The sequence below is a fragment of the Onychomys torridus genome, chromosome 2 (genome assembly GCF_903995425.1).
Source record: "Onychomys torridus chromosome 2, mOncTor1.1, whole genome shotgun sequence".
Lineage (NCBI taxonomy): Eukaryota > Metazoa > Chordata > Mammalia > Rodentia > Cricetidae > Onychomys > Onychomys torridus.
The window spans coordinates 64,441,498-64,585,676 of record NC_050444.1 but is presented as its reverse complement, the minus strand read 5'-3'; the positions used below and the strand labels follow the sequence as shown (position 1 = coordinate 64,585,676).

The window sequence follows — 144,179 nt, the reverse complement described above, 5'->3', positions numbered from 1 at the left end:
GATGGTCCAGCAGGTGAAAGGGATTGCTGTCAAGCCTGCCAGTCCCTGGGACCCACACAACAGAAGAAGAGAACTGATTTCCCAGGTGGCCTTTGACCGCCACGTGAACCTCAGCGGACCCCTAAGTTATCGACACGTGTCACTAGGACTAATTCATCCTATATGTGAGAGCTTTGTACACGTGAGGGGAGCACTCTACCAATTGAATTACACTCCCGATCCTAAAATTCTGTAATTTAATAGACTATCTCTTAGATATCAGCTCAAAACACATTCTTCTAAATAATTACTTACATGTATGAGTATGTGTCTGCACATGTGAGTAAAGTGCATACAGAGGCCAGAAGAGGGCGCTGGATTCCCAGTAGCTAGAGTTACAAGCAGGTGTGAGACACCCAATGTGTGTGCTGAGAACAGTAGTAAGTACTCTTAACCACTGAGCCATCTCTCCAGGCCCAACATGCTGTAAGCTTACTAATATTGCATCATCTTAAATATCTATTTCCCTTTCAATGGCTAATCTTTCATACCACTAAATACAATACACTCAATGTTTAAAAAAGTACTTGTTTTATCAAAAATAAATTTAAGGGGCTGAACTCTAGTTCCATGGGATCCTATGACCTCTTCTGACCTCTGTGGGCACCAGGCACATATGTGGTACACATGCATACATTCGAGGAAAACACACACACACATATCAAATTTTAAATTACGTTTATTTGTGTGTGTGTGCGTGTGCATTCACGCATGTGTAGAGAGAGAGAACAACTTGAGAGAGTCTGGTTTTTTCCTTCTACCATACTAATCCTGAGAATAAAATTCAGATCATTTAATTAATTAATCAGGAGTGGTGGCAGGTGTGTTTACCTACTAAGTGACCTTGCTGGCCTTAAAATACTGTATTGATTAAAACAGGCTTCAGTAAATATTTGCTGAATAAAATAATACTAACAAAGGTTGGGGCTGGGGGGATGGCTCAGTGGTGAAGAGGCTTACTGTTCTAAAGGGTACCCCAGTTCAGTTCCCAGACCTGCACCGCAACTTACAATTGTCTGTAACTCCAGCTGCAGGGGATCTGGTGCCCTCTCTGGCTCTGGGGGTACCACTCATGCACCCATGTACAGATGTGCAGATAAAACATTGGCACATAAAATAAATAATGTTTTTAATTAAAAAAAGAATTAAAGATTTTATATCTTCTATTTATCTGTTGTACTGAGATTGAACCTCCGGCTTTGTACCTGCTAAGCCCTCTACCACAGTGCTAGAGTCCCCAGGTCAGATTTTATATCTCCCAAATGCTAAGCCTAGACAACACAAGAATAACACATTTGCTAAAATCACCAATTCAAATCCTGTTTTCTCTTGATTTTATTTTTAATTAATTAATTAATTTGTTTGTTTGTTTGTTTATTTTTGGTTTTTCGAGACAGGGTTTCTCTGTGTAGCTCTGGAGGCTGTCCTGGATCTCACTCTGTAGACCAGGCTGTCCTCGAACTCACAGAGATCCTCCTGGCTTTGCCTCCCGAGTGCTGGGATTAAAGGCGTGCGCCACCGCCACCCGGCATCTCTTGATTTTAATAAAGGAAAATGAGATACTAACCTACATATTGAAGTGTTTGCTTTAGAGCAACAGTGCAATTTAGCCCCATCAAGGCCAGTTGAGGGAGGAGGATGCACTGTGACCCCAGGATGAACTGACTGTGAGCTTTCGAGAAAACACTGCCAAAGAGGATCTTGAGGCAAGGGCTGGGTCTTACAACCCTCGATGAGACCATCAACAATCTCCATTTCTGTTTTCTTAGACATGAGAATTCTCTTGCAGGCGTTTTGGCAAGTGTGGTCTTCAGCTCTGTCACAGCAATATAAACCTGTATTCAGGATATAAGCCCTTTATTAGCTGGTTTTACGACAACCACTGCTCAGAAGAGAACATGGCAGCAAGTGGACAATGACAGCTATCTATGCAATGTCTCTGCAAGTATACAGGGCCTGCTCGGCTCGCTCCATCATTCTGCAGTGCAAACCTTTCCCAGAATTCACCACAGTCCTGTCACCAGCTTTCGAGAACTGTCCTTCTAAAATGAAAGTCATTTTGGCTAAGAAGGCCTCCTGAAAACTACTTCATGTTCTTGGAAAAGATACTAAAATCAAAGTGGGCTCATTTCCTGTTTGTGTTTAGTAGGGACTGTGCTATTTACATAAGACTGACGACTGATCTCCAGTGTTAAAGATGTTCCACTTATCACACCCCAAGACATCACAGACTTTTCTAAGTCTGCAGAAGCTAATTATTATATGTTGTAATCTAAATAATACGAACTCTGACAATATCTTGATTTGTTTCTGCCTTTAATCTTTTCTTTTTTGATGATAGGGATTGAACCAGGGCCTCAGACATGCTAATGGGCCATGATTTGCCTGTGAACTCTGTCCTTTTTCATCCAGCCTTTAATTTTCTACAAAGGACTAGAAACTGAAAGAATACTTTCAGTCAGGCTATAGACTTCAGAAGGGTTCTCTCACATGTCTGCATTTGAAAAAACATACTCAATTTGTAGCCTTCTTTTCTAGATTCCTGGTAGGACACACCCTGGAGGTTACTGTTTTGCCTCTTTCTGCCTTTCTTTTATTAAAAAAAAAAAATTTAAAGCTTCTATTTCCTCACCACCAACAACACTTCAGTGCAGCCTAAATGTCAGAAAACATAGATCTGCTTAAAAACAAATGAAGGCCACATCTCTGATCCTCACCACATTACCACATCACAGAATGCCAAAAGCCTTGATTCTGATTTCAATTATGGCCAAACAAGGCATATTGCTTTCAAGATTCTAAGAGTCTTACAATATTCCAGTATAAAGCAAGACACTAGCATCTGGCTTAGAAGTCAGTCTCCGTCAGTCTGTTTGTTGATCAGTCAGTTCTTTAAAATCTGACTACCTCTAGATGAGCACAATGGATTCTGGGATAAATAAAGTAGGTGTTTCGAAGATCCCACAAGGACAGGTTTGTTAGGAGGCCTCAATTTTTCAAAAATATTACTCTCTTATTTTTATAATTTTTTTATTATGCAAGTAAGAACTTCTTATTGATAAAAGTTTCAGCATTACAGAGATATACAGTGTGGAAAAGTTAAGTATAACCAAGACTATGCTTTCAGTTCTGAAACTTGCTTTGTTTTTTTGACACCCCTTGGACTTTCTGTATAAACACACTTCTCTTTGTTAGTAGAAAAGTGTTGCTATCACACAGAAATAGAATGTAAGGAATAGCCATTGGTGCATGTTTGGGACACTCCCAATTTTCTCTCATATACTACTATGCATATGTCCACCATAGTATTTGTTTGCAAATTTGTGTAAGTTTTCTCATGTTAATGACAAGATGGAATTTCCAGGTTAAAAGGTTTCATATTCTAATGGTGATGATCTGGATTCCTATCAAAATATCCATACCAAAGACCTCTCCCATCTTCAAAACAGAATTTCCTTTTCCTCATGGTCTTCACATTCCCTTCTTTCTTGGTACCTTACAGCTGTGAAAATTATCCAGCTGTACATCCAGTCTGTCAAAATCAACCACCAATGGGAGGGATCTCAGTGTTTCCCAAGCGAACTAGAGCATAGACACCTACATGAACATATTGGTTTCTGAATGAATTATTTTTATCAAAGAGCAAGATGAGAAGAATCCAGCCCTTTTACTTACTATCTGTTGGGTTTCTCATGGGGTAAGACTGGGTGTAATTGTTCACACAGTGTATCAATTGTGGGCTAATAGAGGCACAATAATTTTCCACTGCTTTGATCTGAGATGGACCAGGAGAAGAGTCTGTTCGAAAAATGGCTTGACAGAATTCTCGGCAGTTCGTGTGATGACCTGCATAACTGCAGCACACCGAGCCCACTGTGGAAAAAGAGAGAACACTGAAATGCAGGACACTTCTTGTTAATGTTAACAGCACCATGGTGGTTGACAGTCCACCTTTCTGAGTGGGAGTAGGAAAGCCATGCTGCAGAGGATAAACACTTGAATCAGCACTATTCCAGGCATCGTCATGGGGCCAGTCAAGGGCTCCCTGAGCTATGACAGTCCCAGTTCATGACTTAGACTCTCGAGATCCCCGTGAGGAGCAGTACAGCCTGGAGCAATGCAGAAGCACGTTTAAGGGTTTCTGGTTGTAATGACAATTTGGGAGCATACACTGGCATTTAATGCACGTCAGGGCTGCTAATGTCCTCCAAAGCACCTGGTGCCACAGAACCAAAGCTGCCTCCCAGAATGTCCAGAGTGCCCATGCTGAGAGCAGGGACGGCCTCTTTCCACACTACACTTGTAGGGATTTATAGACAGAGCAAAACACCACCAAACAAAACCACAGGTCCTCACATTATAAAACAGGACAGGTAAAATCTAAGAGGCAGCAAGATAAGTTAATAAAATTAACAAACGTATACTTTGAAACTGAAATCTCAAAATTTCTACAGTTTGAATATTTGCAAGAATATTCATATACTGAAGTAGTTGTCATTTCGCAGTGGATACAATCTGTCTCAAGTACAAGTCAAAGCAAGGTTATCCGAAGGTAAGTGATTGCATTTTGTATTTGGAAAATGAGTAAAAGCCAGGTATGGTAACACAGACCTGTCATCGCATAGCACTTGGAAATGGGAGGCAGAATAATCACACATCTATGGCCACCCTGGACTATATGAGACCTTGCTTCAAAACAAAACCAAAACACAACCGCAACAAAACTCACTGGCCATGAGTGGTGGTGCACACTCATAATCTGGAGCACTTGGGAGGCAGAGGCAGAAGAGTTCAAGGACAAGCTGGGCTGCGTCCCTAGGGAGACAAACAAGCACACAAAGAAAACACGATGGGATGCCATTTAACATGGCCAAGGGAAGTGAGCGGCTGGAGGTGCAGGTGTGGGAATCATAATGGAGAGGGTGGGAGACCCTCACAACATCTAAAGATGTATGTGTAGGGGTGCTAAAGGAGCTGGCGAAGGTGAGTGGTAGGAAGGTTTACAGAGAGGCAGCTGAGAATTCCTAGGTTATTAGAAATGGCTATGGAGCCAGAAACGGGGTGTCAGTGAATTCCACAGACCAATGAATGGAAGAATTCAGATAATGATGAGTCACATGCAAATTAACTAAGCAAGGGCTGAATTAACTGATAAAGGACACACCTCAGCTTCCCAGGCCACGACACTGTCCCACCCCTGCTGTGTGCTAGCTTTTGACTTGTAACTACTCTCCAGTTTGCCCATTACCCAAGAGCTCATGTTCATTGCGGGGGAACAAGTGCTTCTCAGCGTTGCTATGTGTGTGGTGCGGGAGATGGGGAGGGCCTGAGCTACGGCAAGCACGCACTCCACTGCTGTGCTGAATCTTCAGCCACACGAAGTGACAGCTGCATTTACTAGTGTAAAAGTGCAGTGGCCATGTTCTGGGAGTTACAGTGCAGGAAGGAAAATAGAGCCCAAGGCCTGTCTTCTGATTCCTCCATTAGCTTGGCTTCCTTGCCAGTGTGGGAGAACCTAAGATCACAGACTATAGGTACCTTCGGAACGAGCCCCAGTTTGAAAGGGTAGAAATGCATGGCTGCTTGTTAGTCTTTAATATACCACATTTCCAAGCTAATCCAATCAACTGCTTGTTCCTCGGTTGTCTTCCCCCACCTCTGCCGCTCTTGACATTCTCGTCACAGCGTGTGCTGCTCCTCCAGTCTCCACCGTACATACCCTTTCCCACTTCTCTCCCATCCCCTTCCACGCATATCTTATTTACCTTCGAGGCCCAGGTAAGCTATGAACTCCATGAGGTCACCTCTAACACCCTTGCAATGTGACCCCTGTTTCTTCTGAACTGCTGCATTTTATCAGTGTGCTACTTCATATTCTACACTATTTCCACGTTCTGGTCATGTGTGTTCTGGTCATGTCCCTACAGATATGTATCTGCCCCACAACAAGCAAATACTAAATAATTATCTTCAGACTGGACTGAGAAGCAGTCCTTAGCAAGGACTTCCTCATACACTGTAATCCTATGATTTGGTGTTACCTTCCTCTAGCACATCCACCTATACTGTTAACTTGCAACTGGGACACAGGAATTGCTAGAATACATGGGTGATTTGAACACCCCACAGGCAATTTCCTAGCAGAATCCTGTGTGCATGCTTCTTCATATGGCTTAGCAGGTGCAATGCCAAGGGTCTGGGCAATCAGTTCTGACTGGTAACCACATTTGTAGAGTGTCTTGCTCTCTGGACTGCTTGTACAATCATTGACAATATACTTACTTTCATTTCTGCTAATGCAACTGAAAAGAGCATTCTGTAAATTAAAGAAAAACAAACAAATTAACAAACAGAATTTCTAATTTTATTCCATTTTAGAATTCTATGGAAATCAGGATATCATACTTTTTAATTCTTTTCTAAGTGCAAGGCTAAAACACAGACACTATGAAATGACTTTCTGGTTAAAAAAGTAACCATCATGTAATGCGTGGTGGGGATCACTCCGAGCTATAAACTGACAAGCAAGCAAAGCTCAAGTGAGATGTATTAATGTGTTTAGGTGTATATGTGGAGGGGATCACAGTTATTAATTTCAATTTTTTCTTGTAGAATATGAAGTATTTTCTAGAAAATAACATAATAAAGGACATTCAGAGACATACATTATTTCCTGTAACCACTACATTTTGGAGTTGGTGTGACCTCAGACATTAACTCTAATTGTTCTCAAACATGAATGTTCAGTGGAACCACCCAAACTTCCTGGCCCACCCTAGCTAGATGATAGAAATCTACATTTGACACAAAGTTTCAAAGATAGTTTTCATTTAGTCTTCTCGTGACCAGAATTTGGGAAACTCCCTAGCTTTCTACAGAGGGGAAGCACCCCTCAGCAGAGGAAAGATACTGCACTAGAGCCCAGAAGTTGTCCAAAGCAAGCCTGATATCAGAATCGCTGTTTCTAGAAGTCTTAGACTGTTGTTCAAAAAGACCCACCCTGTATTAAGTCATGGCTTGAAAAATAAGAGAAAACGAAACAAAAACTCCTTGTCCAAACCATTTGGCCATCCAGACTTGTCAGCTATGCGTTAGTATCACTTATAACTGGAGAGAAGATTGAAATAAATGAGCATCTGTGAAACAGGAGGGAAATCAGATGTACGCTCACTGTCCAATCCAGCTAAGTGACCGAGCTTTAGCTGGGCACCGTGGTGCCTAAGTATAATCTCAGACTTGGGAGACAGAGGCAGGAGGATCTTGAGTTGGAAGCCAGCCTGAGCTACACAGTGAGTTTTGAGAACTTGTCTCAAAAGACCACAGGACAGGCCGGGTGTGGTGGTGTGCATGCCTTTAATCTCAGCACTCAGTAAGCAAAGGCAGAGGCAGATGGATCTCTTTGAGTTCTAGGCCAGCCTGGTCTACAGAATGAATTCCAGGATAGCCAGGGCTACACAGAGAAACCCTGTCTCAAAACAAACAAACAAACAAACAAAAAACCCAAAGGGGGGGAACATGAGAGAAAAATGTAAACAAGTAGAAAAAGAGCAGCGTTACCAACATTAGAAAGACAGCTTCACAGATTTCCTAGGCATGGCGGCCACCGCCTGTGACCCAGCACCAGAGGCTCGGGTGTGGGGTTTGTCACTAGTGTCAAGGCACCTTGAACTACAGAGTGAGTTTCAGGTCATTCTGGGATACAGTGTAAGGCTATGTCCAAAGGGCCAAAAGAAAACCGTCCATCTACACTGCTGGTGAAGCTGCACTGCATCCACTTTCTCTACCTAAAAATATCCTGTTGTAGGATAAGCCACAGTGGAGTTCTTCATTTCGAGAAAAAGTAAGTTAAAAAGCAAATACACGAAGCCCAGGCCTCCCTCATAGAAAGAATACTGAATTCCTCCAGTATGAGTGATTTCTGCTAGAGCTGGTAGATCACCACAAAGAATGGGAAAGGAAATGCGCTCTCAGTGATCTTCTTCAGCACTGAGCTTGTTTATGTCTCTCCACCCATGCTCCTCTGTCTTATTGTGACTTTCCATCTCAGACAACCCTCCACTGGGCTTACCAACCTCAGGAACATTTTATAAAAATCAAAATCAATATTAAAAAGTAGTCTGCAGAGAAATAGCTCTCATCAGGGGTGATTTTACATTCTAGGGAGCACTTCATGCCTGGAGTCATTTTCTGTTATCAAAAGTAGGGTGGGGTGGGCATTAATTAGCATCTAGTGAGAAGAGGCCATAAATGTTGCTAAGTATACGACAGATGTCCCTGGTCTCTAAGGGTCCAGATGGCAATGTCAATCACAACTCCTCTCAGGAACTTTGCCTTAAGGCTTATGAATTTGTTCAAGCTAGATTTTTTAAAATTTGACCCTATAAGTAAAAAAATGATCACTTCTAGGTCAGTCTTGTGATCACAGCCTAAGAGAAAGGCACTAAAGGAAAGCCTCAAGTATCAGAGATCCTCTAATTCAATGTTTTCATGTCCCTGCAGCCGCAGACCGAGAACAGAAGGGAGAAAGAGCTGCAGAATCCAGTCTTTCCCCCATGGCACACAATGGCATGCATGCCAAGTCTCGCCAGCCACCACTTGTTTATAAAGCTCACTGAAGTGCAGTCACACCCATTGGCTTATCTATCTTACATGGCTATGGCATGCCATCCGTGTGATGATGGGATGGCAAAGTTGAGCAGACAAAGACCATATGGTCTGCAAGCCTAAAGTGGGCAATCAACTGGCCCTTTGCAGAGACATTGCAAAGCTGTCTTCCTTGATGACATCTGCAGAGAACAGAGATGCTCCCCAAGCAACTATCATTTCTCTTAATGTTCAATGACAGAACTTTCATACATAGGTTTTCCTGAATATGTTCAATGAAAACTTGATATTTTACACAGAAGCACTATTAATGTTAATAAATACTACTTCTACATCTTTACTCATTCTATGGTTTAAATTATGTTCTGCCTTGGGCTGGAGAGATGGCTCAATGGTTAAGAGCACTGGTTGCTCTTCCAGAGGACCAGGGTTTAATTCCCAACACTGACACAGCAGCTCGCAACTGTCTGTAACTCCAGTTCCAGAGGATCTGGCATCTTCACATAGACACACATGCAGGCAATACACCAATGTACATAAAAAAGAAAGAAACCGTTTAAAAGTAAAATAAAAATATGTCCTATCACTTTAGTGATGTAGATGAACTCATCAGACTTCTGCTATGCCCATTTTGATTTTATAGGCTGATTATATTTGGCTTTGATACAAGATTCCTACATTTGTTTAAGTAATTCTTCATCCTTTCTTCGTCAGGCTGTCCCCAAACTCCCATTCCTCCTGCCTCCAGTTTCCAAGTGCAGGGATCACAGGGCCTGTCACCATGCCTGACTATCAGTAACTCTTTTAGCTATTGTTGATTACTAATAGGACTCAAGACATATGTAGGAGTTATAGCATCAGCTCATAATTCATTTCTTACAATCATCCATTCTGGTGTCTTTTAAATGTCTGATCGCCATCTGGCGGCAAGAGCAGGAAGTAAGGGTTTTCATTAACTAGTGTGGAGCCCTTTCTGAGACCCCACCCATCTTACCTACGAACAGATAAAAACTACAGTGGTACTGACGTGAGAGTGTACCACCACCTCAGAAACCCAAGGAACACGTCAGTGTACTAGGACTGACAGGATGACCACCTCAAAAATAACCCACCCAAGAAAGTACACTTGACTCGGGCCAAGTCTTAGCCTGCAGGCCGAGTCTTAATCTGCCGTGACCACTTTCTCCCTAGGCTGGGCTCCCCTCCAGGTCCCAGGGTGTCTCCGCCAGCTTTCTACAGCGTACTTGCTCACTGTGTTCTAAGTCTATGTGTATTTCTCTCCTCGCACACTAGACTGCAAGCTTTGGGCAGACAGTGGCTCAATCACTGCGCAAGTTCCTTACACACACTGGTGTGTCAGCGCAGTGTGCATGCGTCATCAGGCCAATGAGTATGACGTAAGTGAACGAGAGACAGAGACAACTGCAGAGCTCTGCTCCAGAAACCCAGAGTTCAGTATCAACTGAGATATACTTAGGAGACAAATCTTTTTTTTAAAATGGCTTCCAAAGGGAAGTAATACTTTCATTTTTATTTATTTTTTGTTTTGTTTGTTTGTTTGTTTTTGAGACAGGGTCTCTCTACATGGCTCTGGCTGTCTTGGAACTCAGTATGTAGGATCAGGGAGCCTCGAACTCACAGAATGTTGCCCACCATTGCCTCCTGAGTCCACAGCACACCTGGCAGTAGACAATCTTTAGGGTTTAATAGCCCGTAAGAGCCATGGAAAATGTTGAGAAAGAGAAAAGGGTAGGCAAGATTTGTTGGCTCTTAGTTGGTTACATCTGGGATGACTGTACTCAGAAACTCAGCAAGAAGTGTAAGAAAGGTGACAAGTATCTGTTTCAGAGTATGTGCATGTGTGTGTAAGTATGCACACATGGGTGTTATTTTATGGGAGTAAGGAGAGAGAAGGAGAGTGGAGAAAATCAATCATTAATTGGGTTGGTCAGGTGTGGTGGTACATGTCTTTTAGTGGATCTCTGTTAGTTTGAGGCCAGCATGGTCTACATAGCAAGTTCCAGGGCAGTCAGGGATACACAGGGAGATCTTATCTCAAAAAGAAAGTTAGCACAGAAGATTCTGGAACTGTCATTAAATAGGGGTTATTAAAGCTATGGAGCCTGGGCTAGGGAAGTGGCTCAGCAGTAGAGCATGATATCCTAGGTTCAACTCCCAGTACCACAAAACAAGTAACAACAAACTATGAAAAGATGACCACCCAGTGGAAGACCATTTAAGACATGACAGGATCACAGGCTAGTCTGACATGACCAGGCCCTTAGGGATACACTTACTCCGCTAAGGTATGAACTGGAAAGAAAATGGAAAGTAACAAGGAGACTAAGTAGGAGTGGCTCCCCTCTTGGGACAACCTAAACGACAGAGTGGAAGGACACACAAGTGCGACCCCAGCAAGTTTTACTATGGGAAGCCAGTACTGCAGGACCGAACAGGTTTCGCTCTTTTTGGAGCTCATCAGCTGCAGGTAACTGCTCAGATCTGATACTTCAATTCACCATTCCTAAAGCTCCCCCCACGGCCTGCTATTTACTACGCCCCAAGCACTGTTGGCATTTCCTCAGTGTTCACTAACACACACTTTCTGTTTAGGTCCTTAAGGCTTTATGAAAGCAAAGTACCCTCAAAAATCAGAGGGTACTTTGTGTACGTGTAGGAGCGAGCGTACACGAGCTAGGGATGGAGCCACATCCCCAGCCTGTATTATGTTGTTAAACTAGCTAAGGCTGAGTGGGTCAGGGACAGCACAGCTGCCCGAAGCTCAGGGTGTGACCTGCCACACCAGAAGCACACAGCAGATTGCTATGCCACCACAGCTTAGGGGTCCTCTGGCGGCTGTGAACATGGCTGGCCTTCCCATCACTGTTCCCTTAGACCGTCTCCACCCCCCTTCCTTTACACCTAACACTGTCAAAGTAACTCTAGAGCCCAGGCTGATTTGAGGAAAAGGAACAAAAATGTGACCGATCCAGCACATCTTCAAGCACACATTTTACTGTAACACTTGCTGAGGACACAGTACAACCCTAGCAGGCATATACAGACACACACTCAACACTGGCATCCAGGGGCAGTGCATGCTAACTGACCATAGTGGCAAGGGCTGGTGGAGGCTATATATACACACTTCCTTTCTAGGCATTAAAACATCACTGGAACATCAGGAACTTGGTGGCTGTGGCACATGAAATGGGAAAGAGACTTGACTATATGCTGTTCTGAACAGTGAACCATGTGCATATTCAAAACATATAGTTTTACACATACCTGCACCTTGTCATGCTGAGCTCTGTGCTGGCAGTGGTGTGGACAGCTGTGACTGGGGCTCACCTTTGGCTGTGTGGTATAAGAGCCTCTGTGCTACCTTTACCTCAACATTCTCACAGAACCAGTGGCCATCGGCAAAAGGACTTAGTTGTACTAGCAATTATTTAACCCCAAATTCTTGTCTTAAAATTTTAAATTGTTGTTTTATTATTTTATGAGTGTTTTGTCTGCATATATGTATATGCGCCATGTGAATGCTTGGTAACCCTAGAAAAGCAACCGAGGGTGTCAACTCTGTGGGGTTGGAATTACAGATGTTTTGAACAGCTGTATGGGTCCTTTGCAAAAACAACAAGTGCTTTTAATCACTGAGCCAATTCTCCAGCTCCTTAAACCTTTTTTAAGACTAATATTCTGAGAAATACCTCTCCCTGGCTTTTCCTCATTGTCACCTTTAAAGACCATCACAGAACTAGAGTGCAGAAAGGAAGGAAGAGACAGGAAAGCGACAGTCCTGGAGAGGGTAAGGAAAGCCTAGAGCAGAAGCTGAGAGAGGAGGAGGCAAGCAGGAGCATGGAGGGCTGAAGGCAGCTTGGAGCACTACACTTCAGTGGTGTGGACATCAAATGGGAAGGCCACATGCTAGGACAGGCTCAGGGAATCTGACTTCAAAGTAGGGCATGAATTTACAGATCCTGAACTAAAACCTAACTCATAAGCCATCACCAGGTCTCTGGGCGTTTCACTACCCTCACATCATTTTAACACTGTTTATTCTGATAATCAAGGAGGAAACAACAGTAATCAAAAATTCCAAAAGTTAGCAGACTGGAATCCAGAAGAAAAGATTCACAGATAAACTGTGGACAAAGACAGTGGAAAAACTGCAGGTTATGGCTCCTCAGGCAGCACATACCACACTGGCTGTGCTACGGCTTACAACATCTGCTCCGACTGTTGTGGAATGTTACGTTAAGATGTGTTACGTTCGTTTATGTTGTGGAACATTAGTTTAATGATGCAAAGATGTGTTGCATTCTTTTATGCTGCATTTGTTTAACTCTGTGAAGCTGTGTTCCTGTGCCTGTCTAAAACACCTGATTGGTCTAAAAAAGAGCTGAACAGCCAACAGCCAGGCAGGAGAGGGACAGGCGGGGCTGGCAGGCAGAGAGGATAAATAGAAGGCAAGAAAAGGAGGAGAGGAGGGCTCCAGAGGCCAGCCATCCAGCTACACAACTAGCCACAGAGTAGGAAGTAAAGAAAGGCATATAGAATAGAGAAAGATAAAAGCCAAGAGGCAAAAGGTAGATGGCGTAATTTAAGAAAAGCTGGTTAGAAACAAGCCAACCTAAGGTTAGGCATTCATAAGAAAAGGTAAGTCTCCATGTGATTGTTTGGGAGTTGGGTGGTGGGCCCCCAAAAGTGAAACAAAACAGACCATCAACTGCTGGTACCAAGGCCTTTCTAGCCTTTGGGTGCTCTGAGTGTTATTTCGGGTTCTAGCACTGTACACCATGAGCCTTACCATGACCTATCCCATACTTCCAGCTGGCTCAAGGACCATACTTGTGAAAAAAATTCAGGAGAATCTAGAATTGAGAATGCCCATAGCATGTGAATGTGAGTCTGTGGGAATAATCAAGTTAAAGGTTGGTTTTGGTAGCTCCTAGAACAAAGCTTGGTGATCTCACTCAGATATATGTAATTCTCATAGAAGTGTTATCTGAAAGTGTTTTTTAAACAATTATTTATTTGCACATCTGTTTAATTGTGTGTATATGTGTGGGTGAGTGCATAGCACAGCATGAGTGTAGAGGTCAGAGGTCAACTTACAGCAGTGGGTGTTCTCTTTTTCCCACTTGCATTCTGGGGTGGCACCCAGGAAGTCAGGCTTAGCAGCCAGCACTGCTTCCCCTCAGTCAGCCCAGGAGCACTTAAGTACCAAAGGAGGTACTCCTGCCAGAGATTCTTCAGACAGTCACCAAATAAGAAAGGACAGATCTCTCATTCTTAGCTGAAATTCCCTCTGTAGGAAATTCTACAGGGCACGGTGGTACACATCTTCAATTCCAGCACTCGGGAGGCAGAGGAAGGCAGATCTCTGTGAGTTTGAGGCCAGCCTGGTCTATATATTGAATTCTAGACCAGCCAAGACTTCACACACACACACACACACACACACACACACACACACACTGATACACAGGTGTATATATCTATATAATACACACACACACCAATACACAGGTACACACACACACACACACACACACACACACTGATACACAGGTGTATATATCTATATAATACACACACACACCCTGATACACAGGTACACACACACACACACACACACTGCTACACAGGTGTATATATCTATATAATACACACACACACCCCGATACACAGGTACACACACACACACACACACACACACACACACACTGATACACAGGTGTATATATCTATATAATACACACACACACCCCGATACACAGGTACACACACACACACACACACACACACACACACACACACAGATACACAGGTGTATATATCTATATAATACACACACACACATACACAGGTACGACACACAACACAACACACAGCACACACTGATTACACAGGTGTATAATAATCTATATAATTACACACACACACCCTGATACACAGGTACACACACACACTCACACACACTGCTACACAAGGTGTATTATCTATAATAATAACACACAGCACAGCCAATAAACAGTACACACAACACACCACACACACATACACAGATTACCAGGTGTATATATCTATATAATACACACACACACCCCGATACACAGGTACACACACACACACATACACACACTGATACACAGGTGTATACTATCTATATATAACACACAACACCAAATACACAGGTAGCACACACACACCACAACAGCACAACATACACACACTGCATACACAGGTGTATAATATCTATTAATACACACATACAACCATCCGATACACAGGTACACACACACACTCACACACACTGATACACAGGTGTATATATCTATATAATACACACACACACCAATACACAGGTACACACACACACACACACACAGATACACAGGTGTATATATCTATATAATACACACACACACCAATACACAGGTACACACACACACACACACATACACACACTGATACACAGGTGTATATATCTATATAATACACACATACACACACACACACACACACACAAGCGCGCTGTGTATCATTATATTTTGCTCTTACTTGTCCCCTACTCAGTCAATCCCACTCCCTCCTCTCCAACTATTGTAATGTTGCATTATTTCCTGAAATCTTTTTGGATACAGAATTCTAGGTTGACAGATTTTCTAAGCATTCACTTTACATGAGTGAGGGTTCAAAGTCAAGTTGTTAACACCAGTTTTCAAGAGAACAACATTGAAAGAAGCAATATGTTCCTCTACAAAAGAAGGAGATGAACACATTTTTTTTGTCACCCCATATTGCAAGTGTAGCCCCTTTGGAACCAAATTTGTTGGTGAGAAAGGGAATAGCCCTCAGTTGGGGTTTTCCTTTTTTAATCAGTACCAAAATCTATTCTTTGACTTCCAGGTGTGTGAGACAATAAGGCTGTGAAAATTGACTCAGCAAATGTCACTGTCCTCAAAACTAATGGCTTCCCAGTGGCTCAGCAGATCTCTGTCCCCACTTAGTTGTGGCTTGTGTATTGCATCATTTCAGTCTGCCCTAATGCTGGAGATAAGGACCGAGATAGTACCTTCAAGCACAGGACAATAGTAAGAGTATGCCAGGACAGTAGGTTTAAACGATTAGTTGATTATTCTTGAACACTGTCTTTTATGTCCAATCCATCAGGACAAACTCTGTTAATGATTGATTCTTCATTTAGATCTTTGACTTCCTCCCCTCCGCCCTTCTTTAAAGTGTTGATTCTTTAAAAAGTTAGTTGCATGCCAGGTGGTGGTGGCAGTGCTCGCATTTAATCCCAGCACTTGGGAGGCAGAGCCAGGAGGATCTCTGTGAGTTCGAGGCCAGCCCGGTCTACAGAGAGAGATCCAGGACAGGCACCAAAACTACACAAAGAAACCCTGTCTCGAAAAACAAACAAACAAAAAGAGTTAGTTGCTTTTTACATAGGTATACAGAGTCCTTAATGTCTCTTTGGCAATGGAATATAATAAAATCTTACAAATATAAAAAAGTTACTTTTATGTATTGTGCACACATAGTTGATCACAAAGTTCTTTAGCACTCAGCACTCTAATGAAATAAACTACCCTTTACTATTAGAACACACACACACACACACACACACACACACACACACACACACACCCCTTTCTACTTAAGACTGGACAGGTTATGGTGGCAGATGCCTTTAATTCCAGTACTCAGGAGGTAGAGGCAGGCAGATCTCTGTGAGTTTGAAGCCAGCCTGGCATACATAGTAAGTTCCAGGGCAGCCAGGGCTACATGGTGAGACTGTCAAAGTCTGTCCTCTTTGCCCCTTGCATGAGCATGTGCACGTTTCCTAGCATGCCTTTGGTCCATAGTCTTATTAACTACACCAATTCATCGCTGTTCTGTAAAGTTTTTTTTGTGGAACTCCCAAAATACTGTCTCTACTCATGATTTCTAAGTCCTCATGCATGCATAATAGTTTTAGGTTTATTATATTTTATATGTTATAAGTTTATGTATGTATGTGCACCACCTGCATGTCTTGTGCCTGGAAAGGTGAGAAGAGGGTGTCAGGGAGAGTTATGTATGGTCATGAGCCAACCTGTGGGTGCTGGGAACTGAACCCAAGTCCTTTGAAAAAGCAGTAAGTGCTCTAAACTGCTGAGACATCTCTCTAGCCCCAGTACGCATTTTAATTAATCTGACTTAATTAGATACAATCCTTTATTAATGAAGTTAGGCTATAAACAGTTTAATACAATTTTGTTTTGTTTTTGAGATAGGGTCTTACCATGTGTCTCTGGCTGGCTTGGAACTCATAAAAATCCATATCTCTGCCTCCGGAGCGCTGGGATTAAGGGTATGTATCACCATGCTCAGCTAGTGGTTTTTGTTTGTTTGTTAGTTTGTTAGAATATTTATTTATTTATTCTATCTATCTATCTATCTATCTATCTATCTATCTATCTATCTATCTATGTATGTATCTATGTGAGTGTTCTATCGACTTTATGCCAGAAGAGGGCATCAGATCCCACTATAGACGGTTGTGAGCTGCCATGTGGTTGCTGGGAATTGAACTCAGGACCTCTGGAAGATCAGCCAGTGCTCTTAACTGCTGAGCCATCTCTCCAGCTCCCTCAGCTCACTTTTTAACTTAGGTCTGACTCTTAAGTCTGTGCTTTTTCTAGTTAGGTAAAACTACCTCTCAGAATTCCATTGGTATTGTTGATGTTCATTAGGAGCTGGACTCTACAAAACGTGATATAACATGCTTCATATTTAGCTGGATTGTCTTAGGTTGGTTTGAATAAAGCAGAATCTTAGGTGGCACTGCAATTTATAACTGTATTCACTTAATACATTTCCTAGGAAATCCCTTTAACCAGGAACAGTTTTCCAATAAAAATAACACGCTCTCTCTGAATGTAATAGCCCAGTCTCTGAATCTACTCAAACCATCTAAGATCTGTCCTTCAGGGTCAATATAGCACCTGAGAACACAGGGTGTAGGAATTCATCCTATGGCCACCTGTAGGTCTAGGAAAAGATATTAAAGACCCAGTTTGTAAAACTATTCTGATGTGAACAGAGAACAATTAAGCTAAACTAGACTGTAGTATACATACCAAATTTACCCAATTCACCTTGGAGCTGTTCACAAACAGTCCCATCTGTAGACTAGACAGACCAGTTGGGATTTGCTTTGGGTGTGTAATGCAGAACCAGTTTCCTGAATTAAAGAGCTGTTGCCTCTCATTATTTCTAAATAATATGTAAGAAATCAAACTGAGTTTTGAATTATGTTGAATAATTTGGCTTGTAATACAAAAATAAGGGACAGACACATCTTATAGACTTTTGAAAAATGGTTGCTTAATTAATTCTAGGCCAGATAAAGACAGGCAGGCAGGGAAGCAAACTGTTCTTACATCTACCGTAGCACAGTGTTAATCCCTCTTACCTTCCTGTCTCGTCCTTCATCAACACACACTGCAGACTTCCTAGGGCAATGTAGAAATCCAAACAAGAGAAGGAAGCACACTAAAGTAATGGAGGACAGGCTACAGGAGATGGACAGTGTCAGACATCATGTGGAAGAAAAGAAGGAATTGTCACAATTAGCCACTTGTTCAAGCGAAACCCCAAATGGTCATTTCAAAGGTAGAGGTAAGAAAAACATCTAAAAAGACTCTTGACTTCTTTATGGCAGGCTCTTTTTCAACAAGGACAGAGGGAAGCTGAAGTCAACTTGGAAACTGGTTTTCAGAGACCAGATGTAACTTAGCCAACAGACAAAGGGACAAAGTAAATAAGACTCTCCATCTAAAACTGTTAATGAAGAGGTATAATTATAGACTTTGAGAAAAGAAACAATAACCAGAACTTTAATATAGAAGCAGCCAGGAATTACTCTGTTTCTCCCAAACACATAGACTGTTAGTATGATCCTCACTGTTTAGATAGTAATGTGGTGACCGAGACATGCATTTAAGTCTCTTAACTACATGACCTTACACTCTGGAAAGTAACATAAGTGTCACACTTCATGCTGTAGGAGTTCTGCACATTTGCACAGGCCAACTCCTCTGCTCCCACTCTGTTTGGGAACACCCACTAGGGAACACAATGCTGGAAACCCATCCCGGGAGACCAGGGGTTCGGATCTGTAACATTTCCTAAATGCAGGTGTTGAAGTGTGAAGTGCTCATAGAAGCAGTTTAATTTTCTTAGTTTTTATTTCTTCTCGATCCAGGCAGTTTATAAAAATGGATACCAAGATGAGTCCACAGAAAGGAAAGGGGCAAAGGAGGATACAAAATCTATGAAAATTGATTTTGGAATCTTAGTGCAACCAGTGGCTTTGGTAAGAAAATATTATAGATGAAATCTTTGAATGAGAGATTTAAAGCATTTCTTTAAAATTAATACTTAATTTCAACAAACCTCAAAGTCAAAACACTAGAGAAAGTAAAAGATGTTTTTATCAAGGCTAAAATTTCTGCTAAATGAATTAATTTTTTTAAAATTTAAGTGATTTTGTCAGTTCTGAGAACACTGGAATATTTTATCCAAATTTGTTAAATAAGACACATACCTCATATTCTTTTCTGCAAACTTTGGAAATATCATTCTTTGAAGATGCCTGAAGGCAAACAAAAATCTTCATTAATTTAATATGCATGCTCTGTATTTTTATAGGACAAAAAAAGAACACAAATTAGTGTGTGTTAATTGTCGGTATACTATTCTTTGTTTAATCTAGGAAAACATCGTACTCAAATATTTAGAAGTAAAATACAACAAATCTCACATAATGTTTAAAACAAATAGCACCCCAGGCCTTATTCAATATGCAGGAACTCCAGGCTAAGTTTATGTTTCAATCTCACATAACAACACAGTTCTTTTGTTATTTGGAAACCGGACGACTTTGGAGGAAATGTAAATCAGAGGCCTTTAAAGAGCTGAATTCCACTCTAGGGAACTTCTTGTGAAGCTCTGCCAGGGCACTTACATTTTGCTTGTTCTTTAACCTTTCTTAGTCAGCATTTGGTACTGACTCTCCTGAACCAATTCCCTCCGAAAAGTACCACAGGAAATGGAGATGGCTCAGCTAAAGAAGAGTATGGCACTCCAGCAGGCAGTGAACAGTTACTCTTCTGGAACCTTCTCACCAAGTGTACAAACAAGGCAGTGCCCCTCTACTGTCAGAAGACTGATCTCAGAAAACAGCAAGTTACTCATCAGAGTGAAGCCTGTGCTGCTGTGCAAACAAGACCAAGTAAACCTGCGGCCAAGGGGATTTCTTCTACAGGCCACCAGGCTCAGTGTAGAGACGCTGTTCCAGAGTCATGGGATCTCATCCCTGGGTTCATTTCCTCCTATTCTGGTACCTGGTCCCATGCAATTTATAACGAACTAGCTGATAAGGATGGGGGAGGTGGCTTGTGGTAGGGCAAGGAGAAGAATGGGCTGGCAACTGCTCTATGTCCCCAGGATCTTAGTTCAAATCCTGGACGACTCCACTGTGCCTTAACGTTTGGAGTGGCAGACAGCTAGGTCGTGTGCTGTCCAAATACTGCAGTGCAGGCTTAGGACAGCTTTGTGTCTAAAAGTGAAGGTGAGGCTGGTGTGCTGGCTCACTCGTATAACCCCAGCACTCATGAGCCAGAGGAAGAACTGCCACAAATTGGGACCTGCTTGATCTACATAGGAAGTTACAGGCCAGCCAGGGCTACCCCAGACCCTTTCACAAGAACAACGGACAAAAACTCCAACAACAGAAGTGAAGGTAACGTTGCCATCTCACATGGCCCAGAGAATGGTCTCCAGAACAAGCTTCCAGCTCTGTTTACAGGTTAGCTCAAAGAACCATGTAAACATCTAGCTTCCCAGTTAGGCCTACACCCACCACTGGAGTAGAGAAGCCAGGAAGCAAATGTCACTAATCCGAGAAGCTCCTAAAAGACATGCAGCGAAGAACTCGGGGGTCTACCTGAATTTGCAGCAGAGACACACTTACCGGTGGCGGCGGCGGCGGGAAACCCCAGCTTACCAGAGGAGTCCCATGTGCCCTGAGAGCGGAGAGAGGACAGGGCCACCAGCTCAGAGTAAAGCATGGTGAAAAGAGAAGGGAAGAGGAGAACAAGCCCAGCCCAGCATGTCACTGCTTTCATCCGGCGCCACCCCAGATTTACATGGCCATTGGGACTTGCGCTGACTCGGCACGTCCTGTGCGAAGGACAGAGTGCCTTGAGCCCAATAAACTGTGTGTGGCAGAGAGATGGAAGAAAGAAAAAGAGGGAGAGGTGGGTTAGTGGCTAAGAACACTGGCAGCTCTGCCAAAGGACCCAGGTTCAATTCCCAGCACCCACATGTTGGCTCACAACCATCTGTAACTTCAGTTCCAGTGGATCTGATGCCTCCTCTGGTCTCCACAGGCACCAGGTACACACGTGGTACACAGACATACAAGCACACAAAACACCCATGCACATGAAATAAAAATTTGAGAAAAAAACAGGAAAAGAGTAAGAGAAAGTTGAGGATTTTCCCAGGCAGTGGTCGCCACTGAGACATAAGCCTAACGCTAAATGTGCAGTTTCTGGAGGTCACCTCTCCAAAGCTATGAAGGAGACAAGGCTTAAAACGGACAGCTAAGATCAACTGCACTCCATGATGCTGAAAAGCCTGATTGTCAGATGTTACCTGCTTGCATGCCTGTCGACACTCCAAACCAATAGCCAGTTCACAGCAGCCTAAGCCAACCCAGCCATCGGACTTCTTAAACACACCTGAAAAACAAAATGTTCCAATGCTTCGGTCTAAGTGTCAATGAAGACAAACAGGATATCAAACTAACGGCTATTATTGCAAGGCAGAGTGCATGCCCACGAGAGAACGAGGGCAGACAGCAGGGCCTCCGAGGGCTCTGTACCTCCCCTGGCCCTCATTTCCAGTGACGTCAGTTTTCCTGGAAACCTCAAATGTGTAACTCTCAGGACTGTGGGCTTTATCCTCTCTGTTCCCTCTTCATCTTGGGTAAACAGCATGTCTGTGAGAGGCCATGCAAAGTAAGGAAAGCCGGGAGAAAGGCCTTTTCCTTATTCTACCTGTGAATCACATACAATAATTTAAGCAAACAGGCAAAAAAGAAAAGTATGTTTATCTTTTGTGTTAAAATATTAAATATGTAGAATAGCATAGAACTCATTATCTTGTTTCAAAACTGATACACAGAAAACATGCAGGATCAATTTCTGTGAGCCAACCTCAGCTTTGATGAGCAGACCGAACCATTCAAAATGACTAGGTATGATTTCGGTCTAGTTTGCTTCCTGATATTCAAACTCTCCCTCTTAGAATAGTGGACAGAGTGTGTGTGGATCATAAGCTATGTGAGCTGTCATTCATAATGCAGTACACTGCTGTCTCCATACACTCAGTAACCTTAGAAAACAAAATTATTCAACAAGCTCTTTTAGTTCTGAATCTCTACTGTGTACAAGCTCCTCTATTACACGCTACATGGGATATGAAATTACAAAGCAGATGAAATATACAAGAAGTAGTCCACTGTGGAGACTACAGTTTGGTCTGAACAGAAGCGTACTGCTCAGTTTGTTTGTGATGCAAGCTTCAGAGCACAGCACTCTTTACAAGCTAAGAAACATAGAGCACATTCCTTTTTTCCTAAGCACTGCCTTTAACCAGGGCTGGAAATGGGCTTCAATTCCAGAAGACCATGAATGTCAGGCTACAGAATTCAGGCTTTATTGCAACGGAAGCAGAAATCCCTGAGGAATTCTTTCTGAAGGAGATGAAAAAGACAGATATAATGTGCTGAAACATTAATCATAAATTTATCATATAATAATGAATATTATTTATTAGTATGTAATAGTCTATCCCAAGAGTGTAGCAATAAAGACTTGAACTAGGAATAGAAAAGACAGATACAAGATTTTGCAAGGGGCATGTCACTGGAACTAGAAAGAAAAAAACCATGAAGGGTTATTTGCAGGTTCCTGGGCTAGCAGCTTTCTAGCTAACTCTGGTTTTGTACTTCAGATGTTACATGAATGCTGAGACCTAGGCCATGATGTCAGTTATCACAAACAGCAAATTCCCTTCCTAGGGCCTGCTAGTTAACAACTTTCCTGTCCAGTGTGGGGAGACAAGGAGGCATTCTGCATACCAGAACCACCACGGTCCTCACAGCAGAGAAGAGGGAGCAGGGGAGAGCCCAAGGTCTAAAGCCAAGGTGATAGCATAAGGGGGTGGGAGCCAATAAGATCACCTGTTATGGGAAACTCAAAGAGCACAAATGTTGTGGAATACTATTTAACTATGTAAAGATGTGTTACATTTGTTTTTGCTACAGAATATTACTGTGACTGTGTAAAGGTGTGTTGTTACATGGTTTATGTTGCACTTGTTTAACATGTAGGGAGGTGTTACATTTGCTTTTGCTGCATTTATTTAATTAGGAAAAGAAAGATGTGCTACTGTTTCACCTTCCTATAAGGCACAAGCCAGAGACCTGCCCCAACAAGGCAAAAAGGAGAGTACCAACTTCTGAAAAATTATCCTCTGAACACACAGGTGCCATGGTGTGTATGTGTCCATGTATACATGTATGTGCACACACACACTCATACAATGCAATAGTAAATAGGTCATTTTAAAAAATCCTATACACAAATCAGATTGAGGGCTATGATACAGATTTTATGTTAAAATAAGTTTACTTACCTGGCAAAGATGAATTCATACAACTCCAAATTTCAACCTGAAATTGTAATCACCAAAATGCTTTTATACAAACAACTATACATGATATTTTCTACAGAAATTACATACAGTTAATTGGATTATGGCTGGGACCATATAGTCAATGTCCTAGGGATAAATCCATATTTTTACAAAAATAATAAAAGCTAGGCCAATGTGTTGGTTCAGTGGGTAAGGGGTGATGTTGCCAATCCATGGGACCCTCGGACCCTCATGGTAATAGGAGTGAACCACTTACACACACTATACTCTGATGTCAATGCACTTGCCATGGTGTACACATGTGTGCATGCATACATACACACACACAAAATATACAAATGAGAACTATTGCACATGCTTTTCTTGTTTTTCCATCGAAAAGCACTGGGAATGAGCCAGGTTACTCTGGTTATTTATTGAAGTTGCCGTTTCCAAGCACACAGAGAATGTCTTCTGAGCAACTTAGGGAAATGAAGTCAGAACTGCCTGACCTTCGGCTTCTTCTCCCTCCACACAGCAGAGGCCACTCTATCTAAAGAAGTTCTCTCACATAAGCTTGAGCTCTCTTGGCCTGGCCCACACACATTCCAAACAATGAAAACAGCCCAAATCCTGGACACACGTCAGACTTCCTGAGTCAGACTTCAAGCAGTGTATCAATAACAGTGTGCCAGAAAATGAAGACTTAGGGATAAGCCACATAGTTTCCCTATCTCAAATTCGACTTTCCAAAATCAAAAGAAACCCCATAAAATTTAATTATAGAGCTCATAAAACTAGTCAAATCATTGCTAAAATTCTAAATTCTAGATGAAGTACTACAATGAAATTTAAAGACTAGAATACATTTATATTTAAGATTATTTGTATACCTAGGCCCTAAAATAGAAAATAGAAGGTAAGAGACACTAATCTATTTAGTAGTTTGTAGGAAGATTATTTGAGGTTTAAAATTTTATTCTGATCACACATTCCACACTTGAGACACTTGATAAATCTCAAAGTAACTAAGCAGATGACTTCATGTATACAGTGACTTACCATGGCTTCTGGACAGTAATCTGGGGCTCTCTGCAACAGATGTTTCAGTCGGGATTCACTTTTTGAGGAGAAAATCTATTTGAAAAAAAAAAAAAAAAAAAAGCCAAAAACCTTTGAGACCTTTTTTTAAGAAAGAAGGGTGAAAAATATCATCCTCTAGATGTACCAGTTTTCTAGAATGCTTTTGTTTTATAACAGGAACCTTTGGAGGGCTCCAAATCAAGCTGAGGTAAGATCTGTTTTACACACTTGGTCTCACTATATAGCCCAGGCTGGTTTGAATTCAGGATCCTCTTGCCTCAGCCTCCAGAGTGCTAGTATTACATGCCCAGCTTCTGAAGTAACATTTCTTATAAGATTATTTGGTTAATTTGGGAAATAATTGGGAAAAGTTCAATTGTACCAAGTTGAGAATCTTTTCTATTACCCCAAAGTGGAGAAAAACAAGCTAAATAATACTTAGTATTGTCTGTATAACCAGCAACTGTAATTAAAAAGTAACAGGAATTAGAGTATTACCATTTTGCAATATCTAGTGAGTTAATGCATATAGGCAATTATTAACAGAGACTACTAAACATCACAAAAGGGGACAGCTAGATTTATTATCATTCATGGGAAAGACGTGCCAAACAAAACAACCAAAAGAATCTTCCAGTCTGATCAAGTGTCTGGCTTATTTCATAAGGCACATGCAAATCAAATGTGGCTATTCAATTTAAATGTATATCAAGCCAAATTAAATAAAAAGAGCAGAGTATGGGGACACATACCCGTAAATCCAGCACTTGAACTAGACTAGGCTACACTGACAGCTGCTGTCATACACACACACCAAGGGGAAAATCACACTGGATATGGTAGTCCAGGTCTGGAACCCCAGCCCTAAGACGTCAAAAGAGGAGGCCATTCCTGGTGCATGATGAGTCAGAGCCAAAAAATTAAAGGATAAAGACAAAGACTTAAGTTCCAGGCTCCTTCGTCATAGTTCAGGTATGTGTGGGCTAATTTCAGTTCTCAACTTGACTACATCTAGAAGTAACTACAATCCATGCACCCACGAATAGTATAGTTGTTGTTATCATCATCATTATTTTATTTATGTGTTTTTTTGTTTGTTTGTTTTTTGGTTTTTCGAGACAGGGTTTCTCTGTGTAGCTTTGGAGCCTGTCCTGGAACTCACTCTGTAGCCTAGGCTGGCCTTGAACTCACAAAGATCCACTTGCCTCTGCCTTCTGAGTGCTGGGATTAAAGGTGTGTACTACCACTGCCCGGCTACGTGTGATATCTTAGGCATAATCTACAACTGAGTTATATCCTCTGCCCAGTTATTGCTTTTTTTCTAAAGTCCTTATAACATAAATTAAGTTGAAAAATAATGTAACAAATAATATGACAATTATGATTTGCTCCAATATAAATTTGCTTTAATGGACTAGGGAAGAGGAATAGGAAGACTAGAGGGAATTATAAATGAAACATAATAAACCATGACTAATAATGTTGAAGCTTAGTAAGGAACGGATTACACTTTTCTACCTTTATATACATACTTGAAACATTCCATTAGAAAAGGATAAAGGAAGAGTAAGAGGGACAAACACAGGCAAAGGGGGACAATAAGGAAAGACAAGGAGTGGATGAACAATCTTAGCAATGGGCTGGGAGGAGACAAAGAGAAGGCTATACTTTTAAGTGATCTCCTGGGGCCTGGAGAGATGGCTCAGCATTTAAGAGCACTGGCTGTTCTTCCAGAGGACCTGGGTTCAGTTCCCACACCCATATGGCAGTTCACAATTATCTGGAACTCATGTTCCAGGGGATCCAACACCCTCTTCTGGTTTCTGAGGAACTAGGCATGCAAGTGGTAAACAGACATACATATAGGCAAAACCCTCAAATGTAAACATAAAAATGAAAATAATTTTCAAAATCATCCCCTTGTTTCTCCTCTATATTCCTTAAAATAACAAAGGCAAACACAAAATAAATAAAAAAGCCCAGGCAGCCAAAACAGACTAGAGCAGTGGAGAGAACATGGGCTGAGATCATATAGCTCTGAGACCAGACAGCCTGCTTGGCCTGGTATCAGGGTTGCATCTTGGTGCTAAGTATGGACTGCATAATGAGTGATGCTGAGTGCTCAGTCTCTGTCCCTCCAGTCACTGGTGTGGAAACTTTAGTAAGTTCTTTAACTCTTTTCTATCTCAATTTCCTTACCGATAAAATGAAGATGACATGGCCTCCAGTATATTACAGAAAAAATTGAAGAATGACTGAGATCATTTCTCTCAAGTTCTAGAGAATGTCTAAGGCTACACAACAGCCCTGAGATGATGAAAGGGAGCTAGGACTTTATGGAGAGGTATTGCTTCAGTAGAACTTGCATAAAAAGGCTCAACCAGGAAAAAAACAAACTATAATTTTTTTAAGAGCAAAACTATGAATCCATAGTATCCAACATGTCTACCTACTATTAACACCTTACATTTACTTTAACTATTTCAGATATACATATTGTTATTATCGGCATCTTGATAATTTTAAGATTCAATATAGACAGTGAGATTGTTTGTTCTTATATCTTAGCATGGGCTTGGGATGCAGCTCAGTTGGTAGAGTGCTTGCCCAGCATGCTCAAAACCCCGTGTTTTAGTTCTAGCACCACATAAATTAGGTGTGGTGGTGTAGAACAGTAATCCCAAGCCTGGGATACATGAGACACTGTCAGTAAAAAATCCCCAAACAAAAACCAAACCAAACAAAAATGCCCCAATTCAATCTTAGCATGCTATCTCTTTAGAATAAGGGCTCTGTCATACCTAACCACAATACAAAGACCATGTTCAGGATCACAATACTGACAGAATACTATCAGTTCATGTCCAGGCCATAATCAAATGTCACCAACTCATCTCATTAATTTTTGTTACAAAATGTCTTTTGTATTCCAGGATCATTCATTGCATTTGGCTGCCAAGTCTCCTTAGTTAATTTTATCTAGAATCATCCTTTAACCTTGCTTTGCTTTGTAATAGTGATGTTTTTAAGATAACTGATGTGTCTGAAGAGTTCAGGCTATTGTTTCAAGAGATGCCCTCAATCTGGGTTGGCCTGATTTTTTTTTATGATTCAGGTTATGATACTATGATCCTTTTCAGTGCTTCTTGTTAGTTGACACATTATTTGTGATGTAAACTGTGTGTAAGGTGTTGTATAACAGACTTTTCCTAAAATAAATGTAATAAGTGACTTAACTGATTTCGTTCACAGTTATTATCAATCTTACCTGTTCACAAACATCACGGCACATTTGGTTATCCTTTGAATGATTACAACATACAGCACCTAGGGAAAACAGGAAACATGATGTCTCACTGTTAAACTGTCACAAGATTACACAACGTGATTCTTCAGTAGATTGTTCTTTTTGTTTTCTGTTTGAGACAGGTCCTCCTGATATATAACACAAGCTGGTGTCCAAACTCCTCATCCTCCTGACTCAGTCTCCAAAATGCTGATATTAGAGGCTGTACCTAAGGCATGTACTACCACATCTGGCTGTCATTACACATTTTAACTGGATCTTCTTTTTTGTTGTTGTTTTTGTTTTTCGAGACAGGGTTTCTCTGTGTAGTTGTGATGCCTGTCCTGGATCTCACTCTGTAGACCAGGCTGGCCTTGAACTCACAGAGATCCGCCTGGTTCTGCCTCCCGAGTGCTGAGATTAAAGGCGTGTGGCCCTTTAACTGGATCTTCAATGCACATCTATTACAACTGAGATGCTAGGTTTGGAGGCATGGTCCTTGCTCTAGAGAAACTAATAGAAAAGACTCACATAATAAAAGTAGTTACTATTTATTGTGTACTTTCTATATATTTTCTACTAAGCTTGTTTATATATTATATTTTTCAGTCATTAAGATTACTCAATGGACAATATTTTATTAACTATAACACAGAGCTAAATTGGTTTTAAAATAGTGAATTCAGTTTAGGACTTGTTGAATTTGAGGTTCTTACAGGATATTCCAATGGAAACTCTAGTAAAGGCCAGAGTCAAAATTTGGAGTATGGCTAAAAGCTCAGTCTAAAGATCCAAATGCACAAGTCATGAGTATAAAGCGTAAAGGAGATGGAGAATTTCTACTGAGAAGTCAATACAGCAGCAGATCCAAATGAACAGCAACATCTGCGATACAGGAAGGAACAGGAAATGGCTGAAATAGAGAGGTCAGCCACTAAGTGACACACAGTACAAGGAATGTCAGGTGCCCACAGAGACAGAAGACAGACAGAAAGTGGAAAAAGAAAGCAAATTTGCTTAGAAAGGCAGCTGCTGGCTGGGTGTGGTGGTCCACATCTGTGATCCTATTTGGGATGAAAAAGCAGGAAGGCCAGCCTGGGCTAGATGAGACCCTGTCTCAGAAAAACAAAATGAAAATAAAATAAGAAGCCACCTACTGAGTGTCTCAGCTAATTTCTTCATTTACTCCTTGCTTCTTTACTTTGTATGGGTGAGGTGGCGGAGAGTAGTCAGCATGGGGAGAGAGTGGAAAGAAAGACTTGTCAGCAGGAGTTCCTGGAGAGGGCCACTTGTCCTTGAATAGTCTACAGACTGATGAGGATGTCCGGACTGTGGGAAACCCGGTTATCTTGGGCTATCTTTAGTCCCTTAAGAGCCATTTTTCACTCACCTCTCTACCAGACATGGTATCCTTTTGACTATCACAAAATAATCTCTGGAATGCATTAATTTAGCAGATCACTAACCAGCTTTAACTAACCCCCAAATTAAGAGTGTAATCAAATAACATCTGAAACCTGGACTAGAAACGCTCCCCCCACTTTGCTACAACCCACTTACCTAATGTCCCCACCAACGTATTTAGTAACGATAAAAACTGTGATTTATTACTTTCTTCCGTTGTCTGACTACAGGAGTCTTTCCACAGAGGACTGTGTCATCTGGGTAACCAGAACCCAAGTTCCTGGGTCATGGTCGCTCATATTTAGCTCAGAATAAACTATTTCTTATTCTCTTTGGAGCAGGAACATGTTCTGTTTTCCAGAGCAACGACCAAGAAACCAAGTAAAATGTTTCAAGACGGTGGCATGTGCTACATGCTGCTGTCACATGAGGTGAAATTCCCACTGATCACACTATTTAGGATTCTAAAAGATACTGTTATCAATGTGGACCAGTAAGGGCAAAGCCTAGCTCAAGAAGTTACACACATCCTCTCCCCAGGATTAGGTTGTCTAATGAAGAATCTGGGCGGCTTTTGTTCTAGCTCTTGAGAGGGAAGACGTCAGATCCTTGGGATTTCCTCAACAGTAGGAGTGTCTCTGCTGTGGTATGAAGTAATCCAACTGGATGCTTCAGGATGGGGATGGGCCAGGCCTCAAAGACTAGCCTGTGACAGGAGAATTAGGGATTTGAGTCCTTTGTCAACTCAACCTCTTAATCATCGGTGGTGGCGAGGGAGAACAGAGATTGAATTCAACCATTTGACCAATAATTCAGTAAATCCTACACAATGAACCCAGATAGATTCTGACACAAGCTCAGTGAAGCTTCCCTAGCCGGTGACCACATTAATGTGCTGGGAGATTTAATATGTAAATGTACATTGACTCTGCTGGGTCTGCTGCCACATGCCTTTAATCCCAAATCTCTGAATACACAGTTAGCCTGGTCTACATGGCAAGCTCCAGGCCAGCCAGGGCTATACAGTGAGACCATTTCAAAACTAAACTACACACACACACACACACACACACACACACACACACACACACACAGAGAGAGAGAGAGAGAGAGAGAGAGAGAGAGAGAGAGAGAGAAAGTAGGGGAAGTGGGGAGAGAGGGAGAGAGAGATTGATTCCCTGAGATGGACAGACCTGGCCCTGAGTCTTTATTTGGCTGGTCCTCCTGGTTCATACACTTTATACAAGACAGCTGTCAGACACCCAGTATGTATCCTACCTTGGAGCTACTCCCTGAAGAGTAATTTTAAGTATACTGCTTCTCTGAGCTCTGAGTTGTTCTGGGGAGCTACTGACCCTGGGGCATGAGGACATTAGATCTATACCCAAATCAAAAGTATGTGAGGGGGCTGGCTAGATGGCTCAGTGGTTAAGAGTGCTTGCTGCTCTTCTAGAGGACAGGAGTTCAATTCTTAGTACTATATTAGGTGGCTCAAGGATCCAACTCCCTCATCTAGTCTCTACAGGCACCTACAGAACCATGACATCCATTCATAAAAAATACAGTAAGTGAGTTACTCTGGTGAGACAGGAGCAGGCTTCCCTCAGTCAGCAAGGACAGGGTTCAGGGTGGACCAAGAGCCAGTTGTACAGCACATGACCCCCCTCATCTGAGGAAGTAACTCTAGTTGGGTGGGACACCTTAATGGCATAGTCCCCATGTCCTCAAAAATGATCAGTTCCAAGAGAAAATACCTCAATCTCCACTCAGCCCCCATAGAATCCATGGAAGACCACTGGGCAGGGAAACAAGCCAGCACTCTTCGGCAGGGCCCTTCCCACTCCCGGGAGTTCTTTTTTGTGGTCCTTTAAAGATCTACTTGCTCCCATTAATCCTTGTCAGTGTTTCTTATTCTTGGGCACGAGACACCATACTCAAAAAGCACTGGCTCAGGGGACTTCGGTGACTGACTGTCCAATGTCCTCAGTTTCCCAGTTAAGGTCACCATTAGCCAAGAAAGGCTCCGCTGTACTCAAAGGACCTGAAGTAAGGCTGGCCTATGTAGCGAGCAGTCTAGTTAGGGCCATTCACTTTAGCCTGCAGGTCTGTGCAGACCCTGGGTGGTTATGGCAGAACTGGACTGTAGCATACCCAATTGGAGGTCAAGCAGAACACAGTGAGATGAGGTGGTTGATGGGAGATGTGGGCTCAAGAGGTGGGCACTGTGCTCAAAAACAGGGCCACAGTAGTAAACAAAGAGTTGTGTTTTTCAGCTTCAGGGAAACTCCAGTCCTGTGGCAGTGTAACTAGTTTTAGGGACAAAACACTCAGGATCTGTTGGCCGCCTATCTTAACACACCAATTAAAGAGATGAGTAACAGTAAAATCGGAGAGCTAATAAATTCTTGAAAGAGAAACAAACAAAAGGGGCCAATGAACCCAAGTTCGTCTTTAGGGACTGACAGGAACTTTCATTTTAAACAGAGAAGGAATTAAGCAGCGGGCAAGAGGCTTATAGAATTAAGCAGCCCTGGTTAAGGTATGGTCTGCCTGACAGTTTTCTCGTCTTCTTTTCCCAAAGAGGATCATAAAAACTTTTAGAGCCGTCACAAGCTCCAGGGGACCAATCTGGGTCCTATAGGGCCATTACTCCTGCTGCAGGGGGCAGAGGAAAAGTGGTCTGTCCTGAAAGGTTTGGCTGTTTCTACAAGTTTAGGACAATGGCTTATCTCTGTGACTTCAGCCTTGAAGGGAGACCGGTACTCCTTGGGAGACTAACTTGCCTAGACTCAAACAGAAGGCTGAGCCAAAGCAAAGAGACAAAATGATGGAGGAGGTACCAGATTTTGTCTTGGTTTTACTTCACCTTGTGGGTCAGTCACCAGCTCAATGCCTTTTAGGAAAAGCAATTTCTAAGTGCCTATTGTAGCAGGATAAAATCCTAGCCACAGAAAGGATTTAAGACAGTGCTAAATGAAGAGGGAAGGGGATAGCATCTATCTTCTATGTGAAACACAGTGGGTATAATAGGATTAAGATGTGTTGTGTTGTGTTGTGGGCCTGAGCTGAAATGGTCGAGGTCAGAACTGGCCCCTGTAAGAAGTCAGAAAAGAGGCAAACAGAGACATGGTTTGTGTTTGTTTGTTTGGTTTGGTTTTTGGTTTTCTGAGACAGGGTTTCTCTGTGTAACTCTGGCTGTCCTGGAACTAGCTCTATAGACCAGGATGGCCTCAAATTCAGAGATCACTTGCTCCTGCCTCTCGAGTGCTGGGATTAAAGGTGTGTGCCACCATCGCCCGGTCAAACTGTAGACATGGGGTTTTTTTGTTTGTTTGTTTTTCGATACAGGGTTTCTCTGTGTAGCTTTGGAGCCTGTCCTGGAACTCACTCTGTAGACCAGGCTGGCCTCAAACTCACAGAGATCCACCTGCCTCTGCCTCCCGAGTGCTGGGATTAAAGGCATGTGCCACCACCGCCTGGCTAGACATGGTTTTTTAATTGTGTTCACACAGGCAGCGGCGGCTTCTCCTCCTCCTCCTCCTCCTCCTCCTCCTCCTCCTCCTCCTCCTCCTCTTCTTCTTTGGTTTTTCGAGACAGGGTTTCTCTGTGTAGCTTTGGAGCCTGTCCTGGAACTCACTCTGTAGACTAGGCTGGCCTTGAACTCACAGAGATCCACATGCCTCTGTCTCCTGAGTGCTGCGATTAGGGATTAAAGGTGTGCACCACCACCACCACCACCACCACCACCACCACCACCACCACCACCACCACCTGGCTCAGGCTTCTTTTTCAGACAACTACATCTGGTACAATGACTTAAATATATGTAAACCTAGATATGTGTGCACATATAGTAATATATGCAATGTAATCTTCCATTCAAATAAAATCTACAGTTCTTGTACATAAATGAGATAAAACTGGCTTTTAAATTGAAAATAGGACTAGTATTGGAGGAGAAAAGAATGGATAAACAGGGCTGGAGAGATGGCTTAGAAGTTAAGAGCATAGACTGTTCTTTCAGAGGTCCTGAGTTCAATTCCCAGCAACCACGTGGCAGATCATACCCATCTATAATGAAATCTAATGTCCTCTTCTGGCCTGCATGCAAACATGCAGACAGAACGTTGTATGCATAATAAATAAATCTTTTTAAAAAAGAATGAATAAACAAGTGAATAAAAAAAAGGAAATCTTAGATCTCACTTAAAAGGCTAAGCTCAGCGCTGGAAACAGTCTCTCCACAAAGCAGTCTTCATGAAAGACTACTGTGGGGCCAGCTTTCTCATGTCGATTCTCTGTGAAAGCTGTGAGTTCTCAATGTCTGACTTAGAGATTCTCAAGCACAGCCTAGTGTATGATGCAGCCCTCGGGAGGTTGGCACAGAGGGGACAGAAGGGAGTTAAGGCCAGCCTGGGTTACAGAGGGAGATTAAGGGGGAAATGTAAATCTAAAATGGAAAGAAAAGTCTAAACACACACACACACACACACACACACACACACCTTGTCTTGATTACAAGGGTGAAGAGTACCTTGTATTAGTTTTCCTTTCTCGGCCCTCTAGCTCCAGGGAAGGCCCATCATTCATGAGACCCCCTCACACAGTCGTCCCCCACATCTCCAAAGGCTCTGTCTGCAGCCCCACTTTGAAAAGGGAGGCCCTTGCCTGACCTAATGTGCTCTTCTGAAGTGCTATGGAAGCTGCCACTTCTTACTGCCCTCGAACACAAAGGTCATCGAGAACAGAAAACCCAGCTGATTCTGAGCAAAGATAACTCAGGGTAACATATGGTCCCAATAAACACGGCCTTAACAAAAAGAAAACAATCACGCAGACAGGGGTCTGATTGGGCCAGAGGAATTTTTGAAAAAAAGTTCCTTGAAGCAAAGGCCCGCTTATAACAGTCATAAAATGTACTCTAATTAAAACTGATAGCAACTGGAGGTTTTATTTAAAATAGAAATACAGAAGCTCCCCCCCCCCCCATTTTACATTTAATAGTGAAAGCCAAATTTATTGTGGAGTGACTTCCAAATGGGAAGCTTCCAGAAAGAAACTGCACCTTCAACTGATCCTCTGCAATGCTGGCTAACAGTTCAGGTCAGTGACGGTGGACAGGCTGGAATAGTGCAGGTCTAGAGCCTAACTACAATTTATCTTGGGCTATCTTTAGCCCCTAAACACCCTGTGACTTTTTGGAATGTATTAACAAAATCCTAGTTTTCACCATCCAAGAGGCTAAGAACGTCACAATCTAGCATCTGAGGCCTCCAGAAGTTACTGCTTTGCTTCAACCCAACTTCTTAATGTCCTGCCAATGTCCCTGCAAGGGCCTTGATTTACGACTTTCTTTGTTCTGTTACAAACTTCACCAAATTGTTACAGCATTGGAACATGGAATTTGGGGTAACCTAACTCTATGTTCCTGAGCCATGGCCACTTATATGTGGCTTCAGAATAAACTATTGCTTGTCCTTTCTGAGGTGACAGTTGTGTTTTTGTGTTGGCACAAAGATAAAATTAAAAAAAAAAAAAAGTATACACAAAAGAAGCCACAAAATTTGGAAAATAAAGATGAAAAGGAAAATGAGTTCTACTCCAACTGCCCCACCACAATCTCTGCCGACATTCTGGCATATTCCTTCTAGCTTTTCCAAAAGCTTGCTCTGGTACTTCAGACAAAAAGGATGAAAGAGGCAGCCTGAGTCCTGCAGCAATGACCCCTTCCCTCTCGACCGAGCATTCCTCCTTAATAGTACACTTCCGCCCCGGAAGGACCGCCACCTCCACCAACAACAGGCCTGGGAGCCTTGGCCCCAACACACTGCCCCTGCTGATTCGGAACGGTGCACTGAATGTATTAGTACACTTAAAAAAAAAAAAAAAAAAAACCATATAATCTTTAGCACCTTTTAAAGAAATAAATGTATACCCATGCTCAGTGGTGGAGGAGTGGGGTCTAAAAAAAAAAATCAATCAGTGCTTAATGTTTTCTACAAGGCAAGTCATTCCAGAAACCCTTTGCTTTATAATTGGACTCTAATGCGTCTATTTGTTCACCTAATTTGTTGTAGTTTAAAACTCTGCTCATTGTCCTAAAATGGAACTGGACAAGGAGAGAAAAGTTCAAAGTAAAACCTGATATTGACAGGAGAGTAAAAAGCATAGGTTTTATCCTCATTAAAGAGATACAGATGTCATCTTGCAGTTTTAGTCTCAGACTGATTATAAAATTAATGAAAACCAAAAGGGAACTGCTAAAGGCCATGCTTGCTGGTTTTAAGAAGGAATTGGTGTAGCCTGGGAATATTCGAGCAGAATTATCCAGTAATCTGAAACACCATGGCCTGGCTGCTGCTGGAAACCACATGTAAACTATGGAAGCAAGCAAGCACAGGCGCATGCTCCAGCTACACTCGGAAAATGCAATTTTTAAGGCCAGCTAGCATTCAAGGGAGCAAATACACACCACAACCTAAAAATAAAGACCCCTAGAACTACAGGCTTTTTGAAGTTAAAAGGGATTTTTCCACAACAGCCTTCCAAAAGCTATAATTCAATTTTGTCATTGCAAAGCCATTCCTGTGTTCTGTGCTAAAGAAAATAGGTCCTCTGGGCTGGAGAGATGGCTCAGTGGTTAAGAGTATTGGCTGCTCTTCTAGAGGACCCGAGTTCAATTCCCAGCACCCACATGGCAGCTCACAACTGTCTGTAACTCCAGTTCCAGGGGATTGAAGCCCTTATACAGACATACATATAGGCAAAACACTAATGCACATAAAATAAAAATAAGTCATTAAAAATTAAAAAAAAATAGGTCCTCTAATAAGTACATGCTAAAGAACTATTAAAACAGAACATATATATGCATATCTATCCTACACTACTGATAGGAAAAAAATCTGGGCTAATACTGAAATTATAAATAAAAAAATAAATTTAAAAAATAGAATCTTATTTTTAGTATGTGAAATTTTTAAATAAAGTTTGACTTTTTTTTTTTTGTTTTGTTTTGTTTTGTTTTTCAAGACAGGGTTTCTCTGTAGCTTTGGAGGCTGTCCTGGAACTCGATTTGTAGACCAGGCTGGCCTCGAACTCACAGAGATCCACCTGCCTCTGCCTCCTGAGTGCTGGGAGTACAGGCATGTGCCACCACTGCCCAGCTAAAGTTTGACTTTTAAGACAACTTAGAAAGTGATGACCACTAAAAATATTTAAAGGACAACTATAACTTTAACTTAAAATACAGTCATGCAAACTGTCACACTTACTTAAAAAACATAAGCTAGGCACCGTGCTGCAGGCCTTTTATGTTCACACCTAGGAGGCTCAGGTAGGGGGTCCACTGTGAGTTGGAGACAAGCCTGGGCTACAATGTAAGACTGTCTTAAAAAGACCATTGAAAAGCCCCTTTAGTCTCCCCCAAACAAAGACATAAAGATATGCATGTATATGAATTTATTTATATATTTTATCAGCCAAGGACGAGCCAGAAGTAAATGCTTAACCATATACCCAGCACACACTCAGTACTGCTAACATCTTGTCACACTGCTCCATCTCTCTACACATACACAGAACCAGATACAGTTTGTTCAGTCTGTATTACACACTACCTCACCACTGTCAACACTGCAATGTCCTCAGTTGGTTCTACCACCAATACAACAGCCACATTCATTTCCCCGTTTTTAGAGACAGGCTGATGTCACTCGTAATCAGCCGCCTATCTTCTGCTGGCTGGACTATAAAATTTCCAAATCTTTTCCTAGTTTTCCCTTCCTTAAACCTTAATCATTTTAGGGAGGAAAATGTACATTTACCGGATCCCACCTGGACCTACACACACTAAGTCTTTCTTCTCTAATTTGGCTGTTGATTTTCAGGTTAATCCAAGTGGCAGAAGTGGAGCCTTTGGCCCTGGGCTCCTCTCCAGGCCTTTCACAGGGCTTCTTTTGGTATCAGAGACTGACTGTAAGCCTCTGGTATACTGTTCAGTTAAAAATTAACACAGCTCTGTTCCTTTATGCCTTTACATTTTATTTATTTCATGTGTATGGGTGTTTTGTCAGCATGTATGTATATGTACCTTGCTTGTGCTGTGACCATGGAGCTCAGAAGAAGGCGTCAGATCCCCGGGGACTAGAGTTGAGATGGTGGTGAGCAGCTACATGGGTACTGGGAATGGAAAGGTAGCCAGTACCCTTAACTGCTGAACCATCTCTCCAGCCTTTTTGTTAACCACGCCCCCACAAAGGTTTATTTTTATTTCTTATTTATGTGTGTGCATGTTTTTGTGTGTATGTTATATGTAGATGGGTGCTTACCGAGGCAAGAAGTGGGTGTCAGATCTCCTGGAGCTGGAGTTACAGGAGGTTTTGAGCTACCTGATATGGGTACTGAGAACAGAATTCAGGCCCTCTGCAAGAGCTGTAAATGTCCCTAACCACTGAGCAGCTCCTCTAGCCACACAGAATCCCCCCCCCCCCCGCTTTTTTTTTTTTTAAAGAACCTTTTTATCCCCAAAGATTTATTTTATGTATATGAGTGCTCTGTTGACTTTATGCCAGAAGAGGGCATCAGATCCCACTGTAGATGGTTGTGAGCCACCATGTGGTTGCTGGGAATTGAACTCAGGACCTCTGGAAGAGCAGTCACTGCTCTGAACCTCTGAGCCATCTCTCAGCCCCAGAATTTCCTTTTAACAGTAAAAGAAGAAGTACAGGACATTTTTCTCCCACTTCATCATCTCAGTACTACATTACGGTGATGCACTCACACACAATTCAGCATGTGTGGATATGTATATACATATCTATAATAAATTGGAGCCATTGGTGATAGGCTTACAGGGTCAGGAGACTTGGAAAATGCGGATGAGAGCACAGAAACTACAGGAACAAAGAGGAAGTGTGAGAAATGCACACAGAGCAGCAGCAAGGCAGGGAAAGGCTCTCAAATTAATGCAGGCTTGCTTCTTGGCAATTTCCCACTTTTTGGCCCTCAGGAAGGTAAAGAGTGTGATAAAATGTCCCACCCTTGGTGCACGCAGTTCCCTCTTAGATGCTACCCAAGAGCCCCGGATCTCAGCCAGCTGTCTCGCTGCTATTGTCATCAAGAGCACTTAACCCAGATATTTATTATTATGAAACAACTAGGGTGACTCTTCTGAAGACTCTTCTAGACACCCGTTCTCAATAGTCATGGGTAATCCCCTTCCTCATTCTCCAGGGGTCCCAACATACACAAGGATCTAATGGTATGAAATTTAGTTCCCAATGACTTATTTCTTGGTTAGAATGTCCTTCTCAGTATTTTACACACACACACACACACACACACACACACACACACACACATACATTTAAAATTTTGTTGACACAGGGTCACATATAGCCCATGCTAACCTCCGACTCACATAGAAAAGAATGACTTTTAGACTCCTGGTCTTCCTGCCTTCATCTTCCAAGTGCTAGTATTCAAGGGTGTGCTATCACATATGGCTTTTTAAAAGAATTCATTTATATGTGTGTGCACTCATGTGGGTGCACATGTTGGTAAAGGTCAAAGACTGGTGTCTGAGGTCCTTCTCAGTCACTCTCCTTTTCTTTGAGACAGAGTCTCTCACTGAGCCTGGATCTTACCAGTGAGTTCCAGGGATCCACTTCCTCTACACACACCCAGGACCCCGTGTTGGGATTACAGACACATGCTGGTGCACGACTTCTTTTTTTTTTTTTTTATGTGAGTGCTAGAGAGCTGAACTCAGGTGCTCATGCTTACATGACAGGCACTTTACTGACTGAACTACCTCTAGTTGTCTGCTGTGTGCCAGCCACCCCACCCACTTGCTTTGAAGACATGTTCCTCCCACAAAGAACCAGGATGGCCTGGAATTTGTTATATGCTCAGGTGGGTTTCAGACTTGCAGTTCTCCCGCCCTGCCCACTGAGCGTTGGAGTTACAAGCATATACTACAATGCCAGAATGTTGGCAATGTTTGTGTTATCACCTCGCTTTGTAGCATTCACCATCTCATGTGCTCCATGCTCGATGAAATCAGTTTTTCCTCAAATATATTCTTTAGACTTGAAATTCAAATCGGTAAGTGCTAATTAAACCATGTATTAGCAATGTAGATATCCTGCAATTCTTGGGGATTTATGTGTTTCGTTTTAAGACAGGGCCTCATTAGGTGGCCCAGACTGGTCTCAAATTTGAAAACCCCCTGCCCCTCTACCTTCTTAGTTCTGGTATTACAGTGCCACTATGCTTAGATTTCTGGTGATGTTAAAAATCTGAATTTCCTGCTAAACTGTAAGCCGCACAAAAGTTGAGAACACTTCTATTTTTCCTCACCACTTTGTAACATGGGCTGTGTTTCCAGCACTATTAGCAGCTTAACAAATACTTGGGGCAGTCAGTTACTACTGATATCTGTCTTAAACATCTAACAAAGATGGAGCTTTACTCTTTCCCTGCTCTGGCCCCCCGACCCTCTCCAGTGCTGGGGACTGAACTCAGGCTTTGTGCATTCTCAATGCTCTACCACTGAGCTACATCCTTAGCCCCCTAATTGAAACTTTTGACTCTGTTCCTGCCTTGCCTGCCAATTTTCCTCAATACTGCTTTCTCCCATCTTTCCTACCCTAGGAAGGGGCATCACTTTTACCAAGTCATTTAAGATAAAAACAAGCAAGAGCAAACCAAACCAATGAGTACCCGTAATTCTTCCTTCCATCATTCCCCATCAATCCATCGACAATATATCTTGACTTCCTTCTACTTCCACAAATACTTACAAATCACCAGTATCTTCTTGTGTTGTGTTTGTTTTTGAGAAAAGGTCTCCTTATATAGCCCTGACTGTCCTGGAACTCATTGTGTAGATCAGGCTGGCCTTGAACTTACAAGCTTCACCTGCCTCTGCCTCTCTAGGGCTGGGATTAAAAGTGTGGGCCACCCATATCTGGCTTCTGTTTGAAACACTGTAACAGATTTCTAGTTACTCTTTACTCTTTTTGTATATAATGACTGCTTTATTTTCATTTTATTTTATGTTTCAGCAAGAGTGATCTGAAATACAAACCAATGGGGCTGGAGAGATGGCTCAGTGGATAAAATATAAATCTAGCCATATCTCCCTTATGTAAAATTCTTGATTTCTATTTGCACACAGAATAACATCAGATGGTTCCAGCAAAGCTAGGCACCATATAGCCCTAGCCTACACTCTGGCTCACTATGTTTCAACTACAGAGGCTTCCCGGTTCTTCTGTCTTATGGTTCTGTTCTTGAACCCCAGCCCACCTTCCATACAGACAGCACCTTCACTGCCTTCTGTCTTCACTCTCAACCTTACCTTCTCCAAGAGGCTGCTCTTGTCAACTCTACAGAAAGAAACACTCTCCCAGACAGTTCTTTTACCATGAGATTTAGTGTCTTCAGACCAGACTTATATCCAGAAATCATTTTATCCATTTATTACCGATTTCTCCTCCCACAGAATGTAAGTTGAAGGCATTAGCTCTGTGCCTACCACACACAGGGCCTGACATCCAGTAACCACCCAGCATTTCCTGAATAAACAGTCCTCAGTTCAATCCATCATGCCCTTTTAAAAAGTCACATTTAAAATAAATAAACCTGTCTCCTTGACCTCTTCTCACTTTCTTCTAGGACAGTGAAAAGTGGGAATAATGAAAGATTGCTTACGTCTATGGAGCAAGGGAGGGGCTCCAACGGTATACCAGGATAACCTGCAGGATCTGGTCTGTCACTAGCCCTGACTCTCTCTATATTATGGGCCAAGATAGTCAGTGGGAAGAAAATCTGCTTTTTATTACTTCCTCCAGATGGGCGTTTCCTTTTTCTAACTTAAAATTCATGACATTCTTTTTCTGGATTCTAGGCTATTACATAATCCCTCAAATGTCAACTCCTTGAAACTTGGCCCTTAATGTTACCCATCTTTCTCTCTTTTGTATTCTTACAAAACATCTTAAATAGAAACAGAGCCACTAAGGTGCCATAAGACACAGCCCCCGAGCCTGCAGCAAGGGCTCTTACCCCATCCTCCAATGAGATCATCATTGAGCAAGCTGCAGCACTCAGCTACCTTCACCCCCAAGAATAGAACAGTCAGGGCAGATACTGCAGAAGGGGTCAGTGACCTGGAAAGCTTTGTACGAGAGGAGACAATCTTGGATAATGAGAGGGGAAATGAGACCATATGAACAGGACTACAAACCAGGCCTTCACTGAAACACAATTTAATAATTGTGTTCTCAATTTCTGCTCAGACCTCTACAAATCCAAGTGGAAGCTTTGGTCCATTATATTATCCAATGCCCTTCACATAAGAAACCTGCACTATATGCTTCCCAGAATTGAGTACAAGGCACGAGTCTCAATCTGTGATCAAACTTGGAATTACTCTTTTTATTGAACAATGCAAACTATATGAAGTCACAGATGTCTTGATGAAAGGGCTACTGGAAATAACTAGCCCAGTGTGTTCCAAAGTGTTATAAAGTTAAATAACACGCATTTTTTCTTTCCACAGCCGTTTGAGATATAAATCACATCTTCTGAAGTTCGCCCTTTTAAAGTGTATTAATTCAGTTATTTTCAGCATATTCAGTTATATAATTTCTATCACCCCAAAGAAACTCACATCCAGCCGCTGTTCTCTAACTCCTCAACAAATACATGTCTTTGTCAAAGGACCCCTTGGTCATTGTGAACTTTTAAGATGGGCTACAATGTAGTATGTTTCATTCACATTCACAAATTCTTTCTATGTTTCTTTGTTTCTTTCTTTCTTTCTTGCTCTCTCTCTCTTTTTTTTGTCTCTCTGGCTTTTCATTTTTTGTTTATTTTGTATTATTTGAGGCAGGGTATTACTCTGTGACCCAGCCTGGCCTGGGTCTTGCGATGTTATTCCTGCCTTAGCCTCCCAGGAATTACAGTGTAAAGTACTACACCTGGCTTGTCCAGATATAGTTAAGAGCTAACACTCCGGTGCCTGCTATGCTAAATGCTATACACGGCTACCTCGGTTAATCCTTACAGCAAAAATCCTGAAGAGAGGTTCTCAACCTTCCTAATGTTACAACAGTTCCTCATGTTGTGGTGACCCTCAACCATAAAATTATTTCATTGCTACTTCATAACTGTAAGTGTGCTACTGTTAGGAATTGTAATGTAAGTATCTGTGTCTTCCGATGGGCTTAGTTGACCCCTGTAAAAGGGTCGTCACAACCCACAGGGTTGAGAATCACCAATCTAGAAGGCACCATATATAAGAATGTGAATATTAAAATTAAAAAAAAAAAGATTAAGGCAAAGTAACTTGCTTAAGTTTTCCTAAAGGCCCTACTCTACAATAGTGGGAGATAAGAAAGGACAACCAGTATTCTGCAGACCGTATCTTTGGGCTAACTAGAACACAGTAAGGTGAATTAGTCAGGAATTCATACTGTTCTTCCTTTCCTTTAGTTTCCTTATTAGTGTATAGCTAACTATACACTAGAACTCAACTAGTCAACTAATCCTGACAAAAATCCCTCCCTTCTTCAAATGCCTGCCTTAAAAAAAAACATTAATTTTAATATTACAGATTTTCTTAAGAACCTTGTTGAGACTGAGTTTGTTTTTCCCTAGGTGCCTCATCCTGTATGCAACACACTCCTCCATTACCCCGGTCATACAAATCCCAGTCATCTTCTGATGGCTAGTATAGGTAGACACTTGGTCTTTCTCATCTCCTGGGTGGAAGTCACTCCTCCTCTGTGCACACGCAGCCGCTCCCGCACCTCTCCTGGGAATATGTTGGCCTGAATTGGAACTACTTCGAGCTTCCGTCTTACGCCACCTCTCAGCCTGAGGTCTCCCGGGAAGCACAAGTTAGCGTTAGAAAGCTGAGCAAGTGCCGGACAATCCTAAGAGGTCAAGCTTCCTCTCCATCTCGGAGGGAACTGCTCTAAGAAAGTCCAAGAACACATCTCTCCTCCAGCTGGCCGGCCGGCCCCAGGGTGATTGAGCGGTTTGTAGTCACCCCGGTCCCACCAGCCCGGGATCGGACGGACAGTGCACCCACACTTGTGGAACTTAGCGCCTCTCGGGCCAAGTCAGTCAAATGAAGTGACAACAAGCGGCTGGGCAGCGGTCAGAGGGCTGCACCTACGAATCCCGTCCGCCCCGCGAGGCCAGGCACCTCCCTGCCTTCTGACAGGGACCCCCGCCAGGCACCAGGGTCGGGCAGGGCAAGGGGCCCCTGTCTGGGAGGTGTCAGAGCAAGGCCTCGAACCCAAGTCACCGCGCCCTCGGGTTTGGAAGATCTTCAGCGCGGAGAAGGCGAGGGAGGGGAGCGGGGTCCGGGTTCCGGCCCCGCACGGCGCTCCAGACCCACCCGCGAGGGTGCACCCCGCCCGCGGGTCTGGGGGCGCTCGCACCCCGCCCCCGGCCCCGCGCCATCTTGGAGCGCTAAGGCGCTCGCTCCGGACCGCCCCGACCGTCGCTCCCGGGGCTACTCACCCGCGCTGCCCGGGGCCAGGCCCCCCGTCACCTCCGCGACCCCCGCCGCGGCCAGAAGAAGCAGCAGCGCGCTGCGCGGGGAGGCCCGGACGCTCGCCATGTCCGGGCCGGGCGGGTCCGAAGCCGCGGGATGCTCGGACCCAGCCTGGCCGCCGCAGCCGCTGGCACCAGACCCCGCCCCCAGCCCCTTGGCCCTCTGCTGATTGGCTGCAGCGCCCCGAAGCCCCGCCCTGGCCGCTCAGAGTTTCCAAAACCTCCCGGGGGGCGGCAGCGCGCCCTGGACCCTGGCTCTTTGTTATGGGCCAGCTGTGTGTCGCCTTCGGCCTCGGGCTCCCCGGCAGCATTCTCCAAACGGGAAGTCGGAGGCTGGAGACCCCTTTGGAGCGCCTCTGCCGTAAGCCGGGGTAATGGGGCCCCCGCGGCTGAGAGGCGACGGCTCTACCAAGTCCGTCTGAAATCCAAAGGCTAAGTCAAACCTGAACCGCAGCGGGTGAACCGGCTACCCGCGTCCTCCTGAATACTCAAGATCCTGTCCAAGGGCTGCTTCGACCTAAAGGAGGCGTGTCGTCTGGCCTCCCCTCAAGGTCAAAGGGCTCTGCTAAAAAGCTGCGAGCTCACCGGGTGGCCTCGCTGCGCCATTCCCGCACTGTTAATACCTAATACCTAGTACCAGACGAGAAAAGGGCAGAGCAACTGTATGACTAGACTTGGAGAGCCTTGAAATTCATAGTTTGTTGGAGAGGTTTTAGAGGTGGGTCTTCCCAGGCCACTCTAGCATCTACTGTGGAGAATGTTCCCGAGGGTCTACTAATCACAGCTAATTCACTGTGTAGGAGGCTTCCCCTCTTCCTGACTGTCCAGCCCTTGAATAGACAGCGAATCCATTTTAGAGTTACCTTGCTGTTCAGAAGTGAAGCCGATTGCTTATTTCCATTTCCTCTGTTCAGGTCACTAAATGCAGGTAGCTTTCCGCGGAGTCAGATGGTAGCAATGACTAGTGGAGAGAGCAAGGTCCTGACGCACTCCAGAGTCCAGATTGGACACGACTCACAACTAGCCCTGTTCATCTATGGGTGAGGACATTTTACTTCTGAGGCTTCCCCTCCCAACCCCTGGCCTTCTTGATAAGATTAACGAATATATTGTGTTTATTTGTTTATTTATATTTGTATTTTGGAGACAGGAAGGAGCTCAGGATGACTTTGAACTTACTATGAAGACAGAGCAGGCCTTGATTTCCTGATCAAGTGCTGAAATTGTGTGCACCCAGCTTCATACTGTATTTAGAATGTCTGAGCCAGTACTTGACATTTGAATAATGTGAACATTCTGAAACTGGGATCGTAATTTAGGCCGTGGGACTCAATGGCTGAATTTATTTCCCAACCTGCCCTGACTGCTTTGTGCTTCTTTAAAACAATAGACTTTCCTCCCTTTAAACATTTTTTGAGGCTTTTATACATGTGCACTGTATTACGTTATTGCTGCCCCACCCTCTTCCCCTTTCAACTAAGGCTTTGCCTTTTAGGACAGTTTTAGGCTCACAGCCAAGTTGAATGGAAGGTACAGAAAGTGCATGGCTCCTGCCCTTTGTCCGCACAACTTCATCTATAACCGATGTCCCCCACCAGTGGTACATCTGTGCCAATGAGCACGCCGGTGCTGACACACCGATAGGATTCACTATTGGGACTGCACTGTCTGTGTGCTTTGACAACTGCGTAATGTTTGTCTACCACTGTTCCTTTCAAAACTGTAGCTGTTAGAAAAAGTGAGGTTCACTGTGGAGGCTCACACCATATTTCTGCCCTACAATGCTGGTGTAATGTTTCACTTAAAAATGATTAATGATTGGAGATCAATAGGGTATTTGAAAGAGATTTAATCACCAGTAACTGATTGTTCTGAGGCAAAGAGCCATCTCTCTGTATTTTAGTTAAAGAAAACTCATTAAGTCTCCTGCTGCACTGTCTTTAAGATTGAACCCGGGGCCTCACACATGGTAAGCAGGTGCTGTGCCACTGACCTATGTCCTCAGCCCCCTCCCACAAGTCTATTGGTTAGTGGTTTTGTGAGGTGTTTTCCTTATGCTCTACCTCCTTTTATGTCCTTTTGAGACAGGAAGCTCAGGCCGGCCTCAAACTTGAAATCCTCCTGCCTTAGGTTCCAGACTGTCCCAGTCCCTTTATTCTTCAAGTACAGAAGTTTTCTTTGTGCCTTTCTGTGTCTCTATTCCCCTCTTCATAATAGTCATGCCTCCCCCTTTATATTCTTCATAGCATTTATTATTTTTATAATGGCTATTTAATGTCCTTGCTTGATAATTCTATCACCTATGTATATATTGATTTGTCCAGTTACAAGTAATATTTTCCTTTTTTTTTACATGCTGGATAGATTTTGATTGTATGACATACACATGAATTTTGTGTTTGGAGTGCTAAATTGTGTGTGTGTGTGTGTGTGTGTGTGTGTGTGTGTGTGTGTGTGTGTGTGCTGTAAGGAATGTTACTGTTTTTCTCTGGCATGAAGTTAAGTTACTTGAAGATCTACTGAGATCACACATCTGTTTCATTGATGTCACCACACTTTCCTTTCATAGGACTGACATGTGTATGACAAGTGGTTTAAAGGCCCAGTCCACTCATTCCCACATCTGGATAACCCCGGTGAGGATTTCTAGTGACTGCTTTTCATCTTGATAATGGATTGCATTTTCTAATCTCTTCATGACTAATACATTTTTACTTCACAATAGACCTAGGACAAGCTCCATAAAAGCCCCGGTCCCCCACCCCTAGGACATAGCTTGTCAATGCAGCAGGAAAAAATGGAAACTGTAGTGGGCAGCCTAAACCTGTAAATGTAGTACAGTCCATGTATTTAACATTCTACTCACTGGAAATGATAAAATAACTTGAAGCCAAATCAATGAAAAATTATTCAGTCCCAAGAACAGGAGGTGGAGGAAAATGAGAAGAGAGTGAAGGGGGTGGTTCCGTGCCTGATGCATGCAGAGCTGGACTCCTGGAGGGAGAAGAGGATTAGAGAGCAGAAAGTGATCAGGAGACAGTACCTGACAACCTCCCAAATGCAGTGGGAAGCATACAGAAGGCTGAGTGCACCCTAAGAAGAACAAATTCAAAGAAATTTCAACCTAGACATCATAATCAAACTGATGGATAAGGATAAGGTGACTGACTACTTACAGGAAGATAGTAATCACAAAGAAGATGGCTGACACTTCTCCAGAAACAATGGAGGCCACTCACCCTAGTTCATCATCCTGCCTTGCCTGGACTGTTGAAGTAGCCTTAACTGACCTTGATTTCATCCATTAACCTCTAGAGTCTCTTTTCAATAAAGCAATTATAGGGACCCTTGTAAGCAGCTTCGTTTGTATTCTGTAGAACTTTTCTAAAACCTTCCCATCCCACTCAGAAGATAAGGATCCAGCATCTCTCTAAGCCTTGCCTCCTTACCTCTCTGACCTCATTTCTCACTGTCCCTGGGGCTCACTCTCGTTCTCCAGCCACATCTTGCTCTGTGCCTTTGCTTAATTTCTCCACATGACGCTGGCGTGGGTTCTTTGCACAGTTCTTCCTCTTCCTGGTGAAAGAAAATTGATTACAGTTTTGGCCAGAACTAAAAAGAGAAAGGTCTTAGTACGCTACCATTTGCAGAACATCTGATGCCCTCTTCTGGCCTTTGTGTGTATAGAAGACTCACATACATGGGGAGACTCACATACATGGACACACACACACACACACACACACACACACACACTTATTTAAAAAAAGAGGATGGAACAAAAGCCAGAAGATGTGCATATATAGATTTAGCTGTGAGGCAATTACAGGAACTGTGAGAAATCTTCCCTGGGGTAGCTGCTCTTCCGGCTTTCCTTACTTCTAGTTTAGGATTTACTTCTAGTTTAGGATTTCTTAGATCAATTCTAATTGTTCAGAGTTCATGTCATACACATTGGTCAGGGCATGACGTATGTGTATAACAAAAGACATGGCATGGAAGAATGCTTTGATCCTCATCAGTCTCCAGTGACAGGATTCCTCTAGTGTGGGAAGAGAAGTCCAGAGGAGGACAAGGGGTTTGCTTGTGAGGGATGCACTAGGTGGGTCACAGAAACCCTAACAAGGAGATCTGGACCTCATTTGCTATGTGGAACTTAAGTGGCAGATCTTGGGACATTTCTCTGCACACAGCACCTGAGGGCAACTTCTGGGGTGTTTTCCTTGCTCCCCATAGAAGAGCAGATGGGCGTGTTCTATGCCCCTCACAAAAGGCAATGTAAAAGTTTAGCAAGCCAAGATCCTGAAGAGACCTCAAGTTCAGAAGGAGGGAAGCCCAGAGCTGTTGTGTTCGTGGCCTGCACAACTGGAAGCCAGATGAGAACGCAGGTGTCAACAGCCGCTGACAATGGCAGCTGAGGACCAGATGTCCTGCCTTTCTCCTGGGCCCTACGGCTGGCTTTGGCTCTATAAATTTCTTTCAAAACTTGGGAAGATGTTTGAGAATGGCCTTGACTAAATTAAGATTTCCCTGAACTGAGGTTAAGTTTTAATCAATCATTGGGAACAGGATGTGCAAAGGTAATTGTTTATCCATTAAAGATCAGAGCATACCATCTAAAACTTGTTGCTAGGAAGCAGCTTCCTAGCCAGGCACAATATTTTCCAGTTGTGTATCATGCTTACTATTAGTTTAATAACTGGGAATGTGGCCTTGGAGAACAAAGCCTGCCTGTTGCCTTGGAGCAGAACCAGCCTAACTGAGGCCTGTTAACTCTTCTAGTGAACTCTCAGGCAGGAAAAGTCTTTCCCCACAGCATCCAACACTAACGTATTATAAAATTCACTCTCCGACCTGAGATGCGTGGACACTGTTCTGCCAGCCTCCAAAGAACTCTCCAAAGACGCAGGCACATACACCTGGACTTCTCACTGTCCTCTACTCCCTTTGCCTATTCATTTCTACAACATTCAGACTTAAGCTACTTCAGGGCTGGGGAAAGGACTCGGTGGTTAACAGCATACACTGCTCGTGGAGAGGACTCAAGTTTGGACCTGGCACTCGTGTCTCAGAACTGCTTGTAACTCCAGCTCCAGGGGATTTGGTGCCCTCTTCTGGCACCTCTAGACATCTGCACTCACTGCACACATCTCCACCCCGTCCCCCTTCACACACATACACAGTTAAAAACAATTTTTGTTGTTGTTGTTTTTGGGGTTTGCGTTTTGGTTTTGTGTTTGAGACACGGTCTCACTGTTCTGTCCTGGCTGTCCTAGACAGCCATATTATGTAGACCAGGCTGGTTTCAAACTCACAGAGATCAGCCTACCTCTGTGTAGCAGGAGTCTTAAAGGTTCTTATTAATGAAGTCAAACCTGAGGCCAGTTATTGGGGTGATTGCTGGAAGACCAGAGAAGCAGAACAAGCCACAGCTATCTCACCTTGCTAGTTCCTCAGGTGATCCTGTTTCCTCAGACTGGAAGCTTCTGAGCCCTCCTCCACATGAATCTCAGCTGTGTTGCTCCAAAGCCTGAACACTTAACCAACCAGATGCTTAACTAACTACATGCTTTACTCTAATTGCCCTGGTTTCTGCTCTTCATGCCTTATATATCTTTCTCTTTCTGCTGTCACTGCCTGGGATTAAAGGTTGGGTTTCTGGGATTAAAGGCATGGGTCACCATGTTTAGCTGTTTCTAAAGTGGCCTTGAACTCAGAGATCCGGCTAGCTCTGCCTCCCAAGTGCTGGGATTAAAGGCGTGTACCACCACCGCCCAACTTCTGCTATGGCTTACTCTTCCCATTTTCTAGCCACCATTTTTGGCTTTGTTCTAGTGGCTGTCTGTTCTCTGACCCCAGATATGTTTATTTCGGGGAACACACAATATTTCAGGGAACACAATACCCACCACATTTCCCCTGTTTTTGTCTAAAATTAAAAAAAGCTTATAACTAATAAAAGAAAAACTATCCAATAAGTATATACAATATACACAGTCAAGAATTACATTAACAATGTCTAGTCCATTAACATTTGACAGATTCAGGAGAAAAATTCCATTATATATAACAATGTCCAGTCCAGTAACATTTGATAAGCTCAGACAAAAATTTTCATTACTTATCCTGTTTAAAACAAGTAGTTCCATTTAAAAAGTATTTTTCTTTTCATAATAGATTCAGTAATCTACCTTTTGTCATTTTTATATCTTTTCCTTTTTCTTTTTATAGTAGATTCAGTGATCTACCCATTTATCCTATTATTTCTTCATCTTTTTTCTAAGAGCAGATTCAGTGATCTACCTCACATCTATATTCTTTTTTCTTTTTAAACAAAACCTCTGAATCTAATCTCCATGTTCAGCTCTTTTCCTGACCATTAACAATTAACAACTTGTAACCAATCATCATAAACAATGACAATATCCAAAACTCATTAAACGACCGAAAACCTCCCATCCCACCTTTTGGGGATGTGGACGTCGTCTTCTTAAAATTACTTCCATCTTTAGGGGATCCTGAAAAGAAAAATTTTGGGTTAATTGTCAAGTCCTGTATCATTTGTCCCGCCGCTGCATAGTGAGAAAGTGCAGGGCTTGTTTCAAGTCCTTGTTCAAGTAGTCGGTCAGGCTGTATCATCTCAGCCAGTCATCTCGAAATTGTCCTGAGCAGTTTGTAATCCAAAGTCGATCTTTCTGTGGTGTTATTGGCTTTACCATAGTCCATGTGGCATCATCATTGTGGAGTCCCATCATCCTTTTGAAGATTTCAAAGTCACTGTTAGGCATGATCATGGTTCCCTTTAGATTTTTTTTTTTTTGTGTGCCTCCTCTGTGGTTTGGAGCAATCACAGTCTGATAAATGTCTGTCTCTTGGAACCATGAACATTCTTCCCTAGAAGAGAAAATCTTCACAGCAATTTCTCCCCAGCATTTCTCTTGCCAAACGTTTCCAAACTGACCTTTGCCGATGCTTTCTTGTAACACGCTGGTCTTGGCAATTCTTCTCTGAACAAGCAGTGGTAAACACTTTGTCCCAGGTAGCAGCATCACCGCAATCACCAACACGATGAGAAGCAGCCAGCAACTTGGAGCAGCAGCCGCTGCCTCCATGGTCCCACCACTCTGTTTGTGGCTCGCCCCGGCCGAAGCTTCTCCTAGGCCGGCCTCAACTCGGGATCCTCCTGCCTCTGCCTTCTTCAGTAAATCCTACCGGCATGCGCCACCACAGCCGGCCGAGTGTAGCTCGGGCCTGAGATGGGGCTCACAAGGCCACGGGCAAGAGGCTTTGTCATGAATTCGAGGTACCACAAACGTTGGGCGCCAGATGTAGCAGGAATCTTAAAGGTTCTTATTAATGAAGTCAAACCTGAGGCCAGTTATTGGGGTGACTGCTGGAAGACCAGAGAAGCGGAACAAGCCACAGCTATCTCACCTTGCTAGTTCCTCAGGTGATCCTGTTTCCTCAGGCTGGAAGCTTCTGAGTCCTCCTCCACCTCTGCTTCTGGAGTGCTGGGACTAAAGGTGTGCACCACCACACCTGACCTTTAAAAATATTTTAAAACAACTTTTATTTTAGGGCTGAGATATGAGTATTAGAGAATTTGCCTAGCATGCAACTCTAGGTTCCATCTCCAGTACTGAAAAAAAAAAGGTATTTTTATTTATTAGCAATAGAAAGCATACAGGTGAGAGTCTGAGACAGGATCTCACTGTGAACCACAGGCTGGCCTAGAACTTGATCCTTCAGCTTCCTGTGTACTGAGAGTCCAGGTATGTGCCACCGTGCCAGGCTGGATTTATGTTATGATTTCAAACTTGGTGGTGGAGAGATGGATCAGAGGTTAAGAGCACTGGTTGCTCTTCCAGAGGACCAGAGTTCAATTCCAAGCTTCTACATGGTGGTTCTCAACCATCTGTAATTCCAGTTCCAGGGGATCTAACATCCTTTTCTGGCCTCCTCCAGCACTGAGCACATATGGGGAGCACAGATAACGTGCAGGCAAAACATCCTTAGATGTAAAATAAAATAAAAACAAAATTTAGAAGTTCAAACAGCCCAAAGACAAAAAAGGAGAATTCCAAGGCAATAAGTAAGGTTTGGATGGATGGGAGAACTTGACATTTGGAATTACAAATGAGTAAAGCAGCCAGGCAGGTTGAACTTTTAACATGTTCCTGTATTTTGGTTTTGTTTTGGTTGATTCACACAGGAATAGTTTGCAAAGGGTCATGCTTTGTTTTCAATAGTTCATTTTGCAACCTCAACAACTTAATTAAGACAGCATGGGGTAAAAAAGCACTGTGAAATTTTTGACCCAAGATTGATTCATGCCCATATTGCCAGAATTTGGGAAGTTGAAGCAGGAGGAGTACCATGAGTTTGAGGACACCCTGGGCTACAAAGTAAGTTCTAGGTCAGCCTGGACTAGGGTGAGACCCTATTTCAAACAGCAACAAAGAATGATTTATGAAAACTTTTGTGCACACAAATCCCAGCATATGCCGAGAGACATAGAGCAGAAAAGTTTATTCAAAATTGCAAAACTTGGAACCAAGAAGATGTCATTTGATAAGTAAGTATATAAATAAACTGTGGTTGACCTACGGTATGGAATATTAATACGGCACTGAAAAGGAATGAGCTATCAAAGCCATGAAAAGGAAATGTAAATGTATAGTGTTCATGGAAGAAGTCAGTCTGAAAGGGACACACGTTGCAGGACTCTGATTATCTGACATTCTTTATAAGGTAAACTTCAGAGACACTGAAAAAGATTGGTGGTTCCCAGGGTTGGGGAAAGGAGGAATAAAAAGGCACTGAATAGAGGAGATTTAGGGTGGTAGGACTGTTCTGTAATGTATTCGAGTGTTCAAGACATCACTATACCTTTGTGGAAGCTCTCAGTATGTATGACACCAAGAGTGAGACATCTTGTGAGCTGTGGACTCTGGTGAGAATGTGCCAGTGTAGTCTATTAGTTGTGACAGATGTACCATTCTGGAACAGGATACTGATTGTGGGGAGCATCATATGTATGGGGAAATCTCTATCCTTTCTGCCCAATTTTCCTGTGAAAGCAAAGCTTCTCTAAAACTTTCCTATTAAGAAAAAAGTCAGTTAAAAATTATTAAACATACAGTAATATATGATAAGTGCCCAAACTCTTTCCTATAGATGTAAAGCCAGAGAAGTAGCAATTAAAACTTAGGGCTATTTTTTTATGTCAATTTGTCACAAGCTAGAGTCATCTGAGAGGAGGGAGCTTCAGTTTAGAAAATGCCTCCATGAGATCTGGCTGTAGGAAATCCAGTAGGGCATTTTCTTAGTTATTGATGCCAGAGGGACCAGACCAACGTGCTGACTGGGGCTGGCGGGCCTGGGTTCTATAAGAAAGCAGGCTGAGCAAGCCATGGGGGAGCAAGCCAGTAAGCAGCACCTCTCCATGGCCTCTGCACTAGCTTCTGTCTCCAGGTTCCTGCCATGTTTGAGTTCCTGTCCTGACTTCCTTCAGTGATGGACAGTGATGTGGACATGTAAGTAAATAAACACTTTCCTCCCAAAGCTGCCTTTGGTCATGGTGTTTTGTCACAATAAAACCTAAGACAGGGTTGATCCTGGTGCCACCCATAACACAAGTAGTTACTGTTCCCTTGTTATTGTGATAACCCTAGCCTTTCCAGCACATAACTGAGAACAGTGCATGAATGTGCTCCCTTGAGTAATTTGTATATGAGTGATAATCTTAGGCTTGGTTTTCCAAATCAAAGGTCCAGCAAGATAAAATAAACATCCAGAGATGACAGGGAAAGATTTATCCCAAGGTCCCTACAAATGTGAATCAATTTGACAACATGATTCCTCATGGAATGATAGTGTTTAGTATTTAAAAACTGAAACATAAGATTTTTACATGTGTCCATAATACATATGAATATCCTTTGGAGAATATCTGTCTCTATGTGTAGTAATATTTCTAAGTAAGTGAATGCTAGACAAGCACCCTACCACATTGCCAGTGCTAGTTATCTGGTATTTTAAATTGGCCCAAAGATGACTGAACTGTATACATTGCTAGTGAAGAGTAATTGAACAGGACTCTTTGAAGATAACATTAGATTCTTCCTATTAGATTTGAATTTACTTGAAAAATGACTATTCCTCAGCCACTGGTGTTTAAAGGCTCATCAGGCCAGAGGTAATGTCACATGTCTTTAATCCCTGTAGGTAGAGTTTTCCCATCCCAGGAGCCACTTCCAAATGACCACACAGAGGCTTATTTGATTGTAAATGATCAGCTGATAGTGCAGGCTTATTACTAACTACCTTTTAAATTTTAAGTTAATCCATATTCCTTATTTACAATCTGCCATATGGTGGTACCTTTAATAGCGTGGCACATTCATCTCCTGCTCCCTCTGCATCTGGCTGCTGACTCCTCTGACTCTTTCCTTCTCCTCCCCAAAATTCTCAGTTTGGCTCTCCTGCCTAACCTTATTCTGTCCAGCTATTGGCCAGTCAGCTTGTTTGTTAAACCAGTCACAGAGACAAATCTTCACAGTGTACAAAGGGATTATTCCATAGCATTTGCCCCTTTTTGTCTAATTAAAAAGGAAGATTTTAACTTTAACATAGTAAGAAATATACAACAAAAACAGTTACCAAGTAAGAATTACAGTTATAATATCTAGTCTATTTGTACTTGGCCAAAATAGAGAAAATATTTTATTATCTATTTTGTCTTTGTGAGCCTAAAGTTTTATACTTAATTTGCCTTCTATCATAACTAAGGAAAACATAACTATTGAGTCTTCAACTCCATCAAAGACCCCAGAAGGATGAAATGTTACCTAATGACAGAGACCTCAGTCTGCTTGGAAAACCACCCAAAGTTCCTTTGCAATGTTGGGGCATCCAACTTTGGCCTACAGGTCTAGCATATCTGACAGACTTTTCTGTTGAAGCAGGGAATTTTGAAGGACTGTCCTACCTTGTTTTGGCCAAGTTCGGCAATCACCTTTCTTGTATTCTGATGGTCCAATTTGGGCAGTATCTGTCAACAGTTGAGGCAGTTTCTTTGCCCACATGGCTAGCTTTTGCCATAAAGAAAACAAACTCCATATAGAGTTTCTTGGATGCCCATCATTTTCTCTAATAGATTGGTGCTGCTAGGAACAGAACATGTCTCACTGTCATAAAGAGCCTTAGGTTGTTAAACATATTAAATGCATATTCTATAAGACTTTGAAGACCATTGTATTCTATAAGTCTTTGACGATCGTCTATCTATCTATCTATCTATCTATCTATCTATCTATCTATCTATCTATGTGTATGACCTTGAAAACATATCTAACATTACTTATAGGTTTGACTATTATAGATGACTAACTACTAACCTGTATTTCTTAATTATACATTACATTTTAAATGAGCTTCATAAGCACAATACTTTAAACAAGAATAGAAATATACATACATTATAATAAAATTAACTTTATATTTGTATCAATAAGCCAAAATTGATACCAATGTAAAATATTTAGGATTAATAGTTGTTTTTTGATTAAAGTAGAGTCAATAATCTACTATTTTATCTCATCATTTCTATATCATATCCCTCTTTTTTTCTTTAGAAAGATATCTTTGAATTTAACTTTTTTGTTTAGCTTTTTCATGACCATGACCAATAATGACTTGTAACCAACCCCTCTTAAATGATAATAAACATCCATGGCAGCTCACAACTGTCTGCAACTCCAGTTCCAGATGATCTGGCCCCTGAATCTTCTGGTCTCTGAGGGTAGTAGGCACACATGTGGTGTACAAACATACATGTAAGCAAAAACCCATGAGACTGTGAGACCAGAAAGCTGCATCTGGCTCTGTTTTTGTGTGTTTAAAATCTTTTTAAAGCTTTTTTAGGTCTTATGTGGATCTACGCTGGATGGTCATCTGAGAGGAGGAAGGCTCAGCTGGAAAAATGCCTCCATAAGATCAGGCTATAAAGCTGGGTGGTGGTGGTGCACACCAGAGACAGGCGAATCTCTATGAGTTCGAGGCCAGCCTGGGCTACAGAGTGAGTTCCAGGAAAGGCACAAAGCTACACAGAGAAACCCTGTATCGAAAATCCAACCCCCCCCCCAAAAAAAGATCAGGCTGTAGTTAAGCTTGTAGGGCATTTTCTTAATTAGTGACTGATATGGGAGGACCTAGTCCATTGTGGGTGGTGTCACCCTGAAGCTGAAGTCCTGGGTGTCCTCTCTCCAGCCCCTAAAATAAGAAAGCACGAGGAGCAAGTCTGTAAGCAGCATCAGAGGAGCACATACATACACAACAGAAATACATATAATTAAACAATAAAGTAAATCTTAAAATTACATTAAAACTTTTTATGTGCATAAGTGTTTTGCCAACATGTATGTCTGTGTGTCACATGTGTGCCTAGTGATGAGGAGGCCAGAGAGGATGTGGAATCTCTTGGGATGGAGTTATAGACAGTTGTAAGCTGCCATGTGGGTGCTGGGAACTGAAGCCCAGTACTCTGAAAGGGTGGCCAGTGCTCTTAGTCACCAAGCCATCCCTCCAGCCCCTAAAGCTTTTTTTCCAAAAAGAAATTATTCGGTTTGTTACATTTGTGAGTCTGCATCTTAGGGATTAGAGTCATTTTTACTGAGTTTCTTCCTCCCAAATCTCTGGCTAATCTCTCTGTCTTCCTTTTTCTGGGTAGGTTTTGGAGATTTTTGGAGACAGTATCTCATACAACCCAAGGCTTGAACTTGATATGCAATTGAGGTTGGTCTTGAACGCCTGATCCTTCTGCCTCCACTAGTGCTGAGATCACAGGTTTGCACTTTACATTATACTCTGTGACAGTCTTAAATTCTTTTTGAGACAGGGTCCAGCTCAGGCTGGCCTTACTGTAGCCCAGGCTGTCCCAGAACTCATTGTGCTCTCCCTGATTTAGCCTCCATAGTGATTAGGAACAATCATAATCATCACCCCAGCTTCAGGTTTTTCTTGGTTTGATGCCTCATGCCTGTGTAGGTACATGCACAGCAGATGAATGCTTTTGGGGAAGTTGCTTCCATATCCTGACTCTTCTAAACTCACATGAATGATAATAGTTTCCTGGCTAATTTCTGGCCATGTGTGCTGGTTGGTCTTATATCAACTGGACACAAGCTAGGGGTATCTGAGAGAAGGGAACCTCAATTGAGAAAATGCCTCCATAAGATCCAGCTGTAAGACATTTTCTTTCTTTCTTCTTTTTTCCTTCCTTCCTTCCTTCCTTCCTTCCTTCCTTCCTTCCTTCCTTCCTTTCTTTTGGTTTGTTTTTTTCGAGTCAAGTTTTCTCTGCGTAGTTTTGGTGCCTGTCCTGGATCTCGCTCTGTAGACCAGGCTGTCTGTGAACTCACAGAGATCCACCTGGCTCTGCCTCCCCAGTGCTGGGATTAAAGGTGTGCACCACCCCCGCCCGCTCATTTTCTTAATTAGTGATTAATGAAGGTGCCATCCCTGGGCTGGTGGTCCTGGGTTCTACAAGAAAAGAGGCTGAGCAAGCCATGGAGGAGCAAGACAGTAAGCAGCACCCCTCCATGGTTTCTGCATCAACTCCTGCCTCCAGGTCCCTGCCTATTTGAGTTCCTGTCCTGACTTCCTTCAGTGATGAACAGCGATATGAAAGTGGAAGCCACATAAACTCTTTCCTCCCCAACTTGCTTTTAGTTATGGTGTTTATCCAAGCAACAGAAACCCTAACTAAGACAGCACACAAGGAATGTGTTTCCTGCTACAGTTGCCATATGCTTGTTTCTCAGCTAGATTTTTGTCTCTTATTTTGTGCTTTGGCTTATATCATTTGCATTTGGCTGTCTTTTAGAAGTACTTGAGATAAGAATTAGAGTAGAGTCAGGTTAGTCTTAAAGAAATTAATTAATAAAAAGATTGTATAGGGGCCAGGGATGTGGCTGGCTTGGTAGAAAGCTCCCCCATGAAGCCCTGTTTTTAATCTCTGCATAAACCAGGCATAGTGATAGAACCCAGTAACCTCAGCATTTAGAAGGAGGTGGATCAGAAGTTCAAGGGACATCTTTGGTTACATAACAAATTTGAGTCTAGCTTGTGATCACAATGACCTTTCCCACAATTGTACATAACCAGTTAGAAAAGAAATTAGAATTGAAAAGTGAAGTTGCTTATTTTATTTGTAAATCAACTCTTTTAGGTATAAATTGCATGAAAAAAAGAGCATTCTGGAGCTGGAGAGATGGCTCAGAGATTAAAAGCACCGGCTGCTCTTACAGAGGACACAGGTTCAGTTCTCAGCACCTCCATGGCAGCTCACAACTGTCTGTAACTCCAGTTCCAGATGATCTGGCCCCTGAATCTTCTGGTCTCTGAGGGTAGTAGGCACACATGTGGTGCACAAACATACATGTAAGCAAAACACCCATGCACATGTTATTTAAAAAAATACACACACACACACACACACACACACACACACACACATACACACACACACATATATATGTTTGGAGCTGAGGATTGAACCCCGGGCCTTGCGCTTGCTAGGCAAGTGCTCTACCACTAAGCTAAATCCCCAACCTCTAAAAAATATTTTTAAATTTATTGATTTGATGTAGTGGGTAGCCATCCCAGCATTGGCCTGGAAGTTCCAACCCCCAATTGAGGCTTCGTTAATGGTCACGCCCACAAGGCGAGGCTAAGGGAGGAAGCGGAAGACCCAGGATGGAGAGGAGGTCTTGCTTGGTTCTGGGACCCTGGACACAGGAGGTAGACCGAGCAGAGTTCTCCAGAGAACACCACCAGACTGCGCCATACCTTTGCCAGACCCTACAACCTATCCCCTCATTTGTAAGTTACCCCACAAAATAAACCTCCTTTTTAACTATGTGGAGTGGCCTTAATAATTTCACCAATAATTTCATGTCTGTAGTTTTGCTTATGTGTACGTATGTGCACCATGTGAGTGCCTGGTGCCTGCAGAAGTACAAAGAGGGCAATGAACCCCCTGGAATTGGAGTTACAGATTGCTGTGAGCAGCTGGGTGGATACTGATATCTAACCTTGACCTTCTACAAGAGTAGCAAGTGCTGTGGGATGTTCTGTATGTCAAATGTGTTGTTCTGATTGGTTAAAATAAATAAAGTGTTGATTGGCCAGTAGCCAGGCAGGAAGGATAAGGTAGGCGGGACAAGGAAGAGGAGAATGCTGGGAACAGGAAGGCTGAGGCAGGGAGACACCGCCAACCACTGCCATGACAAGCAACATGTAAAGACACTGGTAAGCCACAAGCCATGTGGCAAAGTATAGATTAATAGAAATGGGTTAATTTAAGATAGAAGAAGTAGATAACAAGAAGCCTGCCATGGCCATACAGTTTGTAAACAATGTAAGTTTCTTTGTGTTTACTTGGTTGGGTCTGAGAGACTGTGGGACTGGCGGGTAAGAGAGATTTGTCCTGACTGGGCCAGGCAGGAAAACTCTAACTACAAATGGTGCCCAACGTGTTGGCAAGAGTTTCCACCTAAAACCTGACAAAAAAGATTCTAAAATGGAGCTAAAAACAGCTTCCTAGTTGTCTCTCTCAAGTTAGCCGCAGCCTGCCAGTTTGAGCTACTATGGCGGGTTCCTGGCGTGTGCGTCTGACCTGCAATGTGGCGGGAATGAGGAGTCTACAAGCGACACTTTACTCTGCTGCATGGTGGATTTAGCCTTTGCTAGTTCAAAAAAAAAAAAAAAAAAAGATTTCTGGGCTATGAGCTGCTTTGATAGAACTGCTTCTCATAGTTGATAGTACACATGGCTGCAGACCATGTGACCACCACTTTGGGAAGCTGAGGTGGGCGGAGCCAGCAGCCACAGTGGCATTTCAGTCTTACAAAGATGGATATTACACAGAGAATCTGGTTTGTGTTGTCTTTGGGATTTTTAACTGCAGAAAAAGATTTGATCGTAAAAGCTGTTGAGTTAAACAAATATGAAAATTTTAAAGGTACCTTGACTTCAAAATTTGGATATAAGGATATGTTGCTTTGGAAAAGAGTCTCTGCTTTTGTTTCGACAGAAAGCCAGAGGCTGTGGATTTGTTCCAGATTAAGATACATCAGGTTTGATCAGCCAAGACCACCTGAAAGGTCTCTGATGACACAATGGCCCAGATGATCCAACATCCAGAATGGTTTCAAGGCAACTGGCTCAGAGGTTCACCCTCACAGACTACTCCATAATCCTAAAATTTTCTTTGTGTCCCCAAAGATATAGCACCCCCTCCAGCAGGAAGTAGTAAGAAAAACTACGCCCAAATTCCCAAAATTATCAAGCTGGCTTTGGAGATGGAATTGGCTCATTCCTTCTCTAAACCCAGACATATTGCTAAAAGAAAAGGTTAAGAGATTCTTGTGTCCCAAATCAGAAGAGCCCTCTGGTGTGGGACAGAGAAAAACCAATATTTTTATTTAAATCAGGTTGATTATAAATGCGATCTTTCTAAAGAAAAAAAGGGGATATGATATGGATATAATAGGATGAAAGAGTAAATTAATGAACTTACTTCTAAAGAGCAACAACTCATTTAAAATGTTTTACATTGGTATAGATTTTAGTCTATTGATACAAACTTAAAGTTAATTTTGTTATACTGTGTGTATATTTCTACTCTTGTTTAAGGTATTATGTTTGTATAGCTCATTTAAAATTGTAATGCATAATTAAAAAATAGATTAATAATTTAGTCATCTATGATAGTCATACTCGTAGCCATGTTAGTTAAGTCTTCTAGGTATACATAGGTATATTTCAGATAGATAGGTAATCTTCAAATACTTCAAAGACCTACAGAATATGACATTTAAAATATTTTTAAAAATTTAGACTTTCTGGACAGAGAGACATGTATGCTCCTGGCAGCACTGACTTGCTTCAAAGAGGAGATGGGCATCGAAGACACTCCATTACGGAGTTTATCTTCTTGGCAAAAATAGCCATTTGGGCAGGAAACTGTTCTTGCCTGGACTGCTTGATCGACTGGATATGCAGAACCCATAGAAAGGTGACCACTGACGTTTGCTTGACAAAATGGTCCTTCAGGTTCCTACTTCACAGAGGAAACTGCCAGATATTCTACAGGACAGTAAGAAAAGTGACCGAGAGACACTAGCCCTGTGGGCTGAAGACAAATGCCCCAATTTTACAAAAGAATATTAGGTGACTGTCCAGGCTGCCAGCTGTCTCTGTCTACCCTACAAGACTCCCGAAAGTTGCTTGCATCCTTCTCCCAGTTCTCAGGTAATATTATATCCTTCTGAGGTCCTTGATGTGGTTGAAGATTAGATAGTTATAATTTCCTCAGTTATGATAAAAGATACGTTAGATATAAAACCTTAGACTCACAAATATAAGATAGATAGGATATTTCTTTAATATTGTAACTGTAATTCTTGCTTGATAATTGTTTTATTATCTGAAATTTTACTATATAAAAGTTAAAACCTTGCTTTTAAAAAAAAAAAAGAAAAGGGGAAGTGCTATGGGATGTTCTGTATGTCAAATGTGTTATTCTGATTGGTTAAAATAAATAAAGTGTTGATTGGCCAGTAGCCAGGCAGGAAGGATAGGGTAGGCGGAACAAGGAAGAGGAGAATGCCAGGAACAGGAAGGCTGAGGCAGGGAGACACCACCAACCGCCGCCATGACAAGCAACATGTAAAGACACTGGTAAGCCACAAGCCACTTGCCAAAGTATAAATTAATAGAAATGGGTTAATTTAAGATAGAAGAAGTAGATAACAAGAAGCCTGCCATGGTCATACAGTTTGTAAACATTGTAAGTTTCTGTGTGTTTACTTGGTTGGGTCTGGGCCTCTATGGGCCTGGCGGGTGAGAGAGATTTGTCCTGACTGTGGGCCAGGCAGGAAAACTCTAACTACAAGCAAGTGCTCTTAACTACTGAGTCATCTCTACAGCCTTCTATATCCATTGATAAATTATTAATTAATTAATCAGTAGACCATTCTACAGCACCTTTTTGTTGTTTTTGTTTTTGTTTTTGAGACAGAGTTTCTCTGTGTAGCTTTGGAGCCCATCCTGGATCTCAATCTGTAGACCAGGCTGACCTCGAACTCGCAGAGGTCTGCCTGCCTCTGCCTCCCAAATGCTGGGATTAAAGGTATGTGCACCACCACCACCCCGCTAAGTAGACCATTGTAAGGTACAGTTCTCCAGGTCTTAAGAAATAAGTATACAAAAGCCAAGATACGAGACACTCCTGTTACTCTCCAAAGCTTCCCGTGTTCCTGCAGCACTCAGCCCGGCTCCAGACAGCAGCATGTGCTTCCTGCTGCTGTGTGCCCTGGTTGTGACTTCTCTACGATCCAGTCACACTACGTACTGTTGTGTGTCTGGCTTCTTTCACTTAGTGTAATATCTGCGAGAGAATCTCATTTTACAGCCTGTTTGGATAGTTTGCCAGTTCTTTTGCTGAGTACCATTCCACTCCATGGACAGCCAACTTAAACGTGTGTGTGTGTGTGTGTGTGTGTGTGTGTGTGTGTGTGTGAGAGAGAGAGAGAGAGAGAGAGAGAGAGAGAGAGAGAGAGACAGACAGACAGACTGCGAGCTCATATGGGAGGATAACAATTTGTAGGAGTTGTTTCCCCTTTCTCTCATGTGAGTCCCAGGGATTGAACTCAGGCTGTCAAGCTTGGCATCAAGTGTCTCTGCCCACTGAGCCATCTCACCAGTCCCCAGTATGTTTTCTGAGAAGGAATCTCACACTGGTCCAGGCTGGCTTCAAACTCATGATCTTCCCTCTAAGCTCAGCCTCCTGGATGCTAGGGGTACAGAGCGCCCACCTATGCCCAGTCCTTTTGGGCATTTGATGATTTTCAGCTATGGCTGTTATGACTGAAGATTCTCGCGCCTTTGTTCTTGAGTATGTGTGAGGACACACTTGGTCGTTTCTGTTGCCTGAGTACTCATGTCAGTACCTGGGCGTTTTAATTTACAGCAGTGCCTGGGCGATGACACACCAATTGCCAATGCTATTGAAGGATGCTTTTCATTACTTGATTTCCCAAGAGGAAGGCACCACACTACCCACTGCCAGTGGTGGGGTGAGGGCAAGAGAGCACCAAGGCTAGGTCAGGAGTCGGAAGCAGGAGTTGGGGGATCACAAGACTATCAGGGCTTTTGTGGTCCATACAATTCAAAGTAGTGCAGGATAATGGCTCAGGACAGGCTCATGGACCGACGTTTGTGAGGGGGTATTAAGAGGAGGCTCAGTAGTTCAAGGCCAGCCTCAGCTACATAGCAAGTTTGAAGGCAGTCTGGACCCATATGAGACCCTGCATCAAAAACCCATAAATCAAACCTCAACAAATATAAACAACACCACCAAAACCTCCTTTCACCCTCAGAAAGCCAATTGTGTAATGCTAGTGTCCTAATACACTTAAGAGAAAAACAATGGTTTCCTTGAGGCAGGGTCTGCCCACCCTCAAGAATGAACAAAACCCATTCATTGACTGAACAGGGGGAGCTACTGAACAACATGATTTGAGAAACATAAACCAGCCTGGTGAGAGAGTTATTGTGTGGCAGTGTGAACACCAGACTCCATGCAGAGAGATGGTAGATGCTTTAAAATGTAGGTAAAAGACCCCAAGAGGTCCCAAACACAGCAAAATCCGGATCTAGAGCCAAAAGCTTTGGGGCTTGGCACATGGTAGGAAACGTCCACCTAGGAGTGTCTTCCCTGTGAGTGCTGCAGGTGGAGCAGGATGAGCACTGGCCGGACACTTACTAGAGATGTAGAATCTTGGAGCCCATCCACGTCAGATTCACTGAGGCCCGATCTGGGTTTGCACAAGGTCCTCAAAGTTTGAGACGCTCATAAAAGGAGCTTGCAGGATTCCCGGCCGGCAACTTTCAAAATGTCCACCAGATGGCAGGTTTGTAGCAGACAACCCTTTGCTAGCGCCAAAGCTCCTTGTAATCAGGGAATTGGTGTGAACATGCCCTTGAACTTCTGGGAAATCAATGAGATGGGGATGAGCACAGAAAACCTTAATCAAAGAGTGGCAGGTCACCCTCATCAGCTCTTCCCGTGTGAAGAGTTTCCATATTTTCCCCATGCTTTGTGTAGTGGGAGGAATAGCCATGCACCCTTCATTTTACATAGATATTGAGGCCCCCAGACAGGAGACTCCGCTATGTGCTGAGTAGAAATACTGTTGGGCAGACCTGGAGAGTGGGTGTCTGGCTGCAGGTCTGAACTGAGAGTTCTTCCAGGGGCAGGCAGTCTGCCTACCTCTCCCAGCTCCCAGTTACTCTTTGAACAGCTCTCTCGTTTCCTTGGCTGTGACATTCACTCGATTTGGACCACTAATGGGCTGCTCAGTACTCAGGGCCCTGGACTCAGGGCCTCTAAGGGAACCAGACATCAGACTTAATGGGGAGCACACAGGACCGACCAGCGCTGGTTCCCAAGGAGTGCTCCGGGCATCCTGATATCCTGATGGCCTCTGAGTCAATGGCTAGCACTGGCTGGGGCTTCCTGACTATTTAATAACCTTTCCCTCAACCTGTTTTGTTTTCCTCTATTAACTCTAAAAACAGTCACTTGAACAAGAACAAGTTTGTTCTCTCTCTCTCCATCTCCTTTCTTGATTGAGAGTACATTGGATTGTATAGGTCTCATTGGAGCTGAGGCTGTGGAGTCTGAACAATATATGGTCAGACTATAAGAATTTAAAACTGTTTTGGGGAAGGGTGGTGGTTTGAAAGACAATGGCCCCCATAGGGAGTGGCACTATTAGGAGGTGTGGCTTTGTTGGAGTAGGTGTGGTCTTGTTGGAGGAAGGGTGTCACTGTGTGGGTGGGCTTTGAGGTTTCCTATGCTCAAGCTATACCCAGTGACACAGTTCACTTTCTGTTGCTTAGGAAAGATGTAGGACTTTCAGCTCCTTCTCCAGAACCATGTCTCCCTGCATGCCACCATGTCCAGCCATGATACTGGACAAAACCTCTGGAACTGTAAGTCACCCCAACTAAACGTTTTCCTTTGTAAGAGTTGCTGTGGTCATGGTGTCTCATCACAGCAATAGAAACCCTAACAAAGACAGAAGTGAAGAGGAAAGTTACATTTCTCATTTCTATCCCATTGTTAGATGTTAGGAGGAATGCTAAATTAGAATTGTCATTGTGCAAAACTGTGACAGTTCCCCAGATTAAGAAGAGAGCAACCTGGAGTTGGGATTTAGCTCAGTGGTAGAATGCTTGCCTAGCAAGCGCAAGGCCATGTGTTCAATCCTCAGTGCCAAGGTAGAGAGAGAGAGAGAGAGAGAGAGAGAGAGAGAGAGAGAAAGAACAACCAGTGTGTCATCGATGCTTCTCAGTGGATCTCCAAGGAAAACAAAGCCAGCACTTCCTCCTCACTGCAACTCTATTCACAGTAGCCACGATGAACAGTTAAAGAAAAGGAGGAATATACACCCAGTGGAACACTATACAGCCATGGAAAAGTAGGAAACCCTGTCATTTGGGACACAATGTGGATGAACTTAAAGGGCAGGTGAGCTGTGCTGGAGAAGATAAAAACCTATGGAAGTTAGCCATGTGCTCAAGTCGCCAGGGAAGAGAGGGGAGTCACCTAGCTGGTCCCTGAACACAACTTCTGTGAGCAAATCTCCAGATCTATGTCACAGACACCTGAAAAGGTATGTCTGTGCTGTCCAGCAGCCGCATCCCAGGAGCCTGCTGTGCCCAAATCTAGATGGTAGCAGAGGTTCTGTTCATGTAGAACGCTGACAGTTCTTCAGATTAAAAAGAGAGCCACCGTACAGCACAGCAATGTCTCTGAATAGATCTCCAAGGGGGGGAAAAAGGAAGTAAGGACCCGAAGCATCAGAGGGTTTAGTAAAGCATATCAGAAGAAAAGAGAAGAGTAATATTCTCTCTTGAGTCAGGACTCAGAGCAGGCAGACTCAGCCAATGGTGTTCCTAGGGACTGCTCTAGGAGGCATGAATTTGGGAGAGTATAATATGGAGGGGAATTTGCCTTCCTAGGACTCACTCCCTTAGCCCAGCTGGGTTTACTAGGGAGGAGGCAAAGGTATGTCTCTACCTAGAGGTGGATTCCATTCTTTTCTTTTCTTTTTTTTTCTTTTTCTTTTTTTTTTTTAAGATTTATTTATTTATTATGTACACAGAAGAGGGTGTCGGATCTCATTACAGATGGTTGTGAGCCACCATGTGGTTGCTGGGAATTGAACTCAGGACCTCTGGAAGAGCAGTCAGTGTTCTTAACCTCCGAGACATCTCTCCAGCCCCCTTTTTTTTTGTTTTTTTGAGACAGGGTTTCTCTGTGTAGTTTTGGTTCCTGTCCTGGAACTCGCTCTGTAGACCAGGCTGACCTGGAACTCACAGAGATCCGCCTGCCTCTACCTCCCGAGTGCTGGGATTAAAGGCGTGCGCCACCACCGCCCAGCAAATTCCATTCTTTACTGTAACACATTTGACAGACACAGTTTTCAGCCAGGAGAAAGAAGCTCTTTTCAAGACTTTGTCTTAACACAGCAAATCAGCAGAAGCTGAGCCTGCAAAAAACAGGTAGGAGCAACTTCAGATGTGCAGACAGCAGCAGAGAGCCCAGGCCTTCACACCTCCCTTTGCTCTCTTCTGAATTATGACCACTTTCCTCGCCTTGGCAGAGGCCCCGGGCCACCTCTCAGCGGTGAGGCAATGAGGACTAATGCTAGCTCAACAAACTTGAAAAGTCCTCATATTAAAGGTTACCCTGTGCATGTTGGGCATGGTGGTACACACCTTAAAGGCAGAGGCAGATGGATCTCTGTGAGTTCAAGGTCATCCTGATCTACATAGAGAGTTCCAAGACAGCCAGGGCTGTGCAGGGAAACCCGAGTCAAATAAACAAATAAATAAAAAGTTTCCTCGCGCTCCAGTGGCGGCTCACTCCTGTAATCCTAGCACTCGGGAAACAGACAGGAAGATGGTGCCTGCTTGGACCACATAGTGAGGTCCAGCGCAGGAAGGAAGCTCTGGTGGGTCCCATGTTCAAAGACAGGTGACAATTTCAGTACAGCGTGCCTTTCTCTTTCCTGTCTCCCCCTGGAAAGTCCACATGATGTCTTCATCTTCCACTGTTTAGTGCATCATAAGTCACTCCACATGAGCAGATGCCCTGCTACCATCCGGATTGAGCATAGCAGACTCCGGGGAAGCAGCCGCTGGCAGACATTTCAGTTGTCTGTGACATAGGTCCAGAGATCTGCTCATGGAAATGTGTTCTCAGGAACCAGCAAGTGTGCGTAAAGGTGCTTACCACGAAATCCTAGACCTGGAGACCTGAACTGGACCCCCAGAACCCACATAAAGATGGAAGGAGAGAACCAATTTCCACAAAGAAGTCCTTCGACCTCCACAGATGTCATGGCATGTGTACACACAAACAATAATAATAATAATAATAATAATAATAATAATAAATTAATAATAAGTTTGAACTTTAATATAATTGCTGTCTCTTGCATATGACATAGAATACATGTGATAAATCTAGGGGATGAATAATTGTGCAGGCAACTTAGGCCAGGAATGCTCTAGGGACTGTCATACTGGAAGACAGCTTTCACAGGGTCCCATTTCCCCAGCCCTGGACCCACACCAGGGGTCTCAGCCAATTTTCCATTGCTATAATGAAATACACAGAGCTGAGTGCTTTATAAAGGGTTACTGAGCTCATAGGTTTGGATCCTTTCTCGTCCCTTTTCTCTTCTTTCTTCTGTTTGTTTTGGGAGATAGGATCTCACACTGTAGCCCAGGATAGCCTATCACTGACTATAGAGACCAGGCTGGCCTCACATTTATGGTAACTGTCTAGCATCAATCCTTTTGGTGCTTGGATTACAGACATGAGCCATCCTGTCAGCCTCCACTTGTCTCTTTGTTTGTTTGTTTGTTTGTTTGTTTGTGAGACAAGATCTCTAACTTGCTATGTAGCTGACAGTGGCCTTATTTATATTCCTGGTCCTCCTGCCTATATCCCCTGAGTACTGGGATTATAGGTGTGTGCCACCACACCCTACATTTCAGTTTTTTTTTAGGTTAGCGTGGGTTTCATCGTGGTATCTTCAATCCTATACATACATCATTATACTTTGCCTCATCTGTCCCCTCCGACACTCCTCCCTCAGGCTCCTCCCTCTGGTTCCCTCTCCCCACTCCCTTCCTGCTTCCCTGTCCCGCATGCTCCTTTACTTTCTCTCTACCCATCTGTTTCCTTGGCTCTTATTTGTGGCTTTGTTTGTTTATTTCAATTTATGCCACAATTCATCCAGCAAAGGATTAAGATAACCCCCAAATACATTTGAGACCCCAAAATGAAGACAGACTGGGGAGGAAATGTGGGAAAGGGAAACAGAAAAGAAAGCATAACAATTACAGGACCAGACGGAGCAGTGTACAACTTTGATTTCAGACTCAGAAGCAGATAGATCTCTGTGGGATCAAAGCCAGCCTCGTCTATATAGTGAGTTCCAGGACATCCAGGACTATATGGTGAGAGTCTGTCTGCCTCAAGGGAAAAAAAAATCTCAATCACACTCTTTCCCCATAAACAGTGAGGGCTTTGGAAGTCCTGTATTATGGCAACCTGGATTCAGTGACGGTCACTCAGTTACGTGTTTCTGACTCACCAGGTTCCTCACAGCAGCCCTCACATCCTTGTTCCTCAGGCTGTAGATGATGGGGTTCAACATTGGGGTCACTACCCCATAGAAGAGGGAGATGAGCTTGTCTGCAAGGTCCTGCTTGTCTGCCCCCAGTGGGTCCTTGGACTTGGGCTTCCCATACATGAAGAGGATGGTCCCATAGAAGACGATCACCACAGTGAGGTGGGCAGAGCAGGTGGAGAAGGCCTTCTTCCTCCCCTCAGCAGAGGGGATCCGAAGGATGGTCACAAGGATGAAGATGTAAGAGACAAAGATGAACAGAACTGGGATTGCCAAGAAAATCATGTTGGCCACAACCATGCTGATGACATTGATGGAGATGTCAGCACAGGCCAGTTTCAGGACAGCCAGGATCTCACAGGTGAAGTGATTGATGACATTGTCCCCACAGAAGGGCAGCCGCATTGCCAAAGATGTTTGCACTATAGAGTTGGTGACACCACCTGCCCAGGATCCGGCAGCCATGGGCACATAGGCAGCCTTGCTCATGACCACTGGGTACCTGAGGGGGTTGCAGATGGCCACATAACGATCAAATGCCATCATACTCAGGAGCACACACTCTGTGGCTCCCATGGCAAAGGAGAGAAACATCTGTACTGCACAGGCTGAGAAGGAGATGGTCTTCCTGGGGGTCAGGAAGCTGTCGAGAATGAGGGGGACCGAGGAGGTGGTGTAGCAGATGTCCAGGAAGGAGAGGTTCCCCAGGAAGAAGTACATGGGTGTGTGCAGGTGGGAGTCGAGGATGGTCACCAGGATGAGGACCCCATTGCCCAGCAGGATCACCAGGTACATCAGCAGGATGAGCAGGAAGAAGGTTTTCTCCAGCTTTGGGTGGGCGGAAAGACCCAGGAGAATGAAGCCAGTCACAGGGGAGGTTTCATTAGATCTGTCCATGGTACATCTGTTCTGAAACCTGCGGGAACTCAGAAATGAGCATCAACATCCTCTTACTCCAAAAGCTCCTGGGCAGCCAACCAAAAGCCTTGTCCTGCCAAGCAGCAGATGTCCTGACAGCCCTGTCATCTCTGTGGCCTTGTTCACTTCTAGGAAACAAAGTAGGGATAGATATTTAACTTCCCAACTTAGTGACAAGTTAAGTTGGACTGTACTTTCTGCAGAGGACAATTCAGAAAATGACAAAATGTATTAAACATCTGTGAAGCATTGGAGAGAAAATAAGAGAAATCACATGGATAAGATTAGGGGGAGGATGAGGGTCCAAAGGCATCAGCCTGGCTCGTGGGGCTTCTGCAGCCTCTGGAGGTCTCCTCTTGGTACTCACTGGCAGCCTAGTGGAGAGAAAGAACAGGCTTTGAGGCACAAGGGCCCGTGTGCAGGGCGCCCGTCCAAAGCAAACTCCCCTCCCACTTTGTGACGGGATGCCAGGGCAGCACCACAGGACAAGGAAAGTCAGGAGGGTGCAGGCATTTATGAGGGCTGGTTTTCACCTTCAGGTCCTCTAAGCCTCAGGACTGGACTGAGTGGGTCACAGGCCTTTAGTGCTCTCGAGTCCACAACAGGAGCAAATCCAGACTTCTCCGAAGGAAGGTAGCATCACTCTGGTCTGATATCATTCCTGTGATTAGCTGCCATAGGAGAAAAATAAAAAGCTGTGGGTGGGGGATAGTCCTGTGGGTGAGGTTCTTGCTGAGCAATCATGAGGATCAGAGTTCAGGTCACCAGAACCTCAATAGAAAACCAGATAATCACAATGGCCCACATGAAATCTCAATGCTCAGGAGGCAGAGACAAGGAATCCCCGTGGTAAACTGACTAGAAAGACTAGCCAAATCAGCATTTCACAGGTTCACTGGAGGAACCTGCCTCAGTAAATGAGTGAGGAAGACATCTGATGTCAACCTCTGGCCTCCACACACATGTACACATGCACACACATGCCCCCCCCCACATGTGGACTCATGCTGAACACATAGCACATGAAAGAGAGATATATACACACATGTATTCTCACACACATGAACACCATGCATAACACACACCACAAGAGAGGGAGAGAAGTCTCTAAGTAGACATCACAAATGAAAGCCGGTAGAAACCCATCACGGGGCAGTGACAGTCAAGACCACAGCCCCATGACACTGACTGTTTTGAGGGTCAGCTCTGACGACAATGACACCACAGTGCCAAGGCTCAGCAGCCTGTTGACACTTTCATCCACTGGGCTGTGAGGGGGGGGGCGGTGAGGGGGGGCTGTGAGGGGGGGCTGTGAGGGGGGCTGTGAGGGGGGCTGTGAGGGAGGGCGGTGAGGGCAGCCCTTGGCCCAGGAGCTCTGACCAAATTCTCTCTCGTCATCTGTTTCACTTTGCCCACACCAGTGTCTCTGCTTCCCTCCTGACAATCCAACAAGCCCTGGCCTGTGCTGGTCATTCTAGAGACGCTTGATGGGCACCTCAGAATTTTAAGGTCCTCTCAACACTGGGATTTGTTCTGGAACAGCCGAGAAAACCCAACTAAAAGAACCCTGGAAACAATAATAAAAACTTTTTTGCAACTTTGAGTGTCTCATTACCAGCATCTCTAAAACGGTCGTGAACTTCCCAGGCGGTCATCCCTCCAAGGGCAGAGAGTGAAGTGACCCCGTCCCTTCTCGGTCCTCACTGTGAAGCCGAGCCATTGCTCTGTACTTAGACTTAATGACCGTCACCACGGTAGGGCCACAGTGACTCAGTCTGGGTTAACTTACTGGACACCTTCTCTGCACTTCCAGGTTTGAGGGACATTGCAGTGAAAAGGGCATGGTCCTTGACTCTAGGGAAGATTCTCGTAGGGAGATGGCTGTGAAATTAAAGAATTACATGGCCATCCATAACATTGTTATCAACATCAAACTTATTACCCCAGTGATCACAACAGGCCTTGGATGGACCTAGCAACCTGCTCCCCAGCTGGCAGTGATTTTTCCTTCCTATATTCCTGATAACCCTGGAGCCCAGGCTTGACTGTCAGGGTGATAGTGCTTCTTATTTCCTCTATCCAGCCTGTCATCTGGAACCCCATCCCCAAGGCAGTTAATCTCTCTCCACACGTCCATGAATATCCACACATGAATCCAAATATCCATGAATGGTTGGGTGTCAGCTTAAAGATAAGCAAAAACATGCCCTTTTCCCCTAGGGTTTTAAAACTATAGAATATCTCTTAGAGGCAATATATCACCCAGGAATCAACTGCAAAGTTGATGGTGAGAATAGTCTCTAAGCTTGAAGACAGCCCAGGAGCACGGAGCATGCTATCTGGGTAGCATGTGGGCTGGGCAGGGCAGTGCCCAGCTGGTTTTTCTCTCTCCTTTGGCCAGCCCTTGTGTCTCCCCCAGAAGTCCAGGTTTTGTAAAGGAGACATTTCCTTTAATGTCACCAGCACTAAATTGAGAAATCCAGCTCCTTGGTACCATCAGACTATGGACTCTGCAAAATGAGAAAATGCCCAGTGGTTGTAAGTGAGTGAGAGAGGACGGCTTGCTGGAGAGGGGAATGAATGACTGGCCAGCCCTTTCCTCAGTTCTGATCTTAGGGACTCCTGCAGCTTCCTTCATGGGTCTTTGCGATTCTGTGAGAACAGCAGCACACCGCCTCAGGCCCTCTGTTGTAGCAAGCTGATCTGAGATCTTGTTCTGCTAATGAAAGTTTGGTGTGGCTTTGATCAAAGCTTGCACTTACCTTTCTTGGGAACATGTTGACCAAGAATAGCTGCTTCCTCAGAGTGGAAGACAGCGAGAGTCAGTGCTCAGAACGTGTGACACCCAAAGGGTCAGGCTGGACCTGTCCCCTCTACCGGCCTCTTGTGCTCAGCGCACAACCTCCAAAGGTTGGGACATTACCCTTAGAAGTCAATTTAAGTTCCAGTTAGTTCTCTGGGACCGTTTGAGTCCCCGAAGTCATTTAAAGCTCAGAAAAGTATGTTGTCCTCAGCTTAGAAACTTTGTATCCTTCTGGGATATCATCCCTAAGATCCAATTATACGGAAGAACTAGAAGTTTGCGGGCTGCTTCTTTTTATCCTTTTCTTCCTTCTCTTGTCTCTCTCTGAACAACACAATTAGACCAATGGTGTCCAGAGCTGTTTAGTGATTACTGGATTCTTCAAGACTCTGCCCTCAGCTAGTCTTCTTCAGGGCTGTGGCCGAGTCCTATTAGCCCTATTTCGTCTGTGCTCAGGCAGTGGTCTGGGGGAGATGTCTGAGTGAAAAACTTACATTCTTTACATATTATCCTCTTGAGTCTGTGAAGTAAACAGCTATAATCTCCCTCAGTCCTCACTGGGCATCTAATAAAATGATTGTCCATCTGCCTCGTACCCCTTAACCTTATAGGAGTCACTGACTGAGTGTGACCCAGGGCAGGTCTAGAGAATGGGCTCGTTGCTGTGGAACACTATCTGTACTCTGTAAATGTGCATTACTCTCATTGGTTAATAAAGAGCTGGCCGGCTGTCTCAACAAAAAATTCTGCCTACACATGGTGTCCAAATGTCTGGCACGTACATCCACATAAAACCTGAGAAAGCTTTAACAAAGTTCTAAGCACACAAAAATGAGCCAAACACGGCTTCCTAGTTTCACATCCCTCATACCGGCTGGGGTACAGGGACACGCCTCCCAGTCACCGCCTGCGGGTGTGAGCTGCCAGTGCGAGCCCCTCCAGCATGGCATGAACTAAGCCATTTAGCGGGTTCCCACAGTATCTCACATGGGCCTCGGTACAGAGAGGCATCTCCTGGCCGCTGCCTGTGGGATGGAGCCAGCCACCAACTGCCGTGCGCTAGCACCATGCACTAAGCAGTGCCAGCAACTGGTATAACAATTTAAGATTCATCTCATGCGATCAAAAACAATACAGGTGCTCAGGAAAGACAGATCCAGATAGAAAAAAACCTCTAAACAGATTGCAATGTGTTTAAAAATATACATAGGCAGGCTGGAGAGATGGCTCAGCGGTTAAGAGCACTGACTGCTCTTCCAGAGGTCCTGAGTTCAACTCCCAGCAACCACATGGTGGCTCACAGCCATCTGTAATGAGATATAGTATCATATTCTGGCCCCACAGGGACACATCCAGGTAGAACACTGTATACATAATAAATAAATAAAACCTTAAAAAAATATACATAGGCTTGGGAGAGAAAAGAGAAAGGATATACAATCATAGATTAAAATATAGTTTAAAAGTAATAGTAAAGTCCTTAAAAAAGGAGTAAAGTAAAAATTTTTTTAAAAGGCACATAAAGATGGGGAATACAACAGAGAGTCTGGATCCTGTATGTTATTGTGTTGTTTTTGAATTTTTTGACTGCTGATGAATGAGCAATAGCTGCTAAGAGACACTGGATTATGAAAACTGCTAGATTAAACCAACTTATAGATTTTTAAAATATCTTGCCTTCTAAATGGAAGTTAAAAGGATTGTTGCTTTGGGGAAGAGGTTATGCTTTTTTTTCCACAGGAAATAAGAGGCTATGGATTCATTCCAGGTTGATATGGATCAGGTTTGATCAGGGAAGATTTACCTAAAATCCTGGCTACAGACATAAAAAAAATAAACCTAGAAAAACTACAAAACATGTAATGTGTATTTTATCTGCTCAAACATAAAACAAAAAAATTATCTTTGGCTAACTATGTACAACACACATTCTATACTTACATCAATACAGATATGTATGTTAACTTTAAAAGTTTATGTATTTTCTGAGCATGGGAACCAGGCACCAATAGATGACCCAGGTGATCTAGCATCTCATAATGCCTCTGTTACAGTTTCCTCAGAGTTCTGCATCCAGAACAGCTTCAAGGCTGCTGGCTGAGATGGTCCAGCCTCACAGACTACTCCAGTCAAGAATTAACCATTATTCTAAATTTTCTCAGGGCCCCCCAAAGATGCCAGTGCCCCCAAACAACAGAAAGCAGTCTAGAAAAAACAATGCCCACATTCCCAAAAGATTGGTTATGGATATTTGTCATCATTTAAATGGGATTGATTACAAATTATTATTGGTCATAGTCAGGGAAAAAGCTAAACAAAGGAGTTAAATTTGAAGATCTCTTTCTAAAGGAAAAAAAGAGGATATGATATAGAAATGATGAGATAAAAGGGTAGATTATTGAATCTACTTTAATATAAAACAACTACTAATCTTAAAATATTTTACATTGGTATGGATTTTGGTTTATTGATACCAATTTAAAGTTATTCTTACTGTACTAAATCTATATTTCTATTCTTGCTTGTGGTATTGTGTTTATACAGCTCATTGAAAAATGTAATGTATAATTAAGAAAACAGGTTAGTAGTTAGTCATCTATAATAATCAAACTTGTCATATTAGGTATGTTTTCAAGGTTAAACAAATATATTTAGATAGACAGATGGTTTTGAAATACTTCAAAGACTTACAGAACATGACATTTAAAATGTTTTAATAACATAAGGATTTTCTTGACGATAAGACACATCTGCTCTTGGCAGCACCAATTTACTTCAGAGAAAATGGTGGACATGGAAGAAACTCCTTATGGAATTTGCTTTCTTTGTGGCAAAAGCTAGCCACTGAGCAAGGAAACTGCCCTTGCCTCAATTGTTGACAGTTTACTGTCTAAACTGGACCAGCAGGATGCAAAAGAAAGTGACTTCCAAACTTTGCCCAGACAAGGTAAGACAGTTCTTCAAAATTCCTTGTTTCTCAGAAAAGTCTGTCAGATATGCTAGGCCTATAGGCCAAAGTTGGATGCCCCAATGTTACAGAAGAACTTTGGGTGACTGTCCAGACAGCCAGATGTCCCTGTCATTAGATAATATTACACCCTTCTGGGGCCTTTGATGCAATTGAAGACTAAATGATTAGACTTAAAGTTTTTCTTAGTTATGATAAAAGATAAATTAGGTATAAAACTTTAGACTCACAGAGATAAGACAGATAATAATTTTCTCTAGTTTTGCCAAATACAAACTGATCAGATGTTGTAACTATAATTCTTACTTGATAACTGTTTCTGTTGTATATAATTTTACTATGTTAAAGTTAAAATCTTCCTTTTTAATTAGACAGAAGGGGGGAATGCTGTGGAACAATCTTTGTACACGGTAAATATGTATTACTCTCATTTCTCAATAAAGAGCTGACCAGCAGTCCTGATGAAAAACTCTGCCTACAGCTCATTCCTTTATTCTGCAAGCTTTTTATTTTTATTTTTTATCATCAGTTAACTAAGTTTTGAGACAGTCTCAGGTAGCTCAGGCTCCTGGCTGGCTTTAAATTCCTGATCTTTCTACCTCCACCTCACAAGTGCCGGGGATTCTAGGCCTGTGTCACCGCACCCAGCTTCAGCAAACTTATGAGCCTGGACTCCAACGAAATGGAAACCTGTACTGGAAAGCAGGGCTTGGCCTTCCCGGAGTGCGCCCTCTTGTGGCATGGAGGCAGGACCACAGGGTGGTTCAGGGACAGGGCGTTTGTCTCACTCGGAATCAATCAGAAAATGGGCAGGAGAAAGGAGGCGTGGAAGGGAGAAGGGGAGAGAAGGGAAAGAAAAGAAAGGGAGACTGATTTACTACATGAGAAACGCCTGCTCGGGCAGGGAGTGTCCTGCTTGGCTACTGTGAAATTTGGGAGGTGGCAGGGCCACACCTCCTAGTGTGGAGCCTGAACTAACCCGCTCACCAGAGGGCCACATCTCCCGCCTCTGGTCCCTGCTGGAGGGAAGCCCTGCAGCCAGGGCAGCCAGGAGACACTTGGGTTTCCATTGGTCAAGACCGTTTCACAGTGTCAGACATCTCATTCTACATGTGGGCGTGTGTGTGTGTGTGTGTGTGTGTGTGTGTGTGTGTGTGTAAACGTGATGTGCCGAGGGTAAGTGGTCTGAGCCCCAGGCCCTAACACTTCCGGGCTTGACAGCTGCATTTGTCGTGTTGTCCTGAAGACAAACATGGACACGATACCCCCTTGGAGGTCACATACCTTCCCAATTTCCTGGAAATGTTTCAGTGCAGTTCGAAGGACTTAGAGATCTGCCAGGACTCACGAGAAGCGGGGCACCTCACAGAAAGGGAAGAGGCTAGCAAGGACTGGAACCAGGGGCTGTAAGGTCAGGGGACCAGAACTCTGAAGAGGGACATCCGGAAGAGGACGCTGCCTCGGGAGGAGGTGAGGGGCCAAAGCTCCGCCCCCTGGTGGCGGGGAGACCACGTAAGCGGGCACACGCTGAGAAAGAGGATTCCCCCACCCCACCCCCACCCCCGGAGGTGAGTCTGGATGTCTGAAGGCTTGGCTATCAAACCATCCTTGCCTGCTCTCAGGTCCGTCCTAGGTAGCTTAGCTTACCTGATCTTCCGCATCGGCTTCCGAGAAGCAACTCATTTTGTTTCCATGTTGTGTGCCAGGAAGAACTTCAGCCACAGGGACCCTCCTGATCCAGGGGCAGCAAGCCCACAAACTGTCCAGGGGCAAAGAACCCCCACATCTGTCTCTCGGGGATCCTGAGTTGCAAACACAGTGGTATAAGGAAGGGAAAAGAGAAGAAAGCAGGGTCATGCAGAAGGCGGAGGCTGGAAGCCCGAGTTACACTGGCTGAGACAGGCGTAAGGAGGGGAGTCCAAGTTAGAAGAGAGTAACAAGGCACGGGGGTGGGGGGTGGGGGGTAGGGTGGGAGGTGCGGTGGCTGGGTGGCGGGGTGGCGGGGTGGCGGGGTGGCGGGGTGGCGGGGTGGCGGGTGGCGGGGTGGCGGGTGGGGAAGGTCTGTAAGAGAGCAAGCTCCTAGAACCTCAAGGCACACTGCTCTGCTATGGAGGGGCCAACAGATCCTGACGAACATGCAGTCTACCTGTGAGGCCCGACTGTACTTTTTACTCCTCCATGAACCCCCCAACCCGTCACGAAAGCAGGTGTGATGAAGTGGAAGCCTCTGGCATCCAGAGGGCAGAGAACAAAGATGCTAGATATCACAAACGCTGCGTGCTGCAGACTCCCTCCCTGCTCACAGTCCCGGTTCCCATCCACTACTATTCTAGTTTGCTCAAGGTACTCCTGACAGCGTGTGTGTGTGTGTGTGTGTGTGTGTGTGTGTGTGTGTGTGTGTGTGTGTGTGTGTGCGCGCTCGCTCGTGTCCCCAAGTAGTTCTCTAACCTTCCAAACATCAAATGGGAGTATTGCAATTGTTAACTGGATCTCCCCACTTTCAGATGCTAGTCAAAAGTCTGGTCCCCCAGTTTCTGAGTAGCCTGCTGTGAAGGTATAGTGTTCCCACAACCCCCATCATGGCCTCAATAGTATACTAGAGTGGTTCACAAAATGCAAGGAAAATTTTCATTTACGAGTTTAAATATTATCTATTTGTTTGTTTGTTTATTTATTTATTTATGTGTGCTTTCCATATTACCATAACCCCCATGCCCACTTCATGGGCTTGTTGGGAACAACAGATAACCCAAGATTTGGAGAACCATTATAACGGTCCCTCTCACTGACACCAATGTTTCACTAATATCACAAACATCACAAATCCAATGTATGTAAACTCCTCAAACACAGAACTATTGATTAGTCATTTATTTATTCACAGATACCAGTGTGGCTGGGTACAACAGAAGTTCAAAAATCATGTACTAACGAGTCAGAATCAATTATGTAGCTGCCACAGCCCTGCCAATCCAGACAGATGCTCCCCCTCCCCCTGCTCTGAGGCTGTCTTCTAAGACACAGTCTGGTTTGTGGAGGACAGAAAACAGCCTCTTCTATTCATCAGGTAGAGCTATTAGAGCATAAGACAGATTGATGACAGAAAAGCACACTAATTTATAAATATAACTTCCTGACACACAAGCCTTTTTAAAAAGCCTTTATGGACTAGAAAAATGGTCCAGTGGTTTAAGAGCACTGGAACCCTCTTCTGGGCTCCATGGGTACCAGGCTTGCATGCCATGCAGACATAGATGTAGGCAAAACATCCATACACATGAGAGAAATAAATTTTAAACAGCGTTTATTCTTATTTTTAATTATATGTCTCATGCATGTGAGTTCAGGTGCCCTCAGAGGCCAGAAAAGGGTGTCCAATCCCCTGGAAATGGACTTAGAGGCAGCTGTGAACCACCTGACGTAGATGATGGGAACTGAACTTGAGTCTCTGGAAGAGCAGCATGTGCTCTTAACCACTGAGCCACCTCACCTCTCCAGCCCTTCTGGAGTTTCTGTTGTTATTGTTGTTTGTTTGTTTGCTTGTCTTTTGAGACAGGGTTTCTCTATGTAGCCTTGGCTGTCCTGCCTATCAGTTTTCATCCTGGACTAGGTCTACACACCCTGCAGTGTCCTGCCTCCTGCGCAGCTTTATGGCCTGCTCAGTCATATCTGGTCTACCCTTAGTTCCACTCTGCTGGTCCTTCTCTGAAGACAGTGACCCACTTCCGGTCACTGTGTCTCCCATCCACCCTAATGTGTTTATAGCATAGAGATGGTCTGTGGTAATGGGAAGGTTGGTGGGGACATGGGACATTGTTGATGGTGGAGACAGTCAGTGGGTCAGTGGATGGAGTGAGGCGATGTCTGGGTGGCTGGGGAATCTGGATTAAGATTCCTGAGGCTCAGTTTTTCTTACATGTAGTTTTTCTGAGGTGATATAGCCACCTTGAATCAGTCCTTGGGGTAAATCCCAGGAGAATTCTGGGAACCCAGCACCAGAGAACTTTTTGAGCTGAACTTTGTGTTGAGGGGATGCTCCAGGTAGGTTTCCACTTATTTAATTGGGCCTATAGGGTGGAGTCTCAACTTGGAGCCTCTCAAAAAACTTTAAATTACTTCTGGGATGGGACCTAGCCCCACAGCAACCCCATCCTAAGCTCCTCGGAGAATCTGGAGCCCTGGAGAGCAGGGTGGAACACAGAGAGCTGCTGGATGTGGTGGCTTGGGGTGGCTTACCGGCTGGCCCAGGCACAGCCTCCTTTGGGCAGGGGATCCCAGGGAGCCTCAGGCTTGACAATCAGTACCCCTCTCCCTGTTGCTGAGCCCTAAGCTCAGGCATGAGCTGGTAAGGCTAAGATTGCATCTTGGAGTCCCTGACCTTCAGAGTCATGTGGAGAATCAGGAGGGGAGACAGTAGTTAAGCAGTACATGCCTTGATAAAACTACACATCTAGCTGTGCTGGGACATCTCTGAGAAATGCACCTTGCCTGGCTTGCTGGATTATGGCTAGACAATTCCAGAGGGGCAGGTGACCGAGAGCTAGTCACTTGTCCTCACCTTCATACACTGGCCACATTGCCATTCCACTAGTCTGCTCCTGGAAGCAATGGACACAGCGTGGAGTGGACTCCACATTGGGTAAGTTCTAGGTTACCTCTAAGTCAACTTCTAGCTGAAGGGAGAACATGAGCAAAGGTGTATGGAGTGGGTGGGGACAGGATTGGGTGCAGAAGGCAGAGGTTTGCTGAGCTCTGAAGGCTGCAGCATGCAAGGGAACAGGTAGGTAGCTTGTAAGAGTCTGGGAAGAAGTTAGGGCACGGCATAGTTCATGTCCCCAAAGAACTCTGCCGATGCAGACTACTTGACCACATGGCTGCACCCCACCCCTCAAACAGTTGAGCAAGATTGCAAAACCACTCAGCAAGGAGAAGGCCCCTGTGAAGGAGGCTTCAGTGCCAAGGTTGATACTGTCCGAGGAAATTTCGCTTTCTGATACTAAAGGGAGATTTTCTTTCTTTCTTTCTTTCTTTCTTTCTTTCTTTCTTTCTTTCTTTCTTTCTTTCTTTCTTTCCTTTTTTTTGAGCTGAGGATAGAACCCAGGGCCTTGCGCTTGCTAGGCAAACTTTCTACCACTGAGCTAAATCCCCAACCCCGAGATTTTCTTTAGATGCGGTTTCTTATCCCCAAATCACTGATATCCTGAGATTCTGAAGACTACCATGAACAACTAGGAAAAAAAACCCCATCATCATCAGGACCACATGCTAATCTCAAATCTCTCCTGACCTCTGAACTGTTTCAACTCTGAACTGAGAGGAGCTGAAACAGATTGGAGACATTCTTAGGGTTGGTATCTGTCAGTGTGTGGGGTTGTTTGTTTGTTTGTTTGTTTGTTTGTTTTAGACAAGCTTTCTCCGTGTAGCCCTGTCTGTCCTGGAACTCACTCTGTAGACCAGGCTGGCCTCGAACTCAGAGATCCTCCTGACTCTGCCTCCCAAGTTCTTGGACTAAAGGTACACACCACCCATGCCTGGCTGTGTATGCTTTTTAAAGACACATTCTCACTATGTATGTAGCCCAGGCTGTCTTCAAACTCATGATCCAGCCTTGGCCTCCTGAGTGCTGAGATTACAGGTATGCACCACCATGATTAGCTAGGAACTTTTATTTAAAAACAAAACAAAACAAGCAAACAAAATAGAAAGAGATTGCCACAGACGATCTGTAAAGGAAGTACAGAAACTAAGAGTTTTGTTGTTTATATTGAGTGAGCTTGCTTTGTTTGTTTTCTCTTGTGCTTTTTTTTAAATTGGTAGTGGTGTTTTTTGTTTTTTTTTTTTCAAAACAGGGTCTCTCTACATAGCCCTGGATCTCCTGGAACTCACTGTGTAGACTAGGCTGGCCTTAAACTAACAGAAATCCCAAGTGCGGGAATGATAAGCATATGCCACCAAGCGGAGCTGGTTTTGGTTTGTTGAGACCAGGCCTGGCCTTGAACTCATAATCCTTCTGCCTGCTCGATCCCCTAGAATTAGAGACTTGTGCCACCACACCCTCCTGCTCAGGTGAGGGTTTTCTGTTTTTAAGTTTTCAGTTTTACTCTAATTTCTCACTTGTTTTTAAAATTAGCAATAAAGTGATAGTTTCCATGTGGATCTTTGAGTACACATTTCCTTTTGGTTGCCCCCCCCCCATTTCCCACTCATCTCCCAGCCTCCTTTCCCATGCTGCACCCTTACACTCACCCCACTTCCACTTTGTTCTATCATTAGCCCCAGGCCTCTTCCCTTAAAGCACCCTCCCAAGTCGCAGGGGCCCCTTTCTGGCTCCCTGGCCCTTCCCCATGCTTGCTCACAGCTGGACATGAATATTTAGCAATCAGAGGCCAGTATTCAAATATGAGAGAGAACATAAGCCATTTACCTCTAAGCTTGGACTACCATGCTTAAAATAATGTTTGTCCACTAATCAATTTTCCTGAAGAATTTCATTTTTCTTTATGACTGAATAAAATCCTACTGCATGTATGTACCACATTAACATCAATTTTTAGAAATGTATTTGTTTAGTTAGTTAGTTGGTTAGCCTTTTTGTGACAGGGTCTTACTAGCCTTGCTGGGCCTGGAAGCCTCTATGAAGTCCAGGCTGGCTTTGAACCTGTAGCTGTCTTCTTGCCTCCATCTCTCAAGTGCTGTTTACAGGCATGTACCATGCTTGAAACCAGTGCATATCACCAGTACTAGGCAGCCTGAGGCGGCCGCCTTACAGGTAGGTCACTTTGTCCATCCTGTGCAGGGTCTTATGACATTTGGTGTTCCGAACCTCTTTGGAAGCAGAGTTGTGACCGTCTGTGGCACAGGTGCTGGCCCCCAGAGGCAGAACAGATTTGCACAAGGATGTGTCTGCAGACCTCCAAATGCTGTGGGACGCCCTCTTGAGTTTTTTCTCCCCAGTTTTGATGTGAGTGTGACTCAAGACCCCACCTTTTTAAAGCTGGAAATGTGAATTTTGAGACGGCCCCAACAATCAGGTAAGAGTCTATAACTCCAGCCACATTTCAGAGCAGCCAAGGTACAGGTAGGCATGGTCATGGGGGAAACATGAGACTCCTTCTCTCCAGACTGCATTTCTGGAGATGAGGGTCGGGACTGTGTGTTGGAAGTTTCGGAAACTCACAAATGCAGAAAAATCATGGTCCGATAAAGTAACTAAACTCACAAGAGACTGAAGTAGAAGCCAAACACTGACTAAGAGGTAAAGCCATGAGCTGGAGAGAAGGCTCAATAGTTAGGAGTGCATATTGCTTTCCAGAGTGGGGGTGGGTGGGTGGGTGGGGGGCTGGGTTTAGTTCCCAGCACCCTTATCAGAAAGCTCCCAACTGCCTATAACTCCAGTTCCAACAGAGCCAATGCTCTCTTCTGGCCTCTGTGGCACATGGTATATGTACACAGGCACCCACATGCACACGTGTGTGCATGCACGCACACAGACACACACACACACACACACAAAGAAATAAAACCATTAAGAAGGTAGGAAACTTTATGTTTTTAAACAAGTACATTCTCAAAGTAGGAATTAAAATTACAATTAAACTTGGTGGGTGATAAAGCCCCAGGTCCAGAAGAATAGGCAATGAGCTAAGTAATGGCCAAGGTCACTGAGCTGTGATAGCCCAAGGCCTCCAACTATGTGGCACATAGAATTACTCACAGGGTCCTGCTTTCCTATAAAGTGCTGGAAACACTGTCCATCAACACATGACATTACTTTAGCTTGTAGTGAAATATATCATTTACATCATTAATTTTAATTCTTTTTTTTCCAGGTCTGCTACACAGATTGGCCTTTAGATAACATGGTTTTACAGTTGAATCTCAGAGGGTAAATTTTTGTTTTGGTTTGGGACGAGCCCTGACTCTGTCATGCAGGCTGGTTTCAAACTTGTAGTCCCTACCTCAGCCTCGTGAGTGCTGGGATTAAAGGTCTACACCACCATACCTGCTTCAGAGGCTAGTTTCTGGACGCCATTAAAGGTATTGTGTGTTGAATCCAGCAAGTCCAGTCATTAGCATGCATTTTCTGCCTTCAGTATTCCTTGGGATAAAAGAGAGAGTTTGAAATGGAAGTATCCAACCAGTCTACTGTGACAGAATTTGTCCTGCTGGGCCTCTCTGCCCATCCCAAACTGGAGAAGACATTCTTTGTGCTTATTCTGTCCATGTACCTGGTGATCCTGCTGGGCAATGGGGTCCTCATCCTGGTGACCATCCTCGACTCCCACCTGCACACACCCATGTACTTCTTCCTGGGGAACCTCTCCTTCCTGGACATCTGCTACACCACCTCCTCAGTCCCTCTGGTCCTGGATGGTTTCCTTACTCCCAGAAAAACAATCTCTTTCTCAGGTTGTGCGGTACAGATGTTTCTCTCCTTTGCCATGGGAGCCACAGAGTGTGTGCTCCTGGGCATGATGGCATTTGATCGTTATGTGGCCATCTGCAACCCCCTCAGGTACCCTGTGGTCATGAGCAAGGCTGCCTATGTGCCCATGGCCATCAGCTCCTGGGTGGCTGGTGGTGCCAACTCCTTGGTACAGATCTCCCTGGCAGTACAGTTGCCTTTCTGTGGGGACAATGTCATTAATCACTTCATCTGTGAGATCCTGGCTGTCTTGAAACTGGCCTGTGCTGACATCTCCATCAATGTGATTAGCATGGGGGTGGCCAATGTGATCTTCCTGGGGATCCCAGTTCTGTTCATTTTTGTCTCCTACATCTTCATACTCACCACCATCCTGAGGATCCCCTCTGCTGAGGGGAGGAAGAAGGCCTTCTCCACCTGCTCTGCCCACCTCACTGTGGTGATTATCTTCTATGGGACCATCCTCTTCATGTATGGGAAGCCCAAGTCCAAGGACCCACTGGGGGCAGACAAGCAGGACCTTGCAGACAAGCTCATTTCCCTCTTCTACGGACTTCTGACCCCCATGCTGAACCCCATCATCTACAGCCTGAGGAACAAGGATGTTAAGACTGCTGTGAGGGATCTGGCAAGTCACAGATGCCTCGCCCAGTGAAGGAGGGACATAGTCTATGACCCACCTGTTCTGATGCTCTCACTTGAGGGACAAGTTGCCTTAAAGCCAATCAGAGTGTGGTCCACAGACTGACATCACCTGGGAGCTTATTGGCATACAGAGTGCCCGGGTCCACAGCAGATTCACTGACTGGGAACCCCCATTTTAACAAGATTCTCTTGCGGACTTATATGCCTGCTAAACCTGGAGAAGCATTGGTTAAGAGTGTGGAATGGGGCGTGGCCTGCCCAGTTCAAGGGCAGCGGGGCTGGGTGCTCTGGTCCGCTGGAAGGGGAAGGTGAGGGTGAACCCCTCCTAGGGGCTGGTCTGCAACTTGGCAGAGGCCAGGAGCCCGAGGCCGGGTCAGAGCTGACCAAGAAGCATTCAGAATCCAAGCCATGGATCCACCTGGCTGGAAAGGAAAATCCAAAGTTAAAGAACCTGTCTTCAGAGTGGAGACGGCTAAGCAGCAATCTGCCCAGCAGCAGCTGGAGCAAAGACAAAGAGCAGAGATAGATGTATGCTCTCAACAGGGACGGAGCTGGAGCAGCAGTTTGCTGCTGAGTTCTGTAAGCAAACACGGTCACCTGGGGAGTGAGCCAGCCCGCATCCCAGTCACCTGGGGAGTGAGCCAGCCCGCATCCCAGTCACCTGGGGAGTGAGCCAGCCCGCATCCCAGTCACCTGGGGAGTGAGCCAGCCCGCATCCCAGTCAGAGGACCTGGAGCCTCATAGAACTAAACTAGACTTGTGGAGACCTCTGCACTGAGCTTCCTGTAGGTAACTTCCACCACACTGGTTCCTTCTCTCAGAACTGGCCCAGTGCTTGCTGGGTACTTTTCATCTGGGACAGCAGATTTTTTAAAAGTCCTTTTTTCTACTGTGTGAGAAAAATCATTGTTTCTGGTGAAACTGTGTGTCTTCCCTAAAAGTAATAAACACAAATTTTTTTTTTTTTTTAAACGGGGGTTGGGGATTTAGCTCAGTGGTAGAGCACTTGCCTAGCAAGCACAAGGCCCTGGGTTTGGTCCTCAGCTCTGAAAAAAAAAAAGAGTGTTGTCTGGACCCCTGCTCCTGCCCAGAGATAACTGCTCATCACCTCAGCCACTGGGCCTGTCAGTGGCTGACGACATGGGTGGATTTCTCTGCAGCACTGCCCCTCACTAAAGAGAGCTACCACACCCAGTGCCACAGGCTCTTCTCAGGTCAGCCCACGCCCGTAACCCATCAGTGGCGATATGAAGCCTGGTTATCTCTAAGAGCCATGCCGCGAGCACTTCTCTGTGGCAGGTTCATGTTCTCTCTCTGAGCAGGTCCTCAGCTCCTTCAACAGCTTCCACAGACAACATCCTGCCTGAAAATCTCTCCTTCAGAATCAGCTCCAGGGGAAGCCAGCCTTTGACACGAACAACCATGTCAGCACAGGTGTGTGAAGAGTGTGCATGTCACCCGTGTGTGACCTTTGCTGCCATTGCCTCTGCTGGCTCCCAGAGAGAAAAACACATGACTTCCTTTGGCTTAAAGAAAAAGTTCACCCCCTAAAAAGCATTTACTGCATTAGATCCTTTCAATATTTTTTCAAGACAGTCTTGTGATACAGCCCTGGCTGGCCCATCATACACAGAGGTCCACTTGCCTCTGCTCCCTCAGTTCTGAGTTGAAAAGTGTGCCCATATAGAGACTCTTAGGACAGACACCCAGATGACTGCCCAACGCTGCCTTGTAACTTTCTTGCGTCCCCCTTGCTTGAAGACACGTGTTGCGTGTGGGGACATCCTTACTATATTGGGCCTAAGTGAGGGCTCAGATAGGTGAAAGATTTGCCTCCAAGAAAGAAAAGCTGTCTCTGGCTTGAGCCTGAGAGGTCTGTGGGCTGAGGGTCCCCAGTCACAGGGCTTCAGAGCTCCATCTCCTCAGCCTTTAGAGAAACTGTCAAGCCCCGGTCAAGCTGAATCACCCAGTGTTGTGAGAGCTCTGGGTGCCTCTCCTGTGGCATCATGGGCAATGGTGCTTATGTTCTCAAGGTGGCAAAGATGCTTGAAAAACTCTGATGCCAGCTTTCTTCCTCCTCCTCACCAGGGTATTATTAGTGCAGACGATTCCTGTACAGCAGGTGCCTTTACCCACTGAGCCATCATGCCAGTCCCTAGTCATTATTTTATTTTGTGTTATTTTCTTTTTATTAGAGATAGAGTCTTGTTATATAGCCCAGATTGTCCTGAACTATCCGTCTTCCTGTCTCTAATCCTGAGTGCTGGGCTTATAGGCATGCATTGTGATGCCCAACTGTAATTGTAATCTCGTTAATTCGTGGGACCAAACAGTGGGAAGTTAGAGATGCTGGCCTACATTAGACAGGGACATAAAATGAGTTCTGTACAGGGATCCTCTGCCTCCTCCTCCTTCTAGGAGAAATGATTTATCTAAATTCTCTACAAGAAATATAACAAGGAGTAGTCCTATTTAAAATTTAACTGACAAGTTCTTGTGTACTCATGTTGCTCAACATGATATTTCTCTGCATTGTAGAATGGTTACATTGAGCTATTTAAGCAACTTTCGGGTATACGATATATTGTCATTAACTATGGTCACCATAATGTGCTGTAGAGAAATAAACCCATTTGTCTCATCGAGTGGAAAGCTTGTATCTTTTGATCAACATTTCCTCCTTACTCGGCCACCTCCGGTCATTATCCTACTCTGTTGGGGTTTGACGTATGTGTCCCACAGGCCCGTGTGTCTGAACAGTTGGCGTTCTGGGAGAGTGGGGAGCCTCTGGGACTGTCACCTGGCTATCAAGAGTGGGCCCTGGGAGTGGAGCTTGAGGTGATTGCTGCTTCTGGCTCTGCTTCCTGGTCTGCTAAGATGTGAGGACTGCCTCAGGCTCCTGCTGCCGTGGACCTGGCTGCTCTAAACCTTCGTCTCCTGCCAGGACGGACCCAATGAACTGTGAACAAAAGCACATTTCTCCTCCCTTGGGACGCTTCTGCCGGGCATTAGCAACAAGAGAAGGAACGGATGTGCTGTTCCTATGGACCCGAGGTCTATAGACGCCACATGGAAGAGCAGTGTTCGCCTTTCCTACCTGGTTATTTTACTTCATGGCATCCAAGTTCATCCTTGCTGCAAATCTAATACTTCATTTTAGGCTTTCTGTCCCAATTCCTTATTTCAAATGGTCTTCTTCTATAAGGCTGGCAAAAGGGACTGAATATTACTTCAGCCTTATATATAGCTAAAACTCATGGATACAGAGGCTTCCAAATTAGCAAACCCCAGAGGAGGTGTGCGATGGGCTCCCCACCCCACCCCAGTGTGGCTTCCCATTCATAGAAAATTGAAGCCCAAATGGGGACTCTGAAGCAATGGTACCCATTCAGGAAGTTTTTGCCCCTTTGTTCCACATAGTTAAAGGGGAGGTGGGCTTTGCTAAAAGCAGTACTTATTTCAAAATGCTCCCATGTCCTAGAGAGAAAACATGCCTTTATTCTACACTTATGTGTGGTCGTTTGCAGCAATGGTTCAAATCTCTCCTCTGCACACAGTTCTATTGTGTAACTCTGCATCCCCCTCACATTTGACATTGGCTCGGTTGAGAGAGTTGGTTCAGTCCAGTGGGAGCTCAGTGAATGTGACAAAATCAGATTGCAAATCGATAGTTCTCGGGGGACTAGGGATGAGGAGGGAGCGTAACTGATCGGGGATTTGACATTTGGGGTGGATGAAAATGTCTCAGAGCTGGACACAGGTGGGACCACATTGTGAATGTGCTGTATGTCCCCAAACTGTCCACTTTTACATAGTTTTGTGTAATTCGAATATATCTTCAGTAAAAATATTTCAATAAAAGCTAACTCAATGTTTTCATGGATCCGATGGTGATGTATGCAGTACTCATGTCTGGTTAAAATGCAGAGAGTAAGGAACTATGGAGAACTTGCCTTGAGCCATCCGTGACACCACAACAAAGCCCTCCCCCACCCACCGGCAACATCAAGGCTCAGAGAACATCTGGGAAGAGCAGGGTGGGAAGGTTGTAAGAGCCAGAGGTCTGGAAAGACTGATACCAAATAGTGTATTCTGGACACGACAGAGCCACTGAGTTCTCGAGCTCACAGCACCAGAAACAAATCAGTCCATATTCTGGCATGAGGACCTATTGGCAGTCGGTGACCGCTGAAGAGAGAATCATTTCCTTCAGCCATGTGGCTCCTGGCGGGTTTCCTAAGGTCCCTCCACCCATGGCATATACATAGCACTAACTAGATTCGGGTGGTTATAGAAGGAGAAAAAGAAGGAAGAGGAGGAGGAGGAGGTTAAATTGGGAAGATAGGTGGTACAGAGAATCCTGGAGGAACTGATTTGGGGAGCCCAAGGCTTAGATATCATTTTAATACATTGTGTTCGTGTATAAGATTTATAAATATGGCCTGGGGATTTAGCTCAGTGGCAAGCACAAGGCCCTGGGTTTGATCCTCAGCTCAAAAAAAAGAAAAAGAAAAAGAAAAAGAAAAGAAAAGATTATAAACAGATGAAAAAATCCTAAAGAATAAAAAAAGAAATTCAGTCTTAGGGTCTCTGAGGTCCCATTAAAAATGGACAAATGATTTGATTGAATATTTCTCCAAAAAAGGTGTACCAGTAACCTGGTACATGGTGATGCACACCTGTGAGGCCAGCCCTGAGGAGGCGGGGTCATGGTAGTGCACACCAGTGAGGCCAGCATGGAGGAGGCAGGGGCATGGTGGTGCACACCTATGCAGGTCTTAGTCCTTGCAAGACAAGAACATCATAGACTAAACCATCTCCCCAGCTCCAGTTGGCATAGTTTAAGTTAAATTGAGGTAACTTCAGGATGGTCCTTTGGCTTGAGGGGGCCTCTTTGTGCTGCCAGGAGGGACATATGCACCGCCCAGCCAGCAACCTGACATGGATGGTGAGCCCCCATGTTGTGGAGGAGATGGGTAAAGTTAGTTTAAAGGGGAGGGGCTAGTAAAACACTTCCACAGTTCCTCAGAGGAGATGGCGGCTGCTGCGGATAGTGTCCATCAGTGAATTCAAGCCCTTCCCGTGCCCTTACTCACATATTCCTTGTCTGTGGGAAGGGCTTCTTTTCTACCCCCAAATCCTTGGTAGCTACCCCAGGGCCTGCCCCAAGCAGGAGGCTAGGTGGGGACATTGGGACAAACAACCCTCAGTCTCTAATGCTGCTGTAAACAGCTGCTGGGAGCATTGGATGACCAGGGTGCCTGTCTTAGCTATGGGGACCATCATCCCCTTGTGGTCGAAGCACAGTTAGGCCTTTGTTATTCCCCCATTCCCAGTTAGGCCAGCAAGCACCGGGCACAGGCAGGGTCTTCCCTATCTGAGGAGCATTCCTTCACAGTGAGGGTTCCGATTCACACAGGCCTGTCTGCTGCTGTCTAATTGGATTTGTGGAACACAGGCCTGAAACTCCTGGGAGCCCTCCCAGCAAACTTTAAATTGCCTCTGGGATTAGGACCAGCTCCCAAACAACGAGGACTTGAAACTTTCTCAGGATCCTTGATAAGCCCTCTGGAGAGCCAGGTGAAGGGCAGAGGGCAGAAAGCACAGAAGTCACAGGCCGGGCACAACTCCAGCGGCAGCTGGCAAGGGGGCATCTCCAGTTGTCTCTTGTCTTTTCCCTGGGAATGGGGAAGGGCAGCTAGAACAGAGAGCAGCACGAGCCCCCCACCCCCCAGCTACAGCCAACCGAGTCTTTCCTCCCTTACAGACAACTGTCTCCCGAGACTGCAAGATAGAACTGCTGTGTGTCCCAGGCCCACAGACCAGGCTGGGCCAGGCGAGCACAGTATAGGCAGTTGAAACTATCCTTTTCTGAGTTCAGACAGTTCCGGCCGCCTCCTCCTCACCGGGAGACCTTCTGCTGGGGGAGCTTCCGTCCCCACCATGGACTTGTCTGCCCGGTGGACACAGGCGGGGTCCTCTCTGTGGCCAGACCTTCTTCAGGTAGGAGAGGGGAGGAGAAAAGTCAGGACTCCAAAGACAGATGGCATCCAAGGTCAGACTAGGTCCTGGCTTTCACACCTCTGGGGTTCTTTATAGAGGAGGAGAACCAGGGAGTTCAGGAGTCCTGGCTGGTGAGGGATAGGGCAGAATGGGGGCACAGATGCGGAGGGCAACAATAGAAGGACTGTCTGTCTAGTGTAAGGCCAAGTTTCTACTCATCAAGCTGCCTGACAAAGGGTGAGAGGTGTGAGCTACATATCACGTGCTCAGAACACTTGGGAAACGGTTTTAGTCCTGGTTTATTTTTTCCCGGAAGACTGGCACAGTTGAGGAAGAGAAGCTACTTCACAGCCTCCCAGCAAGGCTCCATCTGCTTTGGAAAGAGCTGTCCCTGACATAGCTCCCATCTCCTTTACACAGTGCTCACATCTCCGAAGCCAGATCTCTTTTTCTTCGATGACTCCCAATGCCTACAGCTCAGCTTCTCTGATAACTGCAGGAGGATAGCTTCAGCCTGGGTTTGGTTTCTCTCCCCCAGTTCCCTAGCAACAGGGGAACAGTCAAAGACATAGTGGGTGAAGCCAGGGCCCCACTCATCCCGCTCAAGCCCGGCTACAAGGCAGATTTCTTAGAGCAGTGGTTCTCAGCCTTCCTGGGGCTGCAACTCGTTAATACAGTTCCTCATGTTGTAGTGACCATAAAACTATTTTTGTTGCTACTTCATAACTGTAATCTCGCTACTGTTATGAATTGTAATGTAAATACTTGATATGCAGGATATCTGATGTGACCCCTGTGAGACAGTTGTTAACCCCCCCCCCAAAGGGGTCTCAACCCACAGGTTGAGAACCACTGTCTTAGAGGAAGGTGCCATACATCTATTGTCTGTGAATGTCCTAGGGAGGGTGAGAATGACCAAAGCTTCATAACTGGGCCCTTTTGTCCTCAGTAGATATTTTCTGTACAAATGGTAGATGAGAACATACACAATGAGCCGGAGTCTAGGGGAGACTGGAGAACCACCTGGCTCTGTCCCAGCCTTGTGGTTCTCAGAGCGTCAGTTTCCTTGTTGTTTTAAACATTTATTTATTTGTATGTGACATGCTCACACATGTGTCACAGTGCTCATGTAGAGGTCAGAGATCAACTTGAAGGAGTTAATTCTCCCTTTCCATCTTATGGGTCCTAAGAATAAACTGGGGTTATAACAAGAAATCCACAGAGTCTGTTTAATGGGTAAAGGAATTTATTAGGGGAAAAACTCACTGTACATAACAGAATAGTCATAGGTTCTGGAATGCTGTTCCAGCTGCTTGACCCAGTCAGGTCTTCCAAAAACCTTGAGCAAGAAAAGAGAGCTGCCTACACGCATCTCAGGTCTTAGGGGTCCAGGAGGCCACACCCCAGGGGCATGTACTTCAAGGTTAGAGGCAGGTGGAGCAGTTACCTGCTGCATCTCTAGGGGCGATGCTTCAAGGTCATAGACAGAATAGCTACCCACTCATTACATTGGGTTGTCAGGCTTGGTAACAAGTTCCTTCCCCCACTGGCCTGTCGCTCTTGTCCCAGGTTCCTCACCTTTAACTTCAGAAGTCAAGGCCTTCTCTCACATCCTGGTCTGCAGTTCTTCCCTGCGGCACCTGGTTCCCTCCTGGAGCAAGACCTCTGGAAGCCTGGCTGGAGTTGTCATCCTTCCTTGGCAGGATATGTTCTGATGGTATTGCAGTGGCTTGATTGGTCAGCCAGGTGCAGAAGGGCCGGAGTGAGGAGCTGTGATCTGACCACTGCCCCAAAGCACAGTCCAGTCACACAGGGCACACAGGAAGACCCAGGACACATAGCACAGTCCAGACACACAGGACACAGAGGAAGACCCGGGACACACAGCACAGTCCAGACACACAGGGAACACAGGAAAACTCAAAGCACACAGCACAGTCCAGACACACAGGGCACACAGGAAGGTACAGGACACACACAGTACAGTCATGAAGGGCACACAGGAAAATACAGGACACTTGTCCTTCCAGGGTATGGAGCAGACTACACCAACTGTTGAGCTATGGGAGAGAGGATATGCCTGGCTTCTACAAGGACCACCATGTCTGGCAGCCCACAGGAGCTGTATTGTATTATATTGTATTGATAGTGCAGCCCAGGGGTAACACCCATCAAGCTCACAAGAAACGAGGGACAAGCCAGGTGCCATGCAACAAACAGAAATTCTAGCTAGACTCTAGTCTGCCTGGCCTCCACCCACCACATTATGTCTCTGTGGAGCTAAATTATTATCATAACATTACTGTAAGGGTACAGCATTAAGCTAGAGGGGAGATATGATGCCAATAGCTAACATTACCAAGAGTGACAGCAGCCTAGGAGAATGGAGAAAGGGTTCTGGGACCAAGCCAGAGGGGTCCATGTCCCTCCCCTCTTCAGGAACCCTGTAGCATTCTAAAGGTTCCTCTCTGTGGCTTTCACGTAGCCCTGCATGCAAAAGGAGACACATCCCTTCCTTCAGGCATGCCGGCTCCATTGGCCTGGCTATATCATGCTTTTCCGTGTTTCATGCTTGGTTAAGCTTCTATCAGAGGCTTTTTCCTGCTTGAACCAATGCGTTCTGACCTCTAGGGCAACCTGAGAGTGAATTTTATCCCTTCAGTGCTGATTTTGCGAGCTGGCATCTACAGGGTAAATCTATACATTCTAGAAGCGTGCCCCTAGACTGGTCCCCATAAGTGCTTGTTGTCTTCTGTTTTCATGAAAGGGAAAGAGAGCATGAGAAATGGAAGTGGCCAACCAGTCTGTGGTAGCTGAATTTGTCTTGCTGGGCTTGTCAGATCACCCAACGCTGGAGAAAACCTTCTTCCTGCTCATCCTGCTGATGTACCTGGTGATCCTGCTGGGCAATGGGGTCCTCATCCTGGTGACCATCCTCGACTCCCACCTGCACACACCCATGTACTTCTTCCTGGGGAACCTCTCCTTCCTGGACATCTGCTACACCACCTCCTCAATTCCCCTGGTCCTGGATGGTTTCCTTACTCCCAGGAAAACAATCTCTTTCTCAGGCTGTGTGGTACAGATGTTTCTCTCCTTTGCCATGGGAGCCACAGAGTGTGTGCTCCTGGGCATGATGGCATTTGATCGTTATGTGGCCATCTGCAACCCCCTCAGGTACCCTGTGGTCATGAGCAAGGCTGCCTATGTGCCCATGGCCATATGCTCCTGGGTGGCTGGTGGTGCCAACTCCTTGGTACAGATCTCCCTGGCAGTACAGTTGCCTTTCTGTGGGGACAATGTCATTAATCACTTCACCTGTGAGATCCTGGCTGTCTTAAAGCTAGCCTGTGCTGACATCTCCATCAATGTGATTAGCATGGGGGTGGCCAATGTGATCTTTCTAGGGGTCCCAGTTCTGTTCATCTTTGTCTCTTATACCTTCATACTCACCACCATCCTGAGGATCCCCTCTGCTGAGGGAAGGAGGAAAGCCTTCTCCACCTGCTCTGCCCACCTCACTGTGGTGATCGTCTTCTATGGGACCATCCTCTTCATGTATGGGAAGCCCAAGTCCAAGGACCCACTGGGGGCAGACAAACAGGATGTTTCAGACAAACTCATGTCCTTATTTTATGGAGTGTTGACTCCCATGCTGAACCCCATCATCTACAGCCTCAGAAACAAGGATGTGAAGGTTGCTGTAAGGAACCTGGTGCATTGGAAATGCCTCATTCATTGATAGTGAGAGAAGTGGGTTATTTCCTGGTTCTGTGCACAGCAGGACTCTGCTGGGAATGACCACTTAGTAAGCATAGACTTGCTCACTGGTCCTACAGATCAGTTTGGACTGAGTTCTTCTTCTTGAGTGCCTGAGGCTGGACCATCAACTCTTTAGACTAAAGACAGTGGTTGTACTAAATGACCTAGAAACAAGAAAATGATTGTGAAAGTCAAACATTCTTTGTATGCAAAAAAAAAAAAAAAAAAGCAATAAAAACTTGGTGAAAAACATGCGGAAGAAAAACATTCTTCATCAGTGAAGACTAATTGGGATGTGTGGGTCAGTTTGGTCTTTTTTATTATCTGTACAATTGGGAACACACTGTGAGAAAAAACTCACTTCTTAGTTCATTTTGATGCAGACAGAATCTTACTGTGTGGCCCAAGGTGGTCTGGAATACACAATCCCCTCCACGTTTAGAACATTTATATCACCTCCAAAGGTTCCCTCACCTCCTCTTGCAGTCAGTCCATACTCCAACCCCAGGGAACTCCTAAGTAATTTCTAGAAAGTTTTGTTTTCTCTAGAAATTTCAGACAAGAATGTGTATTTATGTTTATGTCTTTTTTTTTTCTTTTCTTCTTTCATGTTCTAAATGTTTAGCCAGTGATAACATATATCAAGAAAAAGGGGCCATGAATTCCAGAGGGGAGCCCTGAAGACATTGGAGGATGAAGAGGGAGTAGATACAATGCAAATACAGTGTGCTCCCATATGAAATTCTCAAAAAGTTGAAAAGTGTGTGATATATCTAAAGCCGAGTTCAATGGAATGTTAAAGTTTTAAATATATGCTAGAATTTATAACTTTTCACCTTAACAAGCTAGGAAAAGGACAAAGCAAATCTAACGTGGAGACAAAGGAAATTATAATACAAACTATAAACAAACACAATGAAATGGAAAAGAGACCATAGAAAACATTAACAAATCCGATAGGCGTGATAAAAGAGAACAAAGTTGATAAGCCTCAGCATGCCTCAGCATCAATAGAAAGAGTGTAAACCGACCAACTGATAGAGAACATGAACTCCCAAGAGTTAAAAAGAGTTGCTGCTGACTTACAACTATCAAAACAATAATAATAAAAGAATATTATGAATTACTTCAGGAACTAGAACTTAGACAATTTAAGTAATATGCACAAATTCTCTGAAAAAAAAAATACAGTTTACAAAAACCACTAAAAGAGGAAATGGAAAATTTGAACAACTCTATACCTATTAAACTAGCTGACTTTATTATTAGAACAAAGCCACAAAGAAAGCTGCAGGCCTAGATTTTTTTCTAGTGTATTATTGCCATAATTGTCATTATTAGCAGGCTCCTACTCTGTAGTCCAGGCTGGCCCTGGCTTGTGACCCTCTTCTTTAGTCTTCTAAGAGCTGTGACTACAGCATTGTGCCACCACCCCTAGACGTGGTCACTTATATCAATCACTTAAGGAAGAAATAACCCAAATTCCAGACAGAAGGTAGAGTTAAGAAAAGAAGAGGCGGGACCAGATCTGAACTGCCACAAAAACCTTAAAATAACTATACCAAATTCGGTAAGACTTCTAAAAGATCTATGTGTTCATATATATGTAATTTTTATAGATAATATATCATCAAGTTGGGTTTATCCTGGTAAAATAAATTATTTTATTAAAAATGTAATTGTAATAAATATCTACTGTAAAACCAAGCTATTGTATTTGTAGATGTCCACTGTGGGATCAAAATATTAAAATTACCAAGAGTTGATTACTGCAAAGGCAGAGCACTCATCAGTTATTGTAGAAGGAAGGAGCTGAGGTTAGCATGGGACACAGGGGGCTCCTGGGTGATATAAACCTCTTTCTGTTTCTTGATGAAGCCATGTTTGTCTTCCCAATAATAATTCATTACTCCATTTGTTTGATTTGTAGGTGTGAATGTTCAGTTTTAACTGTTAACTTGACTCAGCCTCGGATGAATGGAGAAGAGTCTCATTGAGAGACCGTGCAGACAGGTTGCCTTGTGGCAGGTCTGTAAAGGACTGTTTTGATTGACATGAGAAGATCCAGTCTGAAAGTGGGCAGTGCCCGTCCCTGGTTCGGGGCTCTGGACGGTCTGAGAACAGAGAGAGCTGACAAGTACCATGTGTTTGTGCATTCATTTCTATCTCTTGACTATGATGTGATGTTACTAGTTGCTTCAAATTCCTGCCACCTCAAGTTCCCTGAAATAAAAGACTGTAACCAGAATTGTGAGCTAACAGACTATCCCATCAGGTTCTTGCTGTCCAGGTGTTTTAACACAGCATCATAATGATGCTGGAACAGCAGGGGTTTATTTTCTATTATTTCTGGGGGCGCGGCGTAAGTGCAGTTCCCCACTATCACGTATTGTGTGTGCACTTGAGTCCCGATTTTCACACGGTCAGCACACCCAGGGTGCACTAGATGAGCCCCAACCTGGACAGACACAGCTGTAATCATGGTAGCTCCCCTGCCAGATAAGTATTATTTCATTTTGTTGTTATATTATTAATACATGTGTGTCACGTGTGCACATGCTCACCTGCATACCACATGTGTGCAGGTGCCTTAAGTAGTCAGAAGAAGGTACTAGATCCCCTGGAGCTGAAGTCACAGGAAGTTGCCAGACACCTAATGTGGGTGCTAGGAACTGAACTCAGGTCTTCTGGAAGAGCAGGAAGCGCTGTTCACCATGGAGCCGGTTTTCAGAATCTAAAAAAAGAATCACGGGGATTCAGGACAGATGAAAATCAGGTACTCTGCGGGTAGCCAGAGTCTCAAGAGAATAATTTGGGAAAGCTGAACAACAACTCTGTCGAAAGCAGCAGACTCTCCAAACCGCTGGGGAAAGGCCACACCTAGAGCAGGGGAGGGGTGAAAGTGCAGGGAGAGGGGAGGGGAGGATGGGGGAACTCTTCCCTTGGCCAGAGGTGCTTGGAACTGGCTGACAGAACAGCAGCAAGACGCCATTCCAAAAGTCTTCTGGGCAGGTGAGGTGGCTCAGTGGGCGAGGGCACTTGCCAGCAAGCCTGACAACCTGGATTTGATCCCTGGATCACAGGGAGGAAGAAGAGAATGACCTTCAGCAAGCTGTCCTCTGATCTCCACACATAAGAGTGCACGTACGCATAAAGTAAGAAAATAACAAACAAACAAAAAAGTCTGCTGCTTGGCTGGCTTAGCCGCCCAAGGCTCTTTCGGCATCCCACCGTCGGGTTCAGACAAAGCGGCCAGAGTGGTAGGCTCTCATCTGATAAACAGAACACTGAAAGACCAAGGAAAAGAAACTTTGGGCAGATCGATCCGCACAGCATCCAGAAAGCTGTAAAATTCGGCGGGAACCAAAGTGCACCTGGGAACTTTCACAGCGACTCCAAGTGGTGCCCAGGACCCTGGCAAGGTCAGCACAGGAGGAGAGCAGGTATTCAGAACAGAGCCCTGGAGGAAGTGAGAGAGTGACCAGATCTCAGACTCCACCTGTGAAACTCGCCCAAGGGCACAGCGTGTGTAACCAGATCACCTCAGAGCTCATCCGAGCATGCTCTTCTCCCTCTGCTCTACCCATCTTTGTTTAATGCTCAATGTCATTTAGCAGTACAGCTCAGCGGGCTCCTCTCTCCTTTCCTCTCTCAAAGAACCTAGTCTGGGCTGCTTTTCAGGATATGTGCCTCAGCTCCTGAGAGAAGGGGCTGGTCAACTTATCTGTTAACTGACCTTCACCTGTCTTCAGTCTGCCTTTAGCCCAAATTCCCTCACCCCCATACTCTTACACCCCAACCCATTTCCGCTTCTATTTATATCTCCCTAGTTTTCTCTCTGTCTTCCCGACATTTACCTTGTCTTATTGTGGCTTTCTTCTTTTTCTTTTTCACACAGTACTATCAATGTGCTCACAGTTTGACCCCCTAAAATCCTTTGCACTTAGGGATGATGCTGTATAGTTGACTATTGTATTATTTTCATGGCGAGTCTGCCCCTAGATAGTGACTGATGTTGTAGACAGTGTTATCCTCTCAGGGAAGGACTCATAGAGCCGGGGGTCTTAAACAGCAACCTTACAGAGGAAAATGACACTTGAACATTGAAACTTTCATCTTCAAGATGAAAGAAGAAACATGACCTAACTTCTAAAATAAATTTGAAACAGTGATTTAACTCCCAATGCACAAGTCCCAGCATGAAAACATAAGCAACATAAAAAGCAGAGACACGTCTCCTCCAAAATCTACCAACTGAGTAATGACCTCAAGGAGAGTAACTCAGAAGAAATCCCAGACAAGGAATTCAAAAGAATATTGATAAGTATTTTTAAAACAGTGAGAACTGAGTAAATGTTGGATTAGTTCATTAATGAATCAATTCTGAGAGAACCCAGCTGATTGAAATAAGAAAATCGCTGCCTGATACAATAATAGAATTAATTAAACAGCTAGTGTAGATGAATTGCTAAATGGTCTTATTAAATAAAAAACCCAGAGCCAGATATTGGGTTCTGAAAGATCAGAGAAGCAAGCAGGGTGGTGGTGGTGCACACCTTTAATCCCAAGTGCTGGCGCTTGGGAGGCAAAGCCAGGCAGATCTCCGTGAGTTTGAGGCCAGCCTGGTCTACAGAGCAAGATCCAGGACAGGCACCAAAACTACACAGAGAAACCCTGTCTCAAAAAACAAACAAACAGACAGACAGACAAACAAACAAACAAAACCAGAGAAGCAGAACAAGCCACAGCTGACCTCACCTCACCAACTTCTCAGCTTCCAAAGAGAGCTACTTCCTGTCTACCCACACCTATATACCTTTCTGTTCTGCTCCCTCATTTGTTCTCTCAGCCCTGCTACATCACTTCTTCTTCCTGCCCAGCTCTGTCACTTCCTGTCTGTCTGCACAGACCTCCAGACCGCTATGGTTAGTGCTGGGATTAGAGGCATGTGTCACCAATCTTGGCTCTGTTCCCAGTGTGGCTTTGAACTCACAGAGATCCAGACAGATCCCTGCCTCCCAAATGGTAGGATTAAAGGCATGTGCTACCATTGCCTGACTTCTATGTTTACTATATATAGTGGCTGGCTTTTCCCTCTGATCCTCAGGTAAATTTAATTTGGGGACACAGTATATTGGGAGACACAATACATCACCACAAGCTAGAAAAAAAGTTCAAAAAGTCAGTTTTAAAGCCCTCTAGAAAGCTTCACCAATTTAGTTGATCATGAAGAAAATAAAATGTCAGAGCTTGAAGGTAAATTAGTGGGATTAGTAAATTCAGTCAATGACATTGATACAAATTTAAATTATACAGGCAATATCTTTGGGACACCATGGAAAAACCAGTCTATGAAATATTGGCATAGGTGAAGAAGAATTCTATGCCCAAAGTCCAGAAAATATTCTCAATACAATTGTGGCATAAAATTTCGCAAACCCAAGCCAGGCGGTGGTGGCGCATGCCTTTAATCCCAGCACTGGGGAGGCAGAGCCAGGCGGATCTCTGTGAGTTCAAGGCCAGCCTGGGCTACCAAGTGAGTTCCAGGAAAGGCGCAAAACTACACAGAGAAACCCCGTCTCGAAAAACAAAACAAAACAAAACAAACTTCCCAAACCTAAGGGGAGAGGCTTATCAATGCTCAAGTGGCATAGAGGACACCAATTAGACTGTGCCAGACCAGAACCCCCACCCCACAGTAGAATAATTAAAACACTAACTATAATCAACTTAAAAAGTGCATTGAATTCTACAAAAGAGAAGCACAAAGTCACATATAAAGGCAAGTCCAACAGAATAACAGCCGATCTCTCAACAGATACATTAAAATACATAAAGGAATGGAAAGATGTTGTTCAAGCTCTGGAAGACCACAGCTGACAGCCCAGACAACTACCCTCAGCAAAACTGTCTGTCATCACTGATAGAGAAAGAAAAATATTCTGTGATAAAAGCAGGCTAACAGAATTTATGACCACTAAGCCAGCACTGTAGAGGCTACTGTAAGGAATTCTTTGTAGTAAAGAGAAGAATAAACTCCTCTAAGAGGCTATGGAGAGGGTGTGCTACAATGGTTAAGCAAATGAGAATTAGGAAAAGGCCAACTGCTACAAAATCAACAGCATGACAGGAATTAATACAAACCTCTACATAGTAACTTTAAATATTAATACTCTCAATTATCCAACCAAAAGATACTGGCTAGCAGACTAGATTTAAAAACAAAACAAACAGGAACAGCATCCAGCTAGCTAGTGCCTCTAAGAAACACATCTCACCATCAAAGACAGCCAAGACTTCAGGGTGAGAGGATGGGTAAAGGTATTCCAAGCAAATGGACCTAGGAGACAAGTGGGTGTCACTGTTCCAATATCTGACAAAACAGACTTTCCACCAAAACTAGTCAGAAAAGATAAAGAAGGCCATTTTATACTAATGAAGTGGACAGTCAATCAAGACAACGCTATAATTCTGAATGTATATGTACTCAGATACACCCAATTTCATCAACAAATGCTGCTGGATATAAAGCCACAGATGAACCCCAATGCAGTAATAGTGGATGAGTCCAATACCCTGATTTCACCAGTTGACAAGTCATATAGACAAATAGAAACAGGGACATCACGAGTTAATTGACATCACAGATCAAATGGACTTAACAGACATCTATAGAAGATTCCATCAAAACACTCCAGAGTATACATTCTCCTCAGAAGCCCATTTTCTCTAAAATAGATCAGAGAGGAGGTCACAAATGAAGTCTCAACCAATACAGGAAAACTGAACTTCTTATATTCTATCTGACTACTGTGGAGCAAAGCTAGAAATCAACAGAAAGAAAATCCAAAGCTCATGGAGATTAAACAACACACTACTGAGTAATGACTGGATTACTGAAGAAACCAAGAAGGAAAAAATTAAGAGTCTCTATTACAGCAACAAAATAAGAGACGGGAGCAAAAGTGATTCAAATAGAAAAGGCAGGATCCAAACATCTTTATTTGCAGGTGATACAATTAGATATGCAAGAGACCCTAGTCATTGAATGAGGCCACCTGCTGCCAAGCTTGATGACCTGAGTTCAGTTCCTGGGGCCCACATGGTGGAAGGTGAGAACCAACTCCTGCAAGTTGTCCTCTGCCCTCCACGTGCCTGTGGTGGCACATGAGTGCCTATATGTACACCCAGAATAAATAAACTTAGTTAAAAATAAAATAAATAAGACCCCAACTCTCCACTAGAAAATCCTTAGAGCTGATAAACATGCTCAGCAAAGTGGCAGGATACAAAATTAACACACAAAACCAGCAGCTGCCCTACATGCCTGTGAAACACAGACTGAAAAAGGAAATCAGGGAAACAGTTCTGTTTCCAACAACCTATAAAAATACCATAGACACCATAAGATGCAAAGATTGCCATGTTCATAGACTGGAAGTATCAACATTGCTAAAATGACTGACTATATTAGCAAAAGCAATCTACGGGTCCAATGCAATCCCCATCAAAATTCCCAAGAAAAGTGTGAAATCCAATGTTAATCTCACAGCTTCAGAACGGCTCTTCCGTTTAAAAGTTCATTGTGATATATATTGGGTCTGATGAATTTGGTGCATGATTTTATTTTATTTGCATGTTTTTAAAAGATTAAAAAAATGTAACATCATTTTTTTTAGAAATAGAAAAATCTTTCTTAAAACTGTCTTAGTGAGGGTTACTATTGCTGTAATGAAACACCATGACCAAGGCAGAAGCCATGGAGGAATGCTGTTGACTTGCTTGCTCTACAGGCTTGCTCAGCCTGTCTTCTTATAGAACCCAGGACCACCAGTGCAGGGGTGGTCCCTCGTATAATGGGCTGGGCTATTGGTGAAATTATTGAGGCAACTCCACGTAGTTAAAAGGGAGGTTTATTTTGTGGGGTAACTTACAAGTGAAGGGATAGGTAACAGGGTCTGGGAAAGGTATGGCGCAGTCCGGCTGTGTTCTCTGGAAAACTCTGCTCGGTCTACCTCCAGTGTTTAGGGTAGAGGAACCAAGAGAGCTGGCGCATCTGGATCTTGGGTCTTCAGGGTCCTCTCTCAGCTCTGCCTTGTAAGTGTGACAGTTACCAAAGCCGCAAAGGGGGTTGGAACTTCCAGATCAAAGCTGGAACAGCTACCCACTACAGTGGGCCCTCCCGTGTAAACCACTAATTAAGGACGTGCCCTACAGGCTTGCCTACAGCCTGATCTCATGGAGGCATTTTCTCAGCTGAGGCTGCCTCCTCTCAGACAACTCTAGCTTGTGTCAAGGTGACATAGACGTACAAAAACCTATGAAAGCACAAAAGGATCCCGCCCCCCTGCCCACAGCCGAAGCAATCCTGAGCAAAGAGAATATTCTGGAGGCATCACCAAACCTCTACAGATACATAATAGTGAAAATGACAGAGTACTGGCATAAAACAGACACCCAGATCAATGGACTAGAATAAAAAAATCTGTAATAAGCACATACAGCCACAGCCATAAATACCTAACTTTTTACAAAGGTGCCATAACACACGTGGGAAAAAAGAGCATCTTCAACAAGTGGTGATGAGAAACCTGGATCTCTTCAGGTCGAAGATCAAAACTAGATCCCTTTCCCTCACCCTGCACAAAATCAATACCAGTCAGAGTGAAGACTGTGACATAAGACTCAAAACTCTAAACTGCTGGATAAAAAAGTAGGTAAAAAAGGTGACAAGGAAGGTGAGCAGAAGGACACACGGGACATGAAAGAGGACTAGAGACTGGAGGAGGTTACAGGTGGGACGGAGGTAGCAGAGGGGTGAAGGAGGTGGGGAGGAATCTACCACAGTGCATGGTTTTGGTTTTTGTTTTGGAAACGCCGTAATCATATGTTGATTTTTTTTTTTTTTTTAACTAATTTTGTACTCAGGGTCTCACTATGTAGCTTTGGCTGGCCTGGAACTCCCTGTGTAGATCAGGCTGGCTTTGAGCTCACCAAGATCCTTCTGCCTCTGCCTTCTGAGTGCTGGGATTAAGGATGTGAGCCACCATACCTGCCTTGTACACTAATTCTTTTTTTATAAAAAATGCTAATAAATAAATAAATGTGGCTGAGACGCCTAGATGTCCATTTGAGGAAATGATCTTCACTACCTAACTCACACCATACACAGACATTAATTCACTGTGGATCACAGATCTAAACCAAAGCTAAAACTATGGAGTTCTTTTAAAATATAGAAAAATATCTTTACGACTAGGAGTAGGCAACTTTTTCTTAGAGAAGATATGAGAAATAATAACTAAAAAAAATCGATAGGGTTTATCAAAATACAAGATATCTGTTCAGCAGAAGACACAATTAAGAAAATGAGTGCAGTCTGGATTCTGTTTTGAGTTCCGCAACTCTTGGCAGTTACATGTGCAGCTCGGCTCTCCGCGTTGGCTCAGGACACCGTGTATGCCTTTTCCGCGTGCCCGCTGGCGGGCGGGGAGCCTGTGAGTCCGGGCTCCATGCATAGCAAGGTGCTGCTCTTGGAGAATGTGGTGTCCCTCTGAGGCACAACGACCCGGGACTACACCGAGATGAACGCTCTGCAGAGACGCCTCGGGCCTCGTGGCCTGATGGTGCTCGGTTTCCCCGTGCAATGAGTTTGGACATCAGGAGAATGCCAAGAACGAAGAGATTCTGAATTTCCTGAAGTATATCCGAGGTGAATGGTGAGAAGGCTCACCCGCTCTTTACCTTCCTGTGGGAGTCCTTGTCAGCACCCAGTGACGATCCCACTGCGCTCATGATCAACCCCAAATACATCATTCGGCCGCAACGACATTGCCTGGAACTTTGAGAAGTTCCTGGTGGGCCACGACAGGCTTCCAGTGCGCAGGTACAGCCGCCGATTTCGCACCATGGAACCTGACATAGAAGCCCTGCTGTCCCATCAGCCCAGCAGCTGCTAAGGCGTTCCTGGCATCGGGGTTTGGTGATCACTGGCTGCACTCTGCGGGGAGTTCTTCCAGGACGGTGTTATCTCTAAATATGCATGGAGAAACACCTGATTTCCGGGGAAATCCCCTGGGATGGGCGCTGGTCTTGTCTGTCCTCGCTGCTTTTCTGCTTAAACAAAGAGCTGAATGTCGCCAGGTGGTGGTGGTGCACGCCTTTAATCCCAGCACTTGGGAGGCAGAGCCAGGCGGATCTCTGTGAGTTCCAGGCCAGCCTGGGCTACCAAGTGAGTTCCAGGAAAGGCGCAAAGCTACACAGAGAAACCCTGTCTCAGAAAGAAAAAAAAAAAAAAAAGAGCTTAATGTCAAGAAAAAAAAAAAGAAGAAAAAAGAGCTTAATGTCAAGAAAAAAAAGAAGAAGAAAGAAAGAAAGGAAAATGAGTGCCCACCAGGCATAGTGTGGCAGAGGCAGGAGGGTCAAAGGCTCCAGGCCAGCCTGGATGACATAGCAAGACTCCAGCTCAAAAGAAACATAAGCCACAACCTGGAACAACATGTACAACTCACATATCTGAAGAAGGTCAGGGTGCAAATTGTGGAAGGAACAAAATGTGTTTTTTTAAGGAACAGAATGAGAATAAGGGACATAAAAGGTTCGAGTGGATAATACCCAAAGGAAGACACAGGAGTGACCAGTTACCAAAGAAAAAAATGTGCTCAATGTCCCGTAGCCCAGAAATGCAAATTAAAGCCATAGTGGGTCACCACTACACCTGCCAGGGTAGCTAAAACTTAGAAGACTGGCAACATCAGATGCTGGCAAGGCTGTGGTGCAATCAGAATGCTCACAGCTCACCTTTGTAAAGGACTTGCTGGGTTCTCATAAAAACTGAGTGTGTCTCTATGGTGTGAGCCAGCAACCTCATCCTCAGGTGTTTAGCCAAGAATAAAAGAAATCGGTAGAAAACACTTGTCTATGACAGTCAGTAATAGCTTTAGTCATAATGACCCAAAATGGAAACAGCTCAGCTAACTGTCAGCAAGGAGGATGGGTAAATGGACCTAGGCTGTCCATGCAATGGAATACTACTCAATAATAACAAGGAACCTAGTAAATGTATATCGTTTTGTGTTTCCTCTGTCTCTTCTCAATATAGGTTTGACTTTCTTATACCAAATGCACAGCCAAATCTACCTTCACATAATCTCTATTCCACTGCCTCCTTCTTGAAGTCTTCCTATATAGCTGCCTTCTGGCCTCTATGAACCACATGCAGACAGTCTGGTTTACCTCTCCATTCTTCACATCTTGTGTGGACTGTGTAGACACGGCACAGTGACCACCTCTTGGTCTCTAAAGTAACTCCATAGAACATGCCCCGCTAGGTCTAGACCCACCCACTAGAACATCTCATAGGCCACTTGCTTGAAAATGACCTAGACCTGACCAGATGGCTTTAGCCCCTGGGCCCCTTTCTTTCTGCCCATTTGTGGCACACAGAGGTGGCCAGCTGGTTCCTCTCTGCTGTTGGCCTTGTGAGTCATTGAGGCCCAGATCTGACAATGACACACGGCTTCTGTCACAGGCTTGGTGTGCTGTCTCTCCTAGGTCACACCTAACCAAGACACTGAAACCCAACTCCTTTCCAAGCCAGGGCTGCCCTGGAGCTTGTCACCCCAGGTTCTTCTCAAATGCATTTAGCCAAACTGAAGTTTGTAGAAATTCAAGCAAGGAATGGACATGTCTACCTTGGTCCCTCTGCAAGTGTGGGTGTCTCCAGCAAGAACAGAGGAGGGAGAAGGCTCCTGGAGTGCTTCAGTGTAATTGGATCTTGGGGACATTGTCCCAAAGGGCTAAGAAGTTCCCCAACTGTGCCATTCCATTTCTGAACTTTTAATCACTCGAGGGAGTGCAGGGATCCCACGTATGGCATTGGTTTCAAATGCACACCCCTGTGTAGTGGTGCTCCTCAGATGCCGCCTGAAATAGAGCAGAGAGCAAGTGGGAAGGACACACTTGGAGTTTTTTCTTCAAATCAGAAGTGGCATCTCAGCCTGGGCCCCTTAAGCCCCTGCTACTATTTCTGGCCTGGATACCCTTCCTCAGCCCAGGTCCCCCTTCTCAACAGGTGTCTAAGTAAGGTAAGTAAGGATTTGTGTAAAAGCCAACCTCGAGCTTTCGCTAAGCTTATGGGCATTCCTAGTGTCTGAGTTGACTTTCTACTGCTGGCTCCTTCCACATGGAGAATCTCCTGTTGGTCCAGAGCAAACATGGAGCAGGCTGTGCGGGAAGGTAGTGAGCTCCTCCATGCCAGGAGAGAACAAGCTGGGACTGAAAGGCAGTGCACCAGTGTTGTTCAGGGAGGAACTAGAACAGGAGAGGAGGCTGAACTGGATTACTGAGGGGCGTAGGCAGGGTTGGAGCAGAGGTCTGGGTGACACGCTGAGTCAAGTCTCGAGGACTGTTATGTCCACTGACGTCTGTGTGGATGCCCACCCAGAATAAAAAAAACGCACGCACGCACGCACACGCACACACGTGCACATGCACACACACACACACACACACACACACACACACACACACACACACACACGCACCTGTCTAAAAGAACTAGGTTTCCATAGTAATTGTGAGCCATTATGGATCATGGCCACCCCTCAGTTTATTTTTAAGAAACATCACATGCAAACTATTAGGGACATATCAGAATTTTCAGAGTATAAAGTCATCTAGGAATACTCCCCTAGATGCCATCTTTCCTTTTCCTTAAAGACTCAAGAGAATCCTATATCTCCATGAGAGCTTCTATGAGCCCTGTTCCCATCAGTGCCCTCTGCCGAATCCCCAAGTCCCCCCTCTTTACTAGGCGGTGAGCCCACCTAAGCCCGGGCCATGGGTCACTTGTGATCCTCTTAGCAACCGTAACACCCACATACTGGCTGGTCCACAAGTGTTGGGGGGCTGGATATTCAGACACGCTGGATAGATCGACGGAGAATGGATGAAAACTGAATCAACAGGCGGAAGGCTGTGGGCCTGGCGTTATGAGAGATCTGGAGAGTAACTGAGTGTGCTTTCTCTGAGAAGGTTCTAGACCTTCAATGGTTTTGGCAGGTGTGGTGGCTCACACATGTAATCCCAGCACTCAGGAGACTGAGGCAGGAGGATGGCCATGAGTTTGAGACCAGCCCAGGTTAGCCTCAGTGAGAGTGAGACCTACCAAACAAAGCCAAAAGGACAAACAAACAAACAAACCCACAAAGACAGAGAGAAAAGAAGAAGGAAGGGCGGGAGGGAGAAAGGGAGAGATTGAGGGAAGGACGGAGGGAAGGAGGGAGGGAGGGAGGGAAAAGGAAGAGAGAGACAGAAACAGAGAGAGAGAGAGAGGGAGAGGGAGAGGGAGAGAGGGAGAGAGGGAGAGAGGGAGAGAGGGAGAGAGGGAGAGAGGGAGAGAGAGAGAAAGAGAGAAGTTTTAAGGCAAGGATTCACAACTATGTCTCTAACATCTGGCACCAAATAGGAAAACACAAAACACACTTAGTCCCTTCTCTGAGCATTATTTCTGGCGAATTACCATACAGGATACAACATGAATAAAATGAGTGCTTTGTGTGACATTTTATTGATCAAATGCATTTAATTATCAGATTTGTGGCTTTGTTGTCTTTAAGCCCCATTTTTTTATATTGATTGTGTTGCTTTTTTTTTTTTTTTCTTGCAAAGAACAAAAAGTGTCTTTGAGCTTTCAGAACTGTCTTTTATCACTACACTGAACTGCGGCTGCAGACCTGATGTCCTGGCCCTATGCAAAGAATGTTGGGCTTGGACCTAAGTTTTTGCTTCAGTTGACAGAGAACACGCAGAATGGAAAGTAACAACCAGACCTCCCCTGGGACTGGCTTCATTCTCCTGGGTCTCTCCGCCCACCCAACACTGGAGAAAACCTTCTTCCTGCTCATCCTGCTGATGTACCTGGTGATCCTGCTGGGCAATGGGGTCCTCATCCTGGTGACCATCCTCGACTCCCACCTGCACACACCCATGTACTTCTTCCTGGGGAACCTCTCCTTCCTGGACATCTGCTACACCACCTCCTCGGTCCCCCTCATTCTTGACAGCTTCCTGACCCCCAGGAAGACCATATCCTTCTCAGCCTGTGCAGTACAGATGTTTCTCTCCTTTGCCATGGGAGCCACAGAGTGTGTGCTCCTGAGTATGATGGCGTTTGATCGTTATGTGGCCATCTGCAACCCCCTCAGGTACCCAGTGGTCATGAGTAAGGCTGCCTATGTGCCCATGGCTGCCGGATCCTGGGCAGGTGGAATTGTTGCCTCCATGGTTCAAACATCCCTTGCAATGCAGCTGCCCTTCTGTGGGGACAATGTCATCAATCACTTCACCTGTGAGATCCTGGCTGTCCTGAAACTGGCCTGTGCTGACATCTCCATCAATGTCATCAGCATGGGGGTGACAAATATAATCTTTCTGGGGGTCCCGGTTTTCTTTATTTCTTTCTCCTACATCTTCATCCTTGTGACCATCCTGAGGATCCCCTCTGCTGAGGGAAGGAGGAAAGCCTTCTCCACCTGCTCTGCCCACCTCACTGTGGTGATCGTCTTCTATGGGACCATCCTCTTCATGTATGGGAAGCCCAAGTCCAAGGACCCACTGGGGGCAGACAAGCAGGACCTTGCAGACAAGCTCATTTCCCTCTTCTATGGGGTGGTGACCCCCATGTTGAACCCCATCATCTACAGCCTGAGGAACAAGGATGTGAGGGCTGCTGTGAGGAACCTGGTGGTACTTAAGAAGAGCTCCACTTAGTGATGTTTGGAGGACAGAAATGCCCACAGTTCTGTCCTTCTTAGCTGTGCTCATCCGTGAATCTCTGAAACATCTTCTCCAAAGGAGGTGTATGTAAAAAGTGATTATTTGAAAATGGTATTTCCGATGAATTGGAGAGCTGGACACAATTAAAATAATAAAACCTAAGACCTGCTGGGCATGTGCCTTAAAGATGAAAATGGTGTGCTGCCAGAAAAGGGGGGGGGGAGTTAATGGGGAGGGTGTTACCTCATTCTCTACTGTGCAAGTCTGAATTCACCTTTCTAAGCAGATGGCTACTCTGTTTGGGGACAAGAAGCATGTATCTTGTGAAATCACCCATGGCTTTTGGATCCCAGGGGTACACTCCCATTTAAGTGGGGCCCAGCCAGTGTGATCTCTCTCTCCTGCTGGGCAATTTCCCCCTAAGCACAAAGCCTTTGCACACCCTCCATTGCCCTCTGTATAGGGCATGGTAGCAACTGAGTAAATTCCGACTTTTATTTACAAGTTAACAGGCTCTTTATTGTTGTGTGTGTGTGCATGTGACTAAACATTTTTGTATGTTTGTATATGTATGTATGTATGTGTTTTTGTTTGGGTGTGTGTGCACACATTTGCATGCCCGAAGCCTTCAGAGGCCAGCAAAAGGTGCCAGACCTACTGGAGCTACAGTTACATGCAGTTTTGAACCGCCGGCCTTGGGTGCTGGGTCTTCTGCAAAGAGCAGGGAGTGATTATATCCACCGAGCCATTGTTCCAGTCCCTGTAATCCAACAATTTATAAGCGGGGAGGTTGGAAGGATGCTGGTGGAAGACAGATTTCAGAGACAATGCAAAAGAAATGTTAACGTCGTGACCATTATAAATCAAGGAGCTGGGAACTGACCGGGGTGTGTCCCGAAGTTCCTGGTGCTAACACGGCAGGCAGGAAGAGAGACAACATTAGAAAACCACTGTGGTGTGAGTGTGAGATGTCCCCCACAGGCTCGTGTGTTGAAACACTCAATCCCCAGATGGTGGTACTCTCTGGGGAGGGTGTGGGAACTTCAGGAGGAAGGGCCTGTCAGGCAGGAGGAAGGCAGTTACTGGGGGGTGGGATTGGAGGGTAATAACTTGGCCCTGAGCTCCACCAAAGCAGTCTCTGCTTCCTGACTGCTGACATGATGTAACCATCTCCCTCACACTCCTGTTGCCCCAGCCAGGGGCTGCCTCTGCCCCCTGCCTTCATGGTGGACTGTACCCTCTCAAACCATAGCCAAAATGAAGCCTTCTTCCATGCTGGAAATTCCAGCTATTTGGGAGACTGAGGCAAGAAGATTGTAAGTTCAAGGCTAGTGCTACTTAGTGAGAGACCTCAGCTCAAAATAAAAAAAAAAAAAAGTTCAAAATGACAGTGATGATGAAGAGGACTGGGGATGGGATGCAGCTCCGTGGTCGAGCACTTGCCTGGCTAGCCCAGTGAGGCTCTGGGTTCAGTTCCCAGTTCAATCCCCGGTACTGGAAAAACAGCAGCAACAGCAACAATGCTCTATTCCTGACCTTGTTTCTGACCAGTACCTTGTCACAGAACAAGTAAGCTAACACAGAAGCAGACCGGTGTGGAAACAGCTAAGTTTTGGGTGAGTCTTTTCCTTCTTTCCTGCCTTTGATAGTAAGATTTAAAGCCATAGAAAAGTCGGGGAACAAATCCAGACACTCATCTCCCGGGCCTGACAGTGATCTGCCACAGCCATTCTGTTCTTCCCCACGGAGTGCTTCTCCCTCTGGCTCCTTTTCCTTTTCAGTGTGGGGAAGGTGTGGAGAAATCAAACCCAGGACTTTGCACAAGCTGGCAGTCATTCTACTACTGAGCTACATCCCTGCCTTCCCTGTCCCTTTCCTGGGTTATTTTGATGCAAATCCCAGATGGTCAGATGGTCTATATTTGAATCTTTTGGTATCTGTCGCTAAAATCACTGGTGCCATGCTGAGCTGGCTAGGTTTATGTCAACTTGACACAAGCGAGAGTCATCTGAGAGGAGGGACCTCAATTGAGAAAACGCCTCGTGGGGGAAGACTCAGCCCATTGTGGGTGGTGTCATCCCTGGGCTGGTGGTCCTGGGTTCTAGGAGAAAGCAGGCTGAGCAAGTCATGTGAAACAAGCCAGTAAGCAGTGTAGTTGGAGAGCTTCTCTCCAGCCCCCCGCCAAGCCTGGTTAGTCCAACAACCCACTTGTAAAATAAACACACAGACATTCATATTATTTAAACTGCTTGGCCATTAGCTCAGGCTTACCATTGTCTAGCTCTTACTCTTATATTTAGCCCATTTCTATTAATCTATACTTTGCCACGTGGCTCGTGGTTTACCAGTACCTTATCTCTTTCTTGTCATGGCGGCGGCTGGCAGTCTCTCTCTGTCCCAGCCTTCACTTTCCAGAATTCTCCTTCTCCTTGTTCCGCTTACCCTATCCTTCCTGCCTGGCTACTGGCCAATCAGCACTTTATTTATTTTAACCAATCAGATCAACACATTTGACATACAGAACATCCCACAGCACTTCCCCTTTTCTTTTTTGTGGGCCAGGCAGGAAAACTCTAACTACAAAGCAGCACCCTTCCATGGCCTCAGCTCCTGCCTCCAGGTTCCTGCTGTGTTTGAGTTCCTGTCCTGACTTTCTTTGATGATGAACAGCAATATGGAAGTGTAAGCCAAATAAACCCTTGCCTCCCCAACTTGTTTTTTGGTCATGATGTTTCATTGCAGCAATAGAAACCCTAAGACACATGGTAAAGATATATATATATAATTGTAAATATACCACTGACGTATCTGAAGCCCAGCAATGATTCTTCTGTAACCCATTGTCCAGGGTTCATATCTCTAAAAATGTCCCACTTGCTCCAGGTTTTGAGTCTCGTGTAACCCAGGCTGGCCTCAAACTCACTACGGAGCAGAGGAGGACTTTGGACTCCTGATCCTCCTGCCTCAGCCTCCAAAGTGCTAGAATCATAGTTATGTATCATCACACTCTATTCCAAAACTGTTAGAGGTGCTTTGTTTCAATCTGTTCAATTGAACTAGGAGCAGAATCAAATATATATATATTGGTTTTTCTAGACAGGGTTTCTCTGTATAGCTTGGCGCCTTTCCTGGAACTCACTCTGTAGCCCAGGCTGGCCTCGAACTCACAGAGATCCGCCTGCCTCTGCTCTGCTAGTATCTTAGTCTATACTTTTCTGTTCTTTTTTCTCCTTCCCCACTCCCTCCCTTTTTCTCATTCCCTCCCCTCCGCGCTGTCTCTGTCTCTCTCTCTCTCTCTGTCTCTCTCTCTGTCTCTCTGTCTCTGTCTCTGTCTGTCTGTCTCTCTGTCTGTCTGTCTCTCTGTCTGTCTGTCTGTCTGTCTCTCTGTCTGTCTGTCTGTCTGTCTCTCTCTCTCTCTCTGTCTCTGTCTCTCTGTCTCTCTCTCTCTCTCTCATGTCCCTATTAATTGTTTGAGGAGACAGTTGCCCACTAAAGGACACTAACGTTTCCATGTCTGCACTTCATTGGTGACAGTTCTGTGTGTTTTCCGTAAATTGGTGACTAGATCTAGAAATACAGGGTTTCAATTAAGTGTAGTCACAAGTACAAGGCCCCAGGAACTCTGTAGACTTTCCTGCTTTCAGGTCTGTTCAGGTGTCCCTGGGCCAACAGTCACTCTCTTCCTCTGCAAACCCGGAAACAACCATTTTCTCTAAGAACCCAGTTGTTTCCTTTAGTGAGGGATGGTAATTTAGAAATCACAATCCGAATGCTAGGGATGCTATGTAGGTTGTCAAAGTTCGTCATGGTGGGAAGAGCTAGGGAAAGAATCACATAATTATAACACGCAGAATGCCGCCTGCGTTGCCGCTGCCCCTTAAGCGGGTAACAGGGCTGAAGCGCTCCAGATGTGACGTCACTCTGCGGTGGATTATTTCCGCAGCTGTGGTGATGCAGCGTCAGAGAAGTTAACCACACACAGTCATGTGGACGCGTCGCATGAGCTCGAGGGTTTCTGATCTGAGAACCCTCAGGGATGCTCTGAGGGACAACAGCTGCCCAGGCTTTGATTGTCAAATGAAGGGTTAGTGGCTGACACTAGACCAGGCTCATTGCCTAGTCTAGCAAGGAGCTATGTATGCCATAGGCTGACACTGGGCGTCAGCTAGTGCCTGATTCAGGAATTGGTATGTCTTTTATCCTTTGCTCCGAGCATAAGAAATGCTATAGATTTCAAAAGCAAAAACATTGGCCTAAAGTGGCATTGAGGAAGGTGTTTGCATCAGTAAAGAAACCTCCTGCTCAGCCACTTAGCTCTAAAATCCAGAAAAGACAGTGCTCACATCTGCATGCCCAGAGTCATGTAGTAGGCTTTTGCTGGGCGTCCATTTCAGCCTTGAACCTTATTAATGATCAAGCTGGTGTCTCCCTTTGAAGATAGACAGTTTCTACATTGTTTCTAAGAAAAGCCTCTGGAAGTACAGATTCAAGATTAGTAAATGCTTTGTGCTGTAAAAGAAATCACCAGAAGAGCATAGCACATAAAATTACACACCGCCCACGCTACTCAGTACAGACAATAAATGAGTACGTTTCTGGTTTCTGCACTTTCTGCTGTAATGTTTATTGTTATTTTAGGAGAATATCCCCACTTATAAAAACGTTTGCTGTAAAATAGTATGTCAAATTACAGCAGCACAGCTCCACCTGTGGAGTTGAGTCACTACCCAAGTGCCCAAGGGACAAGATGTCAGAGAACCAGTAGGCCACGTGTCCCGTCTCTCAGCTCCACTCTTCATCTCCCTGTACCTCTGTTTGGCTTTCCTGCCCAGCCTTATTCTGCCTGGCTATAGACCAAAACAGCTTTATTATCAACCAATGAGAGAGACACATATTCACTGTGGTGATATTTTATTTGTGTTTTAATAAATAAAGATTGCCTGGAGATCAGAGGGAATAGCAAGCCATTTTAAGTAAACAAAGAAGTCAGGCAATGGCAGCACATACCCTTAATCCTATTACTTAGCAGGCAGGATCTCTGTGTGTTCAAAGCCACACTAGGGAACAGAGCCAAGCGTGGTGACACACACCTTTAATCCCAGTACCAACCATAGAGTTCTGGAGGCCTGTATAGACAGGAAGTGACAGAGCTGGCCAGGAAGAGGAAGTGATGTTGTAGCAGGAATCTTAGATGGTCTTATTAATAAAAACAAACCTGGGAGCCAGGTATTGGGGTGAATGCTGGAAGATCAGAGAAGCAGAACAAGCCACAACCACCTCACATTGCTAATTCCTCAGCTGATCCTGTTTCCTCAGACTGGAAGCCTCTGCGTCCTCATCCAAATAGATATCAGCTGAACTGCTGCTCAAAAGCCTAAAAGTTTAACCAGCTCTAGTTCCTGGTCCTCACGCCTTAAAACCTTTCTGCTTTCTGCCATCACTTCCTGAGATTAAAGGCTCACTTCCTGGGATTAAAGGCATGAGTCAACATGCCTGGTTGTTTCCAGTGTGGCTTTAAACTCACAGAGATCTGGATGGATCTCTGCCTCCCAAGTGCTAGGATTAAAGGCATGTGCTACCACTGCCTAACCTCTATGTTTAATATTATGGCTGTTCTGTTCTCTAACCCCAGAAAAGTTTATTAGAGTGCACAATATTTGGGGAAACACGATAGCACCACATGATGTAGCTAGACAGAGAGCAAATCAGATGGCAGAACAGCAAGGCATATAAGCCTGGGCAGAAAGGAAGTCTCTCTCTTGGGAAGCTGCGGAATTGGTGAGGTAAGGCCAACCTTTTGGCTGGTGGCTTTCCCTATTTTCTTGATCTCTCTAAGGCTTTCACTCCTATATTTGGCTCCATGTGTTTTTATTTAATAAGACATTTAGAAATTTGTCTACATATTCACAGCCTACAGAAAGACCATCCCACAGCAGTCAGTGATGGTTATTGCTCATCAACCAGGTGTGTTCCATCCCATAATACTTATGATCTCAAAAAGCAAGAACCAAGTGGTGGAAGCTGTAAACATCTCTTTATTGAAGGTAACAGAACTGAAACTGTGAGGAGGGTCTCCATCATTGTCTTAGTCCTCTTGTTGCTATGACAAAGCACCCCAACAAAAGCAGTTAGAAGAAAGGACAGGTTCATTGTGGCTCACGGACTGAAGGTACAGTCCATGATGGCGAGGAAGTCATAGCAGCAGCAGTGTGAGGAGGCTGAGAGAGAGCAAGGTTAATGCTCAGTTTGCTTTCTCCTGTTTATCCAGTCCATGCCCTCTGCCCACAGGATGGTGCCACCCGTAGTTAAGACGGGTCCTCCCACCTCAGTTCACCACATCCAGTTCTCACAAGTGTACCCAGAGCTTTGTCTCCTAGGGGGTTTGGGATCCTATCAGACAGGCAGTCAGCATCAACCGCTACCATCGTATTTATAAAGCCCTAATGCCCTGAGTCAAGGACTCTCGGTATTTTGATGACCCCTACCCCTGTGCAACTGATATTCTTGCAAGAAGAAATATGTAACAAATAAAACTAAAATAAGAAAATAACATACATCGTTAGAAATTTCATGTAATCAGGACTGAAGCGTCTAAATTTTCTCCCTCTTAACCCCATGAAAGTCTTTCTTTCTCCCACCCTCCATCCCTCCCTTCCTCCCTCCCTCCCATCCTTCCCTCCCTCCCACCCTTCTTCCCTTCCCAATAAAACACATGAGGCTAAGGAGAAGTTAAGTGCCAACAGCGATGATATGTGGAAAGTGGATGGGCAGTGTTAACCGTCCTCGATCTGACAGGGCCAAAACCCCAGGCAGAGCCTGGAATGCTGGGCAATAATGAGGCTGATGAGGCAGAGGATTTTCTGCACCAAGTGCCCTTATCCCTGAGGCAAAGATGGTGCTGTTAAAATAAGAAAGACTAGGTGGCAAATGTATAAGAGATCACACCCCTCCATGACACTGAGCATCCACCCCAACAAAAAGTTTGTTCTGTAAGAAGGAAAACCAGGACTCTGGGCTGAAGGGCAGCAGGCAAAAATGAGAACATGGGAACCTTGTGCTTCCAAAGGGTAAAACCAACAGCCACATCCACAGACCAAGAGTCAGAATGACCTCTCACTGTGGCAGATGTGCCTTCTGATTCAGAAGAAAGATGTTCTCTAGAAAGTTCCTGGAATCCCATCTCTCATTGAAATGTGACTGAAGGAGCATAGGTGCAGGGCGATTTATCTGTGAGGTGTTTCTAGATGAAATTAACCACATCTGAGCAGGTAAACTGAGTAAAGCAGGTTGCCCTCCATAATTTGTGTGGGGCATTGTCCAATCAGATGAAGGTCACAATAGAAGAGAAAAGAGGAACACGAGGGGCCGCCTCCTCAAAGTTGGGACACCAGCTTTGTGAACAGCGACAAAGGTTGTTCTTGGGTCTCCAGCCTGTTCCATAGCACCAGGAGGGGCTTGTCAGCCTTCACAGTCACATGACCACATGGACTAGTTCTCTCTCTCTCTCTCTCTCTCTCTCTCTCTCTCTCTCTCTCTCACACACACACACACACACACACACACACACACACACACACACACACAAGTTGGGTTTTTTGTTCTTTGGAGAACCCTGACTAATACACACACCAAAATATTAAGTCATTTATAAAGACTGGATAAAATATGCTCAGACATGTAAGTTCTTCAATACACTTTTTTTCAAGAAGCTATTCAAGAATGTGTTCCACCAAAAAGAAAGAATAAACCCACAATTGGGGGGGGGGGAAACAGTTAAAGGATAGGAGTCTAATCTATGACATAGTGTAAGGAATCCACAGGATTCTGAAAGCAGCCACAGAGAAGGCAAACCAGCCTGGGGTCAGTTCTCTCCTTCCATGATGTGGGTCCTGGGGATCAAATACAGGTCATCAGGTTTGGCAGGCTTGGTAGCAAATGATCAGATTTATTTATGGCCCCTCCCACGCCCTTTAAGGCCTGGACTGTGGCAGGAGATTTAAATTTCTGTGACTGGGTCCAGCTAAGAAGGGAACTTCAAGACGCTTTCACACAGTACTGCGCTCTTGAATTTGCAAACAGCCAACGAGTTTCCCTTTGCAACGTTTGGGTCCCACATTCTCCCCAGATTATCATAGTATGCACTGAGCATTCTCACTAGTTAGATGCTTATTCCAACAGGGCCAGGATGACCCTTCTCCAGTGCTTCCCAACAACCCAAGTAGGAGGGAGTATTTCTTCAGAGACTTCAGACTAATTGGATCACGGGGACATAGTCCCAGGTGTAGGGAAGTTTCTGAACTTCATCACTTTAGTTTGTAACTTCAAATCACATCGGGGACTAGCATAATCCTGACAGCAGAGTGCGGTTTAAATGGCTCTGCATACGTCTCCAAAGGTCCTTTGTGGATTGATCCAAACAAGGAACATAACAAGAAAACAAAACATGACCTGAGGTGCTCACTCCTTTGGCAGGTGCTTCTAGCCAGATCGGCTGTTTCTGACTGCTGGGCTATTTCTAGCTCTCAAAGAAAGTGATTTTATCAGCATTTTTATCAAAAAGGTAAGCTAGCACCGTGTGTGTGTGTGTGTGTGTGTGTGTGTGTGTGTGTGTGTGTGTGTACCCCAGGCCCATAGGCAAGCACTCTACCACTGAGTTAGCTCCCTAGACCTGAAGAAACACTTTTTAAAATTACCTCTCCTTCTCTCTCTCTCTCTCTCTCTCTCTCTCTCTCTCTCTCTCTCTCTCTGTGTGTGTGTGTGTGTGTGTGTGTGTGTGTGTGTGTACACTCACATGCATGCTCACACTGAGGCATGCTCACAGAGATCCAAGGATGACTTGCAGGAGTTGTTTCTTTCCTGGTACCGTGTAGACCCTGGGGGTCCAACCAAGATCGTCAGGCTTGGAAGCAAGTGTCTACCTGTTGAGCTGAGAACACTTTTAAAAGAATAAAGAAACTCTTGGGGGCCGGTCACATTCCTGGCTTCCTACCTGATGTGAAGCACCATGTGGAAATCTGAAGGTGTGAGAAAAGGGCACATCAGTGACATAAGACAAGGTCAAAACAGAGTTCATGAGAGCAAATCGTCCTTGTGTGGACTGCCTCAGTAGCGGTGAGGTCCAAACAAGAGCATCTCCACAGAGGAGGAGAGCCTTAGCATTCCCACGCCCTGACCGATGCCAGGGAGCGTCAATGCCAGTTGTTTTAATCAACGTTCCAGAAGATTCAGCTTATGCAAGCATGTATGAATGAATGAGTGACTGGCTCCGGATCATGTATATCATGAAAGTGAATAAGGAAAGGGGAAGAAGGCAGCCTACAGGAGCACTCACACAGGGGAATGGCCAGGAGTTGAGACAAACACTATTAGGGTTTCACCCAGACCTAGGCTCCATGGGTGAAATTTTAAGTAAAATATAGTATTTCTTGACAAAGCTGAGAAAAATAAGTTGTTCACAAATGGTCCAATTTCAACTAACTGTATGATGCCTGTTTTAAATGTGATTAGCAAAATTAAATTTACCCAGGTGACATTTTAAACATCTCTTCGAGTGGCCAGATACCACCAAGCCGGTGCTGTTCGGGTTTCCTGCATTTGACTCAGAACAACATGGATAACCACTTCTCACAGATCATCAGCTCTGAGCCAATTGCTCATCAAGGAGCTCTTTCTCACAGGTTCCTTCGGCATTATAGGCACCCAAGAATCCTGAAGGTGACCTTCTGAGTTCCTGCAACATAGGAGGAAACATGGAGAGATCCGATGAGACTTCCCCTGTGACTGGCTTCATTCTCCTGGGTCTCTCCACCCACCCAACACTGGAGAAAACCTTCCTGCTCATCCTGCTGATGTATCTGGTGATCCTGCTGGGCAATGGGGTCCTCATCCTGGTGACCATCCTCGACTCCCACCTGCACACACCCATGTACTTCTTCCTGGGGAACCTCTCCTTCCTGGACATCTGCTACACCACCTCCTCGGTCCCCCTCATTCTCGACAGCTTCCTGACCCCCAGGAAGACCATCTCCTTCTCAGCCTGTGCAGTACAGATGTTTCTCTCCTTTGCCATGGGAGCCACAGAGTGTGTGCTCCTGAGTATGATGGCATTTGATCGTTATGTGGCCATCTGCAACCCCCTCAGGTACCCAGTGGTCATGAGTAAGGCTGCCTATGTGCCCATGGCTGCCGGATCCTGGGCAGGTGGAATTGTTGCCTCCATGGTTCAAACATCCCTTGCAATGCAGCTGCCCTTCTGTGGGGACAATGTCATCAATCACTTCACCTGTGAGATCCTGGCTGTCCTGAAACTGGCCTGTGCTGACATCTCCATCAATGTCATCAGCATGGGGGTGACAAATATAATCTTTCTGGGGGTCCCGGTTTTCTTTATTTCTTTCTCCTACATCTTCATCCTTGTGACCATCCTGAGGATCCCCTCTGCTGAGGGGAGGAGGAAGGCCTTCTCCACCTGCTCTGCCCACCTCACTGTGGTGATCGTCTTCTATGGGACCATCCTCTTCATGTATGGGAAGCCCAAGTCCAAGGACCCACTGGGGGCAGACAAGCAGAACCTTGCAGACAAGCTCATCTACCTCTTCTATGGGGTGGTGACCCCCATGTTGAACCCCATCATCTACAGCCTGAGGAACAAGGATGTGAGGGCTGCTGTGAGGAGCCTGGTGAGTCAGAAACACTTCAAGCAGTGATGGTGAAGGGGCACAATAGTTCTTGTATAATCCTTCAACAAGAACTATACAATAAATCCCAATCCACAGAAGGGTTCTGTATGAATGGGAAGACATTAATGGTGATTCTCCCACCTCATTCTGGGAGCAGTTCCCCCGATGTGCATAGCCATTCCATTGAACACTCTGGGTATCATACATTGTTTTTAAAGATTTTTAAACATTATCGATGTGTTTGTGTGTGAGTTTATGTGCGTCACATGTATGAAGATATCCACAGAGACCAGAAGAGGGTGTCAGATTCTTCTCCACCACCGGAACTGGAGTTACAGGTGGCCATGACTACCATGTGGGTGCTGAGAACTGAATTAGATCCTCTGCAAGAACAGTAAATGCTCTTAATCAATGAGCTATCTCCCCAGCCCACATGAATGCTAGCAGTATAGAGACCAAGAAAAATGAGCATTCATCCAGCAAGAGGCTCTAACTCAGGCTTCCTGATTCCACTCTTCAGCTTCTCTGCAAATACTGACAATAGTTGATGAGTCCCCGCTCTCCTCCCTCTCTCCCTCCCTCCCTCTCTCTCTCCCTCCTTCTCTTTCTCCCTCCCTCCCTCCCTCCCTCCCTCCCTCCCTCCCTCCCTCCCTCCCTCCTTTTTGTCTTTGGGAGGACAGAATCTTACTATGAAGCTGAGGCTGGCCTCAAACTCAGGATCTTCCTGCCTCCACCTGTGTAATTATGTTTGCATTAAGTTGTATTTTGATATACCACAGATCACAATACCTGGTAATAGCTGCCCTTTTCCTTGTCTATCCACAATAATGCAAATGCCTAATAGATGTCTTCTGAATTGTTTTGACAAAACTGATGCCAGGTTTAAAAAACTATTTTTTCTTTTCTCTTTTGGAGGTTTTACTCATTCCTAGTTTGTTCCTGGATAGCAGTGAACATCCCTTATGAGTCACTAGAATAATATAATATAATTATATTATTATGTATAATAATCTAATAACTGAGATAATCAGGATGTTGACATCAACCCAAAGGGGAAGGACAAAGCTAACAATCAAATAAATGGTCTTCAGAAAAGGAAGGAGAGAGAGAAATGCACACACACATGCACACACAGAGATACACATACACATACACACAGAGATACACATGCACACACAGAGATACACATGCACACACACATGCACACACAGAGATACACATGCACACACAGAGATACACATGCACACACAGAGATACACATGCCACACAACATTTTTTGTTATGCGTCGAATGTTTCACAGAGAGAATACAACAATGCAACACCACATACACACACGGAGATTCACATGCACACACACATGCACATACAGAGATACACATACACACAGAGATACACATGCACACACAGAGATACACATGCATGCACAGAGATACACATGCACACACACATGCACACACAGAGATACACATGCACACACACATGCACACACAGAGATATACATGCACACACAGAGATACACATGCATGCACAGAGCCTGACACAGCATGCCAATGCCCCATGCACAGAGATACACATACACACACACACACACAAACACACATACACACACAGAGATACACATGCGTGCACACACACACACACACACACACACACATTTACAGGAGAGAGAGAAAAAAAACCTCGAGGGCTTTGTCGTTTTCATTGTCTGTGGTGTTTTTGTGGAATTAAGACGCTGTGACTTGAGTACCTATGGCGGGAGTGGAGGGGCTGGGTGTGAGGCACACACCTGTTATCCCAGCACTCAGGAGGCAGAGACAGAAGGAACACAGCAAGCTTGAAAGACAAGGCCAGCTCTGTGGTTGGGTGCTTGCTCAGCATGGTGCTTAGTATGTAGTTCAGGCTGGCCTTGATCCTCTGCCCTGTCACCGATTCCCAAGTGCCAGGTTACAGGTGTGAACTCATGCTGCTTTTCTTTACTCATTTGAACAACCCACCGAGTTTAGAGTTACTGGGATGTTCACAGATGTGGGGCTGTTTCTTGGGTCATGGTTAACTTACAAGTAGCTGCATCCCTGAAGAAAAATTTTTCTGGAAATCATGGCCAGGCCTAACATCAACTGAAATCTCCAGGAAGAAGATGGGGCCCCACAACAATAATTCCACATGGACAATAATAATATCACTAAGCTGACAAACATCATCTACAGATCAGCTTTGGACTACAAAGTGCTTAGAGCAATTCTGAGATGGCTAGCTGAGACGATCCAGCTTGACAGACTACTCGAATAAGGACTTGTGACAGCCCTGCACTTTCCCATTTGCAGAGACTGGACAAATGATACAGGACTTGACAATTAACTCAAAAATAGAGTTTTTGTTTAAAAAAGAATAAGAAGAATATAGATATGAGGTAGATCACTGAATCTACCCTGAAAAAAAGGTAAAGAAATAATAGGATAAATGGGTAGATCATCGAATCTACACTAAAAAGAAAAAGGGAAAGATATAAAAATGACAAAAGGTAGATTATTAAAACTTTTATGAAAAGAAAAAAGATATGATAAGAAAAAAGATCAATTTTTGAATCTACTTTTAAAAAGGAACTACTTGTTTTACATAGGATAAATAATGAAAATTTTTGGTCTGAGTTTATCAAATGTTACTGGACTGGACATTGTTATATATAATGGAGTTTTTCACCTGAATCTGTCAAATGTTAATGGACTAGACATCATTAATGTAATCTTGACTGTGTATATTGTATATACCTATTGGATATGATTTTTCTTGTATTAGTTATAACCTTTTTTAAATTTTAGACAAAAAAGGGGAAATGTGGTGGTATTGTGTTCCCCAAAATATTGTGCACCCTAATAAATTTATCCGGGGTCGGAGAACAGACAGCCACTAGATACAGAGCCAAAAATGGTGGCTAGAAAATGGGTCAGAGCAAGCCATAGCAGAAGCTGGGGCGGTAGTGGTGCACGCCTTTAATCCCAGCACTTGGGAGGTAGAGCCAGGTGGATCTCTGTGAGTTCAAGGCCACATTGGAAACAGCCAGGCATGGTGACACACATCTTTAATCCCAGGGAGTAGGGGCAGAAAGAGAAAGATTATATAAGGCATGAAGACCAGAAACTAGAAGCATTTGGCTGGTTAAGCATTTAGGCTTTGGAGCAGCAGTTCAGCTGAGATTCATGTGGATGAGGACTCAGAAGTTTCCATTCTGAGGAAATAAGACCAGCTGAGGGACTAGCAAGGTGAGGAAACTGTGGCTTGTTCTGTCTCTCTGATCTTCCAGCCTTCACCCCAATAACTGGCCTCAGGTTTGATTTTATTAATAGGACATTTTAAGATTCCTGCTACATCACAGATTCCCAAGTGCCGGGTTACAGGTGTGAACTCATGCCCCTTTCTTTACTCATTTGAACAACCCACCGAGTTTAGAGTTACTAGGATGTTCACAGATGTGGGGCTCTTTCTTGGGTCATGGTTAATTTACAAGTAGCTGCATCCCTGAAGAAAAATGACTCCCTGTCCCCATCAGGCATGAACTGCCCAAAGCTCCTCGGGTGGGCATGGGGTCACATGCGATCCTCCCCATCCAATTTATGATGTTTTTAAAGGAAGGGACTTGAATGAAGGAAATTGTCCTTGATACAAGTGGAAACATCAGGGCAGTGACAGGCAACTTGCTTGGTAACAAAACCCCCAGATGTCCGGGGCACCTGCTCTGTCCGTCATATTGCAGTCTACCTCATGACATCAGATCCAGGAAATAAGACAAAGGGAAAAATACTGAAAAGGGCCAACAATATGGCTCATCAGGTAAAGGCACTTGCCACCAAGCCTGACAACATGAGTTCAGCTCCCAGGACCCTCATTGTGGAAGTAAGTAGTCTTCTGACCTCTACAGGCATGCTATGGCACATGTGCACCAATACTCCCCCTCTAAATAAATAGACAAATAAATAAATGTAATTTTAAAAGAATTTAATACTGAGAAAAAAAGAAAAGAAAGCTATCCATAGGCAATATTTTGTCTATCTGAAAAGAATTAAATCTACATACTCTGCTGTGATGCCCATGAACCACAACAATGACCTGCATGGCGTGATAACGCTAACACGTTAGTGGCGCACACACCTTAGCAGTAACCAGCAGCTCTTTAATTGCACTTCAGATCTGCTCATCAAGAGGGACATCAAGAGTACTGGAAACCAGACAACTACCCAGGGTGACTAAAGTCATGGACCTTGGAGGAGAGCCTACAACTGCTGCTTTACTAACCAGCATCATCCCTAACTACATCTAAACATTTGTCCTTACACCCACAGGTAAGGTAAACCTCAGCTCTCATCAAGGAAAGTTGTTTTTTGTTCTTTGGTTTTTTTTGTTTTGTTTTGTTTTGTAACAGATGAAGATCATTACAGAAAACCACAACTGATCAAAATGAAGTGGCAGGGCTGTAGAGGTGGCTCAGAGGTTAAGAGTACTTTACTTGTCGCTCTTGCAGAGGAACTGGGTTTGATTCCCAGCACCCACATGGTGGCTCACAACCATCTGTAACTCCAGTTCCAACAGATCCAGTGTCCCCTTCTGACCTCCATGGGCACCAGACATGGACATGGTACAAAAACATACATGCAGACAAAACACTCATACACATGAAATAAATAAATCAAAACTGCAGAGTTGTGGTACACCGTCCCATTTTATACATCTACAGCACAAGTCCTGTACCAGAGGCTCAGGGATCACCATGAAAGAGAAGCTAGAATGCTGTAGGATGTTCTGTATGTCAAATGTGCTGCTCTGATTGGTTAATAAATAAAACACTGATTGGCCAGTAGCCAGGCAGGAAGGATAGGTGGGACAAGCAGAGAAGAGAATTCTGGGAAGTGGAAGGCTGAGGCAGAGAGACCGTGCCAGCCGCAACCATGACAATTGAGATATAAGGTACTGGTAAGCCATGAGAGCCACATGGCAACATATAGATTAACAGAAATGGGCTGAGTCTAAGAGTAAGAGCTAGACAATGGTAGGCCTGAGCTAATGGCCAAGCAGTTTAAATAATATAAACGTCTGTATGTTTATTTTATAATTGGGCTACGGGACTGCTGGAGCTTGGCAGGACCCTGAGAGAAAAACTCTAGCTATACTAGAAGGATTATAAGAGCTGGGGGAACAGGGAGTTTGCTGTAAGAGTGTGTCTCAGAGAAATGTCAGAAGCTAGACCTGTGAAATCTCACCAGTAGGTTTACCTAAGCATGATCTGGAGAAGGACACCACCAACAGACATGCTAATATGGGAGGTTGACAGCTCACAAGGCCTCAGTTCTACCCAAAGAACCACAGACAACTAAGGAATGCTGGAAGAGAGACAAATAGTCTTCCTCGGGGAAGATCATACCAACTGTTTATCCAATACAACAGGGTCAGCCCTGAAAACATATTTCCAAGCAACGTTATACAGGCTGAGCAGGTTGGGTTCATGTATTGAGGAATACAAATGTGTACACATACATGTAACAACAATTAAAGGAAAAGAGGCCGTGAAGGCCGTGAACTTGAAAGAGAGCAAAGGAGGGGTCCATGGGAAGGTTTGAAGGAAGGAAGGAAGGGGGAGAGGGAAATGATATTATAATCTCAAAGAAAATAGAAAATCTAAACAATGAAAAATTAAATTTGGTGCAAAATTACTAGAAATACAAAGTACAGTAAGGGGACTGTGTGCCATTCTGGCTGTCATGAAAGTCCTAAGTCATCTAGGGGAAAACGCATCAAGAAATAGGTGAAAGAGACCTGTATGAGAATACTATATTTGTAGTGATCACACATGAAAAGGAGAAGTGAAAACAGAGGGCTTCATGGTGGGGAGAGAAATGCCAAATCTGCAAGCCTGGGCAGAAACCGATCTCTAACTAGAGAAGCAGTCCTCTTTAGATTTAAATAAGGTGTGTGTGTGTGTGTGTGTGTGTGTGTGTGTGTGTGTGTGTGTGTGTGTGAGAGAGAGAGAGAGAGAGAGAGAGAGAGAGAGAGAGAGAGAGAGAGAAGGGGGGAGGGAGAGAAAGAAAGCCTGAAGAGGCCAGAGGCATCAGATCCCCCCTCCCAACTGGAGTTCCAGGTGGTTGTGATTGCCATCCAAGGCGGGTGCTGGGAGCTGAACTTGGAACTTTCACAGTCGCTGCAAGCTCTTAACTACTAAGCCATCCCTTCAACTCAACAACCCTCCTTAGATTTTTCTTTGTGCATATGAAGCTCCTCCTGTTTGGAGTCCAAGTAAAGTCTCCTGAGCATGCTAGTTCTAACAACTGGATCTATGTGGGGATTTATCTATCCAGGTTAAATGAAAGCTGTGTGCATTTGCATTAGCAGGAAGCCATCCGTGGCATTACCAGCCGTTATTCTCAAGACTGTGGAAAGCCCTCCTTGAGCACGGGTTAGCGTGGCCGATTGAAGTCCTACCTCTGTCACCAACTCGTGCGGAAGACTCAAACAGGCCCCTTCTCTGCCCCAGGTTCCAGCTGCTTTGGTGGACACAGCGAGCCCAGCAATGTCAGAGAAAACCACCCCAGCTGCTGGTGCATTGGAGACTGTCCCCCAGAACAAGCCCAAAGTGGCCCTTGTCCCTCCGCATCAACCTATACCCTCCCCATCAACCTATACCCTCCCCATACACCTCCGGTCCCAGCCTCTTTTGAGACAAACTCTCACTACATTGTCACAATGACTTCCAGCTCACTATGTAACACAGGCTTCCCTCAACTCACAGCAATCCTCCTGCTTCCACCCCACCAGGATTGAGATGATGGGTTTGTGACACCATGCCTGGTTTCAAAAGTACAACCCAGGCTGGCCTCAAACTTATGACCCTCCTGCTCATCCTCTTGAGCAACTTGCCTTACCAGTCTGCACCACGGTGGCAGGGTGCTTCTCTCTTCTGAAGGCCAGGAACAGCCCACTCGCTTCTCATCACCTCACACATGGACTTTCTGTTATACACCAGGGACTCAACTACACTTGAGCTACGTCTCTGCCCAAGGAAGCTTAGCGTGCTGTTGGTACTCTGCTGATGGCACAGAGAGTGTCACCCCATGACTGCTGTGAGGACCTTCATATTTAAGAAGTATTTCACCCGGCGATGGTAACAAGGTCCCCTGTGATTGCCACCCACAGAAAGAAAAGGATCGCATCAGGGGCCTCTCAAAAAGCCAATAATCCCTTCTCTATGATGGATTGGGTTGCCTGGAGCTCTCTGGCTGCCAGAGCTGGAGAAAACATTCTATCTTGTGTCCAGCCTGCTGGGTTACATGGTTGTCTGGGTGACAGAGACCTCATTTTGGTGACCATCCTCAACTCTAACCTAAACACGCCTACATAGTTTTCAGCAGGAACCTCTCCTTCAGAGACATCTGCTACATGAGCTCCCCAGTCTCACTGATCCCAGGCAGCTTCCTGACCCCCAGAGAAGGCATCTTTCTTGGCTTGGCTTGTGCAGGTGGCCTTTCTCTGGATGTGATCACTACCTGGCTGTCCGCTGACCTGAGGTGAGGAGCAAAGCTGCTGAGGTACTCAGTCTCCTGGATCCTGGTGGCACAGCTCTGTCACCAACCACTTCACAGCAAGATCCCAGCTGTCCTGAAACTGGCCTGTGCTGACATCTCCATCAATGTCATCAGCATGGGGGTGGCCAGTGTGATTTTCCTGTGGGTCCCAGTTCTGTTCGTCTTTGTCTCCTACATCTTCATCCTCGTGACCATCCTGAGGATCCCCTCTGCTGAGGGAAGGAGGAAAGCCTTCTCCACCTGCTCTGCCCACCTCACTGTGGTGATCGTCTTCTATGGGACCATCCTCTTCATGTATGGGAAGCCCAAGTCCAAGGACCCACTGGGGGCAGACAAGCCCATCTCTTTCTTCTGTGGAGTTCTGACCCCATGACTGCTGTGAGGCCTTCATATTTAAGAAATATTTCTCTCAGTGATGGTAGCACGGTCCCCTATGATTGCCACCCACAGAAATGAAAGGATGGCATCAGGGGCCACTCAAAAGCCAAGACAGGCCAATCAGGATTGTCTCTCATCCTTAAGCCAATGTTGAACTTTTCAAAAGCTGTCTTCTGAGTCTCATATATTTAACAACTTAATCAGGTGTCAGACTTAAAAAACACCCTAGTTTACTTCACTAAAGACATCCTAAATACACACTAACGTCGTTAGACAGCAGCCACCAGAGCCGGCTGAGTGGCACTTACTGTACCTAACTGGTAAACTTATCAGAGGGAAGTGAGACAGGCTGGCACAGCCACGGGGCCACCTCTACTCTCACCGGGCATGAGAAGAATAAAGAGGAAACAGAAACGCCCAGGAGACTTTCACCTACCAGGTTTTGTTTTCCTGAAGGGCTAAGAAGACAAAAGGGGAAGTTCCCCACCTAGAGGGCGTCTGGAGACAATCTGACAACTGGTATCATTTTAACACAACAGAACTGAGTTACTCTTTCACCATGCATGGCAGATCATGAAACATGGCTCATAAATTAAGTTTAAGCCAAGTGTGGTGGTGCACACATGTAATCCCTGTACTCTGGAGGCTGAGGCAGGAGGATTGCAACCTGGAGCAAGCCTGGGCTCACAGTGAGATGCTATCTGAAAATAACAAGAGGCTGGGAAGACTGCTCAGTGGGAAAAACATCTACCATGCAAGCCTGAAGATTGGAACCTGGATCCTGCCAGGACCCACGTGAGTACCAGGTGGCTGTGGTGGTCTAGGACACAGAAGGTCCTGGAACAAGCTGGCTAGCCAGACTAGTCAAAGTAGTGTGCTCTGGGTTCAAGAGAGAGAACCTGCCTCAAGAGTTCTCTCTTGCAATTAAGGAAGATGCCTAATGTCAAGTTCTGGACTCCACATGCACACACATACACATGCGTGCACACACATATATATACATATACACATACATGCACACACATATGTATGCACATGCATGCATACCACACACACAAGCGAGAAAAATAGAAAGGGAATACAGAATTTGGATTTGACATTGTCTATATTTCAATAAATATATATGTTCTGAAAAAAAAGTCAGGAAGAGGAAGGGGGAGAGAGGAAACAGAAGGAGGAGAGTGGTGGAAAGAGGAAGGGGGTAAGTTGATTGTGACCGAGTATGTTTGAGTGACAGTTCCCTGGGGTGACCGAGTATGTTTGAGTGACAGTTCCCTGTGAAGGTCCAAGAAGGTAAAAGCCATGGCAGCCCCGGAGCATCCATGGTTCAGCAGAACAGACACTGGAATGGGACTTCTCACAGGTGACCATGAGCAGATAGCTTGATCCCTCTTGGCTCATTTCTCCACATCTAACATGTCTTAGTCACTGTTCTATTGTGTGATGAAACACTACAACCAAGGCAATGTATAAAAGAAAGCATTTAAATGGAGGCTTGCTTACAGCTTCAGAGGGTCAGTCCATGACTGTCACGGCAGGAAGCATGGCGGCAGGCAGACACCGGGCTGGAGCAGTGGCAGAGAGCTTACATCTGATCCACAGGCAGCAGGGAGAGAGAGACAGAGAGACAGAGACAGAGAGAGACTGGGCCTACTGTAGGCTTTTTGAAATCTCAGATCTCACTGACACACCTCCTCCAACAAGAACACACCTCCTAATCCTTCCCAAAGAGTTCCACTAATCGGGGACCAAGCATTCGAAACAAATGAACCTATGGAGGCCATTCTCATTCAAACCACCACCTAAGCACCTGATTTTATAAAGATCAGATTCCATAAACAAGTGCTTTGTAGACGGTGAGAACACCCAAACAGAGGGCGTTACTAATGATGTTGCTGTGACACTGCTCGGCACCCTGTGATGTACAAAATGGAATGAGAGTAGTTCTTGCCAATAATAGTAGCCACAGGATGGATAAGAGGCTCTGAGACACTGATGATGAGGGACATAGCGGTTTTTGGTTTTGTTTGTTTGTTTTGTTTTGGTTTTTTTGAGAAAGGGTTTCTCTGTGTAGCTTTGTGCCTTTCCTGGAACTCACTTGGTAGCCCAGGCTGGCCTCGAACTCACAGAGATCTGCCTGCCTCTGCCTCCCAAGTGCTGGGATTAAAGGCATGCGCTGCCGCCGCCGCCGCCGCCGCCGCCGCCGCCGCCGCCGCCGCCACCCCCACCCGGCTTTTTTTTTTTTTTTTTTTTTTTTTTTTTGACATGGGAAGTTATATTTAATTCTGAGAGTATCAGAAGACAAAAAAAAAAAAAAAAAAAAAAAAAAGAAAATTGAGAAAGCAAATTCATTTTTGAAAGTATATCTTAAATTTTTATTAAAATTATGGGTAAGTCTTCTTAAATGCATTAAGAATAAATCGCCTACAATTAAGGATATGTATACACACACACACACACTTCAGAGACAGGTCTTATTGTAGCCCAGGCTAGTTAAGGATGACCTCGAGCCGGGCTGTGGTGGCACACGCCTTTAATCCCAGCACTCGGGAGGCAGAGCTAGGCGGATCTCTGTGCGTTCGAGGCCAGCCTGGGCTACCAAGCAAGATCCAGGGAAGGCGCAAAGCCACACAGAGAAACCCTGTCTCGAAAAACCAAAAAAGGATGACCTCAAACTCCTGATCCTCCTGCCACCACCTCCAGAGTGCTAGGATATGGGCATGTGACACCTAGATGCTTCTTTCTTTCTTTCTTTCTTTCTTTCTTTCTTTCTTTCTTTCTTTCTTTCTTTTCTTTCTTTTCTTTTCTTTCTTTCTCTCTCTCTCTTCCTTCCTTTCTTTCTTCCTTCCTTCCTTCCTTTCTTTCTTCCTTCCTTTCTTCCTTCCTTTCTTTCTTCCTTCCTTCCTTTCTTCCTTCCTTCCTTTCTTTCTTCCTTCCTTCCTTTCTTCCTTCCTTCCTTTCTTCCTTCCTTTCTTCCTTCCTTTCTTCCTTCCTTCCTTTCTTCCTTCCTTTCTTCCTTCCTTCCTTCCTTCCTTCCTTCCTTCCTTCCTTCCTTCCTTCCTTCCTTCCTTTCCTGTCTGTCTGTCTCTCCCTCTCTTTCTTTCTTTCTTTTTTTTTTTCTTAAAACGGGGCCTTACTATGTAGCTGTCCTGAAATGTAGGCCAGGCAAGCCTTGAATTCACAGAGATTCACCTGCCTCTGCCTCCCAAGAAGTGAACTCGGTGTGAACTTCTGTGCCTGGCCTAGGATGCATGCTTTTGAAACAGAATTTCACTTTCTTCACATTAGTTTATGAAGCTCTGCGTTGTAGCAGAGCCGGCTGAAACAGTTGCCGCTGCAGATGCACAAGTGTGACATCTAGTGGCCATTTAAGTCAAATTCAGGCATTCACAGGGCCCTGGAGGGAAATGTAGCAGAGGTTCCTCTGAGTGGCACATAGAACTCTGCTCACCTGGCATCTCTCCACACCTCCCGAGACAGGCAACTCAGCATTTCCAAATTATACTGTTTCGTTTGTGGCCGCCACCAATCTTCCCGGAGCTGTCACATGTGCTCTTCGGCAGCTGCTTCCTTCCTGTTCTCAAGCAGTTTTGTGCCTCTGCACAACACCTGGTCCCTTCCCTTCAGTGCGGTGGCTGTTCTGATGGCAAGTCTCTCCCCTAACAGCTGTAACAGCCTGCACCTCCACCTGCGCTAAAATCACCCAGTATCTGTCTAATGCCGAACAAACAGGACACGCCAAAAACCCAACAAATACCTCAGCTCTGGCTCAGTGGCTTTGTTGGTTTTGTTGCTGTTGTTTTCTAGAAGCCAGTCCCCAGAGTGTTGTTTAATGGAAAAATCCAAATTTAAAGTTTCTCTTCTTTGGTTGAACCATGGAGTGCAGGGACTGGAGACACAATGCTGTGTGTGTGTGTGTGTGTGTGTGTGTGTGTGTGTGTGTGTGTTGGGGGGTCTGCTCAGCTGACCTACCATTCATTCATAATCACCCCTAGGGTCCCTGTTTCACCCTTTAGCCCCTAGTTAGGCACAAGTCATCACTACAAAGAAAAAATCAGAAATTTTGTAAGAATAGCTCTACTTACACTCAGGGGGGGAAAAACCAGTTAATTAAGAGAGACATGACCTTTAAAAACAGAAAGAAAAGGAAAAAAAGCTCATTAATTAAAAAGATGTTGACAAAGTTTCAGAGTTACCACCTTAAGATATTTCAATTTCAGATGGTTTCACAGATTAATGTCACTGGGAGAAAAAGAAAGCATTCAGGGAACAAAAAGCTTTAGTATTGTTCAAACTATTTTAGAATCACACACACACACACACACACACACACACACACACACACACACAAAATCTCTTCCGACAGGCAATGGTGGTACACACCTTTAATCCCAGCACTCAGGAGGCAGAGTTAGGTGGATCTCTGTGAGTTCAAGGCCAGCCTGGTCTACAGAGTGAGTTCCAGGACAGGCACCAAAACTACACAGAGAAACTGTCTAAAAAAAAAAAAAAAAAACTCTTCCAAATTCCTTTAACCAAGCCAGCACAGCACTGATATCAAACATGATAAAGAAGGGACAAGAAGAGAAAGCCTCGAGAGCCAGCACATTAATATATGCCATTCATAGGTGTAATAGAATCCAGCAACACATTAAAAGAGTAATAACGTGTGTGTATGTGTGTGTGTGTGTGTGTGTGTGTGTGTGTGTATGTGTTGAAAGCACATACAGTGTGAGTGTATGTAGCACAAATCTTAAAAGTTCTTTGTTTGTTTTTTGTTTTTTCTGAGACATGGTTTCTCTGTGTAGCTTTGCGCCTTTCCTGGATCTCACTCTGAAGACCATGCTGGCCTCGAACTCACAAAGATCCTCTTGAGTGCTGGGATTAAAGGCATGTGCTACCACTGCCCAGTTTTAAAAGTTCTTATTAAAAAAACAAACCTGGGGCCAGGTATTGGAGTGAATGCTGGAAGATCAGAGAAGCAGAACAAGCCACAGCTTCCTCACCTCGCCAGTTCCTCAGCTGATCCTGTTTCCTCATACTGGAAGTCTCTGAGTCCTCATGCAGATGGATCTCAGCTGAACTGCTGCTCAAAAGCCTGAAAGCTTTACCAGGCTCTAGTTCTTGGTCCTCACACCTTGTATACTTTTCTGCTTCCTGCCATCACTTCCTGGGATTAAAGGCATGTGTCACCATGCCTGGCTGTTTCCAGTGTGGCCTTGAAGTCACAGAGATCCAGATGGATCTCTGCCTCTGGAATACTAGGATTAAAGGTGTGTGTGCCACCATTTTCTGGCCTCTGTATCTAGCGGCTGTTCTGTTCTCTGACCCCCAATATTAGGGTGCACAATATTTGGGGGAACATAATATCACCACAAGTGTATATAGAATAGAATTAGGTAAAACATTAAAAGAGTAATAACACTCTGTGTGTGTGTGTGTGTGTGTGTGTGTGTGTTGAAAGCACATGCAGTGTGGGTATGCAGAATCCAGAAGAGGACCAATACATGGATTTCTACCACATCCCCTTGGGACAGCACCTCTCACTGAACCTGAACCCGAATTTCAACTTTTTGGCTAGGCTCCTGGCCAAGGAGATTCCAGGATCTACCTGTCTCCTCCCCTCGATGCTGGAGTCACAGGCATGTGCAGCCATGCCCAGCTTTTTACATGGATGCAGGAGATGCAAACTGAGGTCCTCATGTTCGTGGAGCAAGCACTCTTACCCACTGAGCCATCCCCCCACCCCTATTTATTTTCAGTGTAAAGATAAAACAATTTAAGGACATATACTGGCATAATTCCCAATACTTCTATGCAAAGAGAGAAAAATCTCAATAGACTCTTCAAAGTTACTTTAAAAGATTAAAATACACTTCTTTCTAAAATCATTTTAAATCATGCTAATAAAATAATTGATGATTTTTAATAAAAATAAATGGATGTTTCTAATTAAAAACAAGTTAGAAGTTGTAGCTAATGCTCAAAAAGCAGACAGATTCATTATAACAACAATGATCTGGAAATGTGAACTGATACAGTCTAGGGATGTTGAAATGATACAGTCTAGGGTTCATGATCCTCCTGCCTCTACCTCAAATTGCTAGAATTACAAGTGTGCATCCCTACCCCCACCCCAAGCTTTCAAAAAGGAATTTTCAGAATTCATAGAGGGCTGGCAAGATGGCTCAGCGGATAGAAGCTTGCCACCAAGCCTGACAACTGAGTTAACTCCAGGTTCCACGTGGTGGAAGGAGAGAACCAACACAACACACACACACACACACACACACACACACACACACACACACTTAAAAATAAATTAAGAAAAAACACTAAGGTCAATGAAATGAAGCCATAGCATGGGATCTGGGAGGCAGATGGAGCCATCTTGCCATTGAGGGTCAGGTTTGTGTCCCACCGCCCAGTGTTAGGGGTGACACTTCCCTGTCCTCAGCTGGGAATTCCCTGTCCCCAAGCAAGGCGTGCCCAGGCTTGTTCCACCAGCAGCCTTTGCTGTGGTTTAAAGGACTCACACTGGGTGGTGGCTCACATCTTAGTCCCCCTGGGCAGACTACAGGACCTGTCCCGTCTCAGGGACAGCTGACCAGGACCCAGCAGCGGGAACCCAACAGCAAGACAGGAGCAAACAGAAAGCGAACCCCAAGAAACAAGGCTCCTGCAGAGCACCCCAGAAGATCGAAGTCCAGCACAAATGTCTCTGGGATAGAAGAGTGGGTTGAACGTCTGTGCACAGTAAAGTTAGCTAGGAAGAGAGCATGCTGCGACCCATTCCTGGGGAAGGCAGGGTCAGAAGCTGCTGTGGTTTCCTTTCCGTGGAGGGTGGATGATAAAAAAGACCTAACTTGTTTAGAAAAGGAAATAGGACTTGAACCAGCTCCGTCTCACCCCACACCTCTCAGCTCCGTCTCCAGCACTTGCTCTTCTAGGGCCTCCATGGCTAAGAACAAATCCTTCTCTCAAGAGATTTCAGAACAAAATGGGAGAGGCAGTGTGAGTAGGGATTGATGAATTAGCCCATTCTTTCTCCCGGCCAGCCGTGGCTTTCGCCACCCAGCAAGACTTGATTCTTCAACAAAACAAACCCATGTGTGCCCAGGCTGGCCAAGCATTCCAAGGTCTGTCCCTTCAAGTCACCGAGTGTTTGGGAACTCCTACCACTGCTTCCCAGAAACACTAAAGCTCCCAGGCCTCACACAAGCTGGGGCTGGCCTAAAGAAAACAGAGAGGTTGGAGGTGTGAGGGCCCTGGCAGAAAGGCTGTGTGTGGCAGAGGCTGGTTCACAGCCTCTGGCTTGACCACACTGCAGCGCACTGGAGAAAGAATCCGAGTTGTCCTGCCCAGCCCTCTCCAGCTACACATTTCCCACATCTCGGCAGTCCAGGGAGGAATTCCCACCGGTCCAGCTCTGGAAGCTGCTTCTGCGTTCTACACAATGGCACCCCACCCCACCCTGACCCTGGCCATCATAACGTTTTAACCCAACAACACATCCTACCAGATTTGACTTTCTATTTCAGACAAGGTATATTTATAAGCTTTTTTTTTTTTTTTTTTTTTTTTTTTGGCACTCCATATTCTAGACGGAGACTGTCCTGTGGAGCAAATAGGAATTGCTGGTCACAGGGGATGAGTCCAGAACATATCGCCAAGCAAGACAGACAGGTACACGGACTAGTAGTGTCTTCTGGAAACTTCCAGGGGTTCTGCATGTGCATTCCTTAAAAAAAACAAAACAAAAAACAAAACAAAACAAAACAAAAAAAACATGTTTTGATACACTTGTGTGTTTAGGTTTATATTTGTCCCTGAAAGTACTTCCTGTGGCATAACTTTTATTAAGTGCAAGATCACCTTAATGACCTAAAATGTGAAAAAACACCGTCAAGGAGACTGCTTCTTAGGGGCTCATGGCGTGAACATGATTGCCAACAACCCTGATAACACGAGTGTGGTCCCTGGGAACTCTGATGGCGGAAAGAGAACCAAACCCTGCAAGGTACCCTCTGACTTTCACATGGGCATCTGACCCCACAGTAAATAGACAACGAATACCTTTCAAAGGATATTTTAAACACTCCTTCTTCAGACCCCACCCACAGACTCCTTATTTCCTTGGTAAGTAGAATAAACTTGATGACATCATCTTCCACATACAAATTTGGTTGACTTTCTCATTGTTTCTTACACAACTGAGTTCTCATCTTTCAGTCACCCTAGTTTTCTACTTGTTTCATTGAGACATCGTGGGTCAGAATAAAAGACAGAACTTTTCCCATTAAAATAAATGAGTTTGGGGCTGGTGATGCAGCTCACTTGGTAGAGTGGGTTGCCTAGCATGCCGAAAACCATGAGTTCAGTTCCCCAACACCACATAATAACCAAGTGTGGTGGCATGTGCCTGTGGTCTCGGCACTAGAGGTGTGAAGATCAGGAGTTCAAGGCTTCAACTACACAGCAAGCTCTCAGCCGGCCTGTATATAACATACTCTGGTTATTTTCCCCATACACACCCTCCCTTAAGTTCCCTCCACTTCTGCCTGCCCCTCTCCCTCCTTACAAATCTTTTCCTCTATTTGTTCAGTGTCCTACAGCATTTAACAAGGGCTGTCTGTCTACGTGACGCTGCATTTGAACTAGCCCTCAGAATATGGTGGGCTCACAGTGGGCTTACAGCTGGATACGATGCCTTCCCCTCTCGCAGAACCTGTTAGCTGCCCATAAGTCAGCATCAAGTAGTAGAATTGGTTGAGTCCCTTCCACCTCCATAGCTGACTGGTAGGCGGCCCTGGCGTGTGTGTTCCTGGTGCCCACAGGAACAGCTGCTGTGAGTTCATGACTGCCGTGGCCTGTCATACTTACACCCCTCTGAGCCAGGCATGGTGGCACACACCTGCCTCTCAGTGCTGGGGAGGCTGAGGCAGGAGTCTCTAAAGCATGAGGCTAGCCTGGACTATGTAGTAAGATGCCTTTTCAAAAAGAGAAAAAGAGGATCTGGCAGGGCCGCTCTGTGGGAGAGGGTTGTTAGCATTCACAAGGCTCTGGGGTCCACCCTCAGCACCACAAAGTAAAATAAAAACCCAATTACAGAAACTTCCTTAGCTACACTAGGAAAATAAGTCAATAAAGAAGATATTAAAGCTTTATCTTCTTATGCATTGATTTTCTCACAGTGTCCAAGACAATCTTACACAACTAACTCAGGATCAAATGGCTGTCACAAGACTGAATTAGTGACCTTAACTGTCCAGTTCAGACCCTCTGAATTATGAATTCCTTGATAAAGTGGGTGAGACCTTCTTTGTTCTTAATCCTCACTCAGGTTCCGATGAAGTGGGTACCGTAGCCATGTTTTGGATGATGGGTACTACTTAACTGTGCGCGTCTAAAAGACACAATTGCATGTGGGATGGGCTTCGTTGACTGTTTCTGGGTAACAGGACTGTCCTTCATCTTCTGAGACATGCTTCCAGAATGTGCAGAATAAAACACCCCTTCAGCATCTTGGAGCTGAGGCGTGCTTAGGAGTGATTTGACTCTAATGCAAGCAGGCTTCCTGAGAGCGTATTGCACCTCCTGACCTTTTCCTCCCTTTCGCAGCCTGGAGTCAAGAGTCTCAGCCACTGTTCCATTGCTGCGAAGAGACGCCACAGCCAAGGCAACGCTTATAGAAGAGAGCGTTTCACCGCGGGCTGGCTTACAGTTTCAGAGGGTTAGTCCATTGTCATTATGAAGGATAGCATGGCGACCTGCAGGCACGCATGGTGATGGAGAAGTAGTTGAGAGACATATCCTGATCTTCAGGCAGAAAGAGAGAGAGAGAGAGAGAGAGAGAGAGAGAGAGAGAGAGAGAGAGAGGGATTGGGCCTGGCACAAGTTGTTGAACCCTCAAAGCCCACCCCCACACATAGTTCCTCCAACAAGGCCACACCTCCTAATCCCCAAATACTTCCACTCCCTGATGCTAAGCATTCAAATTCATGAGCCCATGGAGACCATTCTTATTCAGACCCCCACAGACATTTATGTTTGTGTTTCAGTTCAAGCCCAAAAGCTTCCCACAAGCTTGTTCATTGGAGAAGGAAGATTGTCTTCAAGAGTTTCTGGGGACAGATTCACCACAGACTGCCTGCAATTGAGGCTTCTGCCCTGGACCGGGAGTGAGCCAACCTCCAGGACTCTACCAGAGGCTCCAGGGGAGTCGTTCCTGCCTCAGCCTCTGAGATTGTGCCCTTCTGCTGCAGACAAATATTCCCACAGTTGCCTGCATTCCCTAGTAACCAGCTGTTTTAACTAGGGTTCCTATTGCTGCGACGAAACACTATGAACAAAGAGCAATTTAAGGAGGAAAGGGTTTATTTGGCTTACACTTCCAGATTATAGTCCATCATTGGAGGGAGTCAAAGTCAGAACAGGAACTCAAGCAGGGCTGGAACCTGAAGACAGGAGCTTATGCAGAGGCCACAGAGGGTGCTGCTTACTGGCTTGCTTCCCCTGGCTTGCCCAGCCTGATTTCTTATAGAACCCAGGACCACCAGGCCAGAGAAGGCACCACCCACAATGGGCTGCCCCACCTCCCCACCCCCATTGATCACTAATTGAGAAAATGCCTTACAGCTGGATCTCATGGAAGCATTTCCTTAGCTGAGGCTCCTTCCTCTCTGATGACTCTAGCTTGTGTCCAGTTGACACACAAAACTTAGCCAGTACAGCTGCAGACTTGATTTTGCAAAGGACTGCTCTCGGTTGGCACCCCAAAGCCCTTAAAGAACATTTGAGCTGTGGTACTCCTCAGAGCCATGATGGCTTTGGGCTTGCATCCTGCTGCTACTAAAGTTCAAACCTGTTTCACTTAAATTTCAAGTGGCAACCTGCTTTGAGTTGTTTTCATATTTTATTTAATTTTAAATACATTTTTAAAAGGTTGTTTTTATTATGTGCATCCTAGTGTTTTATTTTATGCATATGTGATATTACTGTGTGTTGCATGTGTCCCTGGTGCCCATGGAGGCCAGGGCCATCAGATCCCCAATGCCTGGAGTTATGGATGCTGGGAGACACCTGATGTGAGTGAGCTCTAGGACCTTCCCTGAGCATCCAAAAGCAGCAGGTGCCCTGGCTGCTGAGCCATCTCTTCAGCTGCCTGTTTGAAGTTTTGTTTTCTCCCCACTTAAGGCTGTACCCTCAAATACTGATATAAAGAACCCATAAACTTAGGCATTCCTTTAACCTGTCTGAAAATAACATAACTTTCTCATTATGTATCTGGAACACTAGGAGTTGACCTTTTCTTATAAAAATACATGCTGGGACTGTTGAAATGGCTCAGCAGCTGAAAGGATTGCCATTCTTCCATAGGATCTGGTTATTTTGGGAAGTACCTTTTAAAAAAAGATTTATTTATTATGTATACAGTCTGTCTGTATACTAGAAGAGGGCGCCAGATCTCATTACAAATGGCTGTGAGGCACCATGTGGTTGCTGGGATTTGAACTCAGGACCTCCGGAAGAACAACTAGTGCTCTTAACCACTGAGCCATCTCTCCAGCCTGGGAAGTAATTTTTTGATACACCAACTGTTCAGCTTGTTATACTTAGTTATTCTTTTTTAAAATTTATTTCATAATTTAATTTTACATATCAGCCACGGATTACTAAGTTATTCTTATCTCAGGTGTATGGGTGTTGTCTGCATGTATGTCTGTGTACCACTTACGTGCCTGCCACTTGCTGTCAGAGGCAGAAGAGGGTGTCAAACTGGAGTTATTGATGGTTGTGAGCCCCCATGTGGGTGCTGGGAATCAAATCCTGGAAAGGCAGCCAGAACTCGTAACTGCTGAGCCATCTCTCCAGCCCCTTCCTTGTGTTATTTTTTACTCAAGTGCTCAGTTCTCCCATCTGTATCTCCTTGGACGTTGGATTCAGGGCCAATGTTTATTCCGTTGAGTCTCACACCATGCTCCCCAGCGCCTCTAGGCATAGCCAAAGAAGGCCCTCTGGCCCCAGTAAAACCCAGTAGTTTGCCAATGTCTTCCCCAGTTAGGAATTAAAGGAATTTAGCCATAGGACTTGAAAATAAACGGAAGTCTCTTTTTAGCCATTTTTTTGTTATTAGTAGAGACCAAGATCCCATCCACTGCAAAGTGTTTCCCTAGGTATGAATGCCAGCGTTTGAGCCAGAAATCACAGATGATTGACTGTTACCCAGCAGTGGGTGGGTGGATTCCTGGCACCTTTTTTTTTTTAAGTTTTTTTTTCTTTTTTTTTAAAGTTTTTAAAGGAAAAAACAACTGAGCAGAAACTTGCACTTTCAATAGCTTTTTGTGGGAATGTAGATCAAAGAGGCTAGTTTTCAAAAATCCCCTTTTTGCAATAATTATAAATATGATTGTGCAAAGCCAAAAAAAAAAAAAAAAAATGTGTTCCAGGTCAATAGACAACTGACTTAGACTTTGCCTTTGAGGGCATTAACTAACAAGGCAACTTTAGTTTTAACTTTTTCATCTAATGGACTCTGGATCAAATGTTTACTTTTAAAATCTAAATATTTGCTTTTGCTAAAGCTAAACTGAAATGCTTGAGTGTGGAGCCGAGCATGTCAGTACTGAAAAGAAAAGTCTTGTTGGAGGTGGATGTGAAACCTACTGTGGGCCTTTAAGCAAATATATTATAAATCATTACATTTCCCTGAATAATTTTACCATTATATAGAATACATTTTAAAATTTGAATTAAATAAAATATTTTTAAACTAATTTTTAAAGTTATCTTATGAAGTAACGGGTTTCATTAGGCATACAAATCAAGTGACCTACATAAATAAGGCTTAACTACCTTCTGTGAGCAAAACTCCCAGGTGAGAAACGCTGTTTGACCTGTGGAATCCCGAGCATTGGATGTAGGGGTTCCAGCTGCATCAAATAAGAATAGATAATTAATCTGGTTTTGAGGTAAAATACTGGGTATGCTATGTTTGTCTGGTACTCTAATAAAACAAGAGACTAAAGCTTTATCTTGGAGTGCCTCGAATCTCTTCTTTCATGTTGTTTTCTAACCATTCTCCCTTTATTTGAAAGACGTTTTTATTCCTGTGAGTTCACACATATGCAGTGGGGCAGGCAGATCTGCCTCCCCTGGGGCTGGAGTTACAGATTTACAGGTGGTTGCGAGCTGCAGAACCAGGGTATTGGAAACTGAACTGGGCTCCTCTGGAAAAGCAGCATGCCCCCCCTAAGCACGGAACCGTCTCTCCAGCCCCTGTCCACATCCCAGCCCCTGTCCACATCCCAGCCCCTGCCCACATCCCAGCCCCTGCCCACATCCCAGCCCCTGTCCACATCCCAACCCCTGTCCACATCCCAGCCCCTGCCCACGTGTCTGTCCTTGGGTATCTCTCATTCATTTAATTTTTCTTTCTGTTTTATTCATAATCCATTCCCTTTGCACTCCTGACTTTCTGATGTCTCAAAACTAAGCTACTATGTGTTCCTAGGGGAGGAAGAAGCGGAGCTGGGAACTGTGAGGACAAGCAAATCCTCGCAGGGCTGCTCCACAGACATCTTCACCAGCTCTGGTTTAATTGGCAGCCACCGGCAAACAGGTAAACAGACAGCGTGGGGCAGACTGCATGGCAAAGATTCTTTCACATCCAGGAAGTTTTTCTGACCTGCTCAAATCCCATGTCTCCTGGTTTAGAACCAGGTCCCTCCTACCAATACCAGATCTTTTGAGAGCTTAAAGTGGTCCATTATAAATCTAAGGAAATACAATCGAACCAAGCATGAAAAGTTATGTAGAAATTTGGGCACTGTTTTGAGAGTTGATTGTACTGAGGAATCACAATTAAATGTTTTGGGATGTGATAACGATATTTTAGTTATGTTTAAAACAATAATCTTGAAGCCAGGCATAGCGGTGCCTTTAATCCCAGCACTGGGGAGGCAGAAGCAGGTGGATCTCTGTGAGTTTGAGGCCAGCCTGGTCTACAGAGCGAGTTCGAGGACAGCCAGGGATACACAGAGAATTCCTGTCTCGAAAAACCAACAACAACAATAATAAATATATAATTTTTTAAAACCCTTTTTTTTAGATCTAATCAAAATGTTCACAGGTTAATGTCATTTCTGGAATTAGCTTCATAATGTGTAGTGGGGCACATGGAAGAATGCATCAGATGACTGTGTTGGAAGTAGACAACGGGTTTACCTGAGTATATCATATTATTCTCTGCGGTTTTCAGAGTGGTTGAAATTTCCCCACACGAATTTCAGCAGCCAGGAAGACGAGGCAGAAGGACCCCCAGTTTGCAGCCAGCCTGGATTACATAGTGAATTCTAGGCCAGCTTGGGCAACTTATCTAAACCCTATCTAAAAACGCAGAAGAATTAAGTTAAATATTAAAAGTTATGTTTTGCACACAGGCACACTGGACTATAACCATTAAAAGAGAAAGTTCTGGTGCTTGCTACATCGTGGGTCAACCTTGAAGGTGTCACATTAGGTGAAGGAAGAGGGTCACGGAAGGACAGACACTGACCTGCTTACAGACGAAACCTAAGTATTTCAATTCATAGGAACAGGAGGGAGCATGACTGCCTCCCGCCATAGGGAGAATTATTTTGTAATTAGAGTTTCTGTTCGGTGGGATCGGCATAGTTATGGGGATGCTGGCGAGGGTTGTGCAGCGTGGCAAATGTACTCGGTACCACCGAACTGTACACTTAACTGAGTGGAAATGTGAGCTAGGGAAGTAGCTTGCTGTAGAGCTCCAAGGCGGTGTTAGATTCCCTACTGCGGGGAGAGGCAGTTAAAATGACTAAGTGTTGTGTTGCACATGACTTACCACAATTTGTAAAAGACATAGGGACCAGAGAGATGGCTCGTTGGTTAAGAAAATAAAAATAAAATAAATCTCAAAAAAAAAAAAAAAAAAAAATGTAGGGGGAACCATATTTCTGGTTTCTCCAAACTGCTCTGCTGTACACAATAGTGGCCTCTAGTGGCCACATCCATAAACTACATCCTTCTTGGGTCTCTGAGGGAGTTGAAGAATTAGTTACAACTATAGTTTAGATAGTTATAGTTTTCCTTGGTAAGAATTTTAGAAAAGAAACTCACTAAAGAGTAAGTGTATAAATTTGAAAGATGTTATAAGATAGTACTGTTAGTAATATAAGTTAGGATAGAAAGTAAATCAGGTACATTTTGGACTTACCAAGTAGGATAGATAATGGAATTATTTTCTCTGAATTTGTCAAATGCAAACGGACTAGCCATTGTTTAGATATTTATTACTTGTATATATGATATATAATTTTTGTACTTTTGTATATGGTTTTTCTTATATTAGTTATAACTTTTTTCCTTTTTATTAAAATAGAAAGGGGGAAGAAAAAAAAAAAGGCTGATAGATGGCCAGAGTGTGGTTTTGTCTCTGTTGTCAGTGATTACCAGATTTCCAGATTCTGCAGCCAGAATTGTTTTTATGACAATCTATATGATTTTTCCAAGATATAAAACAACAACAATACCACCAACTACATAACAAAAAAAGGACATTATATTATGCTCTCAGAGTAAAAGACATGCACTTTGCATTGGAAATATTTAGCATATCATATATAGTGCACACACACACACACACACACACACACACACACACACACACTTTGTTTTTACATCCCTTATTTGGAAACTAGACCTGGACATCTTATGGGCAGATATTACTCTGTAGACTGGACTTTAAGTCTGCTGCTCAGTTGAAGAACCCACTCTACATATGCTTTGCATAAATTCTCCCACAAGCAGAGAGGCATTGTGAGGAAGTAGCTGTAATTCCAGCCCTGTTGTATATAAGGTTCCTGCTGAATGTAGGATGATATCAGCAGTCTCACCCTTGGGCCCTGGTTTTCCCTGGGACCCTCCATGAAGTAATCAAAACTCTTCCTTGAATTCCAATGTGTGAAGTCTTCTATCTCCCAGAATCCCATCTCTAGACTGACTCCCAACCACCTTCCGCCGTCAGTACCTGTAGCACGAATTGTTAGAAGGTCTTATTAATAAAAACAAACCTAGAGCCAGGTATTGGGGTGAGTGCTGGAAGATCAGAGAAGCAGAACAAGCCTCAGCTTCCTCACCTCGCCAGTTCCTCAGCTGATCCTGTTTGCTCAGACTGGAAGTCTCTGAGTCCTCATTCAAACATATCTCAGCTGAACTGCTGCTAAAAGCTGAAAAACGTAACCAGCTCTAAGTTCCTGGTCCTCAGGCCTTATATACCTTTCTGCTTTCTGCCATCACTTCCTGGAATTAAAGGTGTGTGTCACCATGTCTGGCTATTTCCAGTGTGGCTTTGAACTCACAGAGATCCGGATGGTTCTCTGCCTCTGGAATGCTAGGATTAAAGGTGTATGCTACCACTGCCTAACCTTTATGTTTAATATTATGGCTGTTCTGTTCTCTGACCCCAGATAAACTTATTAGGGTGCATAATATTTTGGAGAACACAATATCATCACAGTACCAAGCTCCTAGCTGGTCGAATACAGTGTATTCTATGCATTCCAGGGGTCTGCTTGCCATAAAGTGAAAGTCAACAACATTTGTTGAAAGATTCTATGCAGAAAGCAAGTCTCAACAGATACAAAAAATTGAAATAACCCCTGTATCTTACCAGACCACCATGGATTAAAGCTGGATTTC

General features: G+C 44.5%; 6 protein-coding genes and 3 pseudogenes across 7 annotated transcripts in view; 7 read left to right on the top strand and 2 right to left on the bottom strand.

Annotated features, from left to right (window-relative positions):
- Positions 1–43,883, bottom strand: part of Reck (reversion inducing cysteine rich protein with kazal motifs) — a 69,998-nt gene extending 26,115 nt beyond the window's left edge. The window contains exons 1-9 of one of the 2 annotated variants that reach the window (XM_036179188.1): positions 43,724–43,883; positions 27,761–27,819; positions 24,472–24,546; positions 23,410–23,446; positions 21,364–21,449; positions 19,250–19,297; positions 6,322–6,355; positions 3,715–3,912; positions 1,607–1,874 (exon numbers count right to left, since the gene is read on the bottom strand). In XM_036179188.1, coding sequence (XP_036035081.1) covers positions 1,607–1,874; positions 3,715–3,912; positions 6,322–6,355; positions 19,250–19,297; positions 21,364–21,449; positions 23,410–23,446; positions 24,472–24,546; positions 27,761–27,819; positions 43,724–43,823 — 905 coding nt within the window. In that variant the 5' untranslated portion in view covers positions 43,824–43,883. Of the gene's footprint in view, positions 1–1,606; positions 1,875–3,714; positions 3,913–6,321; positions 6,356–19,249; positions 19,298–21,363; positions 21,450–23,409; positions 23,447–24,471; positions 24,547–27,760; positions 27,820–28,935; positions 28,990–43,723 lie in introns of those variants that run through there. The other variant, XM_036179189.1, reaches the window with a different exon arrangement.
- Positions 43,884–68,469: 24,586 nt separating this feature from the next.
- On the bottom strand, positions 68,470–69,430 carry LOC118578376 (olfactory receptor 13C7-like). The gene has a single exon (XM_036179273.1). It carries the CDS (start codon positions 69,427–69,429, stop codon positions 68,470–68,472), a length of 960 nt encoding a protein of 319 aa, XP_036035166.1. The 5' UTR covers position 69,430.
- Positions 69,431–83,344: 13,914 nt separating this feature from the next.
- On the top strand, positions 83,345–84,301 carry LOC118578405 (olfactory receptor 13C7-like). The gene has a single exon (XM_036179314.1). The coding sequence runs from the start codon at positions 83,345–83,347 to the stop codon at positions 84,299–84,301; it is 957 nt and encodes a 318-aa protein (XP_036035207.1).
- A 398-nt stretch (positions 84,302–84,699) lies between these two features.
- Positions 84,700–84,899, top strand: LOC118577268 (annotated as a pseudogene).
- Positions 84,900–93,015: 8,116 nt separating this feature from the next.
- LOC118578389 (olfactory receptor 13C7-like) lies at positions 93,016–94,088 on the top strand. Its single transcript, XM_036179291.1, has one exon. It carries the CDS (start codon positions 93,080–93,082, stop codon positions 94,034–94,036), a length of 957 nt encoding a protein of 318 aa, XP_036035184.1. The 5' UTR covers positions 93,016–93,079; the 3' UTR covers positions 94,037–94,088.
- A 2,022-nt stretch (positions 94,089–96,110) lies between these two features.
- LOC118577876 lies at positions 96,111–104,015 on the top strand (annotated as a pseudogene).
- Positions 104,016–107,868: 3,853 nt separating this feature from the next.
- On the top strand, positions 107,869–108,828 carry LOC118577875 (olfactory receptor 13C7). Its single transcript, XM_036178541.1, has one exon. The coding sequence runs from the start codon at positions 107,869–107,871 to the stop codon at positions 108,826–108,828; it is 960 nt and encodes a 319-aa protein (XP_036034434.1).
- A 9,755-nt stretch (positions 108,829–118,583) lies between these two features.
- On the top strand, positions 118,584–119,540 carry LOC118578398 (olfactory receptor 13C7-like). Its single transcript, XM_036179306.1, has one exon. It carries the CDS (start codon positions 118,584–118,586, stop codon positions 119,538–119,540), a length of 957 nt encoding a protein of 318 aa, XP_036035199.1.
- Positions 119,541–126,936: 7,396 nt separating this feature from the next.
- LOC118577874 lies at positions 126,937–127,455 on the top strand (annotated as a pseudogene).
- Positions 127,456–144,179: the final 16,724 nt, after the last annotated feature.

Coding starts and splice junctions, on each gene's coding strand:
- LOC118578376 (XM_036179273.1), bottom strand. CDS start 69,429: ATGGACAGATCTAATGAAACCTCCCCTGTGACTGGCTTCATTCTCCTG.
- LOC118578405 (XM_036179314.1), top strand. CDS start 83,345: ATGGAAGTATCCAACCAGTCTACTGTGACAGAATTTGTCCTGCTGGGC.
- LOC118578389 (XM_036179291.1), top strand. CDS start 93,080: ATGGAAGTGGCCAACCAGTCTGTGGTAGCTGAATTTGTCTTGCTGGGC.
- LOC118577875 (XM_036178541.1), top strand. CDS start 107,869: ATGGAAAGTAACAACCAGACCTCCCCTGGGACTGGCTTCATTCTCCTG.
- LOC118578398 (XM_036179306.1), top strand. CDS start 118,584: ATGGAGAGATCCGATGAGACTTCCCCTGTGACTGGCTTCATTCTCCTG.